Source organism: Balaenoptera ricei, chromosome 2 (assembly GCF_028023285.1).
Source record: "Balaenoptera ricei isolate mBalRic1 chromosome 2, mBalRic1.hap2, whole genome shotgun sequence".
NCBI lineage: Eukaryota > Metazoa > Chordata > Mammalia > Artiodactyla > Balaenopteridae > Balaenoptera > Balaenoptera ricei.
Window position 1 is genome coordinate 38,066,142 of NC_082640.1, and position 142,935 is coordinate 38,209,076.

The 142,935-nt window shown below is 47.2% G+C and overlaps 2 protein-coding genes across 11 annotated transcripts in view; one reads left to right on the plus strand and one right to left on the minus strand.

The window, feature by feature from the left end:
- IDH2 (isocitrate dehydrogenase (NADP(+)) 2) overlaps window positions 1-14,044 on the plus strand; it is an 18,032-nt gene extending 3,988 nt beyond the window's left edge. For 3 of the 5 annotated variants that reach the window (XM_059912480.1, XM_059912478.1, XM_059912479.1), the window contains exons 2-11: window positions 6,434-6,525; window positions 7,523-7,688; window positions 9,264-9,424; window positions 9,509-9,652; window positions 10,615-10,751; window positions 10,939-11,090; window positions 12,598-12,710; window positions 12,884-12,981; window positions 13,075-13,167; window positions 13,647-14,044. In XM_059912480.1, coding sequence (XP_059768463.1) covers window positions 6,475-6,525; window positions 7,523-7,688; window positions 9,264-9,424; window positions 9,509-9,652; window positions 10,615-10,751; window positions 10,939-11,090; window positions 12,598-12,710; window positions 12,884-12,981; window positions 13,075-13,167; window positions 13,647-13,734 — 1,203 coding nt within the window. In that variant the 5' untranslated portion in view covers window positions 6,434-6,474 and the 3' untranslated portion in view covers window positions 13,735-14,044. Of the gene's footprint in view, window positions 1-5,193; window positions 5,278-6,433; window positions 6,526-7,522; window positions 7,689-7,936; window positions 8,040-9,263; window positions 9,425-9,508; window positions 9,653-10,614; window positions 10,752-10,938; window positions 11,091-12,597; window positions 12,711-12,883; window positions 12,982-13,074; window positions 13,168-13,646 lie in introns of those variants that run through there. The other 2 variants (XM_059912481.1, XM_059912482.1) reach the window with 2 other exon arrangements.
- A 1,294-nt stretch (window positions 14,045-15,338) lies between these two features.
- On the minus strand, window positions 15,339-81,922 carry ZNF710 (zinc finger protein 710). Of its 6 annotated transcripts, XM_059912472.1 has the most exons (7): window positions 81,834-81,913; window positions 80,342-80,422; window positions 79,758-79,849; window positions 25,304-26,792; window positions 22,548-22,739; window positions 21,887-22,061; window positions 15,339-18,036 (listed from the first exon to the last, which is right to left on the minus strand). In XM_059912472.1, the coding sequence occupies exons 3-7, from the start codon at window positions 79,829-79,831 to the stop codon at window positions 17,867-17,869; spliced, it is 2,100 nt and encodes a 699-aa protein (XP_059768455.1). In that variant the 5' UTR covers window positions 79,832-79,849; window positions 80,342-80,422; window positions 81,834-81,913; the 3' UTR covers window positions 15,339-17,866. The 6 variants fall into 6 exon arrangements, with proteins under 6 accessions (XP_059768455.1, XP_059768454.1, XP_059768458.1 ...); XM_059912471.1 differs by lacking the exon at window positions 80,342-80,422 and having other exon boundaries at window positions 81,834-81,914; XM_059912475.1 differs by lacking the exon at window positions 79,758-79,849.
- Window positions 81,923-142,935: the final 61,013 nt, after the last annotated feature.

Here is a 142,935-nt window from a genome sequence, read left to right on the forward strand (position 1 = left end):
TGAGCCTGTGCATCTGGAGCCTGTGCCCTGCAACAAGAGAGGCCGCGATAGTGAGAGGCCCACGCACTGCGATGAAGAGTGGCCCCCGCTTGCCACAACTGGAGAAAGCCCTCGCACAGAAACAAAGACCCAACACAGACAAAATAAATAAATAAATAAATAATTAATTAATTAAAAAAAAAACCCCTCACGTTATAAAGTGTATGTCTGTATTATTTTACATTTTTATTTATTTATTTATTTCTGGCTGTGTTGGGTCTTCGTTTCTGTGCGAGGGCTTTCTCTAGTTGTGGCAAGCGGGGGCCACTCTTCATCGCAGTGCGTGGGCCTCTCACTATCGCGGCCTCTCTTGTTGCAGGGCACAGGCTCCAGTCGCGCAGGCTCAGTAGTTGTGGCTCACGGGCCTAGTTGCTCCGCGGCATGTGGGATCCCCCCAGACCAGGGCTCGAACCCGTGTCCCCTGCACCGGCAGGCAGATTCTCAACCACTGCGCCACCAGGGAAGCCCAGCATGGTGGCTTTGACCTTGGTGGCGGTACTGGGGTGGGTGGATTCTGGATGAATTTTGACGGAAGAGCCAGTAGAGTTTTTCTGATGGTTTTGATGTGGGTGTGAGAGAAAGGGAGGAGTGAAGGATGACACCAAAGAAAATACTAGAGCCTCTTCCAGAACTGCTGCCCTGCCTTCTTGAGCCCTCTGGAATTGGGGGCTTCCCCCCACATTCTTCTGGGCCATGCTGGCTGAGCAGCCTCTTTTCTGCTGGCAGCAGCATGGGTAGGAATGTGATGAAAGCAGTTCAGTTAAGTAGACGGGGGGGGGGGTGGGGGGGGTGGAGGGGTGGCTGTCTTGGGAGGGACCTCTAGCCTGGAGGCTAGGTCTACTTACTTGAGCAGCAAGTAGATACTGAAACCGGGATGGGTTTTTTTTTTGTTTTTATTTTTTAATATTTACATATTTGGTGGTGCCGGGTCTTAGTTGCGGCAGGTGGGCTCCTTAGTTGCGGTTCCAGGGCTCCTTAGTTGTGGCATGCAGGCTCCTTAGTTGTGGCATGCAAACTCTTAGCCACAGCATGCATGTGGGATCTAGTTCCCTGACCAAGGATCAAACCTGGGCCCCCTGCATTGGGAGCGTGGAGTCTTATCCACTGCATCACCAGGGAAGTCCCTGGGGATGGGTTTTGAAATCCTTACTTGGTGTTCGGTGCTAGGAGTTGGCCTAATGGGCCTCTTGTGACTGATGTAATTCCATCCCACACCCTGGCCAAGAGGACAGTGTTTGTGCAGCCTGTCATCTGAAGATTTCATGGTGGCTGTCCCTAGGAGGCCTTCAGGGAGGCCCAGCCACTGTTCTTTGGATTTCAGGTCACCTGTCACCTCTTGTCTCCCAGAGAGGGGCAGACGGTGTGGGTGTCTCCACCATAGTGGCTAAACAACAGACAAGGTCTCAAACTTCGATGCCTTGGGGCACTCTGGAGGGCACGTGGCAGGCCTGGAATGGAGCGAGAGGCTGTCCTCATACCAGCCCATCCTTCATCCTTGCCAGGAGTGAGCGCGGGCTCAGTGGGACGAAGCGACTCATTCTTCAAGAGGGACTGGATTTTTATGTAAAATCTTCTCAGTTTTTTTTTTTTTTTTTGTGGGGGAACTGGTTTAAATTAAACATTAAATAATTTTTAAATTTCTTATTTTTTATTGTGGTAAAAAATGCATAACAAAAATTTCCATCTTAATCATTTTTATGTGTGCAGTTCAGCAGTGTAAAATACATTCACATTGTTGTTCAGTGATCTCCGCAGCTTTTTCATCTTGCAGAACTGAAACTCTGTACCCATTAAACAACTCCCCTTCCTCCCCTCCCCTGCAGCCCTTGGAAACCACCATTCTTCTTTCTGCTTCTATAATTTTGACCACTCTAGGTACCTCATATAAGTGGAATCAGACAGTATTTGTTTTTTTGTGACTGGCTTGTTTCACTTAGCAGAATGCCCTCACGGTTCTTCCATGTTGTATAGTGTGTCGGCATTCCTTCCTTTTTAAAGCTGAATAAGATCCCATTGTCTGTATATAGCACATTAAAAAAAATATTCAAGGTAAAATATGTTGACCTTCTGAGTAAGGTATAGGAATTGTGAAAAGTTTAGGTAATATAGTTATTAAATCCTTACATATTTAATACTGTTTCTAATTTATCATGAGTTATTTCCCAAAAATGTTAATCACAGCTGGATTGAAAAAGTATTTGGGTAATACATAAAGTGTCCGCAGGAGCAAGCACCCTAAGGTTTTATCATATGCTGATAGAGAATTGTTTTAGGTGTTACAGCTTATGAGGTCCACAGTTTGACTGAATGGGTTAAATAAGTCTCTGTTGCTGTTTAACTGCATTGTAATTACCGAAAGTAATAATGCATGTAATTAAAAATAACAGAGAAGCTTTTTTAATTAAAAGATCTTCTTCAAAAAACAAACAAACAAACGACGTATTTGGGAAGGGTGGTGATGTTGTTTATATAAGTATACTGCATTATAAGTCTACTGGTGATCCAAAGGGAATTTGTCTTTGTGGAGTTTGAAACAAAAGAACAAGCGGCAAAAGCTATTGAGGTAGGTCCAGATCCATCACTAAAACATGGAAGCACTTCCTTTTTTAGTTTCAAAGCAAGTATATCCATGTTGAAGTGGTGGGGAGCCCAGTTTTGGAAAAAAAACTTGGAATCATGAACATAGTTTAACTTTTTGGAGGAAAGTTTTTCTTAAATTTCCTGGGTTAGTTCCCAGAGTCCTATTCTCCTCTTGAAGGTTCATATCACATTTTGTTTATCCATTCATCTGTTGGTGGACACTTGGGTTGCTTCCACCTCTTGGCTATTGTGAATAATTGTTATGAACATGGGTGTATACAAATATCTTTTTGAGACCCTGCTTTTAATTATTTTTTAATTTTTTTGAGGAACCATCATACTGTTTTCCATAGTGACTGCACCATTTTACATTCTCACGAGCAACGCACAAGGGTTCCAGTTTCTTTACATCCTCGCCACCATTTGTTACTTTATGTGTTTTTGTCTTTTGTTTTTTGGGTTTTTTTGATAGTAGCTATCCTAATGGGTGTGAAGTGGTATCTCATTGCGGTTTTGATTTGCATTTCCCTAATGATCAGTGACGTTGAACATCTTTTTATGAGCGTATTGACCATTTTTGGAGAAATATCTATTCAAGTCCTTTGCCCATTTATTAATCAGGTTATTTGTTTTTTTGTTGTTGTTGAAATTGCCTGATTTTTAAGCCTTGGTCACCAATCAACACTAAAAAAACCTACGACCTGGTCCAAACAAAATGAGCCTCTGCTGCTATGGCTCACATCACCACCCCCAGTCCCCAGCTCCTCTGGGAAGTTGCTTTGAGGGAGGCTGCACACCTGACTTTGATAACAGCGCTGCTTGCTCTCTCCATTACTGATAGGTTTTCCCTTCCATACTCACTCTTTGAGGACAGGCATTGTTGTGTTTAGGTGTTTCAGGAAGGGGTGCTTACCCTTAGCACCTGGTTGTAAATAAGTGGGCTCTGTGGTCTCTGAGGGTTTGACACCTGCATGCACAGCTGGGAAGGCTGCCTGCTGTGATCTTGATATTGAGCTCCCCCATCGAGGAGTGTGGTGTCCAAAGACACCAGCTGCTGGGCCTGAAGCCCAAAGCTTGAGCAGAGCCCAGGCTGAGGCTGAACCCTTTAGGACTGGCCCCAAATGGATCTGTACTTAGGGAACTTAATTACTGTAGGTTTGGTACATTAAAAAAAAAAAATTGATTGGCTCTCATCACATTAACTCATAGAAGATGCTCCTAAAAACTAAGCTAGCTCGCAACAGCCCAACAGACTTTCTGCAGGTCCTAAAGCTCTTTCCACTCAAGCTTTAGACCAGAAATGCTGAAGGAATTTAGTAGCTTGGGTCCGAAGTCCCCACTGCATCTTGGGAAGAGCTGAAGCAGTGTCAGCCGTGTCCACCATGTTTTCTGGGGAATGAAATATTTTGAGTCTGTGTTTGCTTTCTGCTTCTCTACTTATGGCCCACAGGGGCGTCCAGAGGCTGCACTTGAGCCAGGGCCCTGGGACACAGATGAGGCCTATCCTGACCCTGACACAAGCCATGCTTCCTGGGTCTCATTTTTCTTCCTTTTTAGATTTAAAAAAAAAAAAATCTGTTTGCACATCTTTGGAAAGTGAGTCATTCTGCTGCACATAATTCACCTTTTTCTTAGTGGGTCGGGATGTCATCATGAGTCATGGCAGTGGTGTGTTTCGTAGGACAGTGATGTGTTTGGGGTCTTTTGGGCTTTGGTCACTTTTGTTTTCATGAGCCTAGGTAGCCATGCTTCTTCATTTTTCTAGGCCTGCTTTTCACAGGCTTCTGTCCCTTGCTGTCAGCCTAGCAGATGTCACTTGGGGTTTTCATCCTGTCCCCTCTTCTGATTTGCTGTGTCTAATCTTCGGTGAGGTGAAAGACCCATAGCTACATCTGTAAGGACTGTGTGTAACATAAGACTAAATGGGCCCTAAGTAAGGGCTGAGGAGGGCCCCTTTGGGGACAGGGCCCTGCTTTCATCTGGGGTTCAGCAGAAGGTGACACTTCCTGGGGTGACTGAGGCGGGGTTGTAGGTTTCACATAGATCTTGTTGCCGTGCTCTGCAGCTGCTGTTTCTTCCAAGGCTGTGGCCAGAGGCACATGCTGGTGCTTGGGTGCCCCTGCTGCAGGTTAAGGGTCAATAAGCCTCACCCATGGCAGCCTGCACTGATAAATTGGACGGGCCATTTTCTTTCTTTTTTTTTGATCCGTGCCCCACGGCATATGGGATCTCAGTTCCCCGACCGGGGATTGAACACGCGCCCCCTGCATTGGAAGCACGGAGTCATAACCACTGGACCTCCAGGGAAGTCCCATGGATGATTTTCTTGAGTTTTGTTTAGAATTCACTTCCCAGACTGTTGGTTTTTCTCATGCGTCAGACTTTCCTTCAGGAGCCTCCACCAGCTCCTGTTTCCTCCTCCACCATCTCCCTGGGCCTGGATCAGTCACTCGTCCAGTCCTTTGATGCATCTCTGGCAGAACTGGCGAACCTGAGCCTGCGTGGATCAGGGCTTCTGCATTCCATTCCCAGGTGCCCATCAAGGAAGGTGTGGATCTTCCTGGATCTGCTGTTTTCAAGCTGTGTGAGCTTTGGCAGTGAGCTGACAACCTCTCTGAGCCTTAATTTCCTCACATTTAAAGTGGAGATAATGATACAGTAAGTCCCTTACATATGAATGAGTTCTGTTCAGAGAGCGTGTTCCTAAGTCCGATTTTTCATAAGTCCAACAAAATTAGCCTAGGTACCCAACTAACAAAATCGGCTATATAGTACTGTAATGTAATAGGTTTATAATACTTTTCACACAAATAATACATAAAAAACAAACAAACACAAAAAATAAAACATTTTTAATTTTGCAGTACAGTACCTTGAAAAGTACGGTAGTACAGTACAACAGCTGGCATCCAGGGGCTGGCATGGAGTGAACAGGCAAGAAGTTACTGACTGGAAGAGGGAGAGGAGGTGGGAGATGGTAGAGCTGAAGGACCGTCAGCAATAGGAGACGGAGGGCTAGCTGCAGTTTCACTCATTCACATCCTGGGCTTGAAATAAAGATACTGTACTACTGCACTCTATATAGTACTGTACAGTAAAGTACACAAAAGCACACCCACTTGTAGAGGATGCGAGCATGTGACAGTGTACACCAGACACATGAGCTAACTTACGTGACTGGACATGCGAATGCACGTTCGCATCTTTGAAAGTTCACAACTTGAGGGTTCGTATGTAGGGGACTTACTGTACTCCCCTTGGGAGTGGTTCAGAGGATTAAATGTGAAGGGTGTGGTACACCCTCAGGCCCATGGGAGGGGATCTATACAGTTTCCCTCCTCACTTCATGTTAGTCAGGCTCTCAGGTTGCAAGCAACAGTTAGAGGAAGTTTTTGGAAGGACACGGGGTAGCTCATAGAATTGCAGGGATTGGACAAGAGGGGATTCTGGGCTGCCCTGGGGAACTGGGTGGCAGCAGCCGAAGGCAACCTCTGCCCGGCTTGCTGCTTGACAAGGTGACCCCAGCTGGCTCTCATTCTCTGTGTTGGTCTCCTCTGCTGTCAGGTTCCAGGGGAAAGGATCTGACTGGCCAGGCTGGCATCTGGCTAGTCCCAGCTGGCCAGACTCAATGGGGGATCCAGCTCCCCCGGGTGGTCCCGGAGCTGCTCCTGCAGGAGGGGGAGTGAATGCTGGGCACCTGGGCCCTGGCTGACACTCCTTCCTCCATGGTGAAGGGTGGGTCAGGCCGGAGAGGAGAGGGGCTCCCCCACCAGCCTCCCCAGGGCTGTGATGTGCTATGTGTGTCTGGTCCTAGATGCCAACAAGAGGATCAAGGTGGCGAAGCCAGTGGTGGAGATGGACGGCGATGAGATGACCCATATTATCTGGCAGTTCATCAAGGAGAAGGTAGTTCCCTCCCGAAGTGGGCGGCCTTCCACATGGCCGGCCGGGCTCAGTGTTCAGTCCCCACTTTGGGTCCCCAGGGTTCACCCGTCACCCTGGTGGGCAGGAGCAGTCCTGTTTTTCCCCTTCCGTACACCCTTCTGTCATGTCCAGACCACTCATGGCTCTTATGACGTCAAGCAGGGGACTGTCCTCAGCCATCTGTGTCACATGCTGGTGCCAAAGCCAGCATGTTTTTAAAAATGTGTGCACATTCAAGCCTGACCCTGTATCATGTCGTTTTTTTGTTTTTTTTCGTTTGTTTTGTTTTTTCAGACAAACTCGTGTTTCAGCATGAGTTGACTATCCTTTGGGAGTTTCTTCTTTTCTTTTTTTTAATTTATTTTTTATTGGAGTATAGTTGAATATATCATCTTGATCTCCTGCATTCCTATGTGCTTCCTTGAGGGAGTGAAAGAGGAACAGGGCCGGCGTGTGGGGGGACCACATCATTAACCTTTCCTTAGCGGTTCAAGGATGTCATCGTGAGTCGTGCCGTGGGGTCTGTTGGAGGACAGTGATATGTTTGAGCCACCATGGCAGACGGTTCCCAGGGTGGCTGCTTGGCTTCTCTGAAATCGCTGTGGGCTGGGTCTGCCTGGGAGAGCACATGGTCCATGTGCCTGTCCCCAAGAAGAAGGTTGAGAATCACCACTTCTGAGTGGGGAAGAAGAGGGAACCCGCTTTATAGAGAACCCTAGATACACTTGGAGTTGGGGTTTGGCTGAATTGATGGGCCATCGCAGGGGGGCTGTGGTTCATGCTAGGGGATGAGCCCTCCGAGGGGCTGCAGCCTGGTCTGCCGGCCTCTCTCCAGAGCCCCGGCCTCTTGCCAGCTTTGGCCAGCCCTCTGCTGGCCTTTCCTCTTCCCCGCCCTGACGGGGTGTCCCCTGCCACCATCCCCACACGCCCCTGAGTCAGTCATCTGGGCTGATGCCAGGCCCCGGCCGTCTCTCTCTAGCTCATCCTGCCCCATGTGGACATCCAGCTCAAGTATTTTGACCTGGGGCTTCCAAACCGTGACCAGACCAACGATCAGGTCACCATCGACTCCGCGCTGGCCACCCAGAAGTACAGCGTGGCTGTCAAGTGTGCTACCATCACCCCTGACGAGGCCCGTGTGGAAGGTGCGAGGGGCGCGGGGGCGGGCGGCTGGGACAGTGGGAGCTGGGACGTGACCCTGGTCTCCCTGCGAATGCCCAGCACACAGCGGAGCCTCCAAGGTTCCTGTGGAGGAGGCTGGGGAGGGGAGGTTGAGGGCTGGCCTAAGTTCCACAGTTGGGGGTGGCAAAGCTGGGGCCAGGGTCTGTGTCCCCTGCTCCCAGGCTGGTGGTGTTTCTCCTGTGCCGTGTGGCTCTGGCCAGTGTGGGTGTCACCGGTCACAGAGAGGAGAAGGAGGAAGCTGATGCTGACACTGTCACAGTGAGGACAGCCTCTTTGGGCAGCCTGCCCCCCTGGCCTCCTGGACTGCTTTGCAGGCAGGTTTACAGAGAGACTCTGGGGCCCCCTCTGTCCAGGGTAGTGCTGGGTGTCAGGCCTGTGTCCTTCGGAGCCTCGGAACGTCCCTTGTGTCCCGCCACTGTCTTGGCACTGCAGGTCTGCCCTCTGCCTCTGTGGCCGTGGAGCGGTCTCAGAGAGTTGCCCCACCAGGCTTGGACTGGCTGCTGGTCCTCAGTTCTGGGGGCTGCTCTCGAGGGTTCCATGAAATGGCACCAGTGTGTGGGTAAAGGATCCGGGTTTGGGAAATTCAAGAAAGGGTGGTTTCAGAACTTGCAGAGTTCTGTCTCCCCACTTCCTGCAGTATGAGGGGCCTGAAGGAAACCTTCAAGACACATCTCCAAACTCTGCAGGCCTCCTCCTGTCATGCAGGTTGTTCCCAACCTTAGGGTATGGAATCATTTTAGTGCTAAGCTCTTTCAGCTGGTTTTCTTTTATTTCTCCTAAACCCTGAGATTTATACATCCCCACTTTATGGACAAGGAAGTAGAGGGTCACAGTCAGTAATTTAGGCTGAACCCGGCAGTGAGTGGCAGTGCTGGGGCCAGAACCAGAGCGTCTGGAGTGAGGCCGTACACTGCCAGCTTCATCAGACAGTTAAGTCCAGGTGTGATGTGGGAATAATAATAACTGACAGAGGGGACTTCCCTGGTGGTCCAGTAGCTAAGACTCCATGCTCCCAATGCAGGGGGCGCAGGTTCAATCCCTGGTCAGGGAACTAGATCCCACATGCATGCCGCAACTAAAGATCCTGCATGCTGCAACTGAAGATCCTGCATGTGGCAACGAAGATCCTGCGTGCCGCAACTAAGACCCGGTGCAGCCAAAAAAAAAAAAAGTATATATATATATATATATAAAATAACTGACGGAGCCCTTACCATGTGCCAGCCACTGTTCTAGGTACTTTACACATGCATGCATTTAATCCTCACAACAACCCAAAAGGCCAGGTGTTTTATCAACAATTTCATTTTATGGCTTAAGTTCAGCCACTTGCCTAAGGCTGACAGTCAGAGGTGGTGCCACAGCTGGACCTTGAAGCCAGGAAATCTGATTGGGGAGCCCACGTGCACACTCTAGACTCTGCTGCTTCCCCCCAAATGATTTTTAGGACCCCCATCTGGCTATGTTCTTGCTTGGGGTTCAAATTCTGGTTGGAAGGTGGGGGCCGCAGTGGGGCCACTTCATCTTTGTCCTCATAGAGTTCAAGCTGAAGAAGATGTGGAAGAGTCCCAATGGAACCATCCGGAACATCCTCGGGGGGACTGTCTTCCGGGAGCCCATCATCTGCAAAAACATCCCACGCCTCGTCCCTGGCTGGACCAAGCCCATCACCATTGGCAGGCACGCCCACGGCGACCAGGTCGGCCACGGTGGGAGTGGGGCTCCAAGGGCCTGGGTCCCGCATCTGGAGCACTTGGCCTGAGCCATCCTCTCACCTCTGTAGTACAAGGCCACAGACTTTGTGGCTGACCGGGCCGGCACATTCAAGATCGTCTTCACCCCAAAGGATGGCAGCGGCGCTAAGGAGTGGGAGGTGTACAACTTCCCTGCCGGTGGCGTGGGCATGGGCATGTACAACACGGATGAGGTGAGCAGCGGCTCCCCGGCTCCCTCCCCCACGCCTGTCTCTGTCTCCGGCCACATCGGGTTGGTGGTTCTGACTATTCCTGCATCGGTGGCCTGAAGGTCTGAGGCCTGAGAGCAGATGCATCTTAGGCGTGTTCAGAGGGCCCTGCGGTGGGCCCGGTGTGGAGGGCTGTCCCACTCCTGCCCAGCCAGATGCTCCTGCTTCCCCCCATTCCTGCACTCACTCTCGGGTGCGTCTTTGGGGGCATATTGGTTGTCAGCTCTTGGCTTACAGCAAACTGGGTAAGCACTTCTTCCCCTCCCTACCCCCATCTCTTGGCTTTCCTTTCCTCTGTGGTTGGGCTCATTCTCAGGCTGTGAAGAAATGGCCACCAGTAGCTCCAGGCTTATCGCTGCCAGCCTGGCTACCCTATCAGAAAAGAGCCCCCCCCCTTTTTTTCTTGGCTGCGCTGTGGCATTCAGGATCTCAGTTCCTGGACCAGGGATGGAACCCGTGCCCCCTGCAGTGGAAGTGCGGAGTCTTAACCACTGGACCACCAGGGAAGTCCTAGAAAAGAGCCTTTTTGCTCATGATTCTAGCAAAAGTACATGGGTCACATGGCCATCTCTGAGCCAATCATGGAGGCCCAGGGGAGGAAGGGCTCTGATTGGATAAGCCCAGGACACACTATCAAGTCTAGAGATGGGCGGGTGGGCTGAGGGCATTAGCCCCACCCCAGCCATATGGTCTAAGAAGTGGGGAGGGTGGTAGCTTTCCAAAGCAGTTGGTGGGGCTACTTCCTCCCAGAAATTGGGAGGGGGATGCTGGGCCAGTAGAAACAACAGATGCTCACTCCAGGGAGGCTGGGTTAACCCCGGCTGCCTGCGAGGGTCCTGTGGAGGGAAGGGATGCCGTTCCCAGGGCCTGCGCCCGCCCTGGGGGACTACACCAGGGACCTCTCTCTGACCTCTCTCTCCCTGCAGTCCATCTCGGGTTTTGCGCACAGCTGCTTCCAGTATGCCATCCAGAAGAAGTGGCCACTCTACATGAGCACCAAGAACACCATTCTGAAAGCCTATGACGGGCGCTTCAAGGACATCTTCCAGGAGATCTTTGAGAAGTAATGGCCTCTCCCTTTAATACTTCTCAGGGACGCCATGGCCCTTCTTCCCTGTCCCCTCAGCCGCCCTTACCCACCCAGGGAGATGGCTGTCCCAGTGCATCTGTCTCAGCTCTGAGGCTCAGGGAGGGATCCCCAACCTGTCAGCCTCCCGCCCTCTCCCCACAACAGGCCCTTTTGCTCCCAGGCACTACAGGACCGAGTTCGACAAGAATAAGATCTGGTACGAGCACCGCCTCATTGACGACATGGTGGCTCAGGTCCTCAAGTCTTCGGGCGGCTTTGTGTGGGCCTGCAAGAACTACGACGGAGATGTGCAGTCAGACATCCTGGCCCAGGGTACGCTGGCAGCACCTGCTCCCTGCGGGGATGGACTGTTGTTTTTCCCTAGCTGGGGGGATTTTCTCCTTTGGGGAGAACATTTCTCTAGTGGATCAGCAGGGCTGGGGCTTGCCTGCTCATTCTGGGGTCTCCTGTGAACAGCAGGGGCCAGGGGCTCCCTGGTGTCTGAGTGAGGAAGGATCCTAAGTTAGCTTTGGACTGGGGTATTACTAAGGCTGCCATTCCAGAGGAAGGAGGACATAGGAATTCAGGTCCTAAAGGGCTAGATGTGTTAGCCCTGAGGTTGTTCCTGTCCATGAAAGGGCCAAGTGACTCTGCTTGGCTCCAGGTTTGGACTAGGTTTGGCTCTAGTAGAAAAAGGGGAGTAAGCACAACCGGATGCTTTTTAAATTACAGAGAATTTGTTTTGCACAGTAAACCTTTTGGATGTAGGAGAATATTGGAGATGATGGCAAACCCCCAGGCCCCAGAGCATCCTGAAACACAAGTTGGGTTGCAGCAGAAAGCCTGCGTGAAGCCGTTAGGGAAGAACAGAAGGAAATAGCCCAATTGTATTGGGAATGAGAGCAGGAAAGATAGTGGGAGGAGGCAACATGTATCCATAGCGAGTGGAAGAGAAACCAGGCTCTGTGAGAGGGGGCGAGGTCTAGCTCCTGATAAGGAGAAAAGTGAAGCCCACGCCAGGTTGTGCTGAAAAGGCAGAGGGTCTCAGTGCTTTATAAAAACCTTTGACTTTATTTTGAAAAGTTTGGTGTGATCCTCTCACTAGAACAATTCCCATCTAGGATGGGAGCATGAAAAGCCCTAGCAGACAAGAGAAAGGCATGAAAGGTACCCTTAAGTGTATGGAGATTTGTGAGTGTGAAGGTCCCAGGTGCAAATGGAGAAGGGATTCCCCCTTTCTCTGCCCCAGCAGCAAAAATTCTTACACGAATAATTTTCCTCTAGAAGTTGCCCACTTTTTCTTTCTTGGGCATTCAGAATTCTTATTTTGGTGCTGTGGGGTGCTTTTGAAAACTAGGAGACCTTGGCCACAGAAAAGGTTGACATCTGGATTTGGGAAAACTTGGAAATAAATCACAAAGCTTTAAAGTGGCCTGAAAGAGCAGATAAAGTGATCACTGTGAAATAGCTGGCTGCAGGCTTTATTCTTTCTGCTTGAATGAGCCTCCTGGTCACCAGCCAGGGTGGGTGGGCAGAATTTGGGGGGATCTTATGCCCTGGAGGCCCATAGACTCAGGGGCACCTGGAGGTAGGGGATGTAGAATTATGCTAACAGGCTGATGACAGCCACCTCTGAGTGCCCCTCTGCCCTGTACTGGGCCCTGGAGACCCGGGACAAGGGTAGACAAGCCTGAAACAGTCTCTGTTCTCCCAGTTATAGGTGGGGGTGGGTGGAGACATAAGCAAGGAAGCAGCTACAACAGCAGGAGGGCAGGTGGGCTCAACCCCAGTGGCCTGAGGAAAGGTGCCGGCACTGAGAGGAGGTCTTCCTACTCTCCAGGCTTTGGCTCCCTTGGCCTGATGACGTCTGTGCTGGTCTGCCCGGATGGGAAGACCATTGAGGCTGAGGCTGCTCATGGGACGGTCACCCGCCACTATCGGGAGCACCAGAAGGTGAGTGCGAGGACCGTGGCCGCATGTCCATCTGCCCCCGGGGCCGGAGCCCACTGGCCCTGAGGGCTGGGAGCACGGGCCCAGTCCTGTCAGTCTAAAGGTGGGCAGCTGTGTCCAGGTGGCCCTCTTGTTGGCTGGTTGGCTCTTCATCCCCCTGCGACCCCTTCCCCCAGGGCCGGCCTACCAGCACCAACCCTATCGCCAGCATCTTTGCCTGGACGCGTGGCCTGGAGCACCGGGGGAAGTTGGACGGAAACCAGGACCTGATCAGGTGAGTGCAGAGGGAGGGCCTGAGCTGGTTCTGGGCAGGTTCTGGGCCCTGGCTCTGCACAGCCGGGGTCTCACTCTGCCCTGTCCCCTGCAGGTTTGCCCAGACCCTGGAGAAGGTGTGTGTCGAGACAGTGGAGAGTGGAGCCATGACCAAGGACCTGGCGGGCTGCATCCATGGCCTCAGCAAGTGGGTGGCCTGGGGTAGAGGGCAGGGCTGGGCTTCTGGGACCTCGGGGTCAGGTGGAAAGAAGCTCAGGGTCCTTCTTAGAGGCCTCCTCCTGAGTTGGCTTAGCTGCCAGGGGCAGGACAGGTCCATGGCCCTGGGGGATGGCTCGGGCCAGCCTCCTCACACCAGGCCCAGCGAGTGGGTCCCCATCCCTGAGGCTAGCTGCTCAGAATGTTTCCATCCCCTGCTGCACCCATCTCCCAGCTTCTCCCCAGACAGCTTGTACCTAGTTGCCCATTCACCTGGAAAAGCAAAGACAGGCCTTACGGGGTTCCTGCTGAGTTTGCTGTGGCCTCTTGACAGTTGGCTCTAGGTAGCCTCTGGCCTGTAGACCTCCCCATGACCGCACGAGGGGGCTGCCGTCCGGATGCCTGAGCTCAGGCTCTGCCCTGGGAGGGCCCGGCCGGAGCGGCCCTCACGTGCAGGTGCTCTCTTGACAGTGTGAAGCTGAACGAGCACTTCCTGAACACCTCGGACTTCCTGGACACCATCAGGAGCAACCTGGACAAAGCTCTGGGCCAGCAGTAGCGGGGTGGGAGCGCTGCTGGCTGCCGTGGCGGCCGGGCTGGAGCCGAGCGGGTGGCCACAGGTCCCCTCCAACCCCGACACGCCCCGCCGCGGAGGGTGAGCCTCACAACCCCTCTTTGGAGGCCTTTCTAGGGGACACTTTTTTTAATAAGCAAGATGTTTTTAAAAGTATCTGTGTTTCCCCTCATGGTGACGTGAGGCAGGAACAGTGTGTTTTACCTCAGCCAGTGGTATGTTTTGCATACTGTAATTTATATTGCCCTCGGAACACATGGTGCCATATTTAGCTACTAAAAAGCTCTTCACAAAACAGTCTGCTGTGTTTGTCCCTGAGGGGAAGGAGGCAGCTGGGGCCTAGAGGCAGAAGCCCTCAAAGGGCTGGCGGATTCCCCCAGGGGCTGACCGGGGTGCCTCGGGCCACAGCAGGCCTCTGTCCAGTCAGGGGGCCACCGGGGAGAGGGGACCAGGCAGAAGGCCTGTGGGTTCCCTGGAATTTCCTAGCACGATCTGGCTTCTGTATCCTCTTTTTCATTTTGAGATTGTCACTTCCGATAGAGTACAGTTATATTTTTATTTATTTTTATCTTTGATAGTTTTAACTTTCTAAACGTGCCCAGACCTCTTTATTTGCCTGTTTCTCAGTCCTCAAAACAGGTCCCACACAGTAGCCACCTCAGTTCTCTTCCCCACGGCTGCCTGGGACTTGGGCCTGGGCCTGTGAGTGGGGCCCTCATGTGGTCCAGGCTAGTGAGTCCCAACTTGGGTTCTTCTTCACCATTCTGTGGAAAAACTTGGAAAAGTAAGTTTATAAAGTTGCTATAAAGCTGAACAGATCCAATTTAAAGGGCTATCCTTTATTCAGGGATTATGTTCTACTTTTGGTGTTAAAAATGTCCTGGGGAAGAGTTGTGTCTTTTTTTTTGGCCGCATGGCTTGCCGGGTCTTAGTTCCCTGACCAGGATCTGCAGTGAAAGCGCGGAGTCCTAACCACTGGACCGCCAGGGAATTCCCGAGTTGTGTCATCTTGACTTGAGAAAATAAATACTTGGCAACCCAAAGTCCATTTCCCAAATTTGGGTGGGCTCTCATGTATTCTGAAACCCGATAGCTGGGAGCCTTGGTAGCTTTGAGATGGGCTCTAGCTGCCCACCTCCACTGACAGCCGCCTTCTGTGCTAAGACCACTCTTCCTCAGTAATCACTGGACTCCCGGCGCTCTAGGAGGAAAAGCTGGCGTGCTGGCTCTGGCTGGCCCAACTCCTGGGAGGCAGCTCAAGGTTTCCGGCCCCTTCTTCCCCATCAGTAACGAAGGACTGGCAGCTCCCCAGAAGGCACAGGCTCTGAAGCCCAGTCTGGCATCGGGAGCTGGTTTCTGTCCTGGTGGCCTGTTGGTGGGGAAGCGGCTTTTTCTCTTCGAGTGGTGGGAATTCTGGGGCCTTGACCTGTGCCCCTTTCTCATGGGCTTGGAGCTCTGCAGGTGGCCATTCTAGTGCAAAGGATGGGCTGGGGGTCCTCTGGGCCCCCAGAGACGGAAGCCTTGTAGGGAGCTCCTTCTGAGGGAGGGGTGAGGACCAGGTCCCCAAGAAGCACTCGCAGTCACCTCACTAAAGAATATTCATTTATTTATAATTATTGCTAAGTAAACTTCTCTTTTAAACAGGAACATAAAAACACAGTAGGGCTTTGCACAAGTGGAATTTCTAAACAGTTGGTTTGTATACACGTCAAAATAAGTTAGAATGGAATTTGTCCAGGAGTTTCCAAGTCACCCGAGAGGCTGCACGCCTCTTTTGAAAAGGTTGGGGTGGGGTGGGGGGTGAGGACCGGAGCCTTGCCAAGACCACCGCCCACCCAGCTCCAATTGTGAGTTGTGCTGCTACCTTCTCTCAGCCTTGCCCAGGTCCAAGGCACAGGGCAGGGGGAGCGTTCAAGTATCGAACCTCGCAGAGGGCTGGTGCTGATGGCGGGGCTGGGGGCAGAGAGGAGAGCCCCACCCTGGGGGCCAGCCCTTCTCTCATGGGTTTCCAAGACCAAGGCCACTGCACTGGCAGGAAAGAGGAGGAGGAGGAGGTACAGGGTTCTTTTTGGTACCAGGGGAGAAAGACGTTGTGGGAAGAGGTAGTTTGCGGGGGATGATGCTTCTGCTCAGCAGGAGAAAATGTCTTCTACAGTGACGGGGTCACTGCCACCTGAGGGTCATCATGGCGGGCACCTGGGAGGCTGGGGGGCCTCGGGGTCTGGAGAGCCACAGTTGGGGCGAGGCTCCCGTGAGCCCCAGCCCTCTTATTTGCTGCTTAGCATGAACTCTAGCAGAGAAGGAAGGGGCACCTGGCTGCCTGATCCCGAAGCTACCTTGTCCTCCCCTCCGTCCTGATCTGAGCCACCCTGAGGCCTGGCTTGGTCCTTCACTAAGGATACAGCCTTGGGGGCGCCTCCCTCCCCAGCCGCTCCCCGCTTCCTGGTTTCTGGGCTGAAGCTGGTGGCTTCACCTCCTGTGCCTTTGTGAATGGCCTTGCCTGCTCCCCTCCACGGAGGCCGCAGGGGGCGAGTGGGTGGGAGTATGGGTGCCCTAGCGTTCCTGAATGGGCTCTTTCACCGCCCTGGGCCTGCAGTCTTCAGTTCCGGGGTAGGAGCTGGCGCGGGGACCGAGGAGATGAGAGCGGGCTGGCGAGCGAGCGAACCATGGGCTGAGCAGGGGCGGCAGCCCGGGCCACTGCTCTGGGTGGTGCAGAGCAAGTCACTAGCCGGAGGGGCCGGGAGAGGGTGGACGCCTTGGCCTCCGGAGGCTCCCTGCCAGCAGCTGAAGCCCCAGGGCCAGACCGACAGTCCCCTCCGAGCCTGAGTCCCGCCAGGGCAGGCCACGCTGCTCTTGGTTGGGGAGGCACAAAGCACGCACAGCACACAAGAAAGCTTCTGCTGGCAAAAAGAAAATGATCTCCGTCAGAAAAGATAATAGGTGACACAGAGTTGGAAAGGAGAAAAATAAATTACCTTCAAAATACCCCCCTTTGCTCAAAAAAACATTTTTTTCCCTCTATGGTCTTCATTTTTCCTTTCTAAATATGTTGCTCTTCCTGGGACCCTGCTGACTCTTGGCTGTCCCCATCCTCAAAATGGATACTTATTAGACCTTAAATAAGAGGAAAACGCCAGGTCCCCACCCCTACATAGGCCACCCTTGGCCTCCTTGAGGACAGCCCCTCTTGGTCCCCAACGACCCCGTCACCGGTCCCCTCGCTCAAGGGGCCTCCATCTGTCTTTGTTAGTGTGTGTCTGACGCAAGGCATGTCCTGGCTTTGTCGGGGGACCCTGGTGTGGTGCCCCACTTCGAGACAGAACTGGATAAGTTTGCTGAAATCCACTTTAGGGACGCCCACTTCCAAACAGGGCTGTAAGATGGGAGCCTTCTGGGGGTCGGCTGGAGAGGACGGTAGCTGGGGGTTGGGCTACACCCCGCTTTCCTAAGGCCAGGACCAGGCTGCATGCACGCCTGGCTGGAGGAGAGAGCGGGAGGCACCAGGAGGTAGAAGGCAGAGGGCCCTGTCTGGCTGTCCATGGACAGGGTGGGGGAAGGGGCTCTGGGCCTGGGCTTTTTGTAGCCCAGGGGCCGGTGGGCGGTAAGGGTGGGGGGCAAGGCTGACCAGCACAGGAGCTCAAACATCCCTAGAGGCAGAGAGGGTCCAGAGGAGAAACAAGACATGGCTCAAGAGATCTCCCTCCAGTGACAGGACCCCCGAGGAGCCATCAGGATGGCCCTGCCCACACGGGCCGCCCCAGCTCTGCTGGGCCTGGAGAGACTTGAGAACCTACGCCCTTGTGACCTGTCCCCAGACGGCCCCCATCTGCATTTCTCCCACAGCAGCAGGCCAAGGAGACCCGGACCTGGGCCTCCCGTGTTACCCTTCCTTCCCTAGGATGCCTGGGGCCTGTGCCTGGTTCACAGCTGAGGCCAGTAGTACAGTCTCCATTTGGTCTACAAGTCCCTAGTGGTGCAAACGACTGAGTGGGAGGGAGGGCTCAGGACGGTGGGGCAGTAGCTTGTTTTTCAGCTGCAGGAGGTGCAGCCTGCAGCACATGGGTCTCCCCCCACACCCCACGCCCTCCTTGCCCCGTCCTGGGTGGCCCGGCCTGTGCTATAGCACGTTGTAGTAGGCCATCTCTTTCATGGCCTGTTCGGTGAGGACGCTGGCCTCGGCGCTGCTGTCCACACCGGCGTAGGCGTAGGCGTTCTCCTCGAAGTCCTCGATCTCCTGCTGGCTGTCAAGCTCGGAGGGGTCGGTGCCCGTCAGCTCCATCATGGGGTCTGCAAGAGAGGGCACAGTTAGGCCTGGATGCTGCCTGTGGGAAGAGCCAGTCACTCCCACACGGGAAGCAGAACTAAAGAAGTCATTGCCAGTCATTGCTTCCAAAAGACTCTCAGCTGCCTCCTCTGCCCTCCTGCTCTGGGAGGCCCCCGACTCCCGTGGCTTCTCAAATGTGTGCCGAGTGGGTACAGGCCTGGACTTGAACTCTTGGGGTCATGCCTCTCTTGCACCTCCTAAGTCACTAAGCCTTTATTTATTCTTTGCAACATTACTCATTAGTCCCCTTTGCCATATGAAAGCCTCCTGTACTATATCATGTGTGCAGCACCACTCGTTTGGCACCTACTGTATGCCAGGCACTTCACATATATCATCTCATGAATGCTCACAGCAACCCCATTTAGGAGATCAAAAGGAAGTTCAGAGAGGTTAATCAGCTTGCCAAAGGGCACCCAGCAAGTGCTGTTGTTTTGATCCACTGTGCAACTCCACCTCACTTGGCTGGAGGGAGCTGTTTCTCCTCTGACCTGGTGCCAGTTCTACCCAGTGGTATCCTCAGGCCTAGCTCTCCAAGGCCAAGCACTCACGGTAGGTTAACAAAGACGATGAGATAAAAACTCTAAGAGGCCTCTTGTAATTTTATCAAATTGAAATCTTTTATAAAGCTCTTACTGTTGGAACAAAAGCCAGATAGAAAACTCCACAAAGGAGCCTGGGTGGGGCTGCCTTCCAATGAGTTATGGAGGGAGGGAGGCCCAGGGTGTGACCTGGGGACCTGGGAGTCTTGCTGGCAGGGACTGTGGCTGAGCCCCAGTGTGCATTCTGCCCCTGTCCACCTGGGAGATGCGATGTGTTAGAGGAGAAATGGACCCCAGCCCAGGGGTAGCCCTGATGAGTCTAAGGCAGGGTTTTCCAACCTTGGCATTATTAACATCTTGGGCCATAATTCTTTGTCGTGGGGGACTGTCCTGTGCATCGTAGGATGCTTCCCAGCATCCCTGGCCTCTACCAGCGAGATGCCAGTAGCATTGCCCCCGCTGTGACAACCAAATGTCTCTAGGCATGGCCAAATGTCCTCTGGGGGGCAAACTCACCCCCAGTTGAGAACCACTGGTTGAAGGGTAATCCCACTCATTGCCAATGAGTGGCTCAGGATTAGGGATGGGACCCAATTCTGGCCAGTGAATCATGAGGAAAGGCCTGCTAGTGAGTTCTTAGAATGTTCTTATTAGTTTCACAGAGCAAAGGAGAGCAGGCTCTTACTCTTCCAATGGAGGTGAACAAGGAAGCATATTGCCCTAAAGGCCACTGGCAGCTATTCTGCGACCATGAGGAGAAGCACAGCTAATAATGTGGACAGAGAGAGGGAGCCTCACCCTGTCATTGTTGAGGGGCTGAATCAGCCAACTTTGAAGATAGCCTGGACTGCAAGTCATTTCTTAATTTATTTCCTTATTGTTTAAACCAGTCTGAATGGGGTGTCTCTTACTTGTGCCCATAGCATCTGACTTTATAAAATGAGGCCAGCTGTACCAAATCTCTCTTTTTTTTTTTTTTTTCTGTGGCCACACCACACGGCTTGTGGGATCTTAGTTCCCCACCAGGGATCAAACCCCGGCCCTGGGCAGTGAGAGCATGGAGTCCTAACCACTTGACCTCCAGGGAGTTCCCTCAGCTGTACCAAATCTTATAGCCCCTAGGCACTTTCTTCCTCAAATCCTAGTGCCACACCTTCATACCATATAGTTGATTAAAAACAAGCTAAATAAAGACCCTGGGAAAATTTCTACCTCTGGGTCTCTTATCCTCCCAACCTCCCTTTATTAACTCTATTTGGCCTGTCCAGCTGGCCCCAGGGAATACTCTGTACCATTTTTTACAAAGACGTTGATCTACCTCCTGAATTACAGTCCTATAGTTTATTGGGTGGTTCCATCTAGACTGTATGCTGCCTTCCTCCTGCACAAGTGTCAAGCCTGAGCTTCTCAGACCAAGGTCATACGTGAGTGGTGGGTGGACTTGGGCCCCAGCCATTCCCGTGCCAATCCCTGCTTTACTTTCTGTCATCTGGTACAATCAGGAACAAAGCAACCCTAGGCATCCCTGGTCACTGACCTCAGGTGGAAACAGCTTAGGCCTTAACCAACCCCTGGGAGCGAGGTGTGCAGGGACAGCTACTTCCAAAAGGACCAGTCCTGCTCTGGTCCCTCCTGGTGGGTTAGCTACCTGGCAGGTCCACTAGAGTATTGGCTCTCAAACTCTACTGCGCATAGAATGAACTAGGGTGCTTAAAAAAAAGGCCGGATCCTGGGCCACACGCCAGATCAGTTACATTCGAATCGCTGTGGTTGAGACTCTGGCATCAGCATTTAAAAAATTCTCAAAGTGATTCCAATGTGCAGCCAAGTTTGAGAACAGTTCTCTAGAGTCTAGGTCAGAAGTTCTCAAAGTGAGGTTCCTGACCAACAGCTTCGGTTTGACCTAGGGAACTTGTTGGAAATGCAAATGATCCGACCCTACCCCAGACCTACAGAATCAGAAGCTCTGAAGGTGGGACCCAGCAATTTGTTTTAACAAGCCTGGAGTGATTCTCATGCTCCCTTGCTCAAGTTTGAAAACCATCACTTTATTCAATGCTTCTCAAACTTTCCGGTGCAAACAAATCACCTGGGGATCTTTTGGAAATGCACATCCTGATTCAGCAGGTCTGGGGTAGGGTGGAGCCTGCAGTTCTAGCAAGATCCCAGGTGATGCCAACACTGCTGGTCCATTTTGGGTAAGAAGGGGCTACAGAGCATTTATATGCAGACAACAGCGTTTCATCCTCACCCAGAGTGGAAAACTGATGACACCTGTTTCTGCCAGAACACCCCCGGCCATCCACTACTCCAAAACTAAATCAGGGTTATTGCAGCATTCCCCAGCATCTGATTGACTCCTAGTAAGTAATCTCACATGGCAAGTCAACTCACCCGGTGATTGTTGGGGCACATTCCCAGCTAATTTGTCTCAGAAGGAGCACCAGAAAGTCAAATAGCTCCAGACTATACAAGGAACCTTCTTGAAGTGTGGTTGGCTTCTCCTTCCTGTAGGATCTCTAAAGTGCCTCCTCCCCATGAGAGGCCAGAGCGACTACAGTTCTTCCACTACTGACCAGTGTTGAGGGGAGAGGCTATCACTAACATGTAGGGATGTTATAACCAACAGCCAATGAAACCTCCACCAACTGCAGAGGTAAGGACACTTCTCCTGAGTATGTGGGCTACATTCTTTTTGGCAGGCACTATGAAGAATGTGACTGATTGTATATCCCTTTTTGCCTTGGTAACTAGGAAGCTCAGGGCTCCCCTCTGCAGGCCCATAGGACCTCCCATGGTGTACTTGGGATTGTGACCTCACCTGGCTCTCCCTTATCTTTACAGTTGCCATTTTTCCTTTTGTTACTTTCTTTCCCATCCATTTTTTAAAAATGTCATCTCTCAGTAATGATCTTGCATGAGTTACCTAACTTCTCTGTCCTTCAGTGTCTGCGTCTGTAAAATGGCGATAATAACAGAGCCAACCTCACTGTGAGGGTTACATGAGTTAATAAAGGCCTGGCACACAGCACTCAACAAATTATTTTTATTATTGTTTATGTGAGCCCTCGTAAGTCCTCTGAAGAATACACAAATATCCCATCATTATCACCATGGTGGCCCTCCAGGGTGCTCCCTCTCCAGACCTGAGCCCACCCCAATGAGGTCTCAGGCCTGGCCAGCCTCCTCACTCCCCTCATTGGACAGGAGGCTCCTGCGTGTGCCATGACAGTACCGCTCCTGCTCTGTCCACTGCGTGTGGCCCACCCACCTTGGCTGTCCAGGCCGATGTCCATGACGCCGTGCTTGACCTTCATGTGCCGGCTCAGGTTGCCCTTGAGGTTAAACTTGCTGGAGCAGTAGGGGCACTTGAAGGGCTTGCTGCCCGCGTGCAGGTGCATGTGGCCCAGCAGGTTGTACATGCGGTTGAAGGACTTCCCGCACACCTGAAACACACCCCACCCGGCCTTATCAGCCCGGGAACCCGCGCTCTCCGGACCCCAGCCACTCCTACCTCCATGGCTGGGCCGGAATCCCATCGGCTGTGGACAGCACTCGCTTCATCCTTTCCTATGTGACCCCAGAGGCTGAGGACTGAGCCACTCCCTGCTGGTCACCGTTCCTGTGCGTCTGCCCCACAGTCCCTGAGCTGAAGCTGTCAGAAACCCAGGGCTCGGATCTCCGGATGCACTGAGTCTCGGGCTGGGGCTCTTTCCCTGCGGCTGCACCGTGACCTTCACCCCCTCCTCCAATTCTCAAAAAACAACCTCAGTAGTTTGTAGGACCTGAACCCTCACCGCCCACCCCAACCCCCAGAGCCCAGGCAGTTTCACCCAACCAGGGCTCCCTTGCCCACACCGGGTCCCGGCTGCTGCCGTCATGATGAGGCCACTCATGGGGAAGTCCCACCTCGGGGCCCGAAGGCCCGGTACCTTGCATTTGAATGGCTTCACGGGCGAGTGTACAATCATGTGGGTCTTGAGGGTCTGCTTCTGCACGAAGGTCTTGAAGCAGATGTGGCACTGGTAGGGCCGAACGCTGGTATGGATCAGCATGTGCCGCTTCATGTTTGCCTGCAGGGTGAACTCCCGGCCACACACCTCGCACTTGAACTCCTTCACACCCTGTGGGGGGTGGGAGCGATGGTCAGGGCCACACAATGGACACAGGCTCTGGAAGTGCGTGTGTGCGCGCGCGCGCGCGTGTGTGTGTGTACCACAGGGTCAGAGCTTCTGGGAAATGACTTCCTGGGGATGTTCCAAACAGGGGCCACTTGTTTGAAATGCCCGGGAGGATGTTGGGGAAGAACCATTTACTCTGGAAAGCATTCCAGTGATAGGGAGAGAGATTGGCTGGGTCTTATTGTTCTGACCCATACACCTGCTGTCTCCTGCCCAATAGGGCAGGTGGATTTGTAGGTCTGTACCAGGGCACCGAGGCAAGCGTCTTCGTTTGCACGTTAATTAATTAATTCATTCATCAACCATTTACCAGGCACCTGCTATAAGCCAGCATCACATCAGGCACCAGGGGCCTGTGGCCAAGAAGACACATCCATAGCCTGGGGGCCTGGATGGCTTCCTGAGATCAAGATGCATGTATATATTTTTCACCTCAGTGCTGTCTCTCAGTGGTCTGTTCGGTTCACAGACCCCTTTGAGAGTATGATTAAAGGTATGAGCACCCCAGGAAAAATGACAAAACACTCAGGTCTGTGTAGGATTTAAAGAGTTCTCAAACCTTGGAGCCCATCCACGACCCCTGAGCGTGTATTCTAAGCTTCTCTTGTGATAAGAACAACCTGTAGCTCTTGTTGAACATAAAGCCTCTCAGGCCCCGCCTTGGAGATTCAAATTCCCATGAATTTTTAATCCCAACAGGTTCCGCAGGTGATTCTTATCACTGATGGACTTTGGGACACAGCCCCAGGAGACAAAGATTCCAAGGGAAAACCCTCTGGTTTGGATGGTCAACATGCTTTTCCATGGTCTGGAGGTGACCCCCAGAGCAGGACAGGGTGCTGTGTGCACAGGAAGCACAATGTATTGTCTGGGGAGGAAAGTGAGGACAAAAGTTCCTAGAACCCCAGTAATTTAGTAGAGCTCCAGTGGCACAGACACATTTCTGTGGTCACAGCTGCTGTCCCAACTGCTTGTTTGGTACAAAGTTTCATGTTATAATTTAACGGTTCCCGTGTCTATTTCTCTCAGCAGACAGGCTGTGTCTCCTGTCTTGTATGCTTGTTTGACAGAGCGAAGATGATGTGTATGACCACGAGGGGGCCCTGCCCTTTGGGAGTATAAGGGCATGGTGTGCGCATGTGTAAACTGAGGCTGATAATGGGAATGTTTTCAATTTTATCAGCCTTTGATTTTTGCTTTCACCTTTTCTTCACAGTATTATTTCTCTTTTAACACTTTGTGGACTTGTGGGGATTTTTAAGTCTCCTAGTAGAGGAGAAAGATGGCAAATATATAGCACGTGTACTTATCACTTTGCACTCTCCCCACCCTCAACCCCCTGCAACCCCCAACTCCCCGCAGGCATAAAGAATCAATCATCTGGTTTTACAGCTGAGCCCAGATTCAGCTTCAGAATCCTTCTTAACATTACACTCTCGGTAGCTACACCAATTGAATGAGGAGCACCTGCAATGAAACCTAAGAATCATCTCTGCTCCAGCAGAAAGAGTTCCCAGGGCTGGGAAAGGCTGGATTCTCGGCCTGGCAGGCTGTTTCTTCCCTACTCACTGTAGTGTCCACTGTGAGAGATAAGGACATGAGTTTGACCTGGAGTGGCTCTAAGGCCGCAATTATGGAGAGTGGCAGCTCTAGGCTGCTTCAGAGAGCTCAGCTTCAAAGAGTGAAGTTGGTTGGATTTGGGGTGGAAACCATGGGGCAGGACAAGTGCCAGAGTGGGACTGTGGGACCTGAGAGGCCTCATTCCCCGTCTGGACGTAAGAGCCTCCCAAAGGAGGTGATGTTGGCTGAAAGGCAGGGTGGCCAGTGGCCTGAAGGAAGAGGAAGTTCGGGGAGAACTGGTCAAGTTTATGTCTAGGGACACAGTGGAAAAGGACAGCGTTGCTCCACCTTCTGTCCCCACAAGCCACTTTGCTTCGTTTTGTCATATTCTAGAACCAATTGTACTTTTCCATAGCAAATATTTTTCCTTACATCTATTCCCTTTTAAAATGAAATATATTTAGCATTTTCCTAAAGGGAAGGCACATAGCTTTTGATAGACTCGTGTAATTACAAGGAGCAAAGGAAGCCCTCTGAGCTTCTGACCATCTATCTCGTCCACCTCCCTGTGGCATCCTGGCCTCTCTCCGGCCTCCGTCCTCCCAGCCACAAGATAGAGAATCAGCGATTCTCCAACTGTGCTCCTTGGGTCCTGCAGGGATTCCTCAAACATTTCAGTTAAAAAGTTTTAAAATGAGTCAAGTTTTACTATTTAAAAAACTAATTTCAATTACATTTTTTTCTAACACTCATCAAAAAAATATAACTATATAAATGAGAGATGTTCACCACCTAAATGATCTCAAGCAGCGCTTTGGGAAGCCCTGGATGAAAGCATGGCAGGAGGAGAGGGCAGAGCCTCAGGCCTGGGGCCAAGCCCCCAGGGGGAGGCGGTGGGAGACCCCAGGGGCCGGGGCTCTGTTGGGGGAGGCGTGTGGCATCCTTACCTTGTGGGTGAGCGAGTGTTGCTTGAGGTGGTGGATCTGGCTGAACTCCATGCCGCACTCGGTGCACACGAAGGGCCGCACGTTCTGGTGCTTGAGCATGTGGTTCTGCAGCTGGCTGCGGTAGTGGAAGGACTTGTCACACTCGAGGCACTGGTAGAGGGTGGGGCCCTGATGGGAGGCCAGGTGGCGCTTGAGCTGGGTCAGGGTGGAGAAGTCCAGGCCGCACTCGACGCAGACGTGGCAGCGGCCGCTCTCGTGCTTCACCTCGTGGGCCTTGAGCTCGCTGGGGTAGGCGAAGCCGCGGCCGCAGAAGTGGCAGCTATAGGGCTTGACCTCCGAGTGCAGCAGCATGTGGCGCTTGAGGTGGCTGGTCTGCGTGAAGGCTTTCTGGCACACCTGGCACTTGTGTGGCCGGGTGCCCTGGTGCGTCAGCAGGTGTGTCTGCAAGTGGCTGGGCTGCTTGAAGAGCTTGCTGCAGTGCGGGCACGAGTGCGGCTTGATGCCGTTGTGGCCCAGGATGTGCGTCACCAGGTTGTACTTGGATGTGTAGGACTTCTCGCACATGCGGCACTGCCAGCGCTTCTGACGGTCGCCTGCCTCCACCAGGTACGAGTCGTCGATCTGCACGTTGATGTCCAGCCGGTCCAGCTGGGCCTTCTTGTGGCGTTCCACCGTTGAGCCGGCTGCGTCGGCCTCAAACTCGCCTGCCTCCTGCCACACGAAGCCCTGTTCTGGCTTCACGGGCTCCGGGGACTCCATGGTGGGGGCCTCAGGGTCGCTCAGGGGGGCCAGGTGCGGCGGCTCGAAGCCACACTCCGTGGGCAGGGCCTCCGGCCCGGGCAGCGCCATGCTGGGCTCGGGGAAGCCGTCCCGGGCCGGGTCGGGGAAGTGGGGGTCGAAGGGGGCTACGTCCAGCTCTGGCCGCGGGGTTCGGGGCAGGTGCCGCAGTGTCCGGGGCTTGCGGCTGAAGACGCTGAGGTCGATCATCTTGACGGCGCTGCTCTGCACCAGGGCCTCGCAGCCGCCACTGGCCACCTCGGTGGGGGCCTCCGCTGGGCCCGCATCCTTGTCGTCGCCGGGCACGGACACCTCGTAGACCTCCTGCTCCTCCTCCTCCTCCACCTTCTCAAACTTGACCTTGGGCACCAGCCGCACGGGCGGCCGCGTCTTCCGCCGGGTGTGCTTCTCGAAGGCTGCCTCCACCTCCAGCACCTCCTCCTCTGCCGGCTCCTCCAGGGCCCGCCCGTTGCAGGCCAGCTGGTAGACATCGGAGCCCGGGGCCCGGGACTCCCCTATGGCCGCCCCGGACAGCTCCGGCCCCAGGTCCGGGTAGAAGGCTTCGGCGCTTATGGTGGCTCCAAAGAGCTCATTTTCTGAGACCAGGCCCAGCACGGCGGCCTGAGCCAAGGACAGCACCACCACGGCATCCGTCTGTGTCCCTGAGTCCATGAAGCCCTCCATCCCGTGGCGGCTGGCTAGGAGGGCATCGCTGCAGGAGGAGAAGGGAACATTAGCACTGCCGCTCAATGTTGCGCAGACAGACAGCAGACAGACACACTCAGCAAGGGCTCAGCCAGTTTTGGGTGTGTCTGTCCCTGACGCCTTTCTATTTCTGCCTTGGGAACAGGGCACCGTAATTACGGGGAGCAATGATAACCCTCTGTGTATCTGATCATCTCCATGTCCTCCATCTTCCGGTGGGATCCTGGGTAAGCCCTGCCCTCTTGCTGACCTCAGTCTTCCCATCTGTGAAACAGGGTGGTTGGATTTCCTCAGTGGTTCTCAAACTATGTTCTGCATGTCCTTCAGGAGTTCAAAAAAAAAAAAAAAAAAAAAATCGGATCCAAAATTGCAAAAAATAAAGATTCTGCTATTTTAAAAACCCATCTACTTAAATGTAATATATACCTCATTCCTACACATTCAGTAGGCCCACTGGCTTTGTTGCCAAGGTATAATTAATTTTGCACAGACCTTGAGACTGTACAGTGAGGTGTTAAACAACTGTCACCATTTGTAACGGCTGGCCATGTGAATGTGGTCTTTTGGTTTTTTAAAAAATATATTGGGCAAAAACAAGGCAACACACAAAAATAAATTAGGTGTCAAGGCCGATCTCAGACAGCAGCTACCTCCTGTCAGCCCTGATGCTAAATGACTGTGCCCATCACAACAGGTCACTGTTCTTGATTAGCTAAATGTTAGACATTTAAATACCTAAACTTATACCGAAATATAGCTTGTGGGGACTTCCCTGGTGGCGCAGTGGTTAAGAATCCACCTGCCAACGCAGGGAACACGGGTTCGAGCCCTGGTCCGGGAAGATCCCACATGCCGTGGAGCAACTAAGCCTGTGCGCCACAACTACTGAGCCTGCGCTCTAGAGCCCGTGCACCTGGAGCCCGTGCTCCGCAACAAGAAAAGCCACCACAATGAGAAGCCCGCGCACCGCAACAAAGAGTAGCCCCCGCTCGCCGCAACTAGAGAAAGCCTGCGCACAGCAACGAAGACCCAACGCAGCCAAAAAAAAAAAAAGAGATTAGTGGGTTTAAAAAAAATATATAGCTTGTGTCTAATTTGTACACTGGAATTCCATGTGAGATCTGATTTGAAAGAAGGGCTCCATGATGGCTACCAAGTTTGAGAAAACTGGCTGAAATGAATGCTAAAACTGGCTCCCAGGTTCACAGCTATGCTCTCTGATCCAACAGGTGTTTCTAAAAAAGCCGATGAGTCCACCTATCAGGGTCCAACCCCCAGTGCATCAGCTTCCTGCCTTCCTAGAGGCTCCAGGTGCACCAGTGCCCTCCGTGTAGCCCGGCCTTGGCACAGGGATTCTCCCACCCGGGTGCCCTTTCCCCAACCCCGGTGAGCTGCCGGCTCCTCCCACCAGCGCCCCAGGCTTCCCTCAAATTCCCCCTGTTCCCGGGGCTTCCCAGCCCTCCCCGCCAGCCCGGATGTGGAAGGGCCTCCTCCCTGGCCTGGGATACTCATCAGATTGTACCCCGCCTCCGGCTCAGTGCCCGGCACAGCACATCAGAGGCACCCCATAAGGAAGGGGAAAGAAAGACAGGACTGGGGTGGCTCCTGCCTGCCTCGCCGGCTCTTCTCCCAGGGCCAGGGTCAGGTGCATGGCCGGCGGCAGCCCTTCCTCAGGAAACCGTCTCCCGGCCTGGTGTCTCCCTCCCCCCACAGGCCAGAGGAGCTTCCCCTTCCTGAAGCCGGCTAAAAATAAAATACCCCAGGGAGGAATTTAGCCTCCTTGAAACAGACACTAAAGATTAAACTATTAAGCTTAAACCAGGGATCTCATGGAAGGGGTCAGATGGAAGGAAACCTCTGGGTCCACCTGGAACAGGCTGGGGGGCTAGCCCTGATTCAGAGCCCACCTCCCACCCCCTGCTGGAAAGAGCACCCAACTTGAGCTTGGCCTCAAGTCCCAGCTCTGTCACGTACAAGTGACTAAGCAAAGTCACTTCAAAGTCACTTCTGCGTCTCAGTTTCCCCATCCAAAAATGGGGATGGAAACACCTACCCATGGGAGGGTAGTGAGAGCCCAGAGGTCAGAACGTAGATGAAGGAGGTTAGTTAATTATAAAGCCCTCACCAAATGTAAAGAGTCACTATTATTTATCTGCCCAGATCTCTGGAAGCAGGCTTTTCTGATGAAAACCACAGAGCTAAGAGTCTTCTCCATTCTGGGGCCCAAAATTCGAGCAAAGGTTTGGGTGATTCTGCGACAGCCTCTAGAGACTAAGAACTCATTCATTGATTAGTGCAGCAAATATTTGCTAAATCCCTGCTATGGGTCAGGCCCTGTGCTTGGAGGTGAAAGGGAGATGAGGACACCCCTGGGGTGTCCAGAGATGACCGCTGTGCCCACCGCAGCCCCTGTGGGGGAGCATCTCTGCCTTGGATGGCAGTGGCCCATCTGTCACAGCGCCCAGCAGCACCCAGCAGCAGCCCTCGTGTCTGCTGTGGGTTTGAGAAAACAAGCAGCTCAGCACTTTGTCTAGACTTCCTCAAAGGCAGGGCCAGCAGAGGGGAGGGACTGACCCTCAACAGCGGAGCCTGTGCTAGGACTTGGTCCTGGATTCTAAGTCCAAATCTGGACTATATCCTTTTCTAGCTCAGGTATATCCTGTCACATCCTGAGCCTCAGTTTCCTCATCTCTGCGGAGGGGGATATGGTGCCTGAGTCCTGGGGTGCTGAGGAGATGAGATAAGGGATGCCAGTGGAAATGTTAGTTCCCTCACCTGTGCTTTTCTTCTGGCCCCAGTCCCTGGCACCACCCCTCTTCTGGCAGCTGAAGGGAACGGGAGCAAAGAAACCCATAACATCACTCTACTGGCAGATGAGTCGGCGAAAAAGTCAGCCAGTGTCTGCCTGTGGGAGCTGGAGCTGTGGTCTGCTGTGGTCCCCTACACAGAGGGTGATCATGTAACATTCCATCCCTGTTAGGAGGGACCTTCTAAGAGCGAAAGGGCCACTCCTAAGGCTCACACCAGGATGCCAGGGGCAAGCCGAACCTGCCCTTGGCCACCACGCGTCCCCCTCCTGCAGGGACAGGTGGGAGGTTTTACTTTGGGGCTGAGGACTGGAGCCTGTGCCCGGGTGTAAACGGGGACCTGCCCACAGTCCTTGCTCTCAAGGGGTTCGAGCCCACGTGCGGGGATGCAGAGGTGCCAACAACTAACCACAAAGGTGGTGACTGAGAGCTCACCAGGTCCCAGGAAAGCCATTTAATCCTAAGAACAACCCCATGGGGGCGGCGTGGGGGTGGAGGTAGTGAGCGCCACACTCCACAGCCCAGGAATCTGGGGCATAAGTATCAACAGCAAGCTCAAGAGAGCCCTGGCAGTGAGGGCAGAGCTGGGTCAGCACCTGGGCCCCGCCGCCCGTCCCCATCCAGGCTCCGCTGCATCGTCTGTGCAACCTGGGAGGTCACGTCATGGCTCTGAGCCCAGCCTCCTCAGCTCCCACGTGCTGCCCTGCCCCCCTCAGGCTCCCAGGAGCCAGCAGCAAAGCACGGGCAAGCCCTGGGCGCACCGCAACGTGAAGCCTCAGACCTGTCCCTGTCTGGCTGGTCCAAGGCTCCGGCCGGACTGGGGAACCGGGGTCCCCCTCGAGAGCAGCCACAGCCCTTCCTTGGGTCTCCACTCAGAAAGCACTTTTTCCTGGGAGCCTCCATCAACCCATCTGCCCATCTGGCGCGTCAGGCCCCTGCTTTCTTTTACTGGATGGATACTTGCCTGACCAGACACATATCACCTTGTAAATACATGTTTAAGGGGCTTATGGGGCTCAGTGTTCACTGGGGCAGCCAGGCAGGCTGTGTGTGTGTGTGCTCATGTGTGTAGGAGGGGCTCTGTTTGTTGCGACAGATGAAAGAGGACAGAAGGAAGAACGAAGACAGAGGGAATCTAATTCACCTGCGTTTCACATACGTGTCAGCCCGCCTATCACACACAGGGCCGGGGAGTGGGAAACTGGTGGCTCTGTAGCCCTGGTGCCATTATTCCCCCTTCTCCTGGGCCATCTTTTTGGTCCCCCCCTTCTCAGAGGCCACAACCCTCCCGTTTTATGTCCTGGCACAGGCTGCCCAGGGCAGGACGAGAGCCCGCCAGGTGCGCCCCACCTGTGTGCCAGGGCGGGCCCCACACCTCAAGGCCCCTTTTGTCATCTGCCTGCGTCCCCCGTGGCACCTCCTTTCTCAGGGCAAGGCCTCTCTCTCACCTCTTGTGCCGCGGGTTCAGAACAAAAGCTCTCTACAGTGTCCAAGAGAAAGGGGAGCTCAGACCGCCCAGGGCTCTGCATAGCCTGGAGTATGAGATGAGGGGCCATCAGAGCTGACGCAGCTCAGCCTCCTACCAGGACACCCTCAGCCCCCAGGGTGGAGAGAAAGGAAATGGCAAAGGCAAGGAAATAGAGGAAATGGAATCACTGCCTGATTGTAGCATAAAGACTTGCACTGGGAGTAGGGGGAAGGGAGGCCATAGCAGAAAGAGAGAGAGAGAGAGAGAGAGAGAGAGAGAGAGGGAGAGAGGGAGAGAGGGAGAGAGAAGGGCTGTGGAGGCCAAGAAACAAAAGCAGGGGAGGGGGAGGGGAAGGAGTAGAGTGGAGAGAGGGGAGGGGACTGTGTCGGTGACACCAGAAGCCCAGGGCTGCCCTGTTTCCCAGGGCTTAGCATCACCCCCTCCCAGGCCTGAGCGCCAGGCCAGCCCTGGGGAGTGACCCAAGTCTCATCCCCTGAGGACCAGCAGGAGGTCTCCCCAACCCAGGCAGGGACCCAGGTCCTCCAGACCTCTCACTGTTGCTTCATCTATTGCTGTACTATGGTTCCTGTAAACACTGACACAAGCTTGTCAAATGAATTAATGAGTGACTTGCTGTGTGACCCTGGACAAGTCACCTGACCCTTCAGGGTCTTGGTTTCTTCATCTGTAAGATGGGCACAAGAGGCTTCTTGGAACCTTGAGGGCAGGTTAATCCATTGGCTTACCTGCCTGTCTTCCAGGGTCCCCTCCCCAAGACGAGACCTTTTCTCATCCACACTGCTTTAAAAGATCCTTTCCTCTCACTGAGACCCCCTTCAAGCACCAGGGGAGGGTCAGGGAGCTCAGAGTGGCTCTGGAACACAGAGAGTGGGGCAGAGCACTTGAGGCCTGGTCTGGCCTGGGGCTGGCGGGACAGGAGCCATTTGGAAGGAAGAACCAATAGGACCTGGTGACCACCTGGCTATTCTTTGCCTCATGCTCACCACCAGGACATCTCAAACTTAAGACACAGGAATGCTCTGGGGCTTCTGTGAGCCCAGACTTGGGATGTCACCAAGCACCCTGATGACTATTTTTGAGGGCCTAGCAAGTGCCAGGGCCTGCTCCCTGACACAGGCCCCACAGTGCCCTGGGCTTCTGCTGGGGGGAAAGGTTCGCTTCTTGGCTTTGAATCACCAGGCGACTCTGAGGCTGTGGTCTCCAGTCCTGCCACTGAATCACTGACTCAACACACCTGCCAGGTGCTGGGTGCCATTCTTGGTCGTGGGGATACAGTAGGCAGCACGATAAGCTCCCATCCTCAGGAAGCTGCTCTGAGCGAGCTCAGTCTAAAACCTGAAGCGCCAGGATCTTTGGGAGGTAGGAGGTGCAGCGCTGGGGTCGGGTGGGGACAGGGCCCAGCAGAGCAGCCCCTGGGTCCTGAAAAGCTGAACCCGGAGTGGGACGGAACAGGTAACTGTGCCCGGGGAGGGGAAAAGGAAGTCCAGGTATGCACACAGCCGTAAAAAAAAAACACAAAACGAAACAAAACAAAAACCCCCCAAAAAACAAACAAAAAAACCACTCACGGGACTTCAACTTATAGCAAAACCACCCTCTTTGTTTCCTCTCATGTCCCCCTGATGGTAGACTTAAGGGTAAACTCTGCTCACATCCCATGAAAGAAAGAGGAAGCGAAAGCAAAAGCTGGAGGTTTGTGCAAACCTCAGAGCTCCTTGCACAGTCTCACTTCTGTCCAGCCCACAAGGCCTCACTCGACTCAGCAGCTCCGGGCCCAGCGCTGACGAGGCAGCTGGGCTGGGGGTGGGGTGGCCAAGGGGGAAGTGTATGAGTCTCCTCCTTATAGGGACCTCTCTCTGCCTCAGCTTCCCCTTTTCTCTGTGGACAGATTTGCTAAGCCCTGCCTCCAGAAGCCAGAGTGGCTGGGCCACCAACCCACAAACCACAGGAGGACTTGACGTTCGCCATGTATGGCTACTTCCTTTTCCAGATAAGGAAACTGAGGCTCAAGGAGGGGAAGGGACTGGTCCAAGGTCGCACAGTGAAATGCTGGTGAAGCAGGTCTCTGGCCCGGAAGCCCACCCTCAGCCACATGGCCTATAGGATGAAGTTCCCATGCCTTAGCTGACGGCCCAAGGCTGTCCCCAGCCAAGCTCTACCCTCCTTTAACCCTTCCTGTCCCTCTGCATCACACACACACACACAAACACAGACATACATGGAGCTGTTTCCTACCTCGGGGCCTTTGCACAGCCTGACTCCCCTGCCAGGACTTGCCCTTCCCTTGCACTGGGTGAATATCCCTTCATCTTTTCGGAGGCAGTGCCTGCACTGACCGGGAGATATTCCTTAGCCAGGGGCAGGGCGAGGGCCTCTTCCACAGCCTGAGAACATCAGGTTAATTTTACATGTGGCTAGGCTGGGTGCCCAGTTGTTTGGCCAAACACTAATCTCTTGATAGATGTTGCTGTGAGCCACAGAGCAACACATCTACAATCTGTTGACTTTAGCAGATTACCCTCCTTAATGTGGGCAGGTCTTATCTAATCAGTTGAAGTTTTCAGAGAAAAACGGAAGTTTCCCAGAGAAGAAGGAATTCTGCTTCGAGACTGTTATCACAGAAATCCAGCCTGGGTCTCCAGCCTGCCAGCCTGCCCTGCAGATTTTGGACTTGCCAGCCTCCACAATCGTGTGAGCCAATTCCTTAAAATAAATCTCTCTCTATGTGTGTATATCCTGCTGGTTCTGTTTCTCTAGAGAACGCTGATAAAATCATGTTGATTCATAGTTGTATCTGTTTATGGGCCATCTCCCCCACCAGACATCCACCCTAGAGGATGGTGACTGCAGGGGGGGGCAGAGAGGGCCCAGCAGGGGAGTGTCCGGAGAGAAAGATGCCAGGGCAGAGAAAGGGGCAGGGAGGAAGCCTAGTCGTCGAGGACCCGGAACGAGTGAATGAATGAATGAATGAGACTGAGGGGAAATCCTTGCCTCCTTGCTGAAGAGTTCTACAAATGCTGGGCTCTTCCCCACCCCCTGACCCATCTCACCTCCAGGACAGTCCCGCCTCCTCCCTGGGGTGGCCTCCAGGCTGCACAGAGAAGGCCCAGGAGCCCTGAGCTCCCTCCAGCCCTATGACAGCGAGGACTGTTCTGAAAGCGCTTCCCCTCCTGGTCTCCCAGGCCTGGGGCACCGAGACCCATCCTGGGAGCCACACCTCTGCCTCTACACGCTGAGATGAGTTGGGCTGAGGCGGTCCTGGCTGCCACAGAGCGGCCACTCTGTGTGAGGGCCCCTCCTCCAGGGAGGTCACAGGGACCCCTAAACCCTAGGAAAGGAGGGATGGAGTCCCCATGGCGAGAGGCACAATCTTGGGCCCACTGTATTCATGAGACCTCTCAATTCAAACTCTTCCAAGGGCAGAGACACTGGCTCCACAGGGTCCGACTGGCATTGTTTGATGAGAGCACCAGTGCCCGGGCCTCACCCCAGGCCAGTTAAACCAGAATCTCTGGGTCTGAAGCCTGGACATCGTATTTCCCGCAAACTCCCCAATTTATTCTAATTCTCGAAATTAACTGGTAAGAGCTGACAAGCACTCTCACGTGACCTGGCCTTGAAGGAGAATGAAGAGTGCCCTCCCCCTGAAGTTGTGACACCTACACCCGATGGGCCCTCTCCTCCCTCTCCCCGTAAGGGTCCCAGGCCCAGCCCAGGGCCCCCATGCAGCAGACCCGCTCCCACCCCCTACACGCCCCCCCCCCCCCCGACCACAGGCGGTTCATACAGGAGCTGAGACCAACAGCCAGGCCGCTGGCCTGCTCCTCCTCACGCCCCAGAGGGACGTAGGCCAAGCAGGTTCCTCTCTTGGAAACGCGGCTGCGCACCAAGCCTTACACTCTCCACCAAAGACCACGTGAAGGCATGCCGTGAGGTGGAGTCGGGACCAGGGGGCAGAGACCCTAAGCAAGCAGGGCCGAGGAGGAGGGAGCAAGTGCGTCCAGAGAAGCAAGCCTGTGGGCTCCTGGGGAGCCCTGGTCCCTGGATGGGGCCAGCCCCTGCTGCTGGCCTGGGGAACCCTCGCTGACCCCTGTGTCCTGAGGAAAACTGGGTGGGTCCCTGATCTGTGTAGAAATGAGCCCAAACTAGCAGGGCATCTGCCACACTGACTGCTGGGGGCAAACGCTGAGCTGCCCGCAGAGCCGCACACGGAGCACATGTCCGCTTCCCGTGGATGCGGGTAAAGGAGTGATGTGATGCCTCTGATTTGAAGTCACCAGGTACCCAGAAGCCGTGGGCCCTGGGTCCTCCTGCCTGACCCCTCACTTTCCACAAAGGAGGAAAGCTGGGCTCTCCCACAGCAGGACAGTGGCCTCACTGAAGGCCCTTTGCCCAGGCCACTTTGGCTGTGTACCCTTGAGGCTAGTCTTAGAATTTTCATCAGCAGGGTTGGAAGGAACTTTAGGGACCCTCCTGTCCAATGCTGTCATTTTACAGATGTGGAAACTGAGGCCCCAAGGCTCCCACCCCACAATGGGGACCAAACTGAGAACTCTTGATTCCCGGTGCATTTCCATCCATCCATCCATCCATCCATCCATCCATCCATCCATCCACATCAAACATGGCAGCCACCCCACACACTTGGGCTCCCCTACCAGGCTGTTGGCCTACATCAAGTCCAGACACATTACCAAAGACCTGTAAGAACTTGCTTGATTGGCCCTTGCTTATGTGGCAACTTCACAGCACTTTGCTTGTCCCCTTACTCATCACCCTCCAGCCACATGGGCTTTCCTCATTTTCTATAACAGACTTTCCTGCATGAGGCCTTTTCACATGCTGTTCCCCGTGCCTAGAATGCTCTTCCTTGTCCCTCATCCTTCAGCTTTCAATCAGGCATCACTTGCTCAGGAACCTTCCCTGACGCCCCTCTCCCCAACCAGGTCTGGTCCCCCAAGTTCTAAGCAATTATAAGGTTAATACTTTTCCTTCCTGGGCTTTATCACAATTTTTAACGACAGATTTAATTGTGTAAGTACTCGCTCAATGTCTGGTGTCCCCGTTAGATCACAGACTCTACAAGAGGGCAGAGAACTCGGCCGTGGGCTCACAGTGCATTCCTAGCAGAGTGCACGTACAGAATGAATTGTTGCCCTTTTGAGAACATCCATATTCAAGTGCAAAGAAAAAAGAGGCCCCTTGCCGAGCCCCAGGTGGAAACCCCCAAGTCTGTACTTCCTTTCCCTGAACTTCAGGACTAGTCCCTGTTCCCAGGGGAAGGGACAGCAGGTCTCATGTTTCTGGAAGGCTCTGTGTCTTTCCTCCAATTCCAGAAGCAAAAAGCACATCTATCCTCCAAACAAGTACACTCTGCTGGACCCAAAGATCACCAGCTTAATGTAACAGGGAAAAACAAATAAAACTTGGCCTCACAAGTTCACGGACAAAGATAAGAACCACAAATGAAGGAACAACGGGAGCATTTATTGGGCTTGAACTTTGTCAGGCCCACGTGCAATTTCTAGGCTTCTAGGCAGCCCTCTGGGGTTGGGAGTACCATTTCCGTTTTACGGTTGTGGAAACTGAGGCTTAAAGAGTGGTAGTCCCTGACAGGTAGGGTAGAGAAGACCCCAGCTGGGTCAGCCCCTGGGGGCCCAGGCCCAGCTCTCTCCACCCTACCACCTTTGGGCGAGGATGAGTTTTCTGGGTCGGGTCTTATTCCCTTGCCAACCTCAGTTTCTCCACACCGGGGCCTGATTCAGACCTGGGAGCCCCTCATGTCTTCCCTTCCTCCATCCCGAGCCTTGTCTCAGGCCCCGCCCGCACTGAGCTCTCAGCCCTCTCCATCCTGTCTTCCTCTCCCTCCTTCCGTTTCCGTGGCAACCCCATCCTCCGCTCTGCCACTCGGTCCTGCATTCCCATCTCTTTCTTTCCTCTTTCATCTCTCCCCTCATCGCAGTGTATAGTCCAAATCCCTCCCTGTCCTTTGCTTCTGGTCTCTAGTCCCTTTTACTCGCCTTTTATCTCTTTCAATGTTCTCTTGTCATCTCAGGGCGACATTTATTTATCTCTTTGCTTAAAAAAAAAAAAAAAAAAGAAAGAAAGAAAGGAGAAAAAAAGAAACCCCATTTCATCAGCCCCAGCCTTCTTTCTCTTGGGTTCTCTCCAAGGGCTAGACTCAGACAGATCCCAGAATGGATCCCCTGCCTTGCCACCAAGTAGGCCCTCTACTGACCTCACTTACCGCAGGGAGGAAGGAAACACACAGGTGGGAGGTGTCCAGGGGGCGAGGGCTCACTGGGGGAAGGCACCCTAAGGGGCTTGGCCCTGCTTCTCTGAGGCCAGGTTAGGGGAGGTGCCAGAGGCCCCCTCAGGAGAGAACAAGGCCGGACCTAGACCCAGGGCTGAGTGGGGGCCCAGCATCCCTCTGCAGGAATTCACTGCAGTTCAGGCAAAGTCCACGCATACACTGCCCCATGCCCCATACCTCCTCCAGGCTCCACCCTGCCTTGTGTGAATGCATGAATGGGACACAGGCCCTGGCCCAAGGCTGGGGCACACAGCAATGCTCAAGGTACCCAGCTCCCCTCACTCCAAACAGGATAGTGAGATTCACACCCATTCTTCAAAATTCACTCTTTCGCTGTGATCCTAAACAGCCTCTAAGAAAAGGAAGCACCCACTTGTGGGCTCTCCTACCCATGTCTCTGTCTCCACTGTTTAAGGCAGGAGGAAGGGTTGTCAGTTTTTTCTAACTTCTTTTTAGCCATCGTTAACCGAGCTTATACCACCAAACAGGCACACGATCCAGGCCATCCCAGGGAGATGAGCATTTTAATTTTCATTTTACAGATGAGCAAACTGGGGCTTGGAAAAGCGGTTACTTGTCCAAGTCACAGAGCCAATAGGAGGTAAAGGTGGGATCTGAGCAGGTTAAAATCATGCTCTTCCCCTTTTTCTTTCCTTCGTCCTGTGTTCCCCGGAGGGGAGGGTCACGCCAATCCCGAGCCCAGCCTCCCCAGCCCCTGCCTTCTACATTTCTGTGTTTAATCTGGAGTGATCAGAAGTGACAAGAGAAACAGATTTACCACAGAAAACAAAGCAAGCCGATTGTGGCTGGGGCCCCAGTGTCTAAAAGTGACAGAGAGAACACAGGGACTGGTGGAAAATGGTATCAAGTCCCCTGGGAAACCAAAACCACATGGAGAAGAAAGGGGCCCTGGACCTTCGGGAGCCCCACAGGCAGTGTGAGCGTCTGCTGGAGCTGTTATGTGTTGTGGACCAGGGGGGATGTATCAGTGGCAGCTAAGTCCTGGGACCCAAAGGCCCCCCCGGAGTAGCCCCGGCCAGCCCCGTCAGGGGCGGCTGGCAAGGCCCGGCCCCAGGACGCAGCAAAGCCCAGGAACCCAGGCCTGCAGAGCCCAGGGAGGTGTCAATGACACGACAGCTCTGCTTCTCCCCTGAAAGGCTGGCTTAGCACCTCAGCAACTCTGGGAGCAGGGTCTGAGGAGGAAGAGGTGGGAAGCAACAGAGGGGGAGGGGGAACGGGGAAGGACAGCCCCTCACTCCACAAACGAACAGAGTGGAAAGGAACCCGGCTCTCGGTCTGGCAGGCCTGGCCGGCCTCCCCATCTCCGCCACATGTGAGCTGGGCGGCCTTGGGCAAGTTCCTCAAGCTCCCTGGGACTTGGTTTCCTTGCTGTTAAGATGGGGACAGTGATATGAAAAGGATCCATCACACACTGAGCCCTTCCTTCTGGCCAGGCTTGTGCCTGATGAAATCACGTACAGGAAGCACGACATCTTGATAACAAACCCACTTTACAGAGGAGGAAACCAAGGCATAGAGGAGTTGAGTGACTCATCCAAGGTCACCAGATACACGAGAGGAGTAAGTGGAGTTTGGGTTTCATTCTTGGGTCAACTTAAGTGCTCTTTAAGGTAAAGGAAATAAGGGAAATACAGGTGTCCATGGGGAATAGGTTCCAGGACCCCGGTGGATACCAAAATCTGCAAATGTTTAAGTCCCGTATATAAACTGGTGTAGTACAGTCAGCCCGACTGCGACGAGTTTGATAACAAGGCTGGTGCATAGTAAGGACTCAATTGCTGGGAGCTGTTGCTATTGTTATCATTCTGTTCATCATCCACTCCCCAGGCCAGGCTGGTGCTGGCTGCTGGAGGGACACAAAGATCCCTGCTCTCAGGGACCTCACATTTTGGTTAGAGAGACAAGACTAAGAGCCACGAAACAGGACAGCAAGGTATCAGAGAAGAAATAAGCACAAAATGCATGGGGTACCACAAAAGGACAGAGTAACCGCTTTTTTTTTTTTTTAATTTAAGGGGTCAGGGACATTCTTGCATGTCAACCAGCACTTTGGGAGTCAACAGAGACTCAGAGCATGGGCTGCGGGGGTCCAGCCCCACCCCCTTACACACTGGTTTGGGTGAGCCTCGGTCCCCTCATCTGTAACACCGAATGATGGTCCCACTTCCCAGAGCTGAGCCCGTTAGCCCAATGAGCACGATCTGTGGTATGCAGTACACAAAGGTTGTGCGGAGGGGATGGGGAAGCCTAGAGACGGGAGAACCTGGCTGGGAAGCCCCCTCCCCCATCTGACGCAGCCAGAGATGAAGGGAAGGTAAAAATGCAGAAGAGCAGTGGGCCGAGAACAGCCGAGGAGTGTGGCCTGGCCTCTCCTCTCTCACAGCAGCCAGCGTGATTCATCCCCGGCCTCCATCCCAGCAGCGTCCCTGGCAGCGTCTGCCTCCTGAAGCTGATGCTGTAATCAACATTTATTTTGCAGTCACCCACACACCCAAGTCGAGTACGGATTTATGCCAGGAGAGGAGTAAAGGATGCCTCTCTCATTCACGTAATGCCTCCATGTATCTCCTGAGGGGAGGGACAGCTGGGGAAACATTTAGGCTGAGTGTACACACGCAGACCTCAGACGCATACAGCTGTCCGTGCAAGCTATCATCAGCGGCAAGCAGGAACACCGTGCAGCCCATTCTTTCCTTAGTCACCTAACGAACCACACTTTCACACGGTGAGATGTGGGTCAGGACCCACATGATGGGTGGATGCCCGTGGTCTTGAGTACTTTGCAGTCCAGCCGGGAGGATGCATGTGGGGGCATGGGGCAGCCCATGATGCAGACATGAGATAAGAGGTTCAGGGGAGACTGCGGAGAGAAGGCAGGGGGAAGAGGATGGGGGCACTGCAGAAAGGCCCTGCTGGGGTCTGTACACTACCAGGAGCTAACAGGGAGGGGGAATCTCATCCGCAGGCTGGATGAGAGGTGGGAGGAGAACCGGAGGGCAGTGGGGCCCGGGAGGGCCTTGAGGGCAGGTCCCTGGAGGAGGGTGGGTCCACAGACATCAGAGGAGAAGGTGGTCAGGGTGGCCACCTCAGCCCAGAGTGGGAACTGGTTTCCTCTTTGATCTGGATCATAAAGGATGACACTGAAGCCCATTAGAAGACCTCACCTTGGGACTTCCCTGGTAGTCCAGCAGTTAAGACTCCACGCTCCCAATGCAGGGGGCCGGGGTTTGATCCCTGGTCAGGGATCCATGCCGCAACTAAGAGCCTGCACGCTGCAGCTAAGACCCGGCACACTGCAGCCAAATATATATATATATATATAAAGAAGAACTCACCTGCAGAAGGCTGAGCTCTGGGCCATGTGTCCCCAGCCGCTAAAATTCAAATGCATGTGGTGTGTGACCCAAAGGCCAAAATGATTTAAATGGAGGTGACCATTATAAAATAAGCAAATTGTCTGGCCATCGCTAGAGATGTTTGCGGTGGACTTGGAAGGTTTCCTCACCACTCTCCCTGTGGTGGGGACAGCCTGTGGGGTTGAGGGTCCTCAGGGCAGGCCGTGGAATGCAGGGTGGGGCCCCTTGGCTGAGGGCAGCAGGAAGGTCTGGAGTGAGCTAGGCCACTTCCTGGCTGTAAGTCCTTGAGCAAGTTGCTTCATCTCTCAGAGCCTCAGATCCCTCAACTGTAAAATGGGAATGACAGCTGCCTTTCCCACAGGATGGCCAAGATGATGTGAGTGAAAGTACCTGGCACAGGTGCTGCCACTTGATAAATTGTAATTTTTCGCTTTTACCATTGCAACGTATGTAAACACACGATGTGAATCACCTACGGCCCCGAAATATTTGATATATTCTTACTGTCACTAAAAATATCTGTCATAAATCCCACAAAGGAGTGATAAGTGCATGAACATTTGGAAAAAGCAGCTATTTTGAGGGAGAAAAAGTAACCAAATCAGGTGTAAGGGGAGAGATGCTGGAATTGAACCCAGTCTCGAAGGAAGGTTCTAGCTCAAGTTTTTGGCCCACACAAGAACCCCTGGGTTGCCTGGGGGGGCCATGAAGGTCCCTTGGGCCCCAGGACCCAGAGTGGAGCTGTGGAGAGGTGGGAAGACCTTTCCTGGGACACGTGGAGAAGCCTTCGTCACAGATGCCAGATGTTTTCTCTTTCGTAAAATTTTGCAACTCAACGGGGTAGCTCAAAAGACCAAATTTCTAAGAGAATTACAAAACCCAACTCTCCTCACCAGAATGTAGTCTCTTTCTGGGATCACTGGGCACCTTCTCAGTCTCACCACTAATAGCCGGGATGACCCACCCTTAGCAAACAGAGCCCCGATGGGTCACAGGGTGAAGGGGCGATTCCGAGAATAAGACCCCTGTGCTGGCCTCAATTCCTTGAAACTAAAACGCCCAGGAAGCTTCTTGTGTGAAGACCGTGCACACTTACATGTGCGCCGGCCAGGAGGCAAGGGTCAGGAACACTCAGGACTTCCTCCGAGAGGCTCAGTGGATTCCCTCCTCTGAACACCCCCAGATCTGAGTGTCAAAGTGCACAATGAAGCAAGTTCTTCTGGGACCCAGAAACACAGGCTGCGCAGGGGAACGAGCACACCCACTTCCACGGGCAGAGCCGTCGACGGTTTACAAAGTCCTTTCCAGGCACGATGCCACTGGGTCCTCCCCACCCGGTCTGAGCAGCCAGCCGTATGGGCAGCACCTGTGTGGGCAGTGCTCTTAGTCCCATTCGACAGGTGGCAAAATCCTGATGTTAGTGGACTGGCTGACGGTCCTGAGAGCACAGGGCCAGCCTGTGCCAACTCTCAGCGCATTATCTAATAGCGACCATAGTCTGTGTGGTTGGTACTGGTACCACCCCCCTCATTCTACGTATAAGGAAACTGAGGCACAGAAAGGTTAAGAACGCCTTTAGAGCAGTGCATTCCTTGTGATTGCTTCCACAGAGATAAGCGGCAGCGTTTAGAAACTTTTACAACAATTTGACGTTGCTATGACATCTAGGCAAGGTTGATAAGTTATCAGTCTGCAAGGATTAGAAATAATAATAATAGTTTAAAAACAGGTTGAGAAGTACTGGTTTAGTGTCCAGACTCTGGAATCTGAAGGCCTGAGTTTGAATCCCACCTCTGCTACCTCCCATCATTGTGACTATTTCTCCTGACTAAGGGGTGAGTGCTGCTGACAGCACCTGCTTCACGAATGAAAATATTCAAAGCGCTTATAGCAGAACCTGGCAGCCTGTTTGCTACTATTATTAGCATTCGGTAACTTGCCTGGGGCCACAAGGCGACTTACTAGAGGAGCCAGCTCCTTGCGGCCAGGTCTTAAAGGGGGGATTGACCATCAGGCTCTCTGCCACCCTGGAATCGGGGGACCCAGGAAACATGTCTGTCTCCGAAGCCTGTTCACAAATACAGACCCTCTTGCCCCTGCCAGGGAGCTGCTTTCACAGGCTCTCCTTTCATCTCTAGGCCAGGGTGCTGTGGTTGCCTTAATGGGGTGTAAGGAGATGTTCTTGCCCAAACTGGAAAAACCTGATGAGCAGCCAGGCCCGCCCTGGCAGGCTTGGGTTTGGCAGCAAGGTGTCTTAAGAGGCTGGCAGGGCCAGGGGGGCAGTGGTAGCCCCCCAGGGAGACGCTGCAAGGGATGGTGTCTGCTCGCTGGGTATCTCCATCCCTTCTCTGGAGTACAAATCCCTACCATCCGTGGAGGCAGGATTTGTTACCTCCACTCACAGCTCACCTGTCTCAGTCACCCAGACGCAGAGGGAGGACACAGCCTCTTCCCAGCCCTTTGGAGCCCCAGGCTGTCCTCCTCCGAAGGGTATGTCATCCACTGAACTTGCACACAGTAGGTGCTCCACCCGCGTCTCCTGAATACACCATCCTTCAGGGGGGTTCAGATCCACCTCCCTGACCTTCTTCCTGTCCTGCTGTCCCCACCTGTGCTGCTGTCCCTCCCTGCTCATGCCACCCTCTGTGCCTTGTGCTGACTTGTCCTTCTACCTTCCTCCACGGATGTGGCTGGGACTCTGCCCCAATTTTGCTTGGGGAGGGTCCTGTGCCCTGAGGGGGTAGGGGATGGGGCCCTCCTTTGTTTGGGGCTCTCCAATTACACAGCACTTGGCTGTGTGCTGTGCTGTATCCATTTCACAACTGCTGAGGACAAATTCAATTGACACTTCAACAAACATTTATGAGGGACTTCCCTGGCAGTCCAGTGGTTAAGACTCTGCGCTTCCAATGCAGGGGGCACGAGTTTGATCCCTGGTCGGGGAACTAAGATCCCACATGCTGCGGGGTGCGGCCAAAAAAAAAAAGAAAATATAAAACAAACATTTATGAAGCGCCTACTACGGGCCAGCTGTGCTGGGTGGGTGGGATGGAGATACAGGGCTTACCCTTGGGAGGTTCCCTTCAACCCAGACCTCAAGGCCTGGCAGCTTGTGCCAGGACACTTGGGCCTGGAGCCCAAGCTCCACCTCACCCAGGCCACACACCCCAGGGCTCCTTCCCAGAGATCTCTGTGTCTCTCCAGGTGCCCGGGCCCCGTCCTGGGGTCCCTGGGCAATTTTGAGCTAGACTGAGGCCTCTATGTCCCGGGGACCCAGAGCTGCAGACTTGGCCCTTTGTCTTGTGTTCTGAAAGGGTGCAAAGGGACTTCCAGACCTGCAGGCTGAGGTCCTCCCTCCACAGGGAAGAAATAGGCCCCCAGACCTCGCCCCTCTCTCCTCCAGGCCTGCCCCTGCCTCTCAGGCAGCCCTGCTCCTCTCACATGGCTTTCACCATGTCTAGGTGCAGCCCCTGACAGTCCCCAATTTCTTGCCTTCTCTCCACCTCCTGAACGGGGGTCAGGTCCCCGTCCTCCATCGCCTCCTCCATCCCTGCTCCTCTACTCTGTCTCCTCTACTGAAGCTAAATTGTCCTCTACTGAAGCTAAACTGTCCTCTACTGAAGCTAAACTGTCCTCTGGAAGGTGACAGGTGAGCCCTGCAAACAGAGGCTCTGATTTGGGTCTTCTCCCTGACCAGGCAACAGCTGCCGCCCCACCTCGACTCTAGTCGGTCACGCTGCCCTCTATCTCTGCCTCTCCTTTGCCTCCTTCATCCCAGTGGTGCCAGGCTCAGGCCTTGGTCTCTGCTTTCTCGTCCTATAGGGGTTCCCTCGGAGAAAGCCTCTCCCCTGTGTTTCAACTCTCACCGCCGTGCTGATGCCACCAGGCCCACGCCTCTACCCGGGCCCTGCAATGTTCCCTAGACGTCGGACCTTCAATCAGCACCTGTCTAAACCCCAAGGATCACTTGGCTCCTTGGAGCCAGCCACTGCTGCCAGCTCCCTCCTTTCTGCTGTTCCAGTTTTCCAGCCTCCTCTCCAGGACGCCAGGGCCAGCCAAGGCAGGCCCGCTGTCTCCACGGCCGGGGCCACGCCAGACAACCATGATGCCGTGTGTGAACCTGGCCTTCCTCCCCGTGCTCAGCCCTGCCCCAGGTTCCCACGGTCTCCCTGAGCCCTTCCCCGGCCAGAAGGCCAGGCTCCTACAGAGGAGGGAGGTCTGGGGGCTCCTCCTCATCCACCTCTGGTCCTCACCGTCACATCACGGCCCACCCTGGGGCCAGGCAGAAAGGGAGCCCGTCCCCAGGGCTCTGTCTGCATCCTGCAGGCGGTGCCACCAGGTCTGTAGCCAACTGTCCTGGTGACCGATTCAGGAACTGCCTGACCTGTGATGAACAGCTTCCTCTGGTCTGATGGAGACCCTTCCCGAACAGCCTTCCCTCTCAAAGGAGGAGCCCAGAGGAAGCCGGTGTCCTGCATGGTGGCTCTTTTTTACACATTTAGAGCGCGGCGAAAAGGAAAACATCCACATTCTCCCTTCCTCAAATAAACCGACTTCCCTACTCATCCCGTCCCTTGGAAACAGAAGCACCATTCAAAAAGAAAAAGGAAAAAAGAATTTTTTTAAAAAAAAAGAGGCAAAAAGAAAAAAAAAAAAGCAACTGAATAGAAGAAGAAAAAAAAGGGACAAAAAAAGAGAAGGAGAAGAGAGCGGTCCCCGAGGGAGCTGGTGAGCACTGAGAATGAAAGGCAGAAAAGTGAAGGGAAGGAAAGCAGAGATACAAAGGGGGAGAGAAAGACAGAAGCTTTGAAAGAAAGAATGTTCCAGCATGAATACAGCATGCAGGGGAGAAGGGAGCGCTTGAAAAGGAGCAGCCAGACGCACTGACCCCTCATTCACAGAAGGTGCCAATCACTGGGACAATGCAGACCCTTTCTTCTTTTCTCCTTCTCTCCTTTCTGGGGAGAGAGGGAGGGAGGGAGAGGCTGGGAACTGCAAGTTAATTCCTAAAAGTACAGAAAATAAATGCAGTTCCCCTGGAGAAGCATCAAAGGGCTGCTTTAAAGGCTTCCCCCGAAACTCACTACACCCACAAGAGAAGTGCTGCCTCTCGGGGAGCGGGGGGCACAGGCCGGCGGCCATCAGCTTTATTTCAGGGTCAGCCGCCCCTGCACCGGCCTGGCCGCCCCGCTGTGGCTCCTCCCACTGGGTCCCGGGTGAGCCAAGGCCGGGAGAGACCCAGGCTGCGACACTGTGGGTGAAGCCTGGCCTCCGTGGGCAGCTTGGCTCTCTTGGTTCTCCTGCTCTAGTCTGAGAGTTTGAGAGCCCAGGTAGGAGGGCAAAGGAGGAGGGTTTGAGTGAGGCAGCTGTTCTGGCTGGAGGCCAGCCTGGGCCGTGTCCGCTCAGGAGGCACTGGATACCAGTGGAGGGAATGACATTTTGAATCGGCCCTGGGACGGGGTGTCCTCGCCTGGGACTGCTTCAGGGAAGCCCCGTGCCTGCTCAGGCCAGGCTGTGGTTCCAGGAGGGTGAGAGGGTGGTGGGTTCGTCCGTTTCACTGGCTGCCAACTGTTGGATCAGTGTCCTTACAAGGGAGGGGCCTCTGTGGGCACTGTGGTCACATCACAGATCAGCACTCTCCTGAGTTGGCCAAGACCCAAAGACTAAAACACATGTAGGTGCCCCAAACTACCTCAAGTCCCTCTTTCGAAACAGGCCTGGATCTGGACTCTGTCCTTCCCTCTTTCCCGCAGGCAGACACCGGTTATGACGGGGTGTCGACCATATATGGGGCCTGTGCTACGCTCTGGGGTAAGCAGTGCACAGGATGGTCCCTGCCCGCCTACGACCCTCAGTCTAGTGACCAAATGTCTCCCCAAATGTCCCTCTGAGATCGCAGGTGAGCATCCCTGGCCCCTCTCTTTGTCTTCCTTTCTCTTGCTCTTCCTGTCTTTCAATACTCAGTGAATCATGACGAAACCTGAAATGGGGTCACCTTTATGCAGAGGTTTCTTTTTCCTTCTGATCATCCAAACGCTGGATAATGAGAAATGCCTGGGAGCAGAGAGGCTGAGTGGAGGAAGACTGATTGGTTTATTGATTGATTGAGCGAGCCTCAACCTCACTCATCTATTGAGCAATCAGTCTGTGTGGAGCTCTGCGGCGTGGGCTGCGATTATAAAGCGACGAGGACCAATCCGAGGCCCTGAGATGCTTGAGGCCGACCTAGTGGGTGATGGGGGTGGGGGTGCAGCACAGATCCGGGAATGAAAACACTGCCTTTGCTAGCTTCACCTGGGAAAGGCTGTTGTTAAGTTGGAACAGGCCCAGAAGGGCCTCCAAACCCAAGAAAGGAAGCCATGAGAAGGGGGCACACAGAAAATGCAAGGGAACTCAGGGCCAGAAAAGTCACTGAACCACCAGGAGCATATCATCACGCTAGCATTTCAATCCAACAAATGCGAATTCCAACAAATATTTATTGAGCACCTGCTATGTGCCCACCAGCTCCTCGGCATTCCTAGGAAGACAGCAGTGAACAGGACCCAGCCGGGGCAGGGGTGGGGGGGTGGGGGGAGGCCACAGGCAAGAAAACAGGCGATTGTATTTAGTGCACTAAGGTCTGTGTGACGGTGACAGCAGGGGGCTATGGGGGCCCAGAGGAGGAGCAGCCTAGGGGAGGTGGCAGGCGGGGCAGCAGAGGGGGTGGGTGTGTCAGGGAAGCCTTTTCAGAGGAAGCGGCATGGAGTCTTTTTAATATACCAAAATGAACTAAATTTTCATTTGTTTTGAAGAAGCTTGAAAGAATTTCACTGGTGAGATACCCCAGTGTCCAGAAAACAAAAAAGAACCGATGAATGAACTAATAGATAAAATATCTGATAGATGTTTTCTCGATCTTTTGGTGTACTGGGAAGAATCAGAGATAGAGAAAACCAAGCAGGTGAGGACAATAATGAATTCTTTTTAAAAAAGTAATAGCTCAAGACGGGAATAAAGACACAGACCTACTAGAGAATGGACTTGAGGATATGGGGAGGGGGAGGGGTAAGATGTGACAGGGTGAGAGAGTGGCATGGACATATATACACTACCAAATGTAAAATAGATAGCTAGTGGGAAGCAGCCGCATAGCACAGGGAGATCAGCTCGGTGCTTTGTGACCACCTAGAGGGGTGGGATAGGGAGGGTGGGAGGGAGGGAGATGCAAGAGGGAAGAGATATGGGAACATATGTATATGTATAACTGATTCACTTTGTTATAAAGCAGAAACTAACACACCATTGTAAAGCAATTATACTCCAATAAAGATGTTTAAAAAAAAAAAAAAGTAATAGCTCAGGGACTTCCCTGGTTGCACAATGGTTAGGAGTCCACCTGCCAATGCAGGGGACATGGGTTTCGAGCCCTGGTCCGGGAAGATCCCACATGCCACATGCTGCAGAGCAACTAAGCCTGTGCGCCACAACTACTGAGCCCATGTGCCACAACTCCTGAAGCCTGCACGCCTAGAGCCCGTGCTCCGCAACAAAGAGAAGCCACCGCAATGAGAAGCCTGCGCACCGCAACAGAGTAGCCCCCGTTCGCCACAGCTAGAGAAAGCCCACGCACAGCAATGAAGACCCAATGCAACCAAAAATAAATTAAAAAAAAAAAAAAAGTAATAGCTCAGTGCTAGGCTCAGCAGTGAACGATATTTATATTGTGAATTTACCCCCAAATCATGATAGAACGATATTAGCAGGAAAGGCAGTAATATGGAGGCAATAGGTAACATCCAAAATTGGTAAATTGAGAAGCAGTAGAATAAACGTTTTTTCAGAGTATAGAGGTGAATAACAGAAAGGAGAAACTAAAAGGAATTGAGAACAGTGAACCGGTCTGGAGGGCTGGAGCGGGGGGAGTGAGGTGGGCAGGGGGCCTGCTGTTTTATCCGTGTAAGCCCTTCAGTACTGTTTGACATAAAAAAAGATGCATATGCATTACTCTGATAAAAGACAAAATTAAATGCAAGCAAACAAGCAAAAGAGGCTTGGCAAAGGAGTCACTGTTAAGTCAAATTGGGATCACTCTGAACTCCTTGGAGGACTCAGCCAAGAAACAGAAAGGGCACCGTGCTTATACGCTTATGAGAATAGAAATTGCTTTGAGAAAGAACAGAATTCAGTGGGCTCCTGCCCAAGATAACACAATTAGGGGGAACAGGATGGAGGGAAAAAATCTTGAGGAAAGAACCTGCAGAATACAGGCATGTGGCTTTAACAACGAGACCCATAGCACGAGGAACCCTTCCCTGGGGGACCAGGAGACCCAGAGACCAGGGTGCGGCTACCTAGCACTCTCTTGCAGGGGCCCAGATCCTCAGGGGGTGTATTCGTGCAGCCGAGTTGGCTGAAGGCAGCATGATCTACATACAGGGAGGGTGGTGGTTGAGCGCGCCAGCCTGAGCCCAGGGACCCTTCGCTTCACCCCACCCCAGCCCGAGCTTACACTCAGCGTCGTGGCCGCCGCAGCCGAAGGGCCCTCGTGCTCTGGCACTCGCACACATGTGCTCCTTGTTCTCACCAGCCTCTCCTGCTGTATGTTATAGTCTTTTCCAAACCTTTTAAACTTGAAACGTGTAACAGCCAACGCCCCACTTGTCCAGGGGTCTCCTCTCTGGCAACCTCAAATTCACCCAAGAACAGAGAATGCAGGGTATTATCCCCAAAAGCAGAGAAAGCCTACAAGTAAATCTGAAGCGAGTGCCTCCAAGAGGGGCCTTTGGTGTCACAGTCACTCTTCCCTCCATGGGACAGAGCCCCTCACTCACAGCCTTTGGACTCAGTTCTCACAAGCCTGTTTATCTGGCTTCCCAGACCACAGCAGATGCAAGTTGCAAATTAAAAGGAGGAGCAGGGCAGTGGGAGGCATGCCACTGTTGCAGGCTATAAGAACTGACAGCGAGGGTGCAGGATAAAAAATTCACCAAACGGCAGCCTGGGACCATTTGAGGTGGGGTTAGCAACACCTCAGAACACAGTTCAGTAACTAGACTCACATCCATGACTCAGAGTCATCAAGACAGGTGACAGGTATTGAGCATATTCAATAGCCTCAGTCTAGCACTCCGGGATGCGCATGTTGGGTCCAGGGCTGAGGTTCAGTGACACCACCTTGTAACTTACCCAGTCCTGGGGCAAACACAACAAAGGCATCAACTCTGCCCAATCTCCCAGACGCCACTGCAGTGGTGGGTCAGCAGGGCTGGGCTCTGGTCCAGTTCTGCCAAAGCCATGCACCTGGGCACAAACTCAACCTCTCAGAATCCCATCTACTAAATAAAGAGAACGCCTTGCCCAATCAAGCTAGGCTTGCTGTGGATCAAGTGAAATGCTCTTTACAGTCAACTGAAGCATTTTATAAATATAATGTCATGTTACTAAAGCCCCCTCTTTTTCTGGGTGGCTGGACAGGACATCCCATGACTCACACGGGGGGAGGGGACAAAGGAGTTACCCTCCACTGTACCTTCTGCCTTAGGACTTTTTTTAGACACAACGAAGCAATTATCAGGCGAGTTTCAAAACCATGCAGACTTATACTTGAATGTACTCAATCAGACAAAGCCAGAATCCATTCTACAAGGCCTGCCTGGACTCTTCAAAGCCAATGTCACACATGCACACACAAAACAGGGGGACTGTTCTAGATTAAAAGAAGCTAAGAAAGCATAACCAAATGCAACACGTGAGCCTTCCTGGACCAGGAAAAGAACCTAAAAAAGACATTTTTGGAGGACAACTGGGAAAATTTGCATAGGACTGTTTATTAGGTGATATTATTATTTTTAAAATTTATTTATTTTTGGCTGCATTGGGTCTTCGTGACTGCATGCGGGCTTTTCTCTAGTTGCGGTGAGCGGGGGCTACTCTTCATTATGTTGCGCGGGCTTCTCATCGCGGTGGCTTCTCTTGTTGCGGAGCACGGGCTCTGGGCACGTGGGCTTCAGTAGTTGTGGCTCACGGGCTCTAGAGCGCAGGCTCAGTAGTTGTGGCGCAGGGGCTTAGTTGCTCCACGGCATGTGGGATCTTTCCCGACCTGGGCTCGAACCCGTGTCCCCTGCATTGGCAGGTGGATTCTTAACCACTGCGCCACCAGGGAAGCCCTAGGCTGGGAAACTCTTATTGAATAAGGGTAATTTTTTAGGTAATTTTTCAATAAGGGAAACCCTTATTGAATAAGGGTAATTTTTTAGGTAATTTTTCTTTCGCTCCTAAAAGATACCTGCTGAAGTATCTTTTCAGGGATGAACCATCATGCTGCCTATAACTCACTTTCATATGATTCAGCAAAACCATTTGAAAGAGAGTGAGATAAAAGATAAAACAAACGTGGCAAAATGGTAACAATTGTGACCCTAGATGAAGGTTCTTAGCTTTTCTGTTAGGCTTGACATTTTCAAAATAAAAAGTGATGAGGAAACAGACCATGCGGGCGAATTGTGACTGTTCTCTGCATTTGCTGGGCCGATCTTGGTTTGTTACCCAACCTGCCTGATGCAAAAGTGATGTGCTAATGATGAAGAGATGAGCCACTGCAGTGCTTCCCAATCTGCACAGTTCATGCAGGAAAATATAATGGGGAAATATACTGGGACTGTACACTGGGGTACACAGCCCTGCCCCACCCAGGTGCCTGAGGGCTGAGAGGAAATCAATACCTGGGCACAGCTTAGTGGCTCCAGCACTCAGCTCAGCATGTTGGCAGGCAAGCCAGGCCTGTGGGTCAAGGAGGGTAGACACTGTCAGGTCCTCACTTGCTTCTCTGCTTCCTCATCGAGTCTTCCCCTGGAGGAAGGGGGGAACTTCTCTCTCAAACCTATCTCCCTACAGGTCTGGAAACACAACATCCAGATTGTAATACTTTATGCCTGGGCCCATCACTGCCCAGATCCCGAGTTCTTTGCGGGCAGAAGACAAGGATGCAGACTGTGGGGATTAGGAATGCCAAAGATGCTCTATCAGTTAGAACCACAGCACACCTGTTGGAGATCATTCTGACTGTAACGTTCTAGTTAGCCCTCACCTAGCCAGGTGGTGGCCTGAAACTCCTGACTCTGCTGCCCAGGGGCGGTACTCACTGGTGATCAGGCCTCAGCTTCCCGTTCTGAAGAAGGTCCCTTCCAGCTGACTCTCTAGGGGTCCCACATCTGCTTAGTGCTCCCTTAGTTCATCCTGGTCAGGGCTCAGAGCTGGGTAAGCAAGACAGCCTTCCCATCAACGGAGAAAAATCCCAGAGCATTCCTGTCCTGGGCAAGTCTGGCAACTGCCTCCTGCCACCTTCCCAAAGTGTTCATAAGGGATTCCTGGACTTGTGGCCCTGGGGGAGCAAACGCAAACACCCAGGATGGTCCACCTCCAGAGATTTTGGTAATTTTTAAAAGCCCCTCCGATGATCTAAATGTGACCAGGGTGGAGTCCATCTCCCAGGGGACCAGGTCCTCAGAACTGAGCCAGACCTTTAATTCAGTCCTGCTGCCCCTCCCCACCCCCAGCTGTTCCTGATGCCCACCTTCGGAAGCCTGCCATCCCTCTCCTTCTCCCCACCTTCCAAGACCTCTTGCATTCTTCAAGACACTTGTGGCTCAAGTGCCCCTTTAGAACCCCAGGCTGCCTGCCTCTCCGGAGGGCAAGGCCGTGAAGGCCACACATAGGATCTGGTGCCTTTCACAGGCATCGGGAAACCAGAGGAGGCTTTTAGGAGAGGATATATCATGATCCAATGGCTGTTTTGAAAATCCTTCTGGTTACTGTGTGGAGAGGGTGAGGGAAGGCCAGGACAGTGTCCCACTGGGCTTATCTACTTAGCCCCTTGTAGCACTCTGCCCCCCAGCTCCAGGCCTGCATGGAAGCGTGGAAGCTGCTGCCTTGGGAGCCATGGCCAGGTCTGTCCCCAGGGCTCACGCGTGTCACAAGGAAGAACGGAGCAGGCTTTCTTTCCACTGTGGCCAGTAGTGCTGACAGCTGACTGTGGGGTGGAGGCAGTGAGTGACGAATGCTAACAATGAGAATTCATTCCAGGCTCCCAGTGGGCAGAGACCATCTGGACAGAGCCAGAGGCCACTGAAGGGACGTCCCTCATCCCTCGGTGGGGGAAGGTGCTTGCTTGGACCACTCCAGAGAGAGGCTTTGGAAATCCAAGGAGCACTCTCCCTTTGCCCTTCAAAGGGACATTAAACTCAAACGGCACCAAATGAATGGGTGGAAAATGTTATACAGCAAACACGGGAAGGGTTTTCCCCCGGATAAAAGCAATGGAAGGAGGAAGAGAGAAATAGAGGTGGAGGGAGGGGGGAGGGCAGCAAGGATGGAGGGGAGGAGAGGAAGAAGAAGGAGGGATGGGAGGGAGGGAGGGAGGGAGGGTCTCAGAGCTTTCTCAGGTTACAGAGAAAGGGGGAAGCAGGGTCAGGAGGAACAGAAAGGAGAAGTTGAAGTGGGAGTCACTCCAACCCTTGAGAAGAGCTGCCCATGGGGCAGAGTGGGGACAGCGTGTCTCAGAACTCGCAGCTGGTTTGGATGTAAAGTCCCTCCTCTATCCGAGAGAAGCCTCACACAGAAGTTCACAAGGCTGGGCAACGCTGACCTCGGGGGCCGTCCCATGGGGCCCCAGGCATCATGCTCTGCTGCAGCCGTCTAGGAATTCGTACTAATTCTCAAACAAGGGGCCCTCATTTCCATTTTCACCAGGCCCCCGTGCAAATTATGTAGCCAGTCCTGGCTGACCTTTCCAAAGGACGTTTTGCTACAAACGCAGGAGCAGGAAGGCCGGGGGCCGGCTCTGGCTGCTCTCCCTGTTTGCTAACCAAATACTCGCTGCGCGTTGTTGACTCAGCCACCAGGTAATAGTAAGCACAGGGCTCCCCACCCCAGCTGAAGAGCCTGACTCCAATGAAACGTGCGCGGAGCTGTGCCTGTGCGTGTCCTGTAAGTGTAAGTGTTCAAGAGGCTGAGAGGGGGACTTCCCTGGTGGTCCAGCAGTTAAGACTCCACGCTCCCAATGCAGGGGGCCTGGGTTCGACACCTGGTCAGGGAACTAGATCCCGCATGCGTGCCGCAACGAAGATCCCGCGTGCCACAACTAAGACCAGGTGCAGCCAAATAAATAAATAAATATTTTTTAAAAAAAGAGATTGTGAGGGTCTGCCACACACCAGGCACCAAGGGGTCCTGACCTCGGCGCTGCGCGCAGAAAGCATGGCCCTGCTGAGGCCGAGAGCCAGCCTGACAAAACCCGCCCAGTCCTGGGAGACCTGCCTTCCAGTTGGCTGGCGGATGAGGAGGCATCAGGACCTCCTCGCCTCCGGATCCTCCACCATGGGGGATGCCAGCTGGGGTGTTTGGGACCACGACTGTGCCTTGTGCTGTGGCTCCCACATTATTCGAGAGACCACCGTAGGGTCACCAGGTCTCCAAGTGAAGTGCTGAGGCAGACCCAGCTCAACACCACGGCCAAGCCCAGGTCCCACCCCTACTAGTGCTCCCCTTCTCTGCTGGTCCTTCACTCAAGGGCCAAGATGCAGGCCAGGGACCCCCAAATCCCAACACTATACTGGCCTCTCTCCCTGCCAGCACCACCTTTCTGAAGACCAAAGGCAGAGTCCCTGCAGGCTCCCCTCGCACCAGCAGGGAAAGCTTGGGGTCTGCTGCCCCAGCCTGGGGTCCTTCCCGAGGCCCCTGCCATCAGGCCTCCTCTCCTGAAGGGGCAGAGGACCCTAGCAGCATCATTTCCAAGAGCTTGTAGTTCACATCATCAAAACCTCTCAAGCCCAATCTGGAGGGTAACTTGGAAGGGGCCTAAGTCCCCGCAGGTGCCAGGTGTGCAAAGGAAACACACCTGCAGGCAAAGCCAGAGGCAGCTGGACCCCGGCACCCCGCCCATGGCCAGGACAAAGCCAGGCTCAGCAGGCCTGCAGGGTGTCCGGGCCAAGGGCAGGCAGGCCTCTCAGAAGGGGCCAGGAGAGTAAGCCGAGGAAGCAGGAGGCCAGGCCTGAGAGGGAGGGCCCGCCAGGAACTGAATTAATCAGCAGGAAACTGATGGTTATTTCCTGACAACTCCACCACCACCACCACCACCAAGAGCACAGAAAACACACACACAGGAATTCAGAAACAGGGAGGGCAGCTGGCAACTTCCTGGAGACCCACAATGCAGCCACTTTTTCAAATACCATAGACAAAACAACACAGAGCACCCTCCCTTTCCCAAGTGCACACAGTGTGTGGAGCCTCTCGTGTGTGTTATCTCATTTCTATCTTGCACGAAAACCTTTCCAGGAGGGACTGTCATTCCCCGTTTTCTAAACTCTGAGGTGCAAAGCAAAGGGAGAGGACCAAGGTCACAACTAGTGGTACCCAAGTTTCCAAGGCCAGGCTTGGCAGGACTCCGATGGCCGTCTCTTAAACCACCTCGCTCCACCCTGGACCAACAAATCTCTCCCCCAGGCTCCACGACCAGGGTTTACAGGAATCCTATGGCACGAGAGGAAGGGCTCAAAATAGAGGAGTCAGCTGGTGTGGCAGTGGACCCCCTTCTGCATGAAGTGGCCTCTTGGGCTTTGGAGGGTGGGGGTGAGAAGTCTTCCACCTCTCCCCCAACTCTTCTTCTGCTTTCCACTTCTCCAACTTAAGAGCACATCTTTTAACATAGCCAGTGCTTCTCAAACTCTCTGCATTGGAAGATCTGTTTTATTTTATTTCATTTATTTATTTTTTTATTTATTATTTTTGGCTGTGTTGGGTCTTCGTTGCTGCACGCGGGCTTTCTCTAGTTGCGGCGAGCGGGGGCTACTCTTTGTTGCGGTGGGCGGGCTTCGCACTGTGGTGGCTTCTCTTGCTGCAGAGCGTGGGCTCTAGAGCATGGGGGCTTCAGTAGATGCGGCGCATAGGCTCAGTAGTTATGGCCCGTGGGCTCTAGAGCACAGGTTCAGTAGTTGTGGCGCACGGGCTTAGTTGCTCCGTGGCATGTGGGATCCTCCCGGACCAGGGCTCGAACCCGTGTCCCCTGCATTGGCAGGTGGATTCTTAACCACTGCCCCACCAGGGAAGCCTTGGAAGATCAGTTTTATTTGAATCCCTGGAAGGACTAACAGGCAGGTCCTGGTCCCTTGACCTGTCACATGAAGTCAGTGATACCCACCCTGGTCCATACCCTGATCAAGATGGAGCTGCTGATCACCCACCTGGATGTCATCATGGCAACGTTAAACTATAAAAGTTTCTAAGCCTCACTCTCAATTTCTCTTGGTTGGCTAGCATCGGTCCATGGCCCATCCTTCTGTGTGGCGCTGGCCTAAGAAGGTATGACAGTGTTTATAAATTCAAAATTTTTTAATGCAGAGGTGTATCTTTCCTCTTAGATGAAAATTCTACCCACGGGTAAAGAGCCTCAAATTTGCCCTTTCTTAATATTTCAAACATGCGTTCTTAATCTCCACTGTTTTGGGGTAAATGATTTTCCACAGTCATCTCTCCTGCCTCTCCTCTCTCTTAAAAGCGGAAAATAATACATTTAAGTTCCTTAAGTGTCCTTGGAATTTACATTCAGTGACACGTGACCTGCTGAATTCCATGAAGCTGAGGTGTGAAGAAAATGTTCTGTCAATGAGAAATTCACAAGTGCTCAGAACAGAACACAAAATTTGCAGTCCTTAACCATGGTCATAGCTCCAATGGGTTCCTACAGATGAAAACAGGCTTTGGTTTATACCAGCTGAAGCATTTATAGGTTAAATCTCAAAAGATAAAGGCCGCTTCAACAGTTCACAGTTGGCCCATGTTGGCCGTGACAAGACTGGCAGCTGGGAACCACCTGAAGGCATTACGACATGCAGATGCTTGGGTCCCGCCCAGATCCTGGGGACTTGGGGCTGGACACAGGGAAGTGCATTTTAACCAGCTCCCCAGCAGGGAATAACAGCCGGTGTGGCCACTGAAAGTGCCCTTCTGCCTAAGAACCAGGGGTGAAGGGGTGTGACCAGTGGCCCAAAAGATTTGGTCTTGGGAAAGTAAAACAAGTCCAAACAAAACCAACTGGGTTTATTCCACTGAGGCAAGTGCTACATAAAGCCCTGGCATAGAGAGACCCACGGAATAAATTCAGTTTATTTGTTTGTTTGTTGAAGGTGGTCTCACATTCTCCACTTAGCTGGGCCTGGCACATAGCACACTCTCAACTAGTGTCAGCTGTTGTTCATAGACCAGGTTATTAAAGCCCAGAAGGCTTGTGATTTTGCTGAAAGTCAAGTTCTTGGTGAAACCAAGACTTGCCCTGGGACTCATGCCTCTGTCCTCTGTGCCTCAGTTTCCTCATCCATAAAATGGAGATAATACTTGCTTATTCTCATGGCTGTTGTGAAAATTAAATAAGGGAATGCCTTTGTAAGCACGTTTAGCCTGGTCTCTAGTAAGCACTTAATAAATAATAACTGTTCAGATAATCATTATCAATTTTGTAAGTCGAGATGACATAAAATCTGTTTCCATGTGAGCTGGAATTTGTTTATTCCAGATGGTTCTTATTAGCACTAAATGCCCTGGACATACTGAATGGCCAGAATAGTCTCTGCACCTTGGTGGAGACTTTCGTTATGGGCCGGGAGAGCTAACCACCCTTCAAATACCCCACCCCATGACACACACCTGGCCTGCGCTTGCTCCTGGGGAGACCAGCTGGCTGGCGGAAGTTCTCTGCAAACATGCCCCTGGGCTGAGCCCCTCTGAGAGGTTTCCCAGTGGGCATTCGTCCAGAACATTTATTATGTCCATAATATGCCGGGCATGGTGCTGGGCACTGGACAAAAGAACAGCAATAAAGAGAGCAGAGCCTTCCCCTGCCATGAGCTTACAAAACTATAAAGTGGGTATAAATTGTTTTTGATTAAAGATTTCTATTATAAAATTAATAAAACCACCCACTGCAAAGAGTTTGAAAAAGATGGAAGTGAAAAAAAATTAATACTCCTTCTCACCCTAACTCAACCGCTTCTTATGCATTTCTTCCTCGTCCTCTTCAAGCACATGGTTTTCACGGTTTTTTTTTTGTTTTTTATTTATTTTTGGCTGCGTTGGGTCTTTGTTGCTGCACATGGGCTTTCTCTAGTTGCGGCAAGCGGGGGCTACTCTTTGTTGAGGTGCGCAGGCTTCTGATTGCAGTGGCTTCTCTTGTTGTGGAGCATGGGCTCTAGGCGCGCGGGCTTCAGTAGTTGTGGCGCACAGGCTTTGTTACTCTGCGGCATGTGGGATCTTCCCGGACCAGGGCTCTAAAGCGCGTCCCCTGCATTGGCAGGCAGATTCTTAACCACTGAGCCACCAGGGAAGCCCTTTTCACATGGTTTTGATCATGGTGTGTACAATCTGGTGTCCTGCTTATTTTCCCTGGACGACACTAGCAAGTTTCCATGTTTCATGCTCATAATCAATAATCCATGTTCATAAACACAGAACATTTGGAAGAGTGCACAGATCACCGTTCGCCTGTCCATTCTTTCAGTGAAGGACATTCAGGTTGCTTCCAATTTGTCCACACTGCCTACAAAATGCCTTCATGCATTCATGCAGAAAGATAGAGGGAAGAGGCAAATGCTGTGTAATTTGAAGGTGTCAGATGGGCCTGGTTGAATAATGCCACTGTATGAACTTGAGCAAGTTACTTAACCTCTTTGAACTTCAATTTCCTCCCAAATGGGCATAACACCTCCATCATACAGTTGTGGAGAGGATTTAACAGGAGACCATCAGTAAAACACCGAGCAAGGGGCCTGATACTCAATAGATGTGTGCCTTCTTTTCTCTCATATATCACAAGGTCATGACTATGACTCCTGAGTGCCTTCTCAAGGACTAGGGCAATCTGCAGAGACACACTCAGAGCATGGTGTGCCAGCTCCCCAAACCCTCCATACAGATTGCTAAAATCTGGGAGACTTAGCATTTGCAAGCTGAAGTATTCAGGGGAGAAGTGATATGTGCTCTGCAATTTACTTAAAAATGGTTCAGGAGGGACTTATCTGGTGGCACAGTGGTTAAGAATCTACCTGCCAATGCAGGGGACATGGGTTCGAGCCCTGGTCTGGGAAGATCCCACATGCTGTGGAACGACTAAGCCTGTGTGCCACAACTACTGAGCCTGTGCTCTAGAGCCCACGAGCCACAACTACTGAGCCCACGTGCCACAACTAATGAAGCCCGTGCGCCTAGAGCCCATGCTCAGCAACAAGAGAAGCCACCAGACTTTGCTCGCCGCAACTAGAGAAAGCTGTGTGCAGCAAGGAAGACCCAATGCAGCCAAAGATAAATAAGTAAATAAATAAATTAAAAAAAAAAAAAGGTTCAGGAAAAAAACATACACATGTACAGATGAAGCAAATATGGCAAATGTTCACTTCTGTTATATCTAGTCGGGTGTACGAGTATTTACTGTACTATTCTTTCAACTTTTCTATATATTTGAAATTCTTCATAATAAAACCTTGGGGAAAAACCTCTTGCTAATTTAAAAGGTAAAAAATGGTATCATGCTTTAAAAATTTGCATTGCATCCATTTATTTGTTCAACAGATATTAATTCAACAGTCAGCAAATATTACTTCAATACAGTATCTGTCATGCAGTGAGTTGACCTGGTCCCTGACCTCATGGAGCATACCATCTGGCATTTCTTTGGGTTGGGTGTTGATTTGCTAATTATTAATATATAGTTTGTTCACTTTGTCTTCAAGTTTAAATCTTGATTTTTAAAACTAATATGTATAGGTTCTTGGTAGAATTAAAATATTAACCCTTCGGGGCTTCCCTGGTGGTGCAGTGGTTGAGAATCTGCCTGCTAATGCAGAGGACACGGGTTCGAGCCCTGGTCTGGGAAGATCCCATATGCCGCAGAGCAACTAGGCCCGTGAGCCATAACTACTGAGCCTGCGCGTCTGGAGCCTGTTCTCCGCAACAAGAGAGGCCACGACAGTGAGAGCCCCACGCACCGCGATGAAGAGTGGCCCCCACTTGCCGCAACTAGAGAAAGCCCGCACACAACAACGAAGACCCAACACAGCCAAAAATAAAAAAATAAAATAAATAAATGTATTAAAAAAAAAAAATCAACCCTTCAAGTGTCTCATGAGAAGCTCTTTTCCCCGCAGCTCTCAACTGTTTTGTAGAATTTACATAGCAGTTACAATTTTTTAAAGGTAGTCAAATCTGTTGAATTTTTTGATGACTTTTTTTATTTCTCAACTTTGGAAATCAACCTCCTGCCCAAAATTTGTTATAGAGTAAATTGTACATACTGTTATGTTTACTCCTTCTTTATAATATATTTCTGTTTCAGTATTATCCTGGTGACTAGCATTTTAAAAGCCATGTTAAACAGTGATGGTGATAGCAGGCCTCCTTATTTTGTTACTGGTTTCAACAGGAATGCTTCTAGTGTTTCTCAGTTAATTAACACTGGCTATTGGTTTGAAATTGATATCCTTAATCAAGCTGAGAATGCAGTCTTCTATTCCTTTTTTGGTGTATTGATTAGTTAGAAATGGATGTTCGACTTTAATCAATTATCCCCCTGCATATATTGGAATCAATCTGACTTTACTTCTTTAACCCATTAGCATGACACAGTTACTATATTAAGCTTTCCTAATATTGACAATTCCCCCCCACTTGCCCCACTGGGTTATGGTGGATGACTTGTTTAACATATTATTGAATTCTATTTCCGACATAGCATTTTCATTCTTTAATATGGTCTCTTTGCCATGTTTAGCATCAGGCTGATTTTGCTTTGAAGAATGAATTGGAGAGCTCTCCATCTTTTGCTAAGCCATGGAATAGCTTAACATTATCAGTATTATCAAATCTAAAACAATTACCTAGCAAAAACACTTGGCACTGGTGTCTTCTTTAGGTAGAGGGGGCAGTAGTTGATGATGACTGCAAATTTTTTCTCAATTAACAACATATACATTTTCAGAAAAGCATTCGTTTAAATGAGATTTTCAAATTTAAGCCTAGTGTGCACATATTTTTATTTTTTAAAACCTCTCTACCTATTGCAATGTCCCCTTTCTCATGCCTATTATTTTTTTCTTTTCTCTCTTATTTTTCAAATAGATCTGCCAAAGGTTAGGCCACTTTACTGTTTGTTTAAAAACAGAATCAGCTCTTGGATATACTTGCTAATTTCACTGTATTTCTATTTTCTAATTTCACTGTATTTCTATTTTCTAATTCATTTATTTCTGCCTTTTTTATCTTTCCCATTTTCCTTAGGGGCTGTTTTTTATTCTTTTTTTCCCCCTAAGATCTCAGGCTGAATGCTTGGTTTATTTATTCTCTTTTTCTCTCTCCCCTTTTAATAATAAAAACATTTAAGGCAATGAGGATAGTGCCAGCTGTCTCCCATAGGTTTGGTTATGTGGCACTCTGGTTTTCAATGCTTTCTAAATATTTGTCACTATGTTCTTTATTTCTTCCTTGACCCAACAGCAATCTAGGAGAGTTTTAAATTTTTTCAAGTGGTTAGGCTTTCGTTCTAGTATGTTTAAATTTATAATATTTTGGCAAGGTTTACTGCATGGTGATCACAGGACTCTCTGACTGGCACAACTTCTGTTTTGGGTAGACCGTGAGTTCTTACAGTTGGTTACTGGTGGCTGACAGAAATATTTGCAGAGCATATGCTCGCTTGCAAAGCCCAAGTGCTTTTGAAAAGTTTTTGCTTGCCATAATGTTATGTCAAATGAAAAAGGATATAAAGTTTAGGGTGTTTGTAAACAGTTTAAAATACAATATATTTACCTATGTGCATGGAAAAAGACTGTGAAGAAATATATAAAGGTACTAAACAGTGTTGGTAATTTCTAAGGGGTGAGATTATGGGCAATTTTTATTTTCTTTACAATTTTCTGTATTTTCAACTTTTCTATATAGGCATAAGATTTACTATTTTAATAATAAGATTTCTTTAAACGTTTGGTAACAGAAATGCTTGCTCTGAGCTTTGTCTTTGCAAAACTCCCCCTGGCCAGAGAGTTAAGAAGTCACCAGGCAGAACTTGAGGGATAACTGGATTTGGACCCCAAACAGTGACCACACCTGAAGACGGTGGCCCTGTGAGGAGCCCACAGTCATTCAGGCTGTGGAGGTCCCCCCTGCGGGAGGGGATTCACTCTCCAGGGGCCCCCAGGAGCACCACCCTCGTCCCTCCATGCTCCTCATGCCCAGTGACCAACCCCCCCATTACTGTCATGGAGGAGTTTTCCCTCAGAGGGAAAGAGTGAAATCCAACTACTGCAACTGATGCGTGCAGGCTTTTATTTCCATTCTACCTCAACACGATCTCTGAGGCCCACTTCCAAAACGGCATTTTCAACCCAAGGTCAACTGCAGAGCCCGTCTGAATCCAGAGGAGCTCTGGCCCCTGGAAATGGACAAGGTGGCTGTGCCCCCAGCTCCTGCCACTCAGCCCAACACCAGCAGCTCTGGAGAGGGGCAGCCACGTTCCCACGAGCTGCGCGCTCAGTGTGCGGGACCATAAACCCCAGAGAGGTCCAGAAGCCTGCTCTGGGATGGAGGAGAAAACAGGGAGGGAAGCTAAGGGAGAGGCGGCAGCGATGAGAGAGGAGGAGAGAGGGAGAGAAGAGGTGTGAATGACAGGAAGCATTAAGGGGAGGGGAGCGGTGGTTCCAGGCGGTTCCTGGGAGACCCATCATTTCAGAAGCACTTCACAAGCGTGCGACTGGCAAAGGTACCACACAGGCGCCCTGCGCTTATTACCTTTACTAGGAGTCATCTCACACTGCGGTCTTTCTGCTCTGTTTCTCTGTCCTCCATCCTCGCTCACCCAAGTCCTCTGCTAGAAGACAGTTGCCTCAGCTGGCTTCCACTGAGCCCCGGGGAGTCTGGGGACACTCTTAGGAAGTCACGGAAGAGAATCCTGACCCACAGGGAATGTATTAAGATGGCCAAGCAAAGATGGCAAGGGCCAGAGGAAGTGCAGTGACAGGCAAAAAGATGCTGGCGTGTGCCGAGCGCCCCAGGAGTGGCTTGTCCCTTGGGACTATCTCTTGTCTCTTTCTCGATAAACTTTCGCCCCCCACCCCTGTGGCTTTCCATATCCAGGCAGCTCTGCCCACCACCCTGGCTGTTCTGGGCAGTGACCTTCAAGTATGTCTATGTTTCATCCTGATGCCGCTTACAGGTACCAACTTCCTGCCCTCTGCTCCATGCAGTGTCTACACAGTGGAATGAATCGCCCAAATCAGAATGCAGCCATTGCCCTTTGGAAGAATGCTCTCCAGGGGAGGGGTGCCACCAGTGTATCAGCCCCCAGAACTTGCTGGGGGAGAATGGGAGTGGGCAAGTGTTTCAGCTCTAATTTTTGCCTAGAAATCAATAGGCCCTCCAGCGGCTCATGTGACCCACCTCTGCATCTCCTGCTTTACTTTTCTGGTGTGTCTTGGGAGTTAGGTGGCAGAGAGGTTCAATGAATGGAGTGTGAACTCTGGATTCAATCATACCTGGTTCAAATCCTGCTACCATCCCTTACAGGTGCAAGGTCTTGGGAAAGTGGCTGCCTTCATGAACCTCAGTTTCTCTGCCTCTAAAATGGGTCAGGGGGACTTCCCTGGTGGCGCAGTGGTTAAGAATCTGCCTGCCAAAGCAGGGGACACGGGTTCGATCCCTGGTCCAGGAAGATCCCACATGCCATGGAGCAACTAAGCCCGTGCGTCACAACTACTGAAGCCCACATGCCTAGAGACCATGTTCCGCAACGAGAGAAGCCACCACAATGAGAAGCACGTGCACCGCAACAGAGAGTAGCCCCTGCTCGCTGCAACTAGAGAAAGCCCACATGCAGCAACGAAGACCCAACGCAGCCAAAAATAAATTTTTTTTAAAAATGTTAAAATGGGTCAGGAATGCTGTTTCTTACAGCGTCATTGAATTAGAAGAGTCTGGCCCAGTGCCTGGCCTGGAGCAGGTGCTCAACAAACATCGGTCCTCTTTCTCCTTCCCTTGCTGGGATTGAGGAAACCCATCCTGAAGATCTCATGCACTCATGCAACATTTCAGAAGACCTTCCTACATTTTCAATTCAGTAACTATGGGTTAAGAAAACACCTCAGTGGAAAATTTTTACTTGGGGTTATTTCTTGGTGAGTTTTAAGAAACACGGTCAAGCACAGAAAACGTACTTTTATACATTATCTGTAAACAGCTGGTGCAGAGCAGAAATTTTAGGTGAAATGAGAAGGAATTCAAGCAGAAGTGCTATACTTATTCCTCTGAGGGATTTCTCAACCCTCAGATCAATTTTTCCAAGGGGATTTCCCCACATGGAATAACAGCATAAGCCCCGAGTGCCCTGGCTTATGCCAGAGTGATCTGTCACGTTGTTTCTTTGCTCAGAACCCACTGGTGGCTCCCCCAGGCCTCTGGATGAAGTTCAAGTCTTTGGACACATTCCCAGATCGGCCCCTCCAGCTCCATCTTCTACCATCCCACCTCTACACCCTACCTCCCATCCACACCAAACCACCACTGACTCTTTGAATGTGCCTGTACTTTCTGCCTTTGTATATTCTAGTCCCCCAATGGAATGCCCCTGCTTCCCTTGTCTGCTAAGACTCAGCGAAACACCGCCTCCACCAGTCTTCCCTGCACTCCTCCGCACCTTCACCACGTCCGCAGAGCGAATTTCCTGTGCTCTTGTCTGCATATCCCATATCCCTTCTGGCTGAGGGCCTGCTGGGGACAAAGACCGTGCCATTCCCCTTTATATCAGAGTTTAGTAGGTGCTTGGGAAATGTCTGCTGATTGAATGAAGAAATAAAGAGATGACAGAAGAAGGTTTGTAACAGAAAAGAGTTTTCAGGATGGTGCGGGGTTCTCCCCGACTTCACAGGCCTGTGGTCCACAGGTAACAATGATTACCACGTATCACACAACACAGAGCACACATGAAAAGTAGGCACATGAACCCATTTCGCAGGCCATGAAATCAAGGCTTGGCTGGGGAGGCTGGGGCTCATCAGGGCTAGGAGATGGCGAGCCAGGACGGAAGGCCATGGCTCCTCTGATCCTGAGTCCCACGGCTTGAAGTAAGGTCCTCCCCTTGCCTGTGAGCCCACTTCCGTGGCAGGCGACCTTTTAGATCCATCCCTGCCTGTGGGGAGAAGAGCAGCTCTGTGTTTCTGTGATTAATGTACTTTTCATCCTGCAGAGCTTCCTAAGGCCAAGAAAGTGCCAGGTCAGAAGTTACAGCACACACGGGAGCAAACAATCGACTATGTCTCAGGCCACCCAGAGCCGAGACGCTCACTCTTGGACCCAACTCTCCCACATTGCTAAGGGTGGGGGCCACACCGTCTCTCACAGGACACCAAAGCTGCCCATTTCTTGTGCCTTTGGTGGGTCCAACATCATTAAAAGTGGACCCTGGTTTTCTCCAAACCAATTAGTTAAGAAGCAAGGTGACGAGTTTCACTGGAATCTAAGGTTACAGAATGAGGTCTGTAACATTGTGTCTCAAATGGGGGAAGGGGGTAGAGACTGAGGAATGGGGATGGGCCATTCAGGGAAGAGAGGCAGCACCGGGAAGATAAGAGATCTCATCCACCAGACAGATAACAGGGCTAAAATGACAAAGGAGCTAGAAGCCGTGCTGGCCTGTTGAGAGAAAGAAAGAGCATATTAAATTTTAAACAAAGCCCACCCCAGGGGAACCTCCAGCCTCCCTCTCCCAACCCATGCCTCCCATTTCCAGCACACTAGTCGTCAAGTTCATAGAAACCGAAATGTCCCTCATCTCTAGGGGCTGGGTTTTGTGTTTTTGTTTTTTTGTAACCCAATGGGCAGCAGCTGGCACACTGTGTCTCTGGGGGATAGTGGGGAGGGAGTTTGGGACTCCCTGAGCCCCTGTGGCCTTCCCGCCGGGCCTGAGAAAGGAGGGCAGGCTGGAACCAGCTTCGGCTGGGACAGCACCAGGTGCAGGGAAAGAGCAGGAAGTGCCAGGTCCAGATGGTAGGCAGCAGCCTAGGTGTCACTAGGAGCCGAGAGCAAAGAAGGAACTAAGAAGTAGGGAAGGTCCTCAGAGGCCTCATCAACCAGCGTAAAGAATGTGCTGGTATGGAGGAGGAAGAGAGCAGAAAAGGAGGAAGAGGGAGCTAGGAGCTGGAAAGGAAGGCCCAATTTAGCCCAAGCAAATGTTACTTCCTCAGTAATTCCGTCAAACCTCCCTCCCCCGCCAGCCCCCCACCCCCGCAAAGTGATGGTTGGCGAATCGGGCTGCAAGGGCTGAAGGTCTGGGCAGAGACACTCTCCTGGGCAGGACCCGCAGGACAGGGTCTGAAGCCTGCACAGGAAATCTCCATGCCACCCCGACAAACACCAACCAACCTCAGTCTATGGAGTTAGGGCAGGATGTCTGTTTTATGAGCATCTTCTTCAAAGAAAGACCAGCCTAAGCTCCCTGAGAGAGTCTGGAATCCTCAAAGCCAGCATTGCCCCAGGTACCCTAAGGATGGGCCCCTTGAGCTTTCCCTGGGGAGCCACAGGCCTGCCCAGGTGCCTTCAGAGGAGACAAGAAAGGCCTCCAGCCTCAGTGCTTGAGGCCCACTGCAAACAAAGGGACAAGGATGGGAGGTTCTCTTACACAGGTCAGCTGTGCCCTGGGTCTCTCAGGCCTTTCCCAGGCCAGTGCCTCTTAACCAACATGCGTGAAACAGTTGAAAAGCGGTGTCTTAAAAATGCATAATCAGCTTTTAAAAGAATAAGACTTAGTATTCACCTAAAAGGAATCAAAAATACTACATGACATTTCTGGAGGCCAATTTAACCATCTATATCCAGAGCATTTACAATATGTCCTTGGCCCAGTGGATTCCCTGCTAGAAATATATCCCAAAGATATAATCAAAAAATACCCAAGGATGTTCACCACAGCATTCTTTATGAGAAAGAGGAAAAAAACTAAATTTAGGGGACTGCTTAAATATGTGGAAGGGTATATCATATACTGAAATATTAATAATTATAGGTGGTTTTAATTTTCTTCTTTTTGCTTGTTTCTATTTCCTAAATTTTCTGCAACAATCATAAATCTCTCTGTAACAAGAAAAAAAAATCAATAAAAGCTATTTTCTAAAAAAAAAAGGAACAGATCCAAGATCCAAGAGACTGTGCATTCCTTGGACATTCAAATCTGAACTGGATTTGAACAAAACAAAACAAAACTGGACAGAGACACTTAAAACCACCTAAGAATATTTTCAAGGACTAAGAGGTGGTTTCCAGTGAAGGGAAATTAAAATCCTCCAGAAGGCCTGAGTGAGTGCAGGAAGGGTGAGTCAGGAGCAGGGAGCCAAATCCCCAGAAGAGTCAGGACCCAACATTTCTGTTCTTAGAGTAACTGCCATGGTGGGGGAGGGGTTGGGGTAGAGGGCAGGGATGAGAGCAGGCAGAGGGGCCGAGGTGTGAAAAAACAAATGTTACTTTTGTCCCTGATCAAGGAAAGGACAATGGCCATCTCTTTAGACAGTGAATTCAAGCTGAGTGAGATTTGTTCATCTACCTGGCAATAGGGAATGAATTTTTACAACCAAGGTATAGAAGCCCCCAAACAGAGGTGTGGAAGAGAAATTCTGACAAGCTCTGTAACTGAAGCAAAAGAACTTAGCTGATGTTGCACAGAAATTTTTCCAGATAATGAGCTAGAATACAAGAAGATAACGGAGTGGAACGCTCGGGAGGGCGTTAAGATTACCAGGTGTAGCATTAACAGAAGGTGGCCTTTGCGTAAGATGACCTACAGCCCAAGGAAGGAAAAATCCCACAGGACGTGGACTTAATTATTCAAGCATCAGGAAAACCTGAGGAGCAACGGGAGAGGTCTAAATTTCTCCAGTCCTCTTTCTGATCAAAAGCTTTAAAATCTATCTCAGAGGACTTCCCTGATGGTGCAGTGGTTGAGAATCTGCCTGCCAATGTAGGGGACATGGGTTCGAGCCCTGGTCTGGGACGATCCCACATGCCATGGAGCAACTAGGCCCGTGAGCCACAATTGCTGAGCCTGTGCGTCTGGAGCCTGTGCTCCACAACAGGAGAGGCCGCGATGGTGAGAGGCCCGCGTACCGCGATGAAGAGTGGCCCCCACTTGCCGCAACTAGAGAAAGCCCTTGCACAGAAACGAAGACCCAACACAGCCATAAATAAATAAATAAATAAATAAAATTAAAAAAAAAAAAAAGAGAGAGAAATACCACTGTTTCTAAAACATCCAGGTCATCCAGAACACCAAGACATGGTGGCTACTAACATAATCTTCCCACCATGCCCCTCCAACCCCTGCCATCCTACAGCAGTGAACTGAATCATCACTTTGGGGAGCAGGATCTGGGTAGGGCTTGGCCTCCATAACAAACTATGACATCTTAAAAAAAAAAAAAATCTATCTCAGAGATCAAAATTCATCCATTTGGGAAACGTTTATGGGGTGCCTCCTATCCATGCATGCATTCAGCAAACAGCCAGGTGCAAACTTGATGTGGGTGCCACTCTGTGATGTTCAAAGCACTTCCACTTCCACTGGCCTAACAAACAAAAACGGACAGCATGGGTCACTAGCCTGCATCCCTCATAAAGATGCCAAGTAGCACAGTGATAGGGTGCTGGACATGCCAGCTCGGGCCCACGGATCCTGAAGACTTCCCGCCCCCATGAGCATTCCTCAGCCCCAGTGGACCCTGACTCTCTCTTAAGAAATGATGACTCCAACTTGGAAAATAAATATGACACCACACATGAAGACAGCTGGTGCTGGATGATTCTGTGTCTCTTAAAGACATCAAATTCTTCCCCCAAGTGAAGCTGTATCCTATAAATTACAGCCTCGCATTATATATGGCCAACACCTTTAGCTTTGTTCTCCGTGGAGAATTTCTCTTCAGCAAAGAGGAAGCAGTCAATACCCTACTTTGAAAACAGCACAGGTGTTTCTGTGAGACAAAAACCAAAACCAAAAATCAAAAAACCACCTCTTCCTCCCTTTAATTAAAGGGATTGCACCTGTGTATAGAAAAATAGAAAACGTTGTTCTTCCAGAATCTTCCATGTACTAAGTACTTTCAGCCCTGAAAACTTACCTGCTGTAAAACAAAGTGAAGGCACCAGCTTACGGTACCAGCAAGTGCTCCCTTGGCACCTGGCAGCAGCTGGTACCTACCTGAGGCCAGCTCATAACGACAGTAATAAAAGTTCCCCTGAAATAGTGTTAAGGTTCAGACACTCTGATAAAAGCTGGGAACTTCAAAGATAGGACTGCAAAGCCCATCCCTAATCGTCCTCATTGTGTCTGATGTGGAGGGCTGGGCTCTCGGCTGGCTCCACCACCTACTGCCTGAGCTTTGCCCAAGAGGACTTGTGAGCCAGCCAGCTGGAGGAGGCGGGATGGAACTTTGCACTCACTCCCACAGGGGGTCGGGGGATGGTCTAGGCCATGGTGCACAGCCATTGGTCCTTGACCTATGAGAAGTCGGATAAAAATAAAGGAAGAAAACAAGAAAATTCTGATCTACAGACATGAGCCCAATGATTCTGGAGTGAGAACTGGATTCAATGCCAGGTTCCAAGGCTCTCTCCATGAACTTGGGCAAGTCATTGCAGACTTCCGAGCTTCAGTTTCCTGGTCAATAAAAATGGTAACCTCCCTAGGGGCTGCTGAGGGGAGTCACTAAAATACCCTATATGAAAATGCAGAACAAAGGTGTGATCCTTCTTCCCTTCCTCCCTCCTTCCCACCCTCCCTTCTTTCCACCCTAACCTCCTTCTTTAAAAACATTTTTTTTTAAATTAGGTAATATAGGGAATTTCCTGACAGTCCAGTGATTAGGACTCCGTGCTTCCACTGCAGGGGGCATGGGTTCTATCCCTGGTCAGGGAACTAAGATCCCGCAAGACACGCGGCATGGCCAAAAATAAATAAATAAATTAGGTAGTATATGCACAAAGTACAAAATTCAAAGTGTAGAAAAAGGAACACAGTGAAAAGTCAGCATCTGCTGTGGGAAACCACTATTACCAGTCTCCTAGGTATCCCTGCAGAATGCTGCACAGCCAGGCATTCTGTCTCCTACTTTCTTACTTAAGAAAATATCTCAGCAACCACATGGACACATAGGAAGCTTTTACATTCTTTTGTACAGCTGCACAGAGCTGCATTGCATGGTTATAGGATAATTTATTTACCAGTTCTCTAGTGATGGACATTAAGGTTGTTCCCCCCACACCTTTTTTGCTTTTACAAGCAATGACGCAATGAACTATCTTGAAAAATGCATAATTTCACATGTATGCTCATATCTGTGAGAGGAACTCCCAGAAGTGGAGTTGCTTGTGCACTTTTAATAAATATTGTTGGGCTTCCCTGGTGGCGCAGTGGTTAAAAATCCACCTGCCAATGCAGGGGACACAGGTTCGAGCCCTGGTCTGGGAAGATCCCAGACTGCGGAGCAACTAAGCCCGTGCACCACAACTACTGAGCCTGTGTGCCACAACTACTGAAGCCTGCGCGCCTAGAGCCCTTGCTCCGCAACAAGAGAAGCCACCGCAATGAGAAGCCCGCGCACCACAACAAAGACTAGCTCCCCGCCCACCTCAACTAGAGAAAGCCCGTGTACAGCAACAAAGACCCAATGAAGCCAAAAATAAATAAATAAAATAAATAAATTTATTAAATAAATAAATATTGTCAAAACCCTCTTTATACAGGTTGTACCAACTTACACTCTTTCAACAGTTATGAGAGCATCTGTTCCCACTGTCACTTCTCCATAGCAGAGTTAACACTTCTCTTATTACTAGTGGGGCTGAACACCTTATATGGTTAAGAACCACTTGTATTTCCTTTTCTGTGACTGGTTCATAGCCCATTTTAAAAATTGGGCTGATAGTCTTTTTCTTATTGATTTTCTCTTTTTAGATATTAAGGAAATTAGCCCTATCTCTCATATATGTTGCAAAAATGTTTTCCCAGTTTTGAGAAGTAGGAGACTCTTTTGACTGTTTATGATGATTTTGCCTCACAAAAATTTTTTACTTGTGTAGGGTCAGACATATTAATCTTTTCTTCTATGGATTCTGGGTTTTAAGTCAAAGTTAAAAAGTATTTTCCCTGAGTTCATTTTTTATATTTAACATCTTTAATCCATCTGAAATTTATTTTGTTATAAAGTGTTCTTTTTTTAGACAGCCATCAGGTTGTCTCAAGTCACAAATTTTAAAATGCCACCTTTCTAAAATGTCACCTTTCATATTAATTTATCTTTAAGTCCCTTTTCTTTCTTCTCTTCCAAATCATGCCCCTTTATCTCAGAATCACGCTCTTTCTCTCCAAGGCCCTCCCATCCCTTCATTCCATTTGTGAGCCAAGAGTTGATCCATGTTATCATGACTGACAGTCATACAAATTATGTTGAATCTCAGTATCTTAGAGCAAGTAGAGATCTCAGAAGTATCCCTTCATTTTATAGCTAAGGTCACTCAGATCCAAAGAGGTAAACTGGACCTGTCCAAGATCACAGGGTAGCTTAGTGCTTGTGATTTTTTTTAATTACTATTCAAGAAGAACAGAAATATTGATTTTGCCATAAATTCCATTCAATCAATAGATATCTATTAAGCAACTACTCTGCCCAACAGTGAACAGGCACTGGGGCTCCAGAAATAAATGACACAGCTCTGACCTTTTAAGAAGTTCTGAGTCCAGTATGGGGTCTGAACACACACATCCACAGACTAATAGGTAAGGTGACAATGGCCAATGAATGTAGAAGGACTGGTTAATTTTGCAAGGGATGGCATGGAGAAGGCTCAGAAGATACATAGTTTTCAGTTGGGCCTGACATGACTAGGACTTTGTCCAAATATGGAGAGAAGACATTTGGCAATAAGGGAACAATGGGACAAAGTAGGGGGTCTGGTGGTATATCGTCAGGAAGGAAGTACTCTGGCTTAGTGTTAGCTGTGGGCAGAGTTTTAAATGAAAAGGCTCCTCTGAGAATCTGTGGTCATTAGCCAGCCCTCAAGTGGGTTTGGGCTCTGGTCCTCAAAACTGCAAGCTAAGAATTATAAATAAATGACCCATCTGTAGGGTCTTAAGGTGTCTGGCAGAAGGCAACACATATTCTCCCTGGAAGAATGTACTCTCACCCCACACCTTAAAGAATTCTCACAGATAGAATTCTAACAAACATAAGCTCACAATAGAAAATCACAAAAAGAAATAAGCCCTCATGAGTAGGAGGGAGCAGAATCATCAAACAACAGAACTACACTTGTAAATACTTCAGATACTAGAATTACTGGATACAAAAAAAAAAAAGGATGTTTAATATGATTAAGGAAATGAGGATTTAAAAACCCAGGTAAAGAGTAAGAGATTATTGGGCTTCCCTGGTGGCACAGTGGTTAAGAATCCGCCTGCCAAGGCAGGGGACACAGGTTCAAGCCCTGGTCCGGGAAGATCCCACATGCCACGGAGCAACTAAGCCCGTGTGCCACAACTACTGAGCCTGCACTCTAGAGCCCGTGAGCCACAGCTACTAAGCCCACGTGGCACAACTACTGAAGCCCACGCGCCTAGAGCCCGTGCTCTGCAGCAAGAGAAGCCACCACAATGAGAAGCCCACGCACCGCAATGAAAAGTAGCCCCCACTCGCCGCAACTAAAGAAAGCCTGCACACAGGAACAAAGACCCAATGCAGCCAAAAATTAAATAAATAAATAAATATGTTTTTTTAAAAAAGAGTAAGATTATTTTTAAAAAGTCACACATACTTGAAAAATGATAAAATAGAAACATGATGCTCATCCAGATTAAAAACTTAAAGAATGAACATCAAAGAAAATAACTACAATGGATTAAAACACATAAAGTATATTAAAATCTCTGAGTTGGACTTCCCTGGTTGCACAGCGGTTAAGAATCCACCTGCCAATGCAGGGGACACGGGTTCAATCACTGGTCCTGGAAGATCCCACTTGCCACGGAACAACTAAACCTGTGCACCACAACTACTGAGCCTGCGCTCTAGAGCCCACGAGCCACAACTACTGAAGCCGTGCACCCAGAGCCCATGCTCCGCAACAAGAGAAGCCACCGCAATTAGAAGCCTGCACACTGCAGCGAAGAGTAGCCCCTACTCATCACAACTAGAGAAAGCCTGCACGCAGCAATGAAGACCCAGTGCAGCCAAATAAATAAAATTATTTTTTAAAAAAATCTTTGCGTTAATAGTGATATTAAAAATATCTCAGTGGAAGGGCTGAACAGAAAATTAGAGATAACTGAAGAGAGAATTAATGAGCTGGAAGACAAATAAGAAATTACCCAGAAAACACTATAAAAAAACAAAAGACTGAAAATGAAAAAGAAGTTAAGAGAGGGGGGCGTGGGATGAATTGGGAGATTGGGATTGACATATATACACTACCATATATAAAATAGATAACTAATGAGAACCTACTGTATAGCACAGGGAATTCTACTCAGTGCTCTGTGGTGACCTAAATGGGAAGGAAATCTAAAAAAGAGTGGATATATGTATATGTATAGCTGATTCACTTTGCTGTACAGCAGAAACTAACATTATAAAGCAACTATACTCCAATAAAAATTTAAAAAAAAAAAGAAGTTAAGATGTCAAGGAGATGTAAAGGATAGAATAAGATCTAACATATATCTAATTGGAGTTCCCAAGGAGAAACCAGAGACAGAATGATAGATAAAAGTCAAAGAGATAAAGGATGAAAATTTTCTAGAACTGATCAAAGTCACTAATCTCTGGTTTCAGGAAGTCTAATGAACCCTTAGACAAATAAAATAAAATCCACACCTAAATGCATTAAACTGCAAAACACACACACGTGCACACGTGCGTGAACACACACCACCACCACCACCACCACCACCACAACAACAAAACAACAACCAGAGAGAAGAAATTACCTAAGATCAATAACTGGGCTACTAACTTCTCAATATCAATAAGGAAAGCTGGAAGATAGTAGAATACCATCTTTCAATACTAAGAGAAAATAACTGTCAAGCTAATGTTTTATACCCAGTAAAACAATCTCTTAATAAATATGAAATAAAATTTTAGTCAAACAGGAACTGAAAGTTTATGATTAAAACACCTCCACCACATGATGTTCTGATTCCAGAAGGAAAGCCTGAGATGCAGGGAGAAATATGGGTAAACAAAATGATAACTATGTGGAAAATCAAAGGTTAACTAACCTTTCATTGCACTGCATTACCTGAAAAAAGATATGGATACCAACTAACTTTAAACCTTATGCAGTCTGCATGCATCAAAAGGACAGAAATAGAGTATATAAGTTCCAAAGCAGTAAAGAGAAAAAGAGTAGAGAAAAAAAAAAAAAAAAACAACAGAGAGGAAAGAATCAGAAAAAGAAGAAACAGAAAACACAAACTAAGATGGTAGGAAGATATCCATATATACCCAAAACTATAACTAATGTAATCCCAGCACTAGGTAGTTCATAGGAGACATGAGGGCAGGGATACAGGCCAAAGAGTCCTCACTGTGCAGGGTGAAGCCATAGACATGGACGCGAAGCAAGTAGCAAAGAACTGTGGCTGAGGCACCAAAGCATAGCCAGGAGAGGAAGGAGTGGCAGAAAAAGCAGGATTAGAGAGGCAGGAGCAGGACCCAGACTGAGGAGCCAGAACCCACGATGGGCAAGAGTATCACGACAGTACAGCTACAGAGAAGCCGGGTAAGTAGAGGCCACCAGATGTGATCAGGAGGTAGCTGGGGACATCTGGGAGTGGGGGTGAAACTCTGCTGCTGGAGAGGAGAGGGGGAGAGAGGAAGTAGGGATGGAAAGTGTGGCCTCTTCTTTGTGAAGTCCTAGGGTGAAAAGAAGTGAAATGGAAGGGGGGCAGGGGAGAGGCAGGGCCAAAGGAGAGGGAGACAGGTGTGTCGGTAGCTGTAGCGGGGAACTGGGGCACAGGAGGATGTCCAGTGCTCAGTCGTAGGGAGGCAGCCTGGGCAGGACATGGGAACGAGGGTTGATGGTGGGCATGAGGCCCAGGTGAGCAGGCAGAGGTATCCCAGCTTGGGGCAGGGGTGGGTGGGGTTGCTTCAAGTAGGGATGCGCAGTAGGGGGCTTGGAAGAATTCAGAATTTCAGAGGTGACCTGCTTCCAGGTAATGGCAAGTCCACAGTGGTCCTGTGCCTAGCAAATGGATGGGAGGTTGAGACTGTGGGCCTAGGGACCCCAGGATTGGACATCACAGGGTGGGGTTAACCAACCAGTACCGCCAGCCTCCAAAGGGTCCCTAACGCTTACTGAGAGGCCCGCTCAGGTGTGGTCCTTGTGAGGACATTCTGACGTGGCGCATAAAGCAACCATTAAAGTTTGTACAACTTTTTTTTACCAAAACCATGCAGGACAACCTTCCGATCCAAAAGACAAACCACACATAACCAAGAGTCATCACAGAAGTTCTAGTCTCCCATGTAAATCTGCAGGGTGGACATTCCTGCTTTCTGTAGTGATCATTCTTACCTGATTTTGATTCCCTGTTTATTATACCCTGGGGGGCAGGGAAGGAAGAAAGGGAAGGCAGTTGGGCCACAATGTGATCCCTTATTCTCAACTTCCAACTGCATTGAAAATCCTCACATTTCCAACAGTTCTCTCGGTACTCCCAAAATATACACATGATAGAGCATATGTATTTAATATCAGAAACTCCTTTCTGATGATGGTTGTAGAAGACAGAATCAAAACCCCTCTAGAGATCAACCCACTTTTAATAGTCCCTTTACTCCATTTACAAATATATAGATTATAAAGATAATACAGACAGGTATATATTCAAATGGCACAGAAATGAGTAAGAGAGAAAACAAAAGGCCTGTGTACTTGGGGTAAGGCACTAGGGGTGGCGGAAGGGTCAGGTCTGTGAGCTACACACACTAATTAGTAGGTAATAAAAGCCAGTTATTTTACCTTTTGAAGCTGCTGATTCGACATACATTTGGCCCTGCTTTGGCCTCTAACATCCTTTAATTCCCCCCCCTTTCAGAATCTACCCCAATTTCCTGCGACCACCTCACCCCCCCTTATTTGACTGTGTTCAAGCACCTTCTATCCGATTCTAGAATTCTTAATTTACCTTGCAGTACTGCAGCAGTCTTGTTTTCTAAATTTTTTTTTTTTTTTTTTTTTTGCAAACAATCATGAGTTGGGCCCAATAGTAACACAGGCTCTCACGGGCTAGCATGGCAACCCTGTGCTATTTGTAACACATTTCCTTGGGAAAATCCTTTCAGTTTTACACACGAACTATTGGAAGATGCTTACTTGTAAAGTGGGGGCCTCTATAATCTCAATTTTTGTTCTACCAAAAAGAGCTCTCCCTTAGCCCCACCTGCCCTGTTACTAAGGTAGACTTTGCTAGCAGGGACTCTGGGGTCTGACTGCCTGGGTGCCAATCCTGGTTCTCAAACTTACTAGGTGTGTGAACTCCGGAAAAGTATTCAACCTAAATGAGCTAATATACGGAAAGTGCTTAGAATAGTGCCTGGCACATAGTAAGCACTGCATAATAAAAGAGCGGGGAGAGATTAGTCAAGAAAGCCCTTTGCCCCTAGTTCTGGGAGGCCGCAGACCCCTTTGAGGCTGGTGAAAGCTACAGGTCCTCTCCCTAGAAAAGTGCACACACATGTAACCCTCTGCACAGTTGCAGGTGTAGCTGAAGCCCATCCACAGGTGCAAGGGTCAAGAAGTCCTGGTTCCAGCGCTCTGGTTCTCTCTAAAGTGATAAGAGGATCTCAGGGGCAGAATACCACGGCAATTCCTGAAGTATTATGTTCACATGCATGGAACTGTTAAGCAGGTTCCTCCTGCCCTCAGTTGGCTCCACTTTTGGCAGAAATGTTACACCTTTCTTCCTCAAAGCCCCTTTGACCCTTGCCAATCTTTCTCTCGCTTCAGGTCAACTCATCTCTGGGTCACCTTAAGACAATCTCTCTGTGTGCCACAAAGCTCCACATGCTGTTTGCGAATTATTCTCATCTTTCCCCAAAGGATGGTCTGGCCCCTCCTTAGTGCTTACTGAAGTCAGACCAGAGCATGTGCTGGCCCCCAGCAAAGGCACCGTAGAGGTGGATGCTGTGTAAGCCCAGGTCCTTTCCCTCAGTAAGCTTGGAGACAGCACACACCAGCAAAAGCCAAAGATCTGAGAAGCCAGAAGGAACTTGTGGGATGATCTAATTCCCTCGTTATCACTCCTCCAAGTCATTCCAAGTTGGGTGACTTGCCTGAGTCACCCAACTCATTCGCAGCAAAGCTGTGAACCTCCCAGTTCGGTACTTTGATTCCATCAGTATTTCTTAGACTTTACCATGCACGGGAATCTTGTTAAGATGCAGATTCAGCAGGTCTGGGGTAGGCCCGAGGTCCTGCATTTCTAACAAGCTCTCAGGTGATGCTGATGCCGCTGGTGCATGGACCACATACAGAGTAGCAAGAGTTTACATCAAGGCTAATGGACTATCCCACCTGGTTAAAGCCTCTTCACCCACCCTTTGCGTGGCTGTTTAAATGCCCTTTCTTCAGGAAAGCCTCCCTTCCCCCGTCCTCCCTGATTATCAGCTCCCATGGTCTCTGTACTTTTTCCTTTGAAGCATTTATAACAACTGTAATTAAAGAGTATTTGTTTAATTATTAGTTTAATGTCTGTCTCCCAGGGAGACTGCAAGCTCCACGAGGACCAGACCAGCAGACTGTCGATAAAAGGGCAGCTGTTGTGGGCCGGAGCAGCCTGGACCAGCATCCTTGGAGGAGGAAGGGAAGGCTTGCACTGGTGGGAAACACCTTCTAGAGGCCTCATGGCCAAGGGTGACACTTCTGGCTTTAAAATTTCCACCAGTTTCAAATACATGCCGACTAAAATGTAACTTGAAAAGCAACCTTTAAAAAAAAAAAAAAGTCTCCTAAATCTTTATCAAAGATGTATTGAATAAATATATGTGGTAAATAAAAATAAATTTGAATAGTGGGATAAAGTAAAAAAAAAATCTTTATCAAGTGCAAAACAGTCCCAATCTGGTACTAGCCACTCTGCCTGGGTAATAATTAGGTCCCCAGTAAATATTCCCTTACAGTCCTCAGACACTGTGAGGGCCTTGGCAAAAGAAGCAGAGGGCCTCCTCCCTAACTAGCCTCATTCTGTTGCAGACCAACAATTTCTTTTCCAATTTTTCTGCTGCCATCCTTTCTAGCAACCCCAAAGCTCTGAATGCCCAGCTCCGTGGAGTGGGCAGAGATATCTGAACTCATCATCATTCTAGGGTGGCCAAGTCAGTCCGCCTGGGTTCAGACACCACCAGTTCTGTGCCCTTGTATGTAACTAATCTCTCTGTGCTCCAGTTTCCCAATCTGCCAAATGGGAATAACAATGCAGCAACTAGCACCTGTGAGGACTAAGGGAGATGATACACATAAATCACTTACACAAGCCTGGCCCAAGATCTACGATTATTATTATCCTCCCCATATCTGGTCCAATTCAAGATCTCTCTATTGTTTCACACAAGTCTCCACCCAGTGGCTCCACCTCATTCAAAATTTACTCTTCCCAGCCCCTCCTGCCTTACCTGTCTGGAGCTTGTTCTAAGCAATGACTCACTGCAAAACTCTGCAGTTCCCATCAATCACCTCCCTGTCTCTGCCTCTGTGTGTCATTTGTGGGTCCCTTCTGGGAAGGAAATCTTTTTCCTAATGTCCAGTACCCTTATTCAACAAGTATTTATCGAGGGCCCACTATGTGACAGGCCCTGTTCTAGGCACAAGGGCTTAGCAATGAACAAAGAAAGACCTCTATCCTCATGAACTGAAAGTAGTAAGAGATCTAACCCACGAATAGAGATCAGTTCGGGTCTCTGGCCCTTCCTTATGTCCCCATTCTTTTCCCTGACCAAGCCTAAATAAATCATACACAAGTACAAAGCATGAAGAAAACAATCCAGATCAAATAATGCTCAGTGTGACTTGGGCACATCCCGATGACTAAACTGCTGCCCCGCTAACTGGTAGACGTTGAAGAAGTATGCATTGTAACAGCCAGAAACACCCGGTTTCCCCAGGTAGTCACACCAGCCGTCAAATCCTCCAGAACAGTACGTGTAACACAACTAGAAAATAAGGTCCTTCGTTTACTTATCTCATGAGGGTAGGATAAGCCCATGTTTTCATGTTCTCACAGCCACATTCTTCGGATGAAGCCTGATTCGGGTTCCCCAGCAGGAATACAGGCAGCAGCCTTGTGTTAACAGCACTGGAAATGGACTTTGAAAGCCCATGTTTGAGTGCTGGCTCTGTCACTTACTGTGTGATTTCAGGCATGGAGCTTTTCTCATGCCTCACTTTCTTCAGACAACCTCTAAGGTCCTCTTCCAGTTTTGCAGTCTAAGGGCTGGGATCAACCACCATTAACATGAGACACAGCAGATTCACAGATTCCTTAATTCAACAAAATGAGCCCCTGCCCTCAGATCCGGGGGGTGAGCAAGCCCGATGAGGAGCCTGTGGACAGCATCCTGAGATGCACCCGACTACTCCTTTACTTATTTACTCCCTTCTAACGTCAAACTTGAGCTTTCCAAGCACAACTCTGATAGAAATATCCCTGGGCCACAAGGCAAACCTAAAATAGAAGGCATGCAAAATCTCCGGTGGGCCCATTAGTCTCCCTTCCTCCAACTCAAAAAACCATTCCAGACCTTGTCCATCTCCTTGTCTCTGGACAGGGAGCCTAAAATAAGTCTCCCTGGTAAAAAATGCCTGGTTGGAATGGAAGTGACCCAAGTGCAGAACAAATGGCCCGCTGGCCACACACCACAGGACAAGGACTCACCCGGTAATCCGCTCTGAGGAGAAGAGTGAACCTCTGCTCCCACTGCAACTCACTGCATCTGCCTCCATGGGCATACAGGCAACCAGGTGAGCCTGGAGGAAAGAAAAATGTGACCCAAATGGCCAACTCCCCCTACCCTAAAGAAAGCAGCCCTACCCCCACTGCCCTCATGCAAGAAAGCCGGGTCCTGCAGGTTACTGGAGCACTAGTGTGGCTAGAACTACAGGTGACTAATTAGAGGTCCTGTTCCCAGACTGGCAGGTGCCTGGCACAGAGCGACGCGAGGTTCGAGGGCCAGCTGACAAAACCACCATGAGAGCTCTAGAAAATAACACTCGCTTTAAAACAAACGAGAAAGGGACAGCCATACTAAGTCTCAAAAATCAAAACCAGACAGGCCCATGGCTTTGATCACAAACACTAAGAATGCATTTTCTAAAGTCTAAAGACAATTAGGGGTGGTTTACTTCCCCTCCCCCACCTGGCCCGGCGGGTCCTTTGAAAGCCCCTGGTGAGGGCAAAACAGGGATGCAGGCTCCAGGCCCTCTACTTGGCAGAAATGAACTTTGACTGTTTTTACTTACACGTGTACAAAGGCAGGACTGAAAGAGCAGCTTCAAAGTTGGCTGGGTGACCCCCAAGGTTCAAAGTCCCTCTCCGCACACCTATGGGGGAATCTTGTGAGTTTCCCAGGCGCCCACTGGAACTGGTTATGTCCCCTCCAGGTCTACACCGGCTGGGAGTTTCCATTTTGCACAGAAATAAAGGCGCTCTGGGTGCCCTTAGCAGTCAGGGCGCTCGGCCCGCTGCTCTAGGGTGGGCCACGAGGACAGTCCCTCATTGGACTGCTCAGACCGGGAAGGACCAGCACCTCGTAGTGACCCTGTGAAGACGCACCGGGCTGCGGCTACGCCTTGCCCGAACCATCGCAGAGCTTAGAGATACATTAATGATCGTTTCGGGTTAGCTAAAACCCACGCAAGCACCTCCCTGGCCTCTTAAATCTTCCCAAACTACTGCTCAGACTGGAGGGAAGCAGTTGCAGCCACCATAAAAGTCATCTTAAAAGGCAAGTTGGAAAAAAAACCGATACGCACTAGTTAGCAAGTCCGCGGTTAGGGGGGCGGTGGCACGAGGGCCGGATCTGTGGGCTCTGCACGCTGGCGGGGGCTGTCCCGTTGGTCCCCGAGTCCCCGCGCCCACCTGGCAGCCTCGGGGCCACTAATCTGACGCCGGCGATCACACCCCACAGCTCTGTCCAATTAGGAAAATGACCGCGAGGAGACGGAGAGAGTGGGCGACAAGGAAGGGGAACTGAGACTGAGGAGGCTAAGGACAGGCCGTGGAGACCCAGCCGGCCGGCGAGCGCCTTCAACAGGTCCCCGCCCCGGGGAGCGGGGCGTGCGGCGGCCTGCTGCCCCGGGGGCGCCCCCGACACCCCGGCGGCGCGCCCAGCCCTCCCCCACACCGGACGGCGGGGACGCGCAGCAACCCCACCCGCCGGGAGAATAAAGTTTGTGGGCAGCGGCGGGGCGCGGCGGCGGGGCGAGGGGGTGAAACTTTGAGTCCCGGGCGGGCAGCGGGGGGAGCGTACTGGGCGCCGGGACACCCACGTGCGGGCCCGTGAGCCGCCGCCGCCGCCGCCTCCGGGCCTCCCGCCCCGCCGCCGCCGCCGCGCTTTCCTTTCATTTTTGCTTCTCTCTCTCTCTCCCCTCCCTTTCTCTCTCTCTCATTCGCGCGCTCTCCTCGCTCTCGCCCTCTTTCGCTCGCTCGCTCCCTCCTTCCCTTCCCCCTCCCCCTCCACACCCCCGCCCCCCCCCCCCCCGCCAGACGCCATCTCTCCCTCTTTCCCCGGCTCTCCATGTCTCCCTCCAGCTCTCCGGCATGAGGGAATGTGGAAGTAAAAGGAAAAGACGACATGTTTGCAGCGCGGGCCTGCGCGCGGCCGTCCCCGGGGACAGGCGGGGGGCGGGTCGGCCGCGGCCGCAGTGACCCACCCCCGCGCCCCCCGCGTCCCCGCCGGCGCGCCGCCCGGGGTTGCGGGTTCGGGGGCCCGGGGCCGCGCGGGACACTCACCCTGGGTCCGGGCGCGGCTCCTGCGCTGGGGCCCGTGGCGGGCCGGGGCCGGGGGCTCCTGGCTGCCCACCGCCCGGGCTGCTGCTGCGCGCCCGCCGCCCGCCTCCACGCGCGCCCGCCGCCTGCTCCTGCCGCCCTCCCTCCGGCTCCTCTTTTTCTCTCTCTCTTTCTCTCTCTCTCTCTCTCCCCCTCTCTCTCCCTCTCCTCTCTCTCTCTCTCTCTCTCTCTCGCTCGCTCTCTCTCCCTCCCTGGAAGAAGGGAATGAGGCAGGGCTGACGTGAAGGGATGCAAAACAGCTCCTCCTAACCCAGCTCGCGGAGGAAGAGAGACAGAAAAGCAGCCCTTTTATCTCTCTTTTGTTTTCTCACTTCCTTCCACCCCCCAACACCCCCCTCTTGTCAGCCCAAGTTTTCTTTTCTCTTTCTACCGCAGAGAGGATTTTTCTTCCTTTCTTTCTCTTTCTTTCGGTTCAACTCTCCCACTCAAATTGAAAGCCTGAAGGGTTTTCTCTCTCTCTTTTTTTCTTCCCTCTTTTCTTCCTTCTTCCTCCTTTCTTATTTCTCTAAAAGGGTTTTGTTTGCTGTGGGAGTTCCGTTTGAAAATCAAGTCACGCCTTTTTTCCTCCTTTTCTTTCTCTCTCTTTTTTTCTCCTCAGCAGAAAAGGGGAACAAAGATTAACTGAAGCGGGAGAGAGGGGGAGCATCAGAACCTCGCATGGAAATGGGGGGCCCGGTCCTGCCCGGCACAAAGAGGGCCAGGGGACCCCCCACCGTGGGAAGCTTGGGGCGTCCTCCCGAGAGGAGAGTCGGTGGGGCTGGGGGGGACGCGGGTTCCTTCCGAAGTGCGGGCGGGGGCCGCGGAGCCCGCCCCTCCCCAGGCAGAGGTGGAAGGCTGGGTGTGTTCTTCACTTATGTATTTTTAAAGTAGGCAGATGGGCGTGGAACAAACATCCCCGCGGAGCACTAAACTGTAAGAAGCCTTTAAACAGCTGTTTGCAGAGCCCTGGACGTCCAGACTCGAGGGAGCGGTGCGGACTGCGAGCGCCAGGGCCCGGGTGGGGAAGGGGCTCCGAGGAGCCGCTGGGATCGGCCCCTCGTGGGCTCGCCAATCCCACGGCCCGGGCCTTCGCCCCCTGGCGCACTGCTGGGGGGCGCTGAGGCGTGGCCGTTGGCAGCGCGGGGGTCAAGCCCCTGGCGCCTTCCTGCAGGGCCTCGGGGCTTGGCACAGCCTTGCCTTTCCCCGGCTTCCGACCCGACTCTCGGCCTCTAACCTCCAGCCGCTTCTCCACTCCGAGCCCTCGGACAGGACGCGGTAGAGCCTCCCCGAAGGGTCAGTTATTCATGGGGCGCCTGGGCGTGTTCCCAATACCTGCTCTGCCTTCTGCTTCTCCAGAGAGGTGGGGAGAAAACGGGGGGAAAGTTCCCAGAGCAAAGTTGGCCACATTTCTCTTTTGCCCAAGGAAGTATTGAGCACCTGCTGGATGCCCGGCACTTAGACTGGGGCTACTGCCAGGGGCTGGGGAGAAACGTTGGAAACATGAGTCTTCATGGGCCCTGAGAGTTTCCACAGGAAACAATGCCAGAGGAGACTGCAGCTCAGGACCAGGTCATCGAGAGGAAGGAAAGCCTGGATCCTCTCCCCTCCCTCCTCTCTTCCTTCCCCTTCTCTTCCTTCCTCCCGGCTGCGTCTCCTTGGCTCCACCCCTTCTCCTCATCAATTCCTCCCACACTTCCCTGCTCTCCCTGGCTTTTCACTGGAGGGTCCCTTCTCCCAGCTAGGAGCAGATGCTGAGCCTCATTGTCTCTCCCCCTCAGTGACTGCAGCCTCCCGGGGACAGGACCTGCCACTCTTCACCCCTCCCCCCAGCCTGCAGGCCTGGGCCTTTACAGACTGGAGCCCCAAGGCCACTGACCCTCACCCCACCCTAAACCGGCTCCTGGTGTTGTGAGCAATGACTCCAGTCACTCAGAACATGATTTGTTTCTGACTGGGAGTGAGAAAACAGTAGCCTGGTACTTGCTTTAGCAAGGAGGACACCATGATTTTAATGTCACTGCACTGAGCCCTGGATGACCCCAGAGCATCCCCCCGACTTTGCCCTCTTAATGGGGTATACAGGGAGCTACATTTCTGTCATCTTAGATCCTGTTTACTGCACCTAAGCTATACCCTCCAAATAAAGCAAAACATCTCTGATAGTCCAGCACTCATGTAACAAATGCTTACCAAGTACCTACTCTGTGCCCGCTCCTATGCTTGGGTGCTAAGCACCTAACAACCAATGGCACAGGCGGTCCTCACTTAGGCTTTGCAGACTGGCAGGGGAGGAAACAAGAAGGCAGGCAACCACAATGCCACATGTTACATGTTAAGGATGAACCAAGGAAGCACCTAAAAAAAGGGTGCTTGGACTAGGGTGGTCAAGGATGGCTTCTCCTGGAGGAGGTTACATCTAGATGCGTACGCCTGTGCCAGGTAAACGCATAGGAAGGCACAGCCTGTCCAAAGGCCCCAAGGCAAGAGAGCACATCCTTGCAGGTTCTTGGAACCTCCACACGTATTTGCTGCAGTGGAGAGTACAGTGGGGGAGTGGGGACACTTTGGTGTCAGGGCACAAGGCGGGGGAGGGGAGAGTGGGGAATGTGTCAGGCAATAAGTAAGGGAGGGGGCTGGATATCAGGGGGCTCTTCAGATTTTAGCCTCTCCCACTTGCTAACTTCATGAACTTGGGTGATTATAGTTTCCTTCCTTATAAGATGGGGGTAAGAAGACCAGTGGGTTGCAGAGACAGTGTCTTATGTTTAAGCGCCCAGGCTTGTTTGCTGTATATCCCTGGGCCAGCTGACCTCTCTGAATATAAGTTTTCTCATCTGTGAAATGGGGTGAAAACACTTGACTCACAGGGTTTCTGCAAGGCTTAAAAGGCTTAAGACATGCCTAGCTCAGTGTCTGGCACATAAGCTCCAATACATGGTAGCTTTTATTCATTGTTATTATAGATCAAGGAGTGACAGGGAGGTGCCCTTACAACCCAGAAATGAGATTTATGTTCTGGGTTGAAACTAGAGTGAGTCACCATGCCCGAAATGCAATGAGCTGGCTGTGAAGGAAGCATTCCTTCAGAGGATACCCTGTGTCCCCACAGGTGGCTGGGATTGGGGAATACCTACGTCTGACCAAGATGGCCAGTGTGTTGTCTCAGGAACAGGACTGGAATGTGAAGACTGTGGTTACCAAGGCCTGGCCTGATCAGTGGAGGTGTAGCCTGCCTGAAGAACAAATAGGAATCAGAAGAGAGTGGGCCTCGTAAAATCCTGGAGGGCCGATAGGAGCAGGCGCCCGGCTGTGTTTGCTCAGTGGAGAGAAGTAGACACAGAAGTTCACACTGGGGAGAACAGAGGGGGAGAAAGAGACTTTTGACTCTTCCAGAGCCTGAATTAAATCTCTCAAAACCTCTTAGTCCTTTGCTTGGGTTCCTCATTTTTCAAGCAACCTGCAGGTGAACTTGGCACCAACAAAATGCCCCCTGGATCCAGACAGACACCCGGGTTCCAGTTCCTGCATTGTAAACCTTTTACGCTTCTATTATTTCTTTATGACACAAGTTCATTGTGAGAGAATTTGATAACCAGCTAAGCAAAACTGAAAGAGAACTCCAGTAGAGACATTATATTTTTGTGTGTGTCCTTGGACATTTTATATCCACGTATCTACATGTAAAATGCACATAGTAATAAAACTATGCAAGGTGAATATTGTTAAATGAATGACTATACACGTAAATATATTACTTTAACAAAATTAACAAAAATGACGTAACACTATTCCTACTGAATGGCAACCACTTTTACCCCGTAATATGTCACAAATATCTCTCCCTGTCTGTAAACATCCACATTATCATTCCTAACAAATGATGTTATTCCATGGTATGCATTTATCTTACCTGTTTAAACAAATTGCTGGACTTGTGGGATATTTCCAGTTTTTCACTTTTATGGACCCACTATGATTGATAGACATACTGTACAGTCACCTTTGTGCCAGGTAAATATCATATTCTTCCCCCCGGCTGCGCTGCGTGGCATGCAGGGTTTTAGTGCCCCGACCAGGGATCAAACCCGTGCCCTTTGCAGTGGAAGGGCGAAGTCTTAACCACTGGATTGCCAGTGAATTCCCAATGTCATATTCTGATCATCATTTTACAGCTGAGGAGACTGAGGCACAACGAAGTTTAAAAGTTTTCCAAGGTCATAGCTATTGAGTGACTGAGCCAGAATTTGCAGCCAGAGTTTCCAGTTGGGAGTTCCTTTCAGCATCTCTGTTTTCTCCTTTTCTTTAGCGTATCCCCTCCTCATACCTCCCCGTTTTCTCTCCCAGATCACCTCCCTGTGAGAACCAGTCTGGGCAGGTGACCCACTTCCTTCTCTGACACCTGAGTAACTTCAGTAATGTCCATCTCCTGGGGTTGTTGGGAGGAATGAAAGCAGGTGATAAATGACATGTAATGCATGATACTGTATTTGGGAAATTGTGAAGCCTGTGTGAATGAATGTTAGGAGGTACTAGCAAGGGCCTAAGCTCACAGTCAGATGCCACCACCTTTAGCCAAATCCCCTGACCTCCTCAAACCCAGGAAGGAAGCCTCCAGACTCACACTAGAGAGAAAGAAATCAGCTGTTCCGATGCAGGAGCAATAAAGGAGGCGTCCCCCTGGGCATTTCAGGAGCCCCACAGTTGCTCCCCAGCCCCACAGCTGGAACGGGAGAGAAGATTTGTTAGTATAAGGTTTATTCATGCTCATGATTTCCCTGAGGGAGGATGCATTCATGTCACAGACCTTCCAGAATGTTTGTATCCATCTCTGAAAATCTGAGGACTCGAGTAAGCTGAGTAAAGGGATGAAACACAGCTCTTCCGTGTTCCAATTGACGTGTTCATCAGAGTAACTGCTGGGAGATTAGCAGATGATTATTAAAATCTGTTTCTTTCATTGGCAGAACCAAACAAACATTAAAAATATACATCAGTGACTTTGCAATGTCTAATATTTGATTTTGAGTATCAAACGTCCGCACTGGAGTCCAGCCAATGGAAGATGCAGGACCCCAGGGCAGAACTAAATGGGGCTGCAGAGAACAGAGGTGGACCTAGGGTTCCTGAAAGGATGGGCTTGTGGCAGGGGGACCCAGAACTGGAGAGTCACCGAGAACTAAGTCAATGACTGGAGTCCCACAGAAGTTGTGTTGGGCAGCAGCTCAAAATTCTCATAAGTGTAGTAGCAATTTAGGAAGACTCAGGGTTTGCAGGGAAAACCCAAAGAAAGCAAAAGTCTGTGTGGATAGATGGGGTGAACATCTGACATTTGTGCATTATTTTTCAAGGAATAATGACAGGGTACACCTCCTCTGATCCCCCTTTTGACCAAGGGTGCATAGTTGCATGGCTTTATTCCAATCATGGTTTGGACCAGTAAGTTAACTGGCCTTATTTGCATAAATATAAGAATAAAAATAAGCTAAAAGAAACATGGGACACCTACCATAAACAGGAAACTGCTAGCTTCACTAAACAGTTAGAAAAAATTAAAAACATAAAAGCCACAATGATGGGACTTCCCTAGTGGCTCAGTGGTTAAGAATCCGACTGCCAATGCAGGAGACACAGGTTCGAGCCCTTGTCCAGGAAGATCCCACATGCCGTGGAGCAACTAAGCCTGGGAGCCACAGCTACTGAGCCTGTGCTCTAGAGCCCACGAGCCACAACTACTGAAGCCTGCATGACACAACTACTGAAGCCCGCACTCCTAGAGCCCGTGCTCCGCAACAAGGGAAGCCACCGCAATGAGAAGCCTGCTCACCACAACGAAGAGTAGCCCCGCTCGCTGCAACTAGAGAAAGCCCCCGCGTAGCAACGAAGACCCAACACAGCCAATTAAAAAAAAAAAAAAAAGTTTATGTCTTTTGATTAGTAACTTTAGTTCTAGAAATCTATTGGAGGGAGAGTCATCAGTGTGGACAAAGATTTGAGTTAAGGGACTTCCCTGGTGGTCCAGTGGTAAAGAATCTGCCTTACAATGCAGGGGACTCGGGTTCCATCCCTGGTCAGGGAACTAAGATCCCACATGCCGTGGAGCAACTAAACCCGCACGCCACAACTACTGAGCTTGCGCACCTCAGCTAGAGCTCTTGTGCCGCAAACTACAGAGCCAACGTGCCCTGGAGCCTGTGCACCACAACTAGAGAAGAGAAAACCCACAAGCCACAACTAGAGAGCCTACGTACCTCAACTAAGAGCCAATGCAGCCAAAACTAAATAAAATAAATAAATAATAATTTTTTAAAAAAAAGATGTGAGTTAAGGGTGTTTATCAAAGTGTTATTTATGTTGGCAAAAATTACAACCCCCCCCCCCCAAAAAAAGGAAAAGGACAGAGGGAAGAAAGCAATAACCCAAGTATTCAACAGCAAGGAAATGTTTAAAGAAGTTATGGCATGCACGTTTGATATAATACTGCATAGCTATTAAAAACCATGTTTTTGAAGAATATTTAATGACCTGGAAATGTTTGTGATATAGTGAGTGAGATACAAAATTGCATGTGCAATTATATTTTTGTCCAATTTTGTATATACATATATATTTATCCCAAAAAATACATATAAAATACTTGAGAGGAAATACAATCAAGTTTAAAAGTTATTTGTGTTTGTTGGAATTATAGGTGATTTTTAGTTTCTTCTCTGTCTTAGTGTATTTGACAAATTTCTGTAATGATTATATTATTTTAAACAATAACCTATATATTTAGAGAACAAGACCTGGGTTTCTCATTCACTCCACAGTCAATGGTGAAAAGACCCAGGCCAGGCCTTCAAGGATCTTCCAGTTCACAGGAGAAACGGCCAAGCAAACAGGAAGTTACACTACAGAATGCAATTATTTCTCCTCCCCTGGAAATGTTTGAAGACCTAGGAGGAAAGAGGAACCAGCATTTTGGTTGCTGATGATTTGGGCTCTGGGTTGAATAGACTATCTATTGTGAAAGTGTATTGTGCAAAAAGTGAATGGGGCTTTTTGTGAAGGGAGATAAAGAGGGTGTGGTTTGGGAACTGGGAGGGTGGGGGAGGAGGAGGCAGGCCTGGAAGCGGTGGGCAGAGCTGCCCTGAAGGTCCCCCCAAGTTGTCCTTCTCAGCCTGCACCTGGGTCGCAGTGTCCAGGGTCAGCAGAGTACCTGGCTCTGCATCCATAACAGGGGCTCAGTAAATGTTTAGTCAGTGTTTATTGTCCATAAGAACTGATGAATGAATGAGAATGTAACATCAGGGATCATTCTCATGAATTTCCTTTAAGGCATTAATTAAACATGTTGTCTGAAGAAGAAAGACTCCATTGTGAAACCATGATGATGAGCAAGACAGGAGGGGAATTTAGAGTCTTCTCCACCAAGGCAGCAAGGTGTGTGTGTGTGTGTGTGTGTGTGTGCACGTGCAGGAGTGTGTCTGCATGTCTGCTTTGGCGTCAGGAGGGACCTGGGTTCAAGTTTGAATGTGGCATTGAGTGGAGTCTGAGGAGCTCTTGGCTACGGCAACTTGCAAGCTGCTGCTCTTGGCCAGACTCAGTTTCTAAATGCTTTACTACCTAGAAAATGGGGCTTAAGGTGACTTATGTTCTTGGAGACCAAATGAGATAATGCAGGTAGGATAATGCTGCGTAGACAGCAAACACTTTGCATATAGAACAAGCTATTAATGTCAGTATTATTACTTGTAAACCCCGAGGCATCACCTGCTTGGCAGGGGAGGGGGAGGAGTACCATAGGGTGATGGTGTTGCTATGTTCATTCTTCATACAGGAACTCTCTTTTTTGTCCTTTATTTTGGTCTTTTTACATTTATTCTTCACTACATCAACAAATATTTACTGAGAACCCGCAATGTGCTGGCCATCCTTAAGGGTCTCCCAGGTAACCAAGGGTGACAGATATGACTAGGGATGACTTTTACAGGAGTAGAAGAGGGGTGCCCAACTCTTCTCTTTGGGAAACCTTAGAAGAGGTGATGTTTAAACTGAGTCTTGAAGGAAAAGTGGGAACGTGCTCAGCAAAGCAAGGGAGACAGGGCTGTGAGCAGGCAACAGACTTTAGGAAGTTACTTAACCTCCCTGGGGGGCCGTTTCCTGCTCTGAAGAATCCTGCCTCACCTTGAAATAAGACAATACATGCAAAGTGCCTAGCATAGTGCCTGGCCTTTAGTCAGTACTGAAAAAACCAGTTCTTTGTCCCCTCTGTATCAAAATCACTTCCTCTTTGAAGCTTACTTCCTGTTCACATTTTGTTCTTTTCCCCAGTTCCTGAAGACATACTGACTTTTGGCTTAGGCTGTAAATTAACTCAGCCTATTTTCCAGGATGCAGAAAATAATTTTAAAAATGGATCACAGTTTCCTCCACAAAGAAAATCCCAATAAATTCGAAGTACAAATGTCCTATGGATCACGTCCTTTGTTCACAATATGCTAAAACTAGAAATTAATGTTAGAAATTGACTATTTAAATTTTCCAAAATAGCTTTTGGATAAAGGAGGAAGTCAGGAATTAAGTGGGTTTTGTGTGTGTGTGTGTGTGTGTGAGCTTCACTGCCTTTATTTTATTTTTTGCGTGAACACAGTTTTCTTTGTGTGTGTCTAACTTTTTAACTTTTTATTTATTTTTTTATTTTGGTTGCTCCAGGTCTTAGTTGAGGCACATGGGATCTTTAGTTGTGGCATGCGGGATCCTTTTTTTTAGTTGCGGCATGCGGACTTCTTAGTTGCAGCATGCAAACTCTTAGTTGTGGCATGTGGGGTCTACCTCCCCGACCAGGGATTGAACCCTGGCCCCCTGCATTGGGAGCCCGGAGCCTTACCCACTGGACTACCAGGGAAGTCCCACATCTAACTGTTTTTTAATTGAAGAATAGTTGATTTACAATATCATGTTAGTTTCAGGTGTGTAGCACAGTGACTCAGTTAATTGTATATATATATATGGAGTTGTGATAATTTAGAAAAAAACACAAAGAAGAACCACACCTAGGAAAACCAACAGTATGCGTGCAAAGCTTTACTCAAAATTTTGTTTAGTTTTTTAAATGATTTTATTATTAAACCCAGAAAAATTTATACAAACAAAATAATAATTTAGAAATGTGCAAAAACAAAAACTCCAAATAAAGATGAGGCAGGAAGAGATCAGGAAAAGAAACAGAAAAAAAAAAATTAGAAAATAGAACAACTGTTGAATTATTACATATGTCCTTGAGTTGGTTCTTTTTGTAAAAAGAAGATCTAAATAATACAATGGACAAATGTAACTAAGGAAAAAAAGCAGAAACAAACACAACTTAAGGCGAAATGGTGGAAATGACAAAAATAGACTTAAAAGAAAAAAAGAGTATGATGTGAAATTGTTGACAAATTTGAAAACTTCAGAGATAATTTTTTGGAAAAAAAAAATAGAGAAGTTTCTCTGACAGAATCAGAAGTAGAAAATCTAAACCACCTCCTTCAGCTTCTGGTCGGAAGCGGTGGACAGAGTGCCTGCCCCCGACCAGCTTTCCAAAGCTGTACTTTTTCTCGGCAGCATTTCACACCATCTGATGTGACTTATGCCTAATTACTTACTTGTTTCTCTTTTTCTTTCCCCACTAGAATACGAGCTTCCTGAGAAGAGAGAACTTTGTTTTGTTTTTTTAATTAAACTTTTTATTTTGAGATAATTGTGTATGTGTGTGTGTGTGTGTGTGTGTGTGTGTTTAATTAAACGTTATATTTTGAGATAATTGTAAGAAAACTGTTTTGGGAATTCCCTGGCGGTCCAGTGGTTAGGACTCGGCTCTTTCACTGCTGTGGCCCAGGTTCAGCCCCTGGTCAGGGAATTAAGATCCTGTAAGCTGTGAGGAGCAGCCAAAAAAAAAAAAAAAAGAAAGAAAACTGTTAAACTGTTTTGTTTGCTGCTGTATCCCTACTGCACAGAACTGGATCTCTGGCATAGCAGGCACTTGAAATAAATACTAGTTTAATGAATAAATGAATTGAGGAAGAATTTAAGACAGATATCAAGAATGTTTTTCCCCAAAGTTGTGAGTTCAGGTGGTTTTACTGAGGAAGAGGGTGTGTCTTCTAAAGTTTTGAGGCATGGGTTATATAAACTAATCCAGAATATAGCATTTTCTATATGAAGAAAACTACATTTTTTTTTTCCTAAGGCGTAAAAGAAAAGACTTTTTTTTGGTGGTTTTTTATTTTTTTTTTTGGCCGCACGGCACGTGAGATCTTAGTTCCCCCACCAGGGATCAAACCCGAGTCCCTTGCATTGGAAGCACAGAGTCTTAACCACTGGACCGTCAGGGAAGTCCCAAAAGAAAAGATTTGACTATGGAGAGATATACTTTATGCCTGATGCAAAAGCTAAATGATGTAAAGATGGAACGGTCAAATTAATTTACAGGCTTAATGCAAATCCAAATGTGATTTTTTTTCAAACCTTTACAAAAAAGATTATAAAATTCATTTAGCAGAATAAATAGGTAGAATTTCAAAGAAAGTTTTGTAAAATAAGAGTAAGGATAGAAGGAATAGACCATCTAGCCACAAAACATATTAGAAAATTGTGATATTTAAAATTCTGTGGTATTAGGACAAAAATATATAGTTGTTTTAGTAGCTTAAAATAGGGTACTCAGAATGAGATGATGATACACATATTAATTTAATGTGTAATAAAGTACCATCATCAGGAAAAGAAAAGGTTATTATTATTATTTTTTAAATAAATTTATTTATTTTTATTTTTGGCTGCGTTGGGTCTTTGTTGCTGCACGCAGGCTTTCTCTAGTTGCGCTGAGCGGGGGCTACTCTTCGTTGTGGTGCACGGGCTTCTCACAGCAGTGGCTTCTCTTGTTGCAGAGCACGGGCTCTAGGCACGTGGGCTTCAGTAGTTGTGGCATGTGGGCTCAGTAGTTGTGGCTCGCAGGCTCTAGAGTGCAGGCTCAGTAGTTATGGCGCACGGGCTTAGTTGCTCCGCGGCATGTGGGATCCTCCCAGACCAGGGCTCGAACCCATGTCTCCTGCGTTGGCAGGCGGATTCTTAACCACTGTGCCACCAGGGAAGCCCAGAAAAGGTTATTTTAAAAATTATTTTGGGCTACTGGCTGGCAGTTTAGGAAAAAAAAAAATTATATCCTCACCTCACATAATACAACAAATAAATTCTATCTGAACTTAATAACAATCATAATAAAGATCAAATGTAAAAATGTTGTAAGGAAGAGAAAATAGACACTTTCAAACACCTGAAGAAGAAATGACTTCCTAAGCTTAGAACGAATGGAAGAATCAAGGGAAAAGAGAACATTTTTGGTTGTATAAATAAGTCAAACTTTACCATGGTAAGAAAACAAAAATTATCTCTAAGAGATATTAAGCGAAGAAGGCAAGTTGCGGTTAGTTCACATAATGTTCACATAATGAAGAAAAATGTACACAAAAGAAAGCTATATATTTTTGTGAATATATTAGGTGTGTAAATACCTAGGAAGTGGTGAGGAGGAATACACACAAACTGATAGCATTTGGAGTGGGCTAAGGGGACATTTGCTTTATTTGAACTGTATGAATTTTAATTTCATACAAGAATATACTCATGTATCACTTGTGTAATTTTTAAAGAAAAAGTGATGACAAAACTAAAAAAGACTGTTAAATACTTTTAAAGCCTTTTTAAAAATTATATAAAGAACTTGTATAAATGATTTTTTAAACTGTAAGATCCCAATAGATAAACAGTTAAAAGATACAATGAGTCAGGTCACTGAAAAGAAAATACCAGAAACAAAACTAGAAGAAAATGTTCGCACTCACAGTCATTTAAATAAATCCAGAGTGAAAGCTGTCACTGAAGATCAGAATTCCAACATCTCTTCTGGGCCCCAGGACCAGCTCAGTCTTGGGAAATGGGCAACTTGCGGGAACCTGCAGCAGAGAGGAGGATGGGGGACCCTGCCCGGATCTTCCCAACTGGAGATTTTGCCGGTGTTGGCTGCCCATCCCTTCCTATGGGGTAGATGGTCCTGTCCTGCCCCTACTTTGCCTCCCTTCCTTCTCTGCAACAGAGTGCAGTGTGGGGAGAAAGAAAGAGATCTGCAGAGAGCTGGTGGGGTGGCCCAGTCTGCAGAAAAAATTGAGGCTATTTTGTCTAGTGCCCCCACACAAGTGTCCTTTCTTAGGGACTGAGCACCAGAGCATGGGGGGAAGGTTGGCTTTAGGGCTTCCTTGAGCTGGTAGGAAACCATGGGAAGAGGTGGGCAGGAATGATGAATACAAAGGGATTCTGAAGCACTTGGAGTAGAGTGGACATCCTTGGGGATAGGGACCTTCTCTTTTGCTGTCTAGATTCCCCAGCATTTGTTCACACTTGAGCTGCACAAGTCTACACTGTGTGGGCTGGCACAGTGGAGCTGCTGTGTGCCTGCAGATGATTCACGTCTCTTTTTCTGGATCTGGACAACCTGGGTTGAAACTCAGCTCTACCTACTACCTACTTGACACCAGGAAAGTAATCGAACCTTCCTGAACTCATTTTTTACTTTTCTAAATGGAGGACAAGAACAGAGCTCCCCTCCAAGGGCTGTGGAGAGGATTTAATGAGAAAGTGAAGCATGAGCATTGGGTCAGGCACAGTAAAGGGTTAGCAAATGGTAGCTGGTACATCATTCTCTAAAGACCTGGCCTCTTACAGCGCAGCACAGGTAGGTCGTGGATTTGAACTTGTGCATCTCATGGCTGCTGGCCATCTCCACTTGCGTGTTCTTTTTTTTTTTTTTTTTTTAATATTTTATTTATTTATTTGGTTGCACCGGGTCTTACTTGCAGCAGGCGGGCTCCTTTGTTGCGGCATGCAAACTCTAAGTTGTGGCATGCATGTGGGATCTTAGTTCCCTGACCAGGGATTGAACCCGGGTCCCCTGTGTTGGGAGCATGGAGTCTTAATCACTGAGCCACCAGGGAAGTCCCCACTTGCATGTTCTCTTTACACGTCACTTATCTAAAACAGGCAAGTCTCCACGCCAAACCTGTCCCCACACTGGGCTCCCGTCAATGGCACTGCTGTCCGTCCAGGGCCAACCAGAAACCTGGCACTCCCTCTCTTTCACCCTCAGTGGCCATCAATGCCCAAGAGGTATGGACTCCACCATGGAAATACTTTTCAGGTATGCATCACCCAACTCCCACAGGCCTGGGCTAGCTGCCAGTGTTTCCCTCCCTTGTAACAGCCTTTTAGCTACTCTCTCTGCATCTAATCTGGACTCCTGAGACCCATTCTTTAAAAAAAAAACAAAAAAAAAAAACCTCTTGGGGCTTCCCTGGTGGCGCAGTGGTTGAGAATCTGCCTGCCAATGCAGGGGACACGGGTTCGAGCCCTGGTCTGGGAAGATCCCACATGCCGCGGAGCAATTAGGCCCGTGAGCTGCAATTACTGAGCCTGTGCGTCTGGAGCCTGTGCTCTGCAACAAGAGAGGCCGCGATAGTGAGAGGCCCGCGCACCGCGATGAAGAGTGGTCCCCACTTGCCGCAACTAGAGGAAGCCCTGGCACAGAAAGGAAGACCCAACACAGCCATAAATAAATAAATAAATAAATAAATAAATAAATAAATAAACAAACAAAAACCTCTTAATGACTTAAAGCTTTTAATGGCTTCCCACTGGCCTTAGGATAAATCAAAATAAATAGTAAAAGTTATTGAGCAACCACAGTCCTTCCTCAGTATCTGTGGGGGGTTGGTTCCAGGATGCTCAAGTCCCTTGTATAAAATGGCACAGTCTTTGCATATAACCTAAGCACATCCGCTTGTGTACTTTAAATCATCTCTAGATTACTTGTAGTACCTAATACAATGTATATGCTATGCAAATAGTTGTCAATACAATGTAAAAGCTATGTAAATAGTTGCTGGTTTGACAAATTCAAGTTTTGCTTTTCGGAACTTTCTGGAATATTTTTTCAAATATTTTCTATCCAAGGTTGGTTGAATCCGGGGATGTAGAACCTGGAGATAAGGAAGATCGACTGTATTGTGTGCCAGCCACTGTCTTAAGTGCTTTACCTGCTTTATCTCTTTCAACTCTGGAAACCCTATTAGATAGATACCATCATTTCCAGCTTGCCCGGTCACCTTCAACAAGTTAATTTAGTGACTCAGTTTCATTATCTGCTAAGTGGTGATAATACCTTATCTTTTAGGGTTATTGTGAGGATTAAATTAGTTATATCATGTAAAGTGCTTGGAAAAATGCCTGGCATGTAGTAAGCGCTTATTAAATTTAGCTAAGTGTTGGAGAAGACACCCCATCCTGCAGCTAGGGAAATGAAAACAGAGAGGTTAAGAAACTACCCCCCCCCCGCCCGCCCCACCAAGCCCCACAGAGGGGAAATGGCCCAGTCAGGATTCAACCCAAGCCTCTTGACACCAGTCACTGAGCTGAGTCTTCAAGGAGACTGTTACTCACCAGCCTGTTACTCACCAGCCTCTTCCAAAGCCACCCTCACCTGCTGTACTCACTGCAGCCCCTAAAGGCACCTCAATCTGTCTTTTGCATGCTGTCCCATCTCTTATGGGCCTTTGTCTCTTCCAGGAAGCCCTCCCTGGACACCCAGACCAGGTTAAGTGCTTGGTATGTCCCTCCCATAGGCCCCTCCCCCCACTTCTTGGCAACACTTTGCACATTAGCAGTTATTGAATTGATCATAACACTGTGTTTCCTGCCTGTCTTCCCTGGCCTGTGGTGAAGGCGGGACAACGTCTATCTTAAAACCTGCAGTGCTTTATCAATATTTGTAGAATTAATGAATGAATGTACCTCAGGGGTTTCAATCATCCTTGTCAACTACATGCTGCAAAGCTCTTTTCTAAGAGGGAAGTAGGTGGTGAGGGGAAATTTGATTGGAGACCCAAGCCGGGGAGAGGTCTAGGATAATGGAGCGGGGGCTCATTGGTACCAGGGGCTGTGGGGGCCGAGTGGAAAGGGGTGTCAAAGCATAGAAGGCAACAAAATCATTCTTAGCATCTTAGCATCTTAGCATTCTTCTCCAGCGCCGAAGCCAGGGACCTGAGTAGGGAAAGCTGACTGGAGAGGGCCTGGCACATAGTCAGTGCTCAAAAAGCATGGGTCGTTCATATTAATAAAATAATAATCTGCATGGAGCTCCTGCGAAAATTTGTTTTATTTGGAAAAATGAAAAGGGAAGGAAAAGGGAATAATATGAACAAAAATACAGAGAAATGAAAGTGCAAAGCATTTGTGTGTGGTCAATGTGGTGGGAACTAGGGTGCATCCGTGGAAGAACTCTGGGTGGTGAGGCTCGAAAGGCTCTAAAGCGGGGTCGTGGCCAGAGTGGAAGGGTCTTGGATGCTGTGTTAAGGTATCTGGGCTTTATCTTGTAGGCCAACATGTGTTTGTTAAATGACATTGCATAAGAAGGGCTTCAATGTCAAATAAGATTAAGACAAATACTGTATGATATCACTTACATGTGGAATCTAAAAAATACAACAGACTAGTGAATATAATAAAAAAAGAAGCAGAGTCACAGATATAGAGAACAAACTAGTGGTTACCAATGGAGAGAGGGAAGGGGGAGGGCATTGTAAGGGTAGGGGATTAAGAGGTACAAACTATTATGTATAAAATAAGCTACAAGGATATATTGTACAGCACAGGGAATATAGCCAATATTTTACAATAACTATAAATGGAGCATAACCTTTAGAAATTGGGAATCACTCTACTGTACACCTGTAACATATAATACTGTACATCAACTATACTTCAATAGGGAATTCCCTAGCTGTCCAGTGTTTGGGACTGCGCACTTTCACTGCTGTGGGCCCAGGTTCAATCCCTGGTCAGGAACTAGGATCCCGCAGGCCATGCGAGGTGCTGCCAAAAAGACAAAACAGAACAACAACAACAACAAAAAACTATACTTCAATTAAAAAAAAAAAAAAAAAAAGAATTGACAGAGTGAAAAAAATGAAAGAAGTCCTTTACTGAGAAACTGCTGCTTGGAGCCTTTAATTTGTCATTTTGTGTTTGGATTCTCTAACATGGGTATGCTATAGAAGATTTTCTAAACTTATGTGACCAAAGAATGAAGGTTCTAAGGAATGTACTTGGAGAAATGTAGCTGTAGGCACTGGGCAACCCTGAAAGGTTTTGAGGGGCACAAAGTGATAGGGTCAGATTTATGTTTTAGGCAAAGTAATTCTGTGGCCTGGTTGCCAGTGGCGGGAGAAGCACAGGGAAAAGGAGAGGAAAGCATCTCTACAATCCACCAGCTTCAGGGAAACAGAAGAAGCTCACATGCCTGTCAGAGAATTGACTTCACCGACCAACAGGGGGGCACTGGGCCTAGGCTTAGTTTGGTTGCTGTCCCTATGCTTCTAGATGGTCTGACAGGCGAAATGCCGAGTGCTGGAGAAAGGTGGCTTTGAATGTATCTCGTGTCTGTGATAAATAAGAGGAGACTGGCAGCTTTCTCCTTTACTCCCTCCCGCAGACTCAGGTATGTCCTCCGCAGGCCCAGCCTCTCTTTTCACTGTGCAGCCTCTCAGGCCCTCCCTTCCCCCCAACCCCTCCTTGCCACTTCTTGCCCAGGTGCAGTGGGACCATCTCCTGTTCTCCTCTCCCTCCCTTGGATTCCATTTGTGAGTCCAAAATGACCTGAATCATGGTGGGGCTGCAGACTCACGTCTTCCTCGTACGCCTGTAAAAAGAAGATGTAAGAATGTTCTCCTTGACACACCTCTATCAAGAAAAAAGAAAACCATAATATGTGAAGGGAAATTCAGCCTAACAGAAAGCCCTATAGTCAACCTCCTGAGCTCTTGGAAATGCTCAGAAGCCCCTTTCAGATCCCCACTGGAGTCTCCATCTGCTAGCTTATTCTCATTAATTAAACTTGCTTTTTCTCAAGCATCAGCACTCATAACAAATACAGATAAGGTTTCAGATCCAAAATCTTTTTTATCATCCACAGTTGCAAGTTTTGCTTTCTATTTTTCATTTCAAACATCCAAGCACTTCCTCAATATTACGGATTAAATAAAAATTTTTAGTTTAGCCTGGGAATTTTACAACTAACAATTCCCCCTCCCCTCTCCCCACACGGGTAAAAATGTGCTGAATGCGAAACTGATTTACAAAACTGATTTACAAATGAACTTTTGGAGCATAACCTGCCTGGAAGCTCTTAGGCACATCTGTGTAACCACATAATTGTGTATCTGTTTGTGAGTGTGTTCACCCAAAGTAGATTTTTGTCTTTCTTTCTCTTTATCTTTCTGACATCTCACGCTCACCTAACCTGCTTCTTAATAACGCATCCCAATATGGCTTCTAGGGCACTACCCTTAGTCACTCTAAGTCCATGCTATTGGGTGGGTGTTGGCCCCACCCCTGAGGGCCCAGCCAATCAACGCATCACATTTCCGTGTGTCAGTGTTGAGCCAAGTCAGGCCAGCGAGAGCCAGTGAAACTCAGTTAGTCGTTTGACTTACTGGATTACTTTTTCTCTTTTCCTGAGAGGCTGTAACGTTTGGCGCTATGGCTGCCATGTTGCGCTGACAGGAAACTAAAGCCAACATGGAGGAGAGCAGAGCTGAGAAGCGGGACTTGGAATCAGTCATCCTTCGATCCTCTGATCAAGCTGCACCTGAAGCTCCACCTACACTGGGGTTTTAGCTCTATGCGTCAATAAATACACTTTGCTTAAATCAGTTTGGGTGGGGTTTTCTCTCACTTGGTAACCAGAAGAGCCCTCGCTCTAACACCAATCTACTTCTGCATTAGTAAGCCTCATGGCAGACTCACGGATCCTGCACTGTTGATTCAAATACCCCACTCTTCTCCCTGTCTTGGAGGATAAGCACTGCACACACGTCTTGCTGAAAGAAAAGGAACTGTTTTTAAACAGTGTGAGCTCCAGTCTCCTCTGTACCTCCAAATAGGCAAGTCACATATGTTCCTAGGGCTCCAGCAGACACTCTAGCTGATATCTGGCATCTGTCCTGAAACCCAGAGTGGTTCTCCTGCAAGGAAAGGCAGCCAGCCTCAGGCAGAAACAATGTGACAGGGAACTCAGGGTACTCTGAGTCTCCTGATGGCCAAACTGACCAGACTTACCTCTCCTGGCCCACTCCAGAGGCAGAGAGAATTCATGCCATGTTTGGAAAAACAGTAAACCTGGTAGGCAAGGTAGGGAGAGGTGATTAAAGGCAAAGGCTCAGGCATCGGCCAGGTCTGGGTCCAAATCCTCATCTTACTACACACAAGCTGTGTGCCAGTGGCAAGTTACTGAGCCCCCTGAGCCTGTTATCTCATCTGTAAAATAGGGATAGCAGTATCCACCTCACAAAATATTGGTGGGGACTGAATGACATAATGGGGTAAAGTGCAATGCCTAAAGTAAGCACTATATGGGAAAAAATAATTATTATTGTCATTAGATATGTCCAAGCCCGTTCTAACCTATAAGCATGCTAAACCATTCTGCTAACTGGAAGAGTTCTAAAGACAGAGAAGGTCAAAGCTGGCTACAGGTTGGTTACCCCTCAATAGGAACCAAGGGGTGAAGAACATGGACTTTAGCTTCAGGAAGACTTAGGTTTGAGTCTGGCTCTATCACTTATACAGTTGTGTGATCTTGAACAAGTCATGAGTGACCTTTCTGAGCCTCCACTGCCTCATCTGTAAAATGGGCAAATGGAAACCTACTTCAGAGACCTGTGGTGAGGATGCAATGAGCTATGCATGCACCTGCTTGGCACATTGTTCAAAGCTCAATAAGCGGTGGGTACACCTCAGGTGTATCCACAGGCAGGCTATGCAAGTGACAGTTCTTAATTATGTGAACAGAGGAATGAGGCTGCTGTTATCTTTACTTACACAGCATTGAGTATTCCTTAGACAAGGGATGTAATTTATGGTGAGAGAAGAGGTAGAGGAGAAAAAAGAAGAAGAGGAGAAAATGGCATGTGCTGGGGAGGAAGAGCGTGGAGAGATGTTGTCCTGAGATCTTTATGCAGACTCCTGCTTCCTGGAGCTAATGGCAGGAGCGCTGGTCCAGGTTTCCCAAGAGCTGGGTTCTAGCCAGTGCCTCTCCATCCAGGTACTCAGACCCCTTTAGTCCTGGCTGAGGCGCTTTCCTTAACTGTGTGACCTTGGAGAGAAGCTCAGACAGCTTCTCTGAGCCTCTTGTCCTATCTATATGAGTCTCTTGTCCTATCTATATGAGCCCCTTGTCCTATCTATATGTCCTATCTATATGGGACTATGAACACTGGTCTCTTTCACAGGATGGATGTGGGCATTAAATGAAATGTGGAATGTGGAAACACTTCAGGAACTCTCCAGAATCTTCTTATTGCCCCAGGTGGCCTTAATATTCTATGGTTTGTGTCCTGACATTTTCCAGTGTACGTTACACATTTTATTTAATTTATTTTTTGGGGCTGCGCCAGTTGGCGGGCGGGATGTCAGTTCCCCAACCAGAGATCGAACCTGTGCCCCCTGCAGTGGACGCGCAGAGTCCTAACCACTGGACCGCCAAGGAATTCCCACGTTACACATTTTAAACACACTTTTTCTGTGTCTATTTCATGGCCTGGAGGATGGACGTGGTGGGAATGTGGGAGGGGCAGCAACAAAGAATTGGGCGTGGGCGGAACTCCCTGATGGAGGTGGTGGTTGGGCTGGGGTTATTAAATGGGGCAGGGGCTGAGCCGGTGGAAAGGAGGCAGGCTAATCCATTTAGGTGTCAGACAGACCTGAAGCTGAATCCTGGCCTCCAGCTGGGATACCTTGGGCAGATCATCTGTGAACTTTCCAGCTTCCTTTTATTCATGGGGATGAGGGTGTTATTGTGAAGATTAAAAGAGAAACATGTTTAAAGCACTTAGTATGGTCCCTGGCTTGTTTTCAGTCCCCGTACTTTAAAAATTTTTGTTTTATTACCAAAAGAAGGGAAATAAATCAGAAACTCAGGAACATCTGAGTCCAGCCTGGGTTAATTCAGAAATGAACACTTAACCCTCCCAGGGTTGAAACCGCACACACAGATTGGGACTCGAACCCAATCACACCTCAGATGGTTTTCAAGCCCAGCTAAAACTCAGATTGGGACTTGAACCCACAGGCTGGGACTCGAACCACTGTGTCTTTTTTTTTTTTTTTTAAACGCATTGTTTACTTTGTTTTTATTTATTTATTTATTTTTGGCTGTGTTGGGTCCTCGTCTCCACGCGAGGGCTTTCTCTAGTTGTGGCAAGCGGGGGCCACTCTTCATCGCGGTGCGCGGGCCTCTCACTATCGCGGCCTCTCCTGCCGCGGAGCACAGGCTCCAGACTCCAGACGCGCAGGCCCAGCAATTGCCGCCCACGGGCCCAGCCACTCCGCGGCACGCGGGATCCTCCCAGATCAGGGCTCGAACCCGTGTGCCCTGCACTGGCAGGCAGACTCTCAACCACTGCGCCACCAGGGAAGCCCCGAACCACTGTCTTTTAATTAAAATCACACACCTGGTCTCAGGGCTTACTGAAGCTCAGTTTCTTTAGGTCTTAGTGCAGAAGGAATTCAGCAAGAGGCAAAGTGATAGGCAAGAAGTAGATTTATTAATATAGGACGCTTGTGAGTAGGCAGGCAAGGGGGTTCTGCTCCGAGAACTGAGTGGGAAAGCAGGTTTATTTAGAGAGATACACATTCCATAGGTAGAATGTGGTCTGTTTCAGAAAGTGAGAGCGGCCCCAAAATATAGAGTGGTTAAGTTTTTTTTAAAATTTATTTACTTTATTTATTCATTTTTGGCTACGTCAGGTCTTCGTTGCTGCACGCAGGCTTTCTCTAGTTGCGGAGAGCACTCGTGGGCTCTAGAGCGCAGGCTCAGTAGTTGTGGAGCACAGGCTTAGCTGCTCCGCAGCATGGGGGATCTTCCCAGACCAGAGCTCAAACCTGTGTCCCCTGCATTGGCACGTGGATTTTTAACCACTGCGCCACCAGGGAAGTCCTAGAGTGGTTAGTTCCTATAGGCTGCATAATTTCATAGGCTAATGAGTAGGCGGATTATTCCAACTATCTCGGAGAAGGGGCGGGGATTTCCAGGAATTGGATGGTTTTTGGTCAGTCTCGGAACTGTCATGGCGCCTGTGGGCATGTCGTTTAGCATTTGCTAGTGCATTACAACGAGCGTATAATGAGGCTCAAGGTCTACTGGAAGTCGAACCTTCCGCCGTCTTGGGCTGATAGGTTCTAACCGGTTTTTGTCGTATCCTCAAGGGCTACGTCATGCTTTAAGGGTTGTGCCATGCCCTCTTCCGTCCTGTTTCAAGGTGAGTCTGGGATTTTCAAATATACTTGCCTTCCTCCATTTAATACTATTTGATTGACTTAAAATAGTGGAGTGTGGACTCTTATAGTTGGAAGGGATATTAGGGCTTGTAGCTGTGGGCCCAGGAATCCTGGGTTCTGCAGAGCTGCCTCAGAGCCAGGAGGGCCCAGCTGGCAGGGTTCCAGGGCTTGGCTGCTAAAAGAGGTTTGAAAACCCCATTAGTCCAATGCCTGAATCCATTATGGTGTTTCTGGTATGAGGCTGAGGCCCTCTTGGAAGAATTCTGGTACAGTAGACTTCACTATCTTTCTTTACTGGAGCAGGAATTGACTGTCTTGTCATGGTCATCTGTGTCCAGTTTTTATTTATATATATATATATTTATTTATTTATTAAATTTATTTTTTGGTTGCGCCACATGGCTTGCAGGGATCTTAGTTCCCTGACCAGGGATTGAACCCGCACCCTCGGCAGTGAAAGCGTGGAGTCCTAACCACTGGACTGCCAGGGAATTCCCTGTGTCCAGCTTTTAGATCAGAGTTCTAGAATTCTCCATTGTTAAGGAGCTTCCAGTATAACCCACGAGGAGCCCCAGGGTTCTGCCTGATTGGTCCTCTTGAAGGTGGGCTGGAGGGCTGAAGGCTCATGCTGAGGAGCAGAAAGAGGAGGGAGTCCAGAATCCTGGAGAAGTCAATCCTTTGGGGGGAGGGGTGTGGTTCTGGGGGCCAGATGCCTCTGGGACAGAGAACTCTGTCCTCTATGAAACCTCATGTTGTTATACAACAGGCTGTAACTAATACCACCGAGGCTCTGAAAGACTTCCTATCATTCTAATAAAAAATGAAAGCTAACTGTGCCCAGCGCCCACAGCCTTGCAGACACTTGCCCGCCCAGAAGCCTTCAGCAGAGGGCGCTCACAGGAACCGGAGGTGTCCCCATGCCAACCACCAAACTGCAGGAGAATGAAGCCCTGCCCCATCTGGTTCTGCGCAGCCAGAGCAGGGCAGGTACCAGGAGACCTGCCGCCCCAGGAGGATATGAGTCATTCAGAGAGGAGGCCTAGGAGTGTTGGGGGAGGAGGGAGATGGAGAACGGGCATCAGGGCTGATTTCCTTTGACCTCCAACTTACACATCTATTTGTCACCCATTTTGTACTGGTCAGGGTTCCACCCTGGTGCAGAGCACGGAGGGTCAGCCAGAACTTCCCTGCACGCTGCTTCCAGATTCACCTGCTGAAAGCACCACTGGAATCATATCATGTTTCCACTCAAGAACCTGTAATGGCTCCCTATTCCGTGGTATCATGTGAATGTCTCTGCCTTGTGTCAAGGCCTTTGACTATCTGCCTCCTCACCTCCGATCTGCCTCATCTCTACATGCACTGTTTGCTTCAGGCAGACTGGTCCCCTTGATGGCTCCCCCAAACTGCCATCCACTTTCTCTTTGCAAAATGGCACTAGTTGTGCCCACTTTACAGAGTTGCTGCTGTGAGGACTAAGTGAGAGAACACATGTGAACCATATGCCTGGCACATGACAGGCACTTAGATAAAATGTTTGTGATAATGATAACGATGCTGCTGCTGAACTATTTCTTGCTTGGTAACTTCCCCCCTCCTCTTCACCCAGCCAAATATTTTTGCCTTTGACAGTCCAGCTCAAAGCTGCTCTTCCTCTCAGAAGTCATCCAGGATCACATTGGGCCAGTGGTTTACAAATCTGGGGCACTTCAGAATCACCTGAGAAGGTTTTTTCTTTCTTTCTTTCCTTTTTGCCCCATTTTGGGGGTTTGTTTTTTATTTTTTGGCCAGGTGCGAGGCATGTGCAATCTTAGTTCCCTGACCAGGGATCGAACCTGTGCACCCTGCAGTGGAAGCGCAGAGTCTTAATCACTGGACCGCCAGGGAAGTCCTGGGGGATGGTTTTTAATATATTTTTTGTGTGTGGTAAAAAACACATAACATAAGATTTACTGTCTTAACCACTTTTAACTTTACTGAACCACTTTTACAGTTCAGTAGTGTTAAGTATATTGACATTGTTGTGCAACAGATCTCCAGAACTTTTCATCTTGCAAAACAGAAACTCTGTACACATTAAACAAAAACTCCCATTTCCCCCTCCTTTCTCTTTAAGACGAAAGAATATTCCATTTTATGCATATACCACATTTTGTTTATTCATCCATCCATTCATCAATGGACATTTGGGTTGCTTCTATCTCTTGGCTATTGTGAATAATGCTGCTGTGAACATGAGTGTGCAAATATCTGTTCAACTCCTCCCTTTCAATTCTTTTGGATATTTACTCAGAAGTAGGATTACTGGGACTTCCCTGGCGGTCCAGTGGTTAAGATTCTGTGCTTCCACTGCAGGGTGCACAGGTTCGATCCCTGGTCAGGGAACTAAGATCCCGCATGCCAGTGGTGTGGCCGGAAAAAAAAAAAAAAAAAAGGATTGCTGAATCATATGGTATTTTTTTTTAATTTTAAATTTTATATTGTAGTATAGTTGATTTACAATGTTGTATTAATTTTAGGTGTACAGCAAAGTGATTCATATATGCATATACATATATCTATTTTTTTTCAGATTCTTTTCCCATATAGTTTATTACAGAATATTGAATAGAGTTCCCTGTGCTATACAGTAGGTCCTTGTTGATTATTTACTTTATATATAGTAGTGTGTATATGTTAATCCCAACCTGTTAATTTATCCCTTCCCATATGGTATTTTTATATAAAATTTTGAGGAGCTGCCATACTGTTTTCCACAGCTTTTGCACCATTTTACATTCCCATCAACAGTAGTGCATAAGGGTTACAATTTCTCTGCATCCTCGTCAATATTTGTTATTTTCAGGGTTTTTCTTTTTTTTTTTTCTAATGGGTGAGTTTCTGTTTTTTTTCATGGTTGTGAAGTGATATCTCATTTGTCTGTTTTTGCTTTTGCTGCCTGTATATCCAAGAATTTTTGGCATCATATCCAAGAATTTATTGCAAAATCCAGTGTCATGAAGCATTTCCTCTGTTTTCTTCAAGGAGTTTTATAGTTTTGGGTCTTATGTTTAGGTCTTAATCCATTTTGAATTAATTTTTGTATATGCTGTAAAGTAAGGGTCCAATTTTATTCTTCTGCATGTGGATATCCAGTTTTCCTAGCACCATTTGTTCCAGAATTGTTCTTTCCCCATTGAGTAGCCTTGGCACCCTTGTTGAAAATCGTATGATCATATATGTGAGGTTTTATTTCTGGGTTCTCTATTCCATTGGTCTGTGTCTATAGTACCACACTATTTTGATTACTATATCTTTGTACATGCATTGAAATTGGGAAGTATGAGACTTCCAACTTTATTCTTCTTTTTCAAGTTTTTTTTTTTTGCAATTCAGGGTCCTTTGAGGTTCCATGTAAATTTTAGGATGAAATTTTTTTTTTAATTTATGCTAAAAAGTCATTGGGATTTTGATAGAGATTGCATTGAATTTGTAGATCACTTTGGGTAGTAATGACATCTTAACAATATTAAGTCTTCCAATCCATTAACGCAGGATGTATTTCCATTTATTTGCATCTTCTTTAATTTCTTTCAACAATGTTTTGTAGTTTTCATTGTACAAGTCTTTTTTGGATTGTTCTTTGTTAGTGGGTAGAAACGCAACTGATTTTCATGTGTTGATTTTGTATCCTGCAACTTTGCTGAATTTGTTTATTCTAACACTTTTTTGTGTGTGGAATCTTTAGGGTTTTCTACATATAAGATCATGTCATCTCTGAACAAAAATAATTTTACTTCTTCCTTTCCAATTTGGACCCATTTAATTTCTTTTTCTTACCTAAATGCTCTGGTTAGAACTTCCAGTACTATGTTGAATGGAAGTGGTGAGAGTGGGCATTCTTGTCTTGTTCCTGATGTTAGAGGAAAAGTTTTCAGTCTTTCACCATTGAGTATAATGTTAGCTATAGCCTTGTCATATATGGCCTTTGTTATGTTGAGGTAGTTTCCTTCTGTTTGCAGTTTGTTGAATGTTTTCATCATAAAATTTTGTTAAATTTTGTCTAAAGCTTCTTCTGCGTCAATTGAGATGGTCACGTGGTTTTTGTCCTTCATTCTGTTAATGTGGTGTATTTATTGATTTTTGAATGTTGGATCACCCTTGCATCCCAGGAATAAATTCTACTTGGTCATGGTACATAATCTTTTTAATGTGCTATTGAATTCTGTCTGCTAGTATTTTGTTGAGGGTTTTTGCATCAGTATTCATCAGGGATATTGGTCTACAGTTTTCTTTTCTTGTAGTGTCTTTGTCTGGCTCTAATATGAAGGTAACGTTGGCCTCATAGAATGAGTTTGGGAGTGTTCCCTCCTCTTCAACTTTTTGAAAGAGCTTGAGGAGGATTGGTGTTAGTTCTTTAAATATTTGATGGAATTCTCCAGTGAAGCCATCTGGTCCTGGGCTTTTCTTTTTTGGGAGGTTTTTGATTCCTAATTCAATCTCCTACTAATTGTATGTCTGTTCAGATTTTCTGTTTCTTCATGGCCCAGTCTTAGTAAGTGTATATGTCTAGGAATTTATCTATTTTTTTCTAGGTTAACCAATTGTGGTGCACAATTGTTCATAATATTCTCTTATAATCATTTTTATTTCTATAAAATCAATTTTAATGCCTCCGGTTTCATTTCTTTTTATAAATTTATTTATTTTATTTATTCATTTTTGGCTGCATTGGGTCTTCGTTGCTGTGCACAGGCTTTCTCTAGTTGCAGCGAGCGGGGGCTACTCTTCATTGCGATGCGTGTGCTTCTCATTGCGGTGGCTTCTCTTGTTGCAGAGCATGGGCTCTAGGCACACAGGCTTCAGTAGTTGTGGCATGTGGGCTCAGTAGTTGTGGCTCACGGGCTCTAGAGCACAGGCTCAGTAGTTGTGATGCACCGGCTTAGTTGCTCCACAGCATGTGGGAGCTTCCCGGACCAGGGATCGAACCCACGTACCCTGCATTGGCAGGCGGATTTTTAACCACTGTGCCACCAGGGAAGTCCCTCCTGTTTCATTTCTGATTTGGGTTATTTGAATCTTCTCTCTCTTTTTTCTTGTTGATCTAGCTAAGGGTTTGTCAGTCTCACTGATCTTTTCAAAAACCAACTCAATTTAGTTGATGTTTTTTTCCTACTGTTTTTCTACTCTCTATTTCATTTATCTCTGCTCTAATCTTTATTATTTCCTTCCTCTGCTAGCTTTGGTTTATTTGTTCTTCTTTTTCTAGTTCCTTGAGATAATAAAGTTGGGTTGTTGATTGGAGATGTTTCTTCTTTTTTACTGTAAGCATCTACAGCTATAAATTCCCCCTTTAGCACTGCTTTCACTACATCTCATACTGTGTTTTCATCTTCATTTGTCTCAATGTATTTTCTAATTTCCCTTGTGATTTATTCTTGAGCCATTGGTTGTTTAAAAGTGTATTGTTTAATTTTCATGAATTTGTGGATTTTCCAGTTTTCCTTCTGCTATTGATTTCTAGTTTCATTCCATTGTTATTGGAAAAAATACTTTCTATGATTTCAATATTTTAAAATTTGTTAAGACATGTTTTGTGGCCTAACATTCATTTGGTCTGTCCTGGAGAATGTTCCATGTGCACTTGAGATGGATTTACCTTCTGCTGTTATTGTTGGTGGAGTGTTCTATATATGTCTGTTAGGTCCAGTTGGTGTATATTGTCATTCAAGTCCTGTGTTTACTTATTGATCTTCTGTCTGGTTACTCTCTTTCCTTAAAAAACAAAAAAAAAGTATACTGTATATTAAAATGTAGTACATTTACATTGTTCAGAATTTTAAAAGTACAAAAATCCTTCCATTTCTGTCTCCCAACTCCCACTTCTCCTCCTCAGAACCCAGTGTTACCAGTTTCTTGGCTCTTTTTAGGGAGTTTAAACAAAATACGCATTTCTGGGGCCCTTCCCAGAGTTTTCGATATAGTAGGTCTGGGTTGGGTTCTGGAAAGTAGTATTTTTAAAATAAGTCTCCTCCCTGGGTGACTGATGCTTCAGATTTGAGGATCACTGCTCTAATCATCTCTCAAGTATATGAACATATGACTCAGGCATTTTATTGAAAAGGACTAAGGCAGGACTTCCCTGGTGGCGCAGTGGTTAAGAATCTGCCTGCCAAGGCAGGGGACATGTGTTCGAACCCTGGTCCGGGAAGATCCCACATGCCGCGGAGCAATGAAGCCCATGCACCACAACTACAGAGCCTGCTCTCTAGAGCCTGTGAGCCACAACTGCTGAGCCCATGTGCCACAACTACTGAAGCCCGTGTGCCTAGATCCTGGGCTCCATGACAAGAGAAGCCAGTGCAATGAAGAGTAGCCCCCGCTCGCCACAACTAGAGAAAGCCTGCACGCAACAATGAAGACCCAACACAGCCAAAAATAAATAAATAACAATAAAATTAAAAAAAAAAAAAAAAAAAGGACTAAGGCATTGAGTAGGATGGGGTACTCACGATAGATAAGTGAGCAATAACAGGCCACCAAGAAGAGCATCTGTGGTTGGGAGGCAGTGTGGATGAAGTAATGGAGAAAAGGCCAGCCTGGAGTTGGAAATCTCATCCCAGATTTGGCACCAGTTGCTATGGGATGTTGGACACCAGTCAGTGCCCTTCTCTGTCATGGGCTTTTTACTCAAGAAATGAAGATATTGGACTACACAATGTCACAGAGTCCCTTTCCCTCCAACTCTAACATTAGGGGATTCCGAGCCTCTTTTCCCATAACCCATCCAAGTACTTGTCAAGTGTGTTTTGGGATATTAGCAACCATATTCATTGTTCCTCCCCTCTCACTCCTGGGTAGGTACTGAGCTTGGAGAGAAGGTTGTATTTTCTAGTTGGAGCATCCGGGAAGCGGATCCCAGGTGGAGGAGTCAGTGTGTGCATGAAAACATGGAGGTAAGAAATAGCATGGCTCCTCTTTTTTTGTTGGGGAGGGGCTACAGTTGGTTCAACATCAGTAGAATGAGGGGTTGGTTAGACAGGGAGCCCTGGGAACCCAATGGAGAGGTAGGAGGGTCCAGGAATCAAGGGCCTTGTGGGCCAGGGTAAGGAGTTAGGGGTCTGTTCTGAAGGCAATGGGGAGCCATTGAAAATTTTATGTGGGAGACTGAGTCTCTCAAATTTAATTTTAGAAAGAATATTCTAGCAGAAATATGGAAGGTAAAGTGGAGAAAGGCAATACAAGTGTAAGGGAGACCAGGCAGGAGGCTATGAAACCTGGGCAAGAAATTCTGACAGCATGAATTTAAACAGTAAATGTGAAAAGAGTAGAAGAATTTAAGAAATATTTAAATGAAATAATTGATGGGGAGGACAATGGAGATAAAACAAATTATATGATGTGTAGGAATGAGTCTTGAATGAATCTACACTTTGTTGTTCATCCAAATAAAAATAAATTTCTGGAGGAAAAAAATAGAATTGGTGCGACTTGGTAACAAATTTGAGAAGGTGAAAAGAGAGGCATCTTAGTGCTATTCACTCTCCTTCAGTGTGTATAGTGAAATAATCCTATTAGAAAGCCTCTGTGCAAAAAATGATGTTGATTCCACTGTTACTTTTTTTAAAAAATAAATCTATTTATTTATTTATTTATTTTTGGCTGTGTTGGGTCTTCGTTGCTGCATGCGGGCTTTCTCTAGTTGCGGCGAGTGGGGGCTACTCTTGGTTGTGGCGCATGGGCTTCTCATTGCAGTGGCTTCTCTTGTTGCAGAGCACGGGCTCTAGGCACATGGGCTTCAGTAGTTGTGGCTCACGGGCTCAGTAGTTGTGGCACATGGGCTTAGTTGCTCCGTGGCACGTGGGATCTTCCCAGACCAGGGCCCGAACCCGTGTCCCCTGCATTGGCAGGCGGATTGTTAACCACTACGCCATCAGGGAAGTCCCTCCACTGTTACTTTTGACAGAAGAAAAATCGGTAGCATCCTGAACTGTTTTTGAGGTGTGTTTCCTGGGTGTCGAGCCTGTAGATCTACAGAAATAATTTAGCTTAGAGGAGGGACTTCCCTGGTGGCCTAGTGGTTAAGACTCCACGCACCCAATGCAGGCGGCCCGGGTTCGATCCCTGGTCAGGGAACTGGATCCCGCATGCATGCTGGCACTAAGAGCCCACATGCTGCAACTAGAGATCCTGCACACTGCAACTAAGACCCGGTGCAGCCAAATGAATTAATAAATATTAAAAAAATAATAATAAAATAAAGAGCACCAATCAGCTATTAAAAAAAAAAATTTAGCTTAGAAGAAGCCTGACTTGGGGAGGCCACAATTGCTGACTTCTGATGGGAGAGGAGCATCTGAGGAAGATGGTACAGGAGTGTAAGATCTTTGAGGGCCAGAGACAGGCTTACTTTGGGAGGCCCCACCCCAGGTCACATGAAGCATATTAAAATGTACCTGTATCCATAATTAAATATGATTTATATCAAACTCTTCTGTAAGAGTTGCACTGCAGTTGTCTGTTTGGCAAATGTTACATTTTGCAGACAGTTAAACATTTATTAATTGTGATTGTACTATTTTTATTTTTATTTATTTATTATTTATTTATTTATTTATTTATTTATTTATTTTTGGCTGCGCTGGGTCTTCATTGCTGGGCTTTCTCTAGTTGCGGCAAGCGGGGGCTACTCTTCGTTGTGGTGCGCGGGCTTCTCATTGCAGTGGCTTCTCTTGTTGTGGAGCACGGGCTCTAGCTGTGTGGGCTCAATAGTTGTGGTGCACAGGCTTAGTTGCTCCGCGGCATGTGGGATCTTCCCAGACCAGGACTTGAACTCGTGTCCCCTGCACTGGCAGGTGATTCTTAACCACTGTGCCACCAGGGAAGTCCCCACATTACCTTTTGAGAAGCTCAGCCCGCGTCCGCAGACGGCCTCCATTGCTCCCAGCAACGGCTGGTCTTGGGCTGACCACGGCTATAAGTAAGGACTTATCTGGAAGTTAAGGAGGAGTGTCACCCTAAAATTAACTGATGACTAAAAATGCATCTCCAGCCAGCAGCTCAGGGCCCCCAGTGGAGCTGGCTGAAAGCTCTGGGCTGCACAGAGGCTCATGGGGTGCTGCTCAGGCCGAGGGGCTTGGTCTGGGGGCTGGGTGGGGAGGGGGCCTGCTGAGGGCTAGCTGCCAGCCTCAGGGCACCCTTCTGTGCCCACCGGGCCCCATTCTGTCTTGAATAATGAGTTTCCTTGGTTGGCCTGGGGTTGGCCAAGGGAGCTGCTGCTAAGAGGGGTCTGTGTTAGTGGGAGGGCAGAGTGGCACCTTAGTGGAGCCTGGTGGGCTAGAATTCTGATTTTCTATGCTACAACCTGGGGGACAGGGTGCCACTCAGTCACTGACTCCCTAAGCATTTGCTAACCACCTACTGTGTGCCAGGCACTTTGCAAACATCATGTGATTAACCTGTGCCACAATGTTTTATAATGTGGGCTGGGAGCTGAGGCTCAGATAGGTGAGGTGGCTTGCCCAGGCTTCACAGTGGGCTGCACTGCACACCTGACCTGAGAATGCCGAGGCCTGGAGCCTGGAAGGCCTCAGAGTGGTCTGGAGCAAGTGACAGGGGCGTGATGGATCTATCAGGGGCTGAAGCAAATGGGCATCCAGCACTGGCCCTCGTGGAGTTTACAGTCTTGGGAGTGTTAGACAAATGCCCACATGACTCTGAGATACGGTGGAGGATCCAGGAAGTTCACCTTGCTGTTGGGTGGCCACAAAGTTGGCAAAGGTCATGTCATCTCCCAGTAGGGAGGCCCTGCCCTTGTAAGGATGCTCCTGGGCCTCAGCCCAGGTCTCCTGCCTGCAAGACCTGTATAAGGACTCACCCCTGATCTGCATTATAGTGGTTTCTTTTCAACCTTTCTGGCTATTGATTTTTAATATTTTTCAATATTGATCTTTAGTATCTTAGCTTGTTCTTTTGTCTTAGTGTATATATCTTTTTAAAAATGTTTTATTCTTTAGTGTATATTCTTTATTGTTTTGATTTGTATTATTCCCCATTATTTTTCCTTTCTAAATGATCTCATTTTACCTTCTATCCTTTCAAACAGTTTAAGGCTTCTGGTTTCCTTTCAAATCTTCTCTTTAATTATCTGTGTTTATTGTTATATTTCCCTTCAATTTAAAAAATCATATTTTTCTGACTCATAAAGCATAATGCATTTTTATTGCTAAATGTTTGGAAAATATAGGAAAGGGTGTAAAGAAAAAAATTTAAATATCCCATTAAGCTCTCCTCTAGGGATAACCACTGTTGTTGTTCTATTCTTTTCAACGACTTTTTTTGTTCATAAACACGTAGATATTGCTTTAACCCTTTGTCTGTCATATGTGTTGTAAATATTTTCCCATGATTTAGATGTTTGTTGAAAAAAAAATCTTCATTTTTTTAAACAGTAAAAGTTGCACATATTTGCTGTGAAAACATCAGACAATAGTAAGGGGTCTACAGCAAAAATGCAGTGCCCTCTCCTCCCCCACTCTCCCTGTCCCTGGGAAACCAGCCCGAGACAACTACGATGAACTGTTGGGCATCCATCCTTCTAGACTTCGAACATGCATTTTCATGTGTGCTTTAAACAATATTTGTACTAGACATACTGTTCCACCTTTTGCTTTTTCACTCAACAGCACATGATGGGCATCTTTCGACATCAGCCCTGAGCAGTGTGGAGGTGGGGTTTTGAAGGGACCATGGCCAGGAAACCCTGGAAGGCTGTACTTACCCATCACATGAAAGGTTCCCAAAGGAGCTCATGTACAGGAACCAAGAGCCAAATGAGGATCAAAGCACCATTCACTTCGTTTTTAGCTGAGCAAATGCCTGATACTGGAGAGGCCTGGGTTTGAGACCCAGCCCAAAATGTGTGCCCTGATACTTCCATCTTGTAGCAATTCCATTTTACTGCATTTAGCACGTAGGAGGTGACTTTCAGCCAGCATGGCTAGGTTTTAATGGGCTGGAGGTGTGAGAAGGTAAATTCTCCAGTTTCCTTGTTCCCTCTCGGGAGAGGTGCTAGTGCAGTCAGCTGTTGAGGGTGGAGCTCTGCCTGAGCAGGGGTTTTCTGAGTCTCTTGGATTCCATTGTAATGATAATAACATCCAACATAGTTCTAAGTATGCTTTACATATACTAACTTGGTTATTCCTTATAAAAGCCCTGAGATAGTATTTTGATACTATTTTTGGATAATAATATTTTACAGAGGAGAAAACTGAGGCACAGAGTGGTTAACTAACTTTGTCAAAGGTCACACAGCTAGCTAGATGTAGAACCTGGATTTGAAAGCAGGCAGTCTAAAATCTGTGTTCTTAACTAGCATGCTATTCTACCTCAGTAGCTAGTTTATAGTGGCTTCTGGTTGTTTACATCATCCAGTTCTAGCATCTGGGTTCATGGGATCACTTCTTCCTACGGCACAATGCCACATTGCTATAGTGTCCTCTGGTTATAAAGTGATGACTAGACTTTGCCTGTTGCAGTCACACTGCAACCATGTGAGCATGCATCCTCATTTGTCTTCTGAGCCAGGAGGCCGAGACCAATGTGAACTAGCAGGCCTGGCCATGTCTGTCACAGCCTCATACAGGACTCAGGGGCAGATGCTGGACTGCAGCGCTGAGTCTGGGCATCTGGCTAGCCCCAAGGTAAGGGGATCTGAAGCAGATCAGCAGATCCCAGGTGAGGGCAGAAGGTGAGGCATGGCCAGGCCAGTCCCAAGGCAGCCTGAGAGCTATGAGACCACCAGCGTGTGCATGGAGAGGCAGCACAGGGAAGACCAAGCGTGGGCATGTCCATTGGACACAGTGACCTCCCCGCTGCTAAGCAGGGCCAAATCAAAGCCCAGCAGCTCCTCCTCCTCCAGGCTTGGGGTGTGTGAGAGGAAGTGGCAGAGAAATCTTCCCTGAACATAAAAGTAAGTGCAGACCTAACACATTCTTTTAAACCACGGCACATCACACAATCAGAAGGATTAATTTATGAACATTTAGGTTCTTTCTCTTTCTGTCTCTCTTTTCAAAGATAAACAAAGATGCAGTACCTAAATTCCACTCCCTCATCAAGCTCTCCATTTTCCCAGGTATTCTTTCGTGTCTTCCAATAAAGTTATTAGGCATTCCACATTTCCTGTTAAATTTATTCCTAGGTATTTTACAGCTGTTATTATTGTGAACTTATGGTGTTTAAAAATATATTTCTTATAGTTTTATGTTTTTATATTGCCCAATCTGTCAACCTGTTCCTTTGTGCTTGCTAACTTTGATACTAGGCTTAGAAAGGTGTTCTCCACTCCAAGATTATGGAACTGTTTGCTTATATTTTCTTCCAAATCTTTATGCTTTTACTTAGTATGATTAAAAGTTTTTTGCTTGCATTTAAATCATATAGGGTTTTATTTAGCATCTGGTATGAGGTAGAGCTCAGCTTTATCTTCCAAGCTGTTAGCCAGTTGAACCAAGGCAATGTATTGAATTACCCATCTTTCCCCTATTGATTTGAAATTCCACATTTACCACACATCCAATTCTTATATCTATTGAATCTCTTTTTCAGTTTTCTATTCTGTTCTATTGATCTGGTCTTCCCAGGCCAATACTACAAAATGACTTTATTTCTCATTAGAAAAGCAATAAAGGCTTATTACAGAAAGATCAGAAAATACACAGGCACAAAGAAACAAAAAACACCTGTGATTGCATCCAGGGATAACTACCATTTTACCTTGCTGTGTATCACTCCAAATCATTTAATTTATATAAACATGTATAAATATATATTCATAAAGTAAAATTAAGACCATGTCATATAAACAGTTTTATAAACCTTTTTCACTTTATCATACTTCAGGAATGCTTCCTTGCCAGCAAGTACTCTTCTTTTTTTTTTTTTTTTTTTTTTTAAACATCTTTATTGAAGTATAATTGCCTTACAATAGTGTGTTAGCTTCTGCTTTATAACAAAGTGAATCAGTTATACATATACAATATGTTCCCATTTCTCTTCCCTCTTGCATCTCCCTCCCTCCCACCCTCCCCATCCCACCCCTCTAGGTGGTCACAAAGCACCGAGCTGATCTCCCTGTGCTATGCGGCTGCTTCCCACTAGCTATCTATTTTACATTTGGTAGTGTATATATGTCCATGACACTCTCTTACCCTGTCACATCTCACCCCACCCCCTCCCCATATCCTCAAGTCCATTCTCTAGTAGGTCTGTGTCTTTATTCCCGTCTTGCCACTAGGTTCTTCATGGCCTTTTTTTTTTTTTTCCCTTAGATTCCGTATATATGTGTTAGCATACTGTATTTGTTTTTCTCTTTCTGACTTACTTCACTCTGTATGACAGACTCTAACTCCATCCACCTCATTACAAATACCTCCATTTCATTTCTTTTTATGGCTGAGTAATATTCCATTGTATATATGTGCCACATCTTCTTTATCCATTCGTCTGTCGATGGACATTTAGGTTGCTTCCAGGTCCTGGCTATTGTAAATAGAGCTGCAATGAACATTGTGGTACATGACACTTTTTGACCTATGGTTTTCTCAGGGTATATGCCCAGTAGTGGGATTGCTGGGTCGTATGGTAGTTCTATTTGTAGTTTTTTAAGGAACCTCCATACTGTTCTCCATAGTGGCTGTATCAATTTACATTCCCACCAACAGTGCAAGAGTGTTCCCTTTCCTCCACACCCTCTCCAGCATTTATTGTTTCTAGATTTTTTGATGATGGCCATTCTGACCGGTGTGAGATGATATCTCATTGTAGTTTTGATTTGCATTTCTCTAATGATTAATGATGTTGAGCATTCTTTCATGTGTCTGTAGGCCATCTGTATATCTTCTTTGGAGAAATGTCTATTTAGGCCTTCTGCCCATTTTTGGATTGGGTTGTTCGTTTTTTTGTTATTGAGCTGCATGAGCTGCTTGTAAATCTTGGAGATTAATCCTTTGTCAGTTGCTTCATTTGCAAATATTTTCTCCCATTCTAAGGGTTGTCTTTTGGTCTTGTTTATGGTTTCCTTTGCTGTGCAAAAGCTTTTAAGTTTCATTAGGTCCCATTTGTTTATTTGTGTTCTTATTTCCATTTCTCTGGGAGCTGGGTCAAAAAGAATCTTGCTGTGATATATGTCATAGAGTGTTCTGCCTATGTTTTCCTCTAAGAGTTTGATAGTGTCTGGCCTTACACTTAGGTCTTTAATCCATTTGGAGTTTATTTTTGTGCATGGTGTCAGGGAGTGTTCTAATTTCATACTTTTACATGTACCTGTCCAATTTTCCCAGCACCACTTATTGAAGAGGCTGTCTTTTCTCCACTGTATATGCTTGCCTCCTTTATCAAAGATAAGGTGACCATATGTGTGTGGGTTTATCTCTGGGCTTTCTATCCTGTTCCATTGATCTATATTTCTGTTTTTGTGCCAGTACCAAACTGTCTTGATTACTGAAGCTTTGTAGTATAGTCTGAAGTCAGGGAGCCTGATTCCCCCAGCTCCATTTTTCGTTCTCAAGATTGCTTTGGCTATTCGGGGTCTTTTGTGCTTCCATACAAATTGTGAAATTTTTTGTTCTAGTTCTGTGAAAAATGCCAGTGGTAGTTTGATAGGGATTGCATTGAATCTGTAGATTGCTTTGGGTAGTAGAGTCATTTTCACAATGTTGATTCTTCCAATCCAGGAACATGGTATATCTCTCCATCTATTTGTATCATCTTTAATTTCTTTCATCAGTGTCTTATAATTTTCTGCATACAGGTCTTTTGTCTCCTTAGGTAGGTTTATTCCTAGATATCTTATTCTTTTTGTTGCAATGGTAAACGGGAGTGTTTTCTTAATTTCACTTTCAGATTTTTCGTCATTAGTGTATAGAAATGCAAGCGATTTCTGTGCATTAATTTTGTATCCTGCTACTTTACCAAATTCATTGATTAGCTCTAGGAGTTTTCTGGTAGCCTCTTTAGGATTCTCTATGTATAGTATCATGTCATCTGCAAATAGTGACAGCTTTACTTCTTCTTTTCCGATTTGGATTCCTTTTATTTCTTTCTCTTCTCTGATTGCTGTGGCTAACACTTCCAAAACTATGTTGAATAATAGTGGTGAGAGTGGGCAACCTTGTCTTGTTCCTGATCTTAGTGGAAATGGTTTCAGTTTTTCACCATTGAGGACAATGTTGGCTGTGGGTTTGTCATATATGTCCTTTATTATGTTGAGGAAAGTTCCCTCTATGCCTACTTTCTGCAGGGCTTTTATCATAAATGGGTGTTGAATTTTGTCGAAAGCTTTCTATGCATCTATTGAGATGATCATATGGTTTTTCTCCTTCAATTTGTTAATATGGTGTATCACATTGATTGATTTGCGTATATTGAAGAATCCTTGCATTCCTGGGATAAACCCCACTTGATCATGGTGTATGATCCTTTTAATGTGCTGTTGGATTCTGTTTGCGAGTATTTTGTTGAGGATTTTTGCATCTATGTTCATCAGTGATATTGGCCTGTAGTTTTCTTTCTTTGTGACATCTTTGTCTGGTTTTGGTATCAGGGTGATGGTGGCCTCGTAGAATGAGTTTGGGAGTGTTCCTCCCTCTGCAATATTTTGGAAGAGTTTGAGAAGGATAGGTGTTAGCTCTTCTCTAAATGTTTGATAGAATTCACCTGTGAAGCCATCTGGTCCTGGGCTTTTGTTTGTTGGAAGGTTTTTAATCACAGTTTCAATTTCAGTGCTTGTGATTGGTCTGTTCATATTTTCTATTTCTTCCTGGTTCAGTCTCGGCAGTTTGTGCATTTCTAAGAATCTGTCCATTTCTTCCAGGTTGTCCATTTTATTGGCATAGAGTTGCTTGTAGTAATCTCTCATGATCTTTTGTATTTCTGCAGTGTCAGTGGTTATTTCTCCTTTTTCATTTCTAATTCTATTGATCTGAGTCTTCTCCCTTTTTCTCTTGATGAGTCTGGCTAATGGTTTATCAATTTTGTTTATCTTCTCAAAGAACCAGCTTTTAGTTTCATTGATTTTTGCTATTGTTTCCTTCATTTCTTTTTCATTTATTTCTGACCTGATCTTTATGATTTCTTTCCTTCTGCTGGCTTTGGGGTTTTTTTGTTCTTCTTTCTCTAATTGCTTTAGGTGCAAGGTTAGGTTGTTTATTCGAGATGTTTCCTGTTTCTTGAGGTAGGCTTGTATTGCTATAAACTTCCCTCTTAGCACTGCTTTTGCTGCGTCCCATAGGTTTTGGGTCGTCGTATCTCCATTGTCATTTATTTCTAGGTATTTTTTGATTTCCCCTTTGATTTCTTCAGTAATTACTTCATTATTAAGTAATGTATTGTGTAGCCTCCATGTGTTTGTATTTTTTACAGATCTTTTCCTGTAATTGATATCTAGTCTCATAGCGTTGTGGTCGGAAAAGATACTTGATACGATTTCAATTTTCTTAAATTTACCAAGGTTTGATTTGTGACCCAAGATATGATCTATCCTGGAGAATGTTCCATGAGCACTTGAGAAAAATGTGTATTCTGTTGTTTAAGTACTCTTCTTTTTTAAACTTTTTTATTGTAAAATATAACATTCATACAGAAGAGTATACAAAAGGAATATTTTTAGCTCAATGATTTATCACAAAGTGAACACCCACGTAACCACTACTCAAGTTAAAAAACACATGTCAGCACCCTGGAAGCCCATCTTGTGTGCTCTTTTAATCACTGCTTCCTTCCCCACAAAGATAACTTCTAACTTCCTTGCTTTTTGTTTAGAACTTTGCCACGTAAACTTTTATCCCTAAACAATATAGAGGGTTTTTTTGTTGTTGCTGTTGTTTGGTTGTTTTGTTTTGTTTTGCTTTTTTGGCTGCTTGGCTTACGGGATCTTAGTTCCCTGACCAGGGATCGCATCTGTGCTCCCTGCAGTGGAAGCTCAGAGTCCTAACCACTGGACTGCCAGGGAAGTCCCACTTTGCCCATTTTTAAACCAGGTCATTTTTAAAATTTTCGCCATTGAATTGAGTTCTTTATTTTGTGCTTCATGAATCAAGACATCCATTTCCCTTCTTAGATTTGGGAAGTTCTCAGCCATTTTTTTTTTTTTTCTTCTAAATAAGCTTTCTGCCTCTCTCTCTCTCTCTTTCTCTCTGTCTCTCTCTTTTCTCCTGGGACTCCCATAATGCATATATTATTTCACTTGATAGGATCTATAAATCTCAAATGCTTTCTTCACTCTTTTTCATTCTTTTTTCTTTTTGTTCCTCTGACTGGGTAATTTCAAATAACCTGTCTTTGAGTTCATCAATTCTTTCTTCTGCATGAATGAATCTGCTGTGAAGCTCACTGTTGAATTTTTTTTTTTTTTTCAGTTCATTCATTGTATTCTTCAGCTCCAGGATTTCTGTTTGGTTCTTTCTAGTGGTTTTTATTTCTTTATAAATTTTTTTTGGTTCATGTATTGTTTTCCTGACTTTGTTTAGTTGTCTATCTGTGCCCTCTTGTAGCTCATTCAGTTACTTTAAGATGATTATTTTGAATTCTTTGTCAAGCAGTTCATGGATCTCCATTTCTTTAGGATCAGTTACTGGAGCTTTATTAGTTTCCTTTGTTTTGTCATGAGTACCTAACTCTTCATGATCTGTGTAACCTTGCATTTGTGTCTGTGCATTTGAAGAAGCAGACACCTCTTCCAGTCTTTACAGACTGGCTTTGGCCAGTAAAGACCTACTCCTGCTGAGTCCCCAGACTGAGAGGACTGACTCTGGGACTGTGGTCAAGTGGGACTGGAGCCAGGTCATGGGGCTACTTCTGGGTCCACAGTTGGGTTCATAGACAGTGGGCCTGTTACCAGCGGTGTGAATGGGTATGGCTCCTGGTGGGTCCCTGGGCAGGCAGAGCTGCTCCTGGGACCACAAAAAGTGAGGCTGGAGCTGGGTCATGGGATGCTTCAGGGTTCACAGTTGGATCTAAAGTCACAGGGTCCAAGGTCAGCAGGCCTGTTATAGGGGGTGCCACTGGGCATGGTTCCTCTTAGCTCCTTTGACAAATGGGGTTGATGGCAGGACTGTGGACATGTGGGGCTGGAGCTGAGCCTACAGGGGGAAAGGGCTGCTTCTGTATCCACAGTCAAGACCACATTCGGAAGACTTGCCACTGGGGTGCAGGTCTGCCTTCTCAAAGCAGCACTCCTCAGTCTTGGGCTCCACTGGAGTTTTGCAACCTCCTACCTGGGTCATAAAGTTCCCACAAAGGTAATTTTGTATGTGGACTGCTGCCAAATTGTTGTTTCTGTTGGGGGATGACAACTGGGAACCACCTATTCCCTTATCTTGCTGATGTCACTCCCTTGGTAATTCTTGATGATATCAATAATCTTTAATTTTAGCAACTCTGATGGGTAGGTAGTGGTATCTCATTGTGGGTTTAATACACATTTCCATTATGACTATTGATGTTGAACACTTTTTTTTCTTATAGAAAACATATATATTCTTTTTTCTTTTCAAATTCTTTTCCCAATTAGATTGTTACAGAATATTGTTGAACACTTCTCATACGTTTATTGACCATTTAGATATTCTATCATTCTGTAATTAAGGTTTATTCAAGTATTTTGCTTTTTTTTTTCTATTGGGTTTTCTTTATTTTTTTCTTGTCAATGTTTGAAGTTCTTTATATTTTCTGGATATGAGTTCTATTTTGATTATAGTTATTGCAAATATCTTCTCACTCTGTGGTTTGCCTTCATACTCTTTGTTTTTAATGGCTTTATTGAGATATAATTCACATGCTGTACAACTCACCAATTTAGAGCAGAGTTCAATGGCTTTTAGTATATCCACAGAGTTGTATGACCATCACCACAGTCATTTAGAACATTATTCATCACTCCCTAAAGAAACCCCACACCTCTTAGTTGTCATTCCCCAATCTGCTCATTACTTCAGTCCTAGGCAACACTGATTTAATTTCAGTCTCTATAAATTTGCCTATTCTGGACATTTCATGTAAATGGAATCACATAATATGTGGTCCTTTGTGACTGGCTTCTTTCACGCAGCATGTTTTCAAGGTTCACCCATGTTGTAACATTTATCAGCATTTCGTTTCTTTTCAAATAGTATTCTATTGTACGGATATACCACATTTTATTTATCCATTCATCAGATGATGGACATTAGGGTTATTCTACTTGTTGACTACTATAAATTATGCTGCTATAAACATTCATGTACAGGTTTTTGTGTGATATATATTTCATTTCATACACACACACACACACACACACACACACACACACACACATACCCAGGAGTGGAATAGCTGAATCATATGGTAACTCTATGTTTAATCTTTTGAGAAACTGCTGGACTATTTTCCAAAGTGACTGCACCATTTTACATACCTATCACCAATGTATGAAGGTTTCAACTTCTCCAGATTCTCACCAATATTTGTTACTATCTATCTTTTTGATTATAGCTATCCTACTGTGTGTCAGGTGATAGCTCATTGTGATTTTGATTTGCATTTTCCTGATGGCTAATGATGTTGAGCATATTTTCATGTGTTTATTGGCCATTTGTATATCTTCTTTGGAGAAATATCTTATCAGATTCTTTGCCATTTTTACATTGGATTATTTTTATATTGGATTATTTGTCTTTTATTATTAAGTTTTAAGAGTTCTTTATATATTCTGGATACCAGAACCTCCTCAGACATATGATTTGCAAAAATATTCTCCTATTCTGTTGCTTGTCTTTTCACTTTTTAAAAAAAATTAATTTATTTATTTGGTTGCGTGGAGTCTTAGTTGTGGCAGGCAGGCTCCTTAGTTGCAGCATGTGGGCTCCTTAGTTGCAGCTCCAGGGCTCCTTAGTTGCGTTTCGCCAGCTCCTTAGTTGTGGCACGTGGGCTCCTTAGTTGTGGCATGCAAACTTTTAGTTGTGGCATGCATGTGGGATCTAGTTCCCTGGTCAGGGATCGAACCCGGGCCCTCTGCATTGGGAGTGCAGAGTCTTATCCACTGTGCTACCAGGGAAGTCCCCTTTTCACTGTCTTGATGGTGTCCTTAAAAGCATGAATGTGGGCTTCCCTGGTGGCACAGTGGTTGAGAATCTGCCTGCCAATGCAGGGGACATGGGTTTGAGCCCTGGTCTGGGAAGATCCCACATGCCACGGAGCAACTGGGCCTGTGAGCCACAATTACTGAGCCTGCGCGTCTGGAGCCTGTGCTCCGCAACAAGAGAGGCCGCGATAGTGAGAGGCCCGCGCACCGCGATGAAGAGTGGCCCCCGCTTGCCACAACTAGAGAAAGCCCTCACATAAGAAACGAAGACCCAACACAGACATAAATAAATAAATAAATAAATAAATAAAAGTTTAAAAAAAAAAGCATGAATGTCTTTAATTTTGATGCTTCTTACTCTCTTAATGTCATTTTTTGATGAACAGAATTTATTCATATTCATAAAGTCCAATTTATTAATCTTTTCCTTTGCTGTACTTTCTTTGTGTCCTTTAAAAAATATTTGCTTATCTCAAGATTATAAAGATGTCCTATGGTATCTTCTGGTGCATAGCTGCTGAATGGTAGAAACATAACATGAGCCACAACTGCAAATCATATATGTAATTTAAAATTTTCTGGTAGTCACATTAAAAATAAATAAATAAGTAAACAGGTGAAATTAACTTGAATAATATTTTATTTAACTCAATATAGCAAAATATTATTTCAACATGTAATAAGTATAAAATTTTAATGAGATATTTCACATTCTTTTCTGGTATTAAGTCTTTGAAATATAGTGTGTATTTTATACATAGAGCACAACTCAAATCAGGCTAGCTACATTTCTAGAGCTTGTTAGATACATGTAGCTATTGGCTAAAAGCTTTTTTAAAATAATTAATTAATTAATTAGTTTATTTATTTATTTTTGGCTGCATTAGGTCTTCATTGCTGCATGCAGGCTTTCTTTAGTTGTGTCGAGCGGGGTTACTCTTCCTTGCAGTGCACGGGCTTTTCATTGTGGTGGCTTCTCTTGTTGCGGAGCACGGGCTCTAGGCGCACGGGCTTCAGTAGTTGGGGAGCGTGGGCTCAGTAGTTGTGGCTCACAGGCTCTAGAGTGCAGTCTCAGTAGTTGTGGCGCACAGGCTTAGTTGCTCCGTGGCATGTGGGATCCTCCTGGACCAGGGCTTGAACCCGTGTCCCCTGCATTGGCAGGCAGATTCTTAACCACTGCACCACCATGGAAGCCCTAAAAGCTTTTATGTCTCGCTCTCCACATTTAGATCTATAATCCACTTAAAACAGATTTTTGTGTATTGTATGAGGTAGGAGTTGAGTTTCCTTTCACTTTCCATTTGGGTATGCAGTTGACTCGGCAACATTTCTTGAGAAGACCATCTTTTTCCTTCTGTTCTGCATCTTCATCATAAATCGAATGATCATTCATCTGTTTATCTGTTTCTGGGTTTTTTATTCTGTTCAATTAGTCTGTTTTTTCTTGTGCCAGTGCCACCTGCTGTATTAATTTAGCTTCATTATAAGTCTTAATACTTGGTATTATCAGTGCTTCAACTTTGTTTTTCTTCATGATTGCCTTCGCTATTCTTTGTACTTTTGCCATTTTCCATACAAAATTTAGAACCAGCTTGTCACATTTTGTAAAGCAAAACAAAACAACAATGACCTCTTAAGTGTTTCATTGGCATTGCATTGAATCTATAGATCAATATGGGGAGAATTGACATTTGTAATTCTTTGTTTCTAGTACATAAAGAATAATTAATTTTGTATATTCATCTTATATCCAGCAACATTCCTAAATTTACTTATTTCTATGCATTTTTCTGGATTTTCTATGTACACACACAATCATATTTTCTGTGAATAATGAAAATTTTATTTTTTCTTTTCAATCTTTACCTTTATTGCTTTATTTCAGTTTGGATCTCTAGTATGAGTGGAATAGGAGTGGTAATTATAGGTCATTGTTCCTGGTCTCAGGAAGAGAGCTTTCAATATATTACTATTAAAGAATTGCTGGAGCTTTATCTGATTAAAGAAATTACCTTCTATTCCTAGTTTGCTAAGAGTTTTAAATCATAGATTTGTGATTTCATCAAATTCCTCTTTTCAGATGATCCTGTGACTTGCTCCTTTATTCTGCTATGTGAATTACACTGATTGATTTTTCAAGTGTTAAACCAACTTTGCATTCCTGAATTGGCTGTGATGTAATATACTTTTTTGCACATTGCTGATTAGATTTGCTAATATTTTATTTTAGATTTTATTTAGAATTTTGCATCCATAATCATGAGAGAGATTTGTCTGTCATTATTCTTTCTGGTAAAGTCCTTTTTGTATCAAGGTTATGTAGACCTCATAAAATGAGTTATAAAAGTTCAGTTGGGGCTTCCCTGGCGGCGCAGTGGTTGAGAGTCTGCCTGCCAATGCGGGGGACACGGGTTCGAGCCCTGGTCTGGGAAGATCCCACATGCCGCGGAGCAGCTAGGCCCGTGAGCCACAATTACTGAGCCTGCGCATCTGGAGCCTGTGCTCCACAACAAGAGAGGCCGCGATAGTGAGAGGCCCGCGCACCGCGATGAAGAGTGGCCCCCACTTGCCGCAACTAGAGAAAGCCCTCGCACAGAAACGAAGACCCAACACAGCCATAAATAAATAAATAAATAAATAAATAGCTTGTGGTAAAGAAGTTTGTCAAATAATTAAAAAAAAAAAAAGTTCAGTTGACCTTTGAACAATACGGATTTGAAATGCACAGGTCCACTTATATGTGAACTTCTAAAAACAGTAAATACTACAGAACTACATGATCTGTGGTTGGATGAATGTGCAGATGTAGAACCATGGATATGGAGGAACCATGGATGCAGAGGGCTGACTATATGTTATAAGTGAATTTTCAACTGTGTGGAGGATCCATGACCCTAATGCCTGCATTGTTCAAGGATCAACTGTATTCTTTCTTTCTCTTTTTCTTTTGCTCTCTTTTTTTTTTGTTATGCTTTCTTTTTCTATTCTCTGAAAGAGTTTGTATAAGATTAGAGTTATTTATTCAATAAATATTTGGAAACATTTAACATAAGATTCAATTCCCAGTTACAGGAGTATTCAGATTTTCTATTTCTTCTTATATCTATTTTTGGTAAATTATATTCTTCTAAGAATTAGTCCATTTTCAAATTTATTGGCATAGTTTTTCATAGTTTCTTCTCATTATCCTTGTAAATTCTGTAGATTCCATAATTATACTCTCCTTCCAATTTCTGAGACTGGTAATTGATGTTCTCTCTCTGTTTCTCTGAAACAAAGCTTACACATTTCATTAGTTTCTTCCAAGAAAACAAAGTTTGTTTTCTATTTTATTAATTTCTGTTCTTTTTCCTTTTTTCTCCTTTCTTCAGTCTTATTTGCTCTTCTTTTCTAGCTTTTTAAGGATAGATACTTAGATAATTGATATTGTTCTTTTCTAACATATGCACTTAAAGCTATAGCATGTACTCTAATCACAGTTTTTGCTGCATCTTGAAAGTTTTGATATGTCAAATTTTTATTATCCTTTAGCTCAAAATATTTTTAAATTTTTATTTGTGATTTCTTCTTTGACTCTTGGGTTACTTAGAAGTATATTGCTTAATTTTCACACATCTGTGGATTTTCTAGCTATCTTTTGTAACTGATTTCTAGCTTAATTCCACTGCAGTAAGAGAACGTATGATTTCAGTATTTTGAAATATGTTGAGACTTTCCTAATGGCTTAGTGTATGACCAATTTTAGTAAACAATCCATTTGCACTTGAAAAGAATATGGATTCTAGGGTCGTTGAATGCAGTGTCCTATATATGTCAATTAAGTCAAATTTGCTAATAATGCCCTGAGCTTCTTAATTCTTGTGGATTTTTAAACTCTTTGAGTTACGAATAAGGATAGCAGAGTTCACCACCCCAAAACGTGCCACTCTGGCAAAGAATTATTTTGAGTTAAAGGCAATTGAAAAGAAGAAAACACAAGAAAAATTCTGTGATCCTCCCACCCACCAGGAAGGACAGAAAGATTCTTAATCAACAGAGACAGCTCTAGACTCTTCTCAGTCTGGAGATGTCACCAGAGGAACCTACATACCAAATCTTACTCCCCGATATATTGACCTTCCCACAGTTTGCCACCCCTAGGAGCTCAAAGTCCCTTTACTTTGTTTTGTCACTGCTTTATAATTTATTGTTCCTTTGTCAAGATGCTATAAAAGCCCAAATTCTAACCACTTCTTTGAGTTACTCATCACTGAGTATTTCTGCATGTATGCATGATACATATCTTAGTAAACTTCTGTTTATTTTTCTTTTGTTAATCTGTGTTCTGTCAGACTAATTTGCAGGGCCCCAGCCAATGAACTTCAGATGGTAGAGGAAAAAACTTTTTTTTCCTCCCCTAAAGTTTTGGTGACCATGAAGGAACAGAAAAGGCTGGGGTACCCTATTTGCTCTGGAAACCACTGATGAGATCCTGGGACAACAGATAAAAGCTGACAAAAGGTAAGAATGCTTTTTTTTTTAAAATAAAATATTTATTTATTTATTTATGGCTGTGTCAGGTCTTCGTTGTGGCATGCAGGATCTTCGTTGTGGTGTGTTGGCTTCTCTCTAGTTGTGGCATGTGGGTTTTCTCTCTCTAGTTGTGGCATGCAGGCTTAGTTGCCCTGTGGCATGTGGGATCTTAGTTCCCCAAACAGGGATAGAACCCATGTCCCCTGCGTTGGAAGGCGGATTCTTTACCACTGGACCACCAGGGAAGTCCCCCAAAAGGTAACAATTCTTACCATGTCAGCCTCCTGCATGTCTGTTTGTCATGCCCCTGGTATGACCCACTGACTGGAGACTTGACTGAAAATCTGGAAGCAAGCCTATGATCTGGCTTCACCTTTGCTCACCCATAGTCCTAGAAGCAGTCCTGATCACCCAGGGACCCAGGATGAACCATGCCACTTGGCACCTCTAGTAACAGGTGTGTCAACCACAGACTTGACTGTAGGCAGCCTTATGACACAGCTCTGGTCCCACTCTACCATAGTCCAGAGGCAGTCCTGCCAGCCTAGGAACCTAACCAGGGATCTAGCAGAAGCCTGGCCAGGCTAAACCCATTCATGCCCCTGGTAACAGGCCTGCCTTCTGTGGACCTGACTATGGACCTGGAAGTGGCCCTGTGACCTGGCCTTGATCCAGCTCAACCATGGTCCCAGAAACATTCCCATAAGCCTTGGCATCTGATAAGAACCACTCCTGCCTGTGCCACTGGTAATAAGCCCACTAACCAGACCCAACTGCAGACCCAGCAGCAGCTACATGACCCAGCTCCAGCCTGGCCTTACCACCATCCTGGAGGCAGTCTTGTCAATTCAGGGACCCAGCAGGAGAAGGTCTTTACCTGCCAAAACCAGTCTGTAGAGACTTGAAGAGATATCTGTTCCTTCAAATGCACAGACACAAATGCAAGTCTACAAGTATCACAAAAAATCAGTTAATCATGGCAAAACAAAAGGAAGCTAATAAAGTTCTACTAACTGATTCTAAAGAAATGGAGATCTATGAACTGCTTGACAAAGAACAGGTCATTTGAAATTATTCAGTCAGAGGAACAAAAACGAAAAAGAATGCAAAAGAGTGAAGAGCACATTCAGGACTTATGGGATGCCATCAAGTGAAATAACATAAGCATTATGGAAGCCCCAGGGGAGAAGAGAGAGAGAGAAAGGGGCAGAAAGCTTATTTAAAGAAATAATGGCTGAGAAATCCCCAAATCTAGGCAGGAAAAAGGACATCTTGATTCGTGAAGTCTAAATGTTCACAAATAGATTGAATCCAAAGGGGTCTACACTGAGGCACACTATCATTAAATTATCAGAAGTCAAAAACAAAGAGAGAATTTGGAAAGCAGCAGGAGGAAAGTAACTTGTCACATACAAGGGAGCCCCCATAAGTTACAGTACCCAAGGCAGTGTGGTGTCAGTGAAACAAGACACAAATACCTCAGTGAAACAGAATAGCGAGCCCACAAATAGACCCACATAAATATAGTCAACTGATTTTTGACAAAGGAGCAAAGGCAATACAGTGGAGCAAAGATAGTCTTTTCAACAAAGGATACTGGAACAACTGGACATCTACATGCAAAAAAATGACTCTAGACACAGATTTTATGCCTTTCATAAAAATTAACCCCAAATGGATCACAGACCTAAATGTAAAATGCAAAACTATAAAACTCCTAGAAGATAACATAGGAGAAAACCTAGATGATCTTGGATGGTGATGGCTTTTTAGATAAAACTCCAAAGACACGATCCATGAAAGAAAGAATTGATAAGCTGGACTTCATTAAACTTAAAAATTTCTACTCTGTGAAAGACAATGTCAAGAATGAGAAGACTAACCTCAAACTGGGAGAAAATATTTGCAAAATCACATCTGATAAAGGACTGTTATCCAAAATATACGAAGAACTCTTAAAAATCAGCAATAAGGAAACAAACAACCCACTTTAAAAATGGCCAAAAATCTTACAGACACTTCACCAGAGAAGACATACAGATGGCAAATAAGCACATGAAAATATTCTCCACATCATATGTCATCCAAAAAAATGCAAACTGAAACAACGAGACACTACCACACACCTAGTAGAATCGCCAAAATACAGGGCACTGACAACACCAAGTGCTGGTGAGGATGTGGAGCAACAGGAACTCCCATTCATTGCTGGTGGAACACAAAATTGTACAGCCACTTTGGGAGACAGTTTGTCAGTTTCTTACAAAAATAAGCGTACTCTTATTGTATGCTCTAGTAAGTATGTTCCTTGGTATTTACCCAAAGGAGTTGAAAAATTATGTCCATACAAAAAACATGCACAAGGATGTTTATAGCAGCTTTATTCATAATTGTCAAAACCTGGAAGCAACCAAGATGTCTTTCACTAGGTGAATGGATAGATAAACCGTGGTACATCTAGACAATGGAATGTTATTTAGCACTAACGTAAATGAGATATTTCGCCATGAAAAGACGTGGAAGAAATTTAAATGTGATAGGGCTCAGGGGCATGCTACCCCAAAATATGGCACTTTGGCATATATTAACTATTTTAAGATGAAGGAGTTTGAGAAAATGATGGAAACAGGAAGGTCACTTTGTTTTGTCTTTTTTAAAAAAATTATTTAATTCTTTATTATTTAATTAATTAATTATTTATTTTTGGCTGCGTTGGGTCTTCGTTGCTGCTCGGGGGCTTTCTCTAGTTGCGGCGGGGTGGGGGCTACTCTTCGTTGCGGTGCGCGGGCTTCTCATTGCAGTGGCTTCTCTTGTTGCAGAGCACAGGCTCTAGGCACGTGGGCTTCAGTAGTTGTGGCACGTGGGCTCTAAAGCGCAGGCTCAGTAGTTGTGGCGCAAGGGCTTAGTTGCTCCGCGGCATGTGGGATCTTCCTGGACCAGGGCTCGAACCCATATCCCCTGCATTGGCAGGTGGATTCTTAACCACTGCACCACCAGGGAAGTCCCCAGGAAGGTCACTTTGACCTCCTCCCCCACTTGCTTTTCTTCCCTGAAATATGTCACAAAACCCTCATGAAAGAGGTGCCTTCCCTATACCCAGAGGAAAGGAGCATCCTTATCTCTGAAGACAAACGGAAGCCAAGAGGAATCCTAAGAAACAGGCCTTGCTAAGTTTCCCCTAGTTTACTGCAATTACCTTATACTCCTTAATCTAGCATATTCCTCCACAAGTGATTACTCTGCTCCGAAACTTGCATAAAAACACACGGGTCTTCATTTACTTATTAAGGCTCATGTGTCATGTAAAACTTATATTAAAGAAATGTGTATGCTTTTCTCCTGTTAATCTATCTTTGTCAGTCTAATTTTCAGATCCAGCCAGGGACCCTAAGAAGGTTGAGGGATACCTTTTACTCCCCAACAAATGCGTACTACTAAGTGAAAGAAGCCAATCTGAAAAGGCTATATACTGAATGATTCCAACTATATGACATTCTGGAAAAGGCAAAACTATGGAGACAGAAAGAAGATCAGTGGTTACCAGGGATTTGGAGCGAGGGATGAATAGGTAGAGCACAAAGGATTTTTAGGGCAGGGAAACTCTTCTGATGTAGTGGTGGATACATATCATTATACATTTGTCCCAACCCACAGAATGTACAACACCAAAGTGAATTCTAATGTAAACCATGGACTTTGGATGATAATGATGTGTAGGTTTATCAATTGTAACAAATGCACCCTTCAGGTGGGAGATGCTGATAGTGGAGAAGGCTATGCCTGTGTGGGTACAGGGGGTATATTGGAAATCTCTGTGCTTTCCCACTTAATTTTGCTGTGAATCTAAAACTGCCCTAAAAAATAAAGTGCACAATTTTTTTTTTTAATGACTCAAAATCTCCTCACCAACCACAGAATCATTCTTATTTATGTCAGGACACCTTCAGATTCTGTAAAAAGCCAGGACATTGGAAAAATAATTGTCCTATAATTAAGAAGAAAAGGAGGGGGGGAATTAAATAGTGATTGCCCTAGATTTCTGATAATAGGCAAATGGGACCCCTGAATTCCTTTTTAGAGGAAACCTACATCCTTTCTCTGTCCCTTTGAGATATAAATCTTACTGTATCTTTGAAATGTAAGCATCCTAGGAGATAACTCTTAGCTAACAGAGCCATCTGAGACTAAAAGAAATAAAAGAGGGAAAAAGAGGCTTTTTGGAAACAAACTGATACTTGCTGTTTCCAAAGAGTCACCGCTGGCCCTAAATTTAGGCCACACTCTCCATAATACTACATATCAGGGCAAATAAAAATCGTAAGGTTCTTCTCCAGGAATACTGGTAAAAAGCTTTAGCCCTCATGAGCAGGTAACTTTAACTTGTTCTACCTGCCAGAAACATAATTCAGATTAAGAAAAAATAAGTCAAGAATGAGAATCACTCATAAAAATTAGTGAAATTTATGTTCCTGTGTTTATACCTAACTTGTGGCTGACAGAGAGAGAGAGAATATCTCATGGGGTCAAGCTGGCTAAAATTGAATGGTTTTATTGTAAGGGTTAAATGAGCTTTAATAGCAATAGTGTACCAATGCAGAAGTAGAATTTTGTTTTCTTTCTCTGTTACAAGGTTACAGGTTTCTTGGATTATTGGTCTGTTCTTAATGAGAGATTGTAAAAGGGTTTTGTTTTTGTTTTTTTAATCTGATGAATAATTTTCCTAGGAAATATAGATTCGCTGTCTTATCAAGATAATTTCCTGTGCTTCTTGTTGACTTCATTAGGTCTTTGATTAGTTATGAAAACCGAAACTTCTCAGTATTAAAAGAGCTAAGGTATTTTTTTTCTCAAGTATGTTATTTCCTATATTTGCCTTTGAAATCTTTTCTTATCACATTGGTAAATGAATAAGTAAGTATTCTTTCATAGTGATCTGTGATCAAGTGCTCAAACCTTTTGGCATTTTTGACAAACTTTACAAAATCAAATTCTAAATAAAGTCTTTTTGACTTCAAACTAACTTTGAGATTTCCCAGAAGGCTCCTGAAACATCTCAAAGGATTTGTTTTCTCACCTGGTAAAAAGAGAGATGTTAAATTGATTGGATTTATTTTATATGTTTAATTGCATGGGCGGCACTGTAAAAAAAAAAAGATGTTTAATATTCTTTAGGTTATATTTGTATGGATATATGTTATTAACATAAATGTTTCAGCAATTGTATAAAACTCCTAGAAATCCCTTAATGTCCTTACTGTCTATGTAATCAGTCATAATTCCAGTTATTGTCTTAAAATGTTGTATGCCACAGAAGTAACAAAATTTCCTTATCAATTGCGTTATAATGAACTCTCATTATATCTTTAACCATGGCTTTTTACGTCTTTTGTTATTCATAGACAATTATTGTTTTACTTTGATGTTCTCCTGAAATCTTTTACAATCAGCTACAATCCAAAAGTACTTAATCCTCAAAGAGATTCATAGAAAAGACTCTGACAAATACTCTGGAACACAGGTTTCTGATAACTTTAAGATTATACCACTGGATTGGGTAAGAGTTTCCAGAGCTCTAGTAAAGAAACTGATGGGTTCATGAAACTGCGAACTCAAGATCAAGCAGAACAAAAATTAACTATATAGGACAGAATAAACTGATGAGGATGATTATAAAATTTTTATGGCATTTTTGTTTAAAACTTTGCTAGTTCTCTAATGTTTGATTTTCTAGATATAAGGGACACTTTTTCTCTTTTCTCATAAGCTATTTATAACTTATAGCAATTCAATAAATTATACCATTGTAAGCAGAAATAAAACATTAATTTTTTGGGACTTCCCTGGTGGCGCAGTGGTTAAGAATCCACCTGCCAATGCAGGAGACACGGGTTTGAGCCCTGTTTTGGGAAGATCCCACATGCTGTGGAGCAACTAAGCCCGTGCGCCACAACTACTGAGCCTGAGCTCTAGAGCCTGTGAGCTACAACTACTGAGCCCGCGAGCCACAACTACTGAAACCTGCACACCTAGACCCCCGTGCGGCACAACAAGAGAAGCCACCGCAATGAGAAGCCGGCACACCGCAAGGAAGAGTAGCCTCTGCTCGCCACAACTAGAGGAAGCCCATGCGCAGCAACGAAGATCCAATGCAGCCAAAAATAAAAATTAATTAATTAATTAATTAAAAAATAAAAGACAGAAAAAAACCCCATTAATTTTTCTCCCAATCTGCTATAGATTGAATGTCTGTGTTCCCTCCAAATTCCTTTGTTGAAATCTAATTCCCAATGTTACGGTATTTGGAGGTGGGAGTCTTTGGGAGGTGATTGGGTCATGTGGGTGGAGCCCTCAAGAATGGGACTACTGCCCTATAAAAAGAGAGTCCAGAGAGCTCTCTCACTTCTTCTGTCATGTGAGCACACATGAGAAGACAGTTGTCTGTGAACCAGGAAGTGGGTTCTCACCAGACACCGAACCTGCTGGCAACTGGATCTTGGACTTTCCAGCCTCCAGAAGTATGAGAAATAACATTTCTGTTGTTTGTAAGCCACCCAGTCTATAGTATTCTGTTATAGCATTCTGACCAGCCTAAGATGCTACCTGATCCCTCCAGAATTCAGACATTCTTATTGAGCCTTGTAGCCAGTATGTTGTGGCAACAGGGAAGCTGTAGGATTTCCAAGGCTAAGTCAGAAGAAGCGTTGCAATTTCTGCCTTGTTCTCTTAAAACGCTCTCTGTTGAAGCCCTTAGACACCATGTAAAATCTGACTATCCTGCTGGGAAGACTATGTGGAGGGAACCTGGAGAGTAGCTGGAGAGGTAGAAAGGCCAAACTGAGCCCACCCTTTCAGCTATTCTCCCCAAGGCACGAGGCATGTGAATGAAGCCCTCCTAGACCTTCCAGCCTAGCCCAGTTGCCACCTGAATACCACCCAGTGACCCTTGTCAATGCCATGTGGAAGCTAAAGAATGTCTTACTCAAATTCTTTTCTTTTTTTTGGCCACGCCACGTGGCTTGCAGGATCTTAGTTCACCAACCAGGGATTGAACCTGGGCCACGGTCAAATTCTTGACCCAGATACTGTAAGATCTATTTCAGGGTTTTTTGCTTTAAGTCGCTAAGTTTCATGGTAGTTTGTTATGCAGCAATAGCTAGCTGGAACAATATTAATACATGTCAAATACCAAATTCTATTTCTTTAGTTTGTTTTATTTCAGGTGCATAACATTTAGATTTTCTTCCTCTAGTGGTTTGTGCAAAGTCTTTTCTATTTTACCTTCTGTTTCTCTGTCCTTTCAGGCACCCACTCTAGTTATATACTCTTCCAATCTACCAACTACATTTATTAAGATACATGTCTGGGGGACTTCCCTGGTGGCACAGTGGTTGGGAGTCCACCTGCCAGTGCAGGGGACACGGGTTCGAGCCCTGGTCCTGGAGGATCCCACATGCCGCGGAGCAGCTGGGCCCGTGCACCACAACTACTGAGCCTGTGCTCTGGAGCCCGCAATCCACAACTAGTGAGCCTGCGAGCTGCAACTGTTGGGGTCTGTGCGCCTGGAGCGCGTGTTCTGCAACAAGAGAGGCCGCCACAGTGAGAGGCCCATGCACCGCAGAGAGGAGTGGTCCCAGCTCGCCGCAACTAGAGAAAGCCCGCACACAGCAACGAAGACCTAACGCAGCCAAAAATAAGTAAATAAATAAATCCTGTTTAAAAAAATATTTATATATAAAAAAAGATACAGGGCTTCCCTGGTGGCGCAGTGGTTGAGAGTCTGCCTGCTAATGCAGGGGACACGGGTTCGGGCCCTGGTCTGGGAGGATCCCACATGCCGCGGAGCAACTAGGCCCGTGAGCCACAACTACTGAGCCTGCGCGTCTGGAGCCTGTGCTCCGCAACGAAAGGCCACGATAGTGAGGCCCGTGCACCGCGATGAAGAGTGGCCCCCACTTGCCACAGCTAGAGGAAGCCCTGGCGCAGAAATGAAGACCCAACACAGCCAAAAATAAATAAATAAAAATAAATAATAATTAAAAAAAGAAAAAAAAAAACTTAAAAAAAAAAAAAGATACATGTCTGGTCTTGAAAATATGTGATGTCCTATTTTTTGTACATACATTTATTTATTTATTTAATTTGAAGTATATTTGATTTACAACGTTGTGTTAGTTTCAGGTGTACAGCACAGCGATTCGGTTATGTATATGTATACACTCTTTTTCAGATTCTTTTCCCTTATAGGTTATTACACGTACATACTTTTAAATTTACATGATTGATATTGTATTATAAATGGTGTCCTGTTTTTCACTTTTTTACACTCAACTTGTAAGTTTCTGAGATCTCACCATGTTGCTTCGTGGAATCTAGGTCTTTTTCCCTGAGTGTTGCACAGCATTCCATCCAAAACCTAGCCCTCCATTCCTCATCTACTCTGTTCGTGTTGGATCTAGCTGGCTTCCAGGTCCTTGTTATGACACACAAGGTTGTTGTAAACCTTATAAACCTTTGCAAGACAGTTTTTGAGGAGGTGTGGAGGGGAGGGTGTATCCTCAAGAGAGGGATTGCTGTGTTGTAGGGAGTGTGTGTTCTTTTTTTTTTCCCCCAGTGGTTCACACATTTATAAAATGTGGTTCACATTTTATTTATTTTTATTTTTTTAAACTTTTAATTTTATATTGGACTATAGTTGATTAACAATATCATGATAGTTTCAGGTGTACAACAAAGTGATTCAGTTATGCATATACATGTATCTATTCTTTTTCAAATTCTTTTCCCATTTAGGTTGTTAAATAATATTGAGCAGAGTTCCCTGTGCTGTACAGTAGGTCCTTGTTGGTTATCCATTTAAAATATAGCAGTGTGTACATGTCAATCCCAAACTCTCTAACTATCCCTTTCCCCAGGAATGTGTATTCTTAATTTCACTAAGTACTGTCAGACTACTCTCCAGACAGCTGCACCACTTTAGTCATACCAGCAAGACCCGAGGGCTCTTCATTCCCGCATATTCTCCAGAACTTGTGAACATCTAACTCTTGATTTTAGTAAAGTGGTATCCGTTGTTTTGATTTGCATTCTTCTCATTACTGGTGAGCTCGAACATCCCTTCATGTGCTTACTAGCCAGGTGTGTTTCCCTTTCAGTGCATTATCTAGCAAATCTTTTGCTCATTTTAAAAATTGAGTTTCCTGTCTTTTTCTTGCTGATCTGCAATTCTTGAATGTTCTAGCTATGACTCTGTTCTTGGCTTTGCACAGATTTTTCTCAGACTGTCATTAGTCTGCTCACTTTGTCTACAGGGCATTTTATTGAATTCAAATCTTTAAATGGTCAAATCTATTGATTTTTTTTTTTTTTGCCTTTATAATTTTAAAAATCTTGTTTAAGAGCCCTCCCCAAGGTTATAAAGCTATTCTTCTGTTTTATTCTGGTAGTTTTTACCCCTGAACCTTGCCACCAGGCCTCTAGGACTCAGGGTCTCTCATCAGCAAACTCCTTTGTTTCAAGCATCATCACCTTTGCTATGAATATTCCCTTCACATTTACCTTCTTGCTCTAAACAAATCCTGGCTCTTCCCAGGAATGCTGCTGAACCCAAGGCTACTGATTAGACTCTGGAGCACATTAGAAAAAGGCATTCCCTCTGGGTAACAAGAGGCCCCAGGCACAGAAGTGGTGAGGGGAGTGTGGACTGGATTTTATTTTTTTTCCTGCTTGTTCTCTTTTTTTTTTTTTCTGCTTGCTCTCTCTCTTTTTTTTTAAACATTAAGTATTTTTTAAATTAATTAATTAATTAATTGGCTGCGTTGGGTCTTCGTTGCTGCGCGGGCTTTCTCGTGTTGCGGCGAGCAGGGGCTACTCTTCCTTGTGGTGCGCGGGCTTCTCACTGCGGTGCCTTCTCTTGTTGCAGAGCACGGGCTCTAGGGCGCACGGGCTTCAGTAGTTGTGGCATGCAGGCTTTAGTAGTTGTGGCTTGTGAGCTCTAGAGCGCAGGCTCAGTAGCTGTGGTGCATGGGATTAGTTGCTCCACAGCATGTGGGATATTCCCGGACCAGGGCTCAAACCCGTGTCCCCTGCATTGGCAGGCGGATTCTTAACCACTGCGTCACCAGGGAAGTCCCAATTTTTTGACAATCTTATGCTTTGGAGATTTTGGACAAAAACAATACTGACTTCTTAATTTATCCAAAGACTTGTGAATAATTTGAATTCAATAGACTTTTGCCTGTGATAAAGATAAATAATGTCATAGATAAATGTATACATTAAATTTTAAAAATCAGTCTGTATCTGGCTATACAACCTAAAACACGAAAGGAGAATTTAGTCTCTACCTCTAATGTGTGTATTTCTCTATATTCCAACCTTTATTACTCATATAAAACTCTATCAACAAATATGTATTCTCCCTAATATGTCCCTAAGGATATATTGACTCCTTTTCTTTTTAAAATAACCAGTATTGTGTCACAGTGATGCTAATAATGAAAATCATCTAGACCTCTACACCCTAAATCAGTACTATATTATTTGAACCTAAAAGAAAAGGAAAAATGATTCATGGCCACAGCACAATCCCTGTGTGAGATCTGACTCTGTATTTTTGTCTAATTGTCAAATAAACTGGTTCTTCCTAAACCCAAAATGTTATCAGGGTCTAGCAAAAGAATTAATGTGTTACTGGTTTGATCTTATAATTTTCCCATGTAAGATTTAATTTTGTTTTAAAATTAAGGGTTTTAAAACTCCAAGTACAATCATAATTCAATATTGTTTGCTGTAACAATCTCTCTCATACATATGCATATATATGTGTGTGTTTATATATATATACACACATATATATGTAGAGAAAGAGAATAAACTTGTTTTGCATTTTTCTCTTCCCATTTTCTGAAAAATTAATTTAAAAATTTCTGTCATAAACCACATTCATTTGCAAAGTTTAATATGCTATTTTTTTTTAACATCTTTATTGGAGTATAATTGCTCTACAATGGTGTGTTAGCTTCTGCTTTATAACAAAGTGAATCAGCCATACATATACACACATCCCCATATCTCTTCCCTCTTGTGTCTCCCTCCCTCCCACCCTCCCTATCCCACCCCTCTAGGTGGTCACAAAGCACCGAGCTGATCTCCCTGTGTTATGTGGCTGCTTCCCACTAGCTATCTGTTTTACATTTGGTGGTGCATATATGTCCATGCCACTCTCTCACTGCATCTCTTGCTTACCCTTCCCCTCCCCGTGTCCTCAAGTCCATTCTCTAGTAGGTCTGCGTCTTTATTCCCGTCCTGCCCCTAGGTTCTTCATAACCTTTTTTTTTTTTTAGATTCCATATATATGTGTTAACATACGGTATTTGTTTTTCTCTTTCTGACTTACTTCACTCTGTATGACAGACCCTAGGTCCATCCACCTCACTACAAATAACTCAATTTCGTTTCTTTTTATGGCTGAGTAATATTCCATTGTATATATTAATATGCTATGTTTTACATGTGTGATGGTATACACATATATGTGGATCAGGACTAAAAACAAACAAACAAAAACCCCTGATAGTTCAGAAGGGGTGCGGGGAGACAAATGTAAAATTTACACTTCTGAACAGTACACGAATATAGATTGTCTAATAATTCTTTTGTAGGAACTTTGCACATGTAACCAGCATTGAACCAGAGAGAGATTGATCCAAACTCTTGTTCATGATGGCCCATGTTTTCCATCCATCTCATACAGAAGATTTCTCTTCAGGTTAGCAACGAAACACATCTGCCAAATAAGGATAAGTAGCAGAAGGCCTCTACTAGGTATAAATTGTAAGTTATTAGAACACTATCACATCTAATTTGAAAATAAATGTAAACAATTGGATCAAGCTATACAGGTGTTTATACAATCACAGCAGAATCAGAAATTATTACAAATACCTGTCACCTGGTAGTTCTAGTCACCATATGGCTACAGAGAACAATTCACTAGTTATATTATCAGGGCTGATATTATATTTTATCTCAGGAGAAAACAAACAAGTAATTATAGTCTTAGTCAAGATTTTTAGCTCAGGCTCATCACTTTATAAAATGAAAAGAGCAACAAATTTAAACACTGACAACAAAAGACTTTTGAAAGACCCATCCCCCAGCCAGATGTACTTGTCCATGGATGGGATCAGGGCCACAAACATTACTAGCCAAATTATAAAGCGAATCTGCATCACTTGGAATTAGTGGGACCCTTGGAGTACAAGATAGGATTTTGAAGAATAAACTGAACAAATTTTGCACAGAAACCTAATTCAGATGGTCAGATGCTTTGTCACTCTACTGTCAACAAAAAGATGGAACTCTCCCTCTGCAGAATCAGGACAAATCCCTTGTATATTGTCTGCAGAGATTTATCGAATGTAACCATACTCATTGATCTATTGAAAACATCCTTGCATGTGTTTCTGAACACACTGAAAGTTTTTTTTTTTATTAATTTTTTATTTTTGGCTTTGTTGGGTCTTCATTGCTGCGCGTGGGCTTTCTCTGGTTGGGGTGAACGGGGGCTACTCTTATTTGCAATGTGCGGGCCTATCATTGTGGTGGCTTCTCTTGTTGCAGAGCACGGGCTCTAGGCACGCAGGCTTCAGTAGTTGTGGTACACGGGCTCAGTAGTTGTGGCTCGTGGGCTTAGTTGCTCCACAGCATGTGGGATCTTCCCAGACCAGGGATCGAACCCATGTCCCCTGCATTGGCAAGCGGATTCTTAACCACTGCGCCACCAGGGAAGTACCACTGAAAGGTTTTTACCTGGATGTATTGATTATATTTGAACATGACTATATTCACAAGAATCTTAAACCACCCCATGAGACCCCCTCTGTGAAACACAACATTCCTCAAAACAATGCTATAAATATATTCACCGTGCATGTATTTTCTTATGCCAAAATATGGAACGGATAAGCCAGAAAATAAATAAACTGATTACCTACAGGAGAGGAAGGGAACAGGGTGGAAGGGACAAGGGGAGAAGCAGTACTTTTCTGAATATATGTACGTTGTTTTGTAGATTTGACTCTAGAATTATGCGAATGTTTAACATAAGAGTAAAACAGGACTTCCCTGGTGGCACAGTGGTTAAGAATCCTCCTGCCATTTGCAAATGAAGCAACTGACAAAGGATTAATCTCCAAAATTTACAAGCAGCTCATGCAGCTCAATATCAAAAAAAAAAAACCCAACCTAATCCAAAAATGGGCAGAAGACCTAAACAGACATTTCTCCAAAGAAGATATACAGATTGCCAACAAACACATGAAAGGATGCTCAACAACACTAATCCTTAGCAAATCAAAACTACAATGAGGTATCACCTCACACCAGTCAGAATGGCCATCATCAAAAAATCTACAAACAATAAATGCCAGAGAGCGTGTGGAGAAAAGGGAACTCTCTTGCACTGTTGTTGGGAATGTAAATTGACACAGCCACTATGGAGAACAGTATGGAAGTTCCTTAAAAAACTAAAAATAGAACTACCATACCACCCAGCAATCCCACTGCTGGGCATATACCCTAAGAAAACCATAATTCAAAAGGAGTCATATACCACAATGTTCATTGCAGTTCTGTTTACAATAGCCAGGACATGGTAGCAACCTAAGTGTCTGTCGACAGATGAATGGATAAAGAAGATGTGGCACATATATATACAATGGAATATTACTCATCCCTAAAAAGAAACAAAATTGAGTTATTTGTAGTGAGGTGGATGGACCTAGAGTCTGTCATACAGAGTGAAGTAAGTCAGAAAGAGAAAAACAAATACCGTATGCTAACACATATATACGGAATCTAAAAAAAAAAAAAAAAAGGTTCTGAAGAACTTAGGGGCAGGACAGGAATAAAGACGCAGACGTAGAGAATGGACTCGAGGACATGGGGAGGGGAAGGGTAAGCTGTAAGCTGGGACAAAGTGAGAGAGTGGCATGGACATATATACACCACCAAATGTAAAATAGATAGCTAGTGGGAAGCAGCAGCATAGCACAGGGAGATCAGCTAGGTGCTTTGTGACCACCTAGAGGGGTGGGATAAGGAGGGTGGAAGGGAGACACAAGATGGAGGGGATATGGGGATATACGTATGCATATAGCTGATTCACTTTGTTATAAAGCAGAAACTAACACACCATTGTAGAGCAATTATACTCCAATAAAGATGTTTAAAAAAAAAAGGGAAAAAAAGAATCCGCCTGACAGTGCAGGGGACATGGGTTCCATCCCTAGTCTGGGAAGACCCCACATGCTGTGGAGCAACTAAGCCTGTGCGCCGCAACAATTGAGCCTACACTCTAGAGCCCACGGGCCACAACTACTGAGCCTGCGTGCCACAACTACTGAAGCCTGTGCACCTAGAGCCCGTGCTCTGCAGCAAGAGAAGCCACCACAATGAGAAGCCCGCACACGGCAACGAAGAGTAGCCCTCGCTCGCCACAACTAGAGAAAGTCCATGTGCAGCAATGAAGACCCAACACAGCCAAAAATAAATAAATAAATAATTATTTCTTAAAAAAAAAAAAAAAAAAGAGAAGCCACCGCAATGAGAAGCCTGCGCACCGCAAGAAAGAGTAGCCCCTGCTCGTGGCAACTAGAGAAAGCCTGTGTGCAGCAACGAAGACCCAACAAAGCCAAAAATAATAAACAAATAAATAAATTAATTAAAAAATATATATATTAAAGAAAAAAGAGTGGGGGGTGGGAGGGGAGGCCCAGGGTTGGGGAGGCTGGGTTCAGGTCAGCAGAGGCAAGGAGCCCAGCCCCGCCAGGAGTCAAGGGGCCCCAGGAACCGGGAGGCGAAGGCCCAGGTCTGAGGACCGTGTCCTCAGGTCACAGAGCAGAGGAGGCCCAGGCAGCGCCAGGAGTCAAGGTGAGGTTGGCAGGGGACAGGCTGCGCAGGAGGAGTGCCCCTGTGAGGCCCGAGAGCACCCCTCAGAAGAAGACCTGCCCATGGTCCCCATCTGTCACCCCTGTCCACACTCCTGTCAGC

Coding starts and splice junctions, on each gene's coding strand:
- ZNF710 (XM_059912471.1), bottom strand. CDS start 79,831: ATGCCCATGGAGGCAGATGCAGTGAGTTGCAGTGGGAGCAGAGGTTCA. Junction 22,062..22,547: donor TGAAGCCATTCAAATGCAAG/GTACCGGGCCTT, acceptor GGTGTGTTTCAG/GTGTGCGGGAAGTCCTTCAA. Junction 18,037..21,886: donor CATCGGCCTGGACAGCCAAG/GTGGGTGGGCCA, acceptor CCTCTCTTGCAG/ACCCCATGATGGAGCTGACG.